Raw genomic sequence first — 144,179 nt, forward strand, 5'->3', positions numbered from 1 at the left:
TCAAGAATTCTACTTCTAGAAACGCTCCTTGGAAAAGGTCCTAATTCCAAAACAAAACATGCTGCATGAACAGTATCCTAGCATTTTTTTTTTTTTTGTATTTTTCTGAAGCTGGAAACGAGGAAAGACAGACAGACTCCCGCATGCGCCCGACTGGGATCCACCCGGCACGCGCACCAGGGGCGAAGCTCTGCCCACCAGGGGGCGATGCTCTGCCCCTCTGGGGCGTCGCTCTGTTATAACCAGAGCCACTCTAGCGCCTGGGGCAGAGGCCAAGGAGCCATCCCCAGCGCCCGGGCCATCTTTGCTCCAATGGAGCCTTGGCTGCGGGAGGGGAAGAGAAAGACAGAGAGGAAGGAGAGGGGGAGGGGTGGAGAAGCAAATGGGCGCTTCTCCTGTGTGCCCTGGCCGGGAATCGAACCCGGGACTTCTGCACGCCAGGCCAACACTCGACCACTGAGCGAACCAGCCAGGGCCACAGTTTGTTTTTAATAGCAGAAAATATTATAGACAATTGAGGTTCAGTGATAATGAGGACCTTTATGTAGCCTGGCATGCAGCCATTGTTTTGTCCGTGAAGACTGGTGAAAATCGCGTGTCAGTAATATGGTAACTGGCATGTAGGAGTCAAAACATGGATAATATAAGTACAGTTTTTTAAATGCCAGAAATTCACTAGATGAACATAACACATTCTTTTTTCTAAGAAAATAACCTTCGACAAAGACACCTGCAAAGACACCTCATATTAAGTAAAAAAGGACTGACAGGTATTAAAACTGCCTGGCTACTTAGATGCTCCAGAACCCAAACTCTGAATACTCTCAATAGAATACTCTTTAAGGGTTGCTATGGAGAGGTGCAATAGATGGATGAGAGTCCTACTTGCTGGAATTCTACTTTTTCTTTTCAATTTTAATGCTTGCCCTGCTTTGAACATTGAGTATAAAAAAAAATTGACTCCCATCTCATGTATCGCCTGTTCCTTTGTGTCTCTTGATAAAAAAAAATTTAAGGTAAATACACCTATTGTCTTGATTTTTAAAAATATGTATGTTTGGGCCATTTTTGCTTTCAATCATCTAGTTTTGATAGTCCTGTCCATCATTTAAGTAAAAGTGGGAGAAGTCATAACAGCAAACATTTCTACAGTGCTTATTATATGCCAAATATAATTTAAGGGGCTTATAATACCCTTAATTCATATGGCCAGTCTTTCTATAACCCACTGAAGCAGGGGCTTTAGTGTCCCCAAGATATAGTTGAGGGAACAGGCAAGAGGTTAAGTAACTTGCCTTGGGTCACTCACATAGCTCAGATTGTCAAGTCCAAGCGTATGTCACAGAGCCACTGTGCACAACAATGGGTCCTCACATTTCAGAGGATAGTAATGTCTCAAAGGAAATGAGACTAGAAATCACATTAACGTCTTAGAGAAAATGAGAGTCTAGAAATTGAACTTAGCTCTGGAAAAATAAGCGATGGGCATGTTGCATTTCCATCTCATTTACTTATGATCTGAGCCTACGGCCAGTGGGAGGGAGAAGCAGACACCATGTGCCACCAAGGAGTGAAAGATCTCTCCGGCAGTGGCACTTTCGAGTTTAAAGTAACAAATCCCCCAAGGTTGCTATGGTCAGTCTGTAACCACTGGAGTGGCTTCCAGTAGTTTTGTCTGTTGGGACATGACTGTTGTCCTTTTATACCTGCTGTTTGTTATTTAGTGACATAACCTATAAAAGTATAACTGCTGACATTTTTTGCTACTGAGAATTTCGATATGATAACTAGCTCTTAGCTTACAATGTTATTGGCTGTGAGGTAACAGGTAACAAAATCTTTATCATTAAGAAGACCCCATTGTTATTGATCTGGGATCTTTTCTAAGAATGCATGCTTTGCCATCCTGATATGAAATTGTAATTTTTGTGTGCAGGAATTTTTGTTATACAGTGCCCTTTCTCTGGATTAAAAAAAAAAGCAGATCAATGGAATATATTCTTGAGGTTTTAGGAAATATGTTACAATGAAATGACTTTGTGAGTTTGTTTAATAAGCTCTGGGGAAAACACCCAGAGAAAATTGAGCGTGTTCGGTTTCCCCAAATAGAAAGTTGTGAAACATATCACCACTGTCCTCTAGGTGGCGTGATTTAGGCTTTCTGGGAATTAACAGACAAGTCTTTCCCCCACATCCCAGATGAGTGACTAGTTTCTGAACAATCAGTACAATTGTGGCATTGACTCAATATGTTACAACTGGCCGAATAGGCAGATTGATCTTATAATAGCCTGTTGTTTAAGGGCCTTAATTAACTTAACATCGCAGACCTCTTAAACAAACAAAAAAAAACTTATCTGTGATAACCAGACATTCAAAATCACTTCTGCATAGTGCTGAAGTCTTTTGGGTCATAGCACACACCCATTTTTAGTTTTATGTCTGGTTTATAGTAAAGAGCTTGCCCTTGGCTGGGAACTGTAAAGATAATTGCCCTTGTACTTAAAAGGACACATAGGTATAACTGAAATAATCTAAAAAATATAAAACAAATCGGGATCAGGATCACAAAAGTTTTCAAGATAACAGGAAATACAGCCCTTTCAACTGGGTTAAGTCAACTTCTCAGGTGCTCCTGGTGCTGTGCCGACTTGACTTTATTAAAACAGAAAAGATCAATGTGTGAGAAGTCAATATTGGGGGACTCCTAAGCGCAACGTGCCAAACAGAAGACATTCCATTCTATTTTTCTGCTCATGAAAACGGGAAAGGAAACAGAATTCGTTGTTGGCTGTTTGGATTCTTAATCTAGCACCCGTTTTCCAGCCCTTAAAAATGTTCCTGCTGTCCACAGAGTACATGGAATGCTTCTTCATCCTCAGTCAACATCGTCCTGATCCTCTCTCTTTCCATGTGGGAGATTGGCTTTTGCAGAACTCTAAAGAATCTTGGCCAAGCCCCTCGCAGGGGCTTCCATTTTGGGGTGGTGGGTTCTTATATAGATGCTAGAATTGTACAATAAGCCTTTTCAAATTAGAGTTTTGATAGTGATTATTTGAATCTGCAGCCTGGGCAAAGACAGAAAAAAAATAAGTCTAGAAAACAGGCAAAATATAACCAAGAAAAGGTGAAAGTCTGACACATTTTACAGATTCAGATTTTAAACTGAGTGACTATGAGGGACAGTTCTGGGTCACCCCTGTTGTCCTGATGTGTCATTTTCCCTTCAGTATTGGAGGTGCTCAGGTTTGTGGGACCTATTCTGTGGCACCCTAGTTATAAGAAGTTTTCTTTCCTAAGACTTAAACATCAGGAATGCCCCTGGCTCTTAGTCTCTGGTTTTACAAATCAACCCATCGAGCTTTGCTTTTTAAAGTATTTATTAAAGCATACTTACAGGCTGCTTTTTGACATACTTATATATTTAGGTTTTTTTTCTAGCATAAACTACCTCCATGCTGTTTTTTTCCATGGAGAAACTGTTGCCTGTTGATTTTTATTTTGTTTTCATTTTTTTAATTGCAGAATAATGGAAGCAGCTGAAAGTCAAGGTTGTCTGAAATATAGGTCGGTCACTTTGTTAACGGCAATCAATGTACACGTTGGAATTTTACATGATCTATAAAGCCCACTGAAATTATACAAATTTACATAAAGATGATCTAGCTTAAAAGAAAACTTCCACTTTATGTTGTCAGACTACTTATTTTAATGTCATAGCTATTTTAATTGTGAATGTTTTTTCTCTACCATTTTGCTGTTTCTTTCCCTTCTTCAATTTTATTTTTATTTTTACCTCATGCATTCTTCTTTCTCTCCCTTTATCCCCCATTACCTCATCTGGCTCTTGCTTTGTGAGCTGTGTCTGCGGACTCTGGTGGTCAGCTGAGTAAAGGCAGAGTGAGATTCTGTAAGGGGGAGTGAGTGGCAAACCCTGCCTTGCTCATGAAGGAAAGTTCTTATGAACACCGGTATTTTATTGAGCTTGCATCCCTGTTACAGTGTTTGACAACTGTCCCCATAATGATTCAGTCACTAAAGCTGTCTGAGTGGGTGAATTGGACCAGGGATGAGAAATCAGAGGCTGCAGCTGATTTCAGGAGGCCCCGGGGTTAACAAAGCCCAGGCCACCAGAGATACTCCCCAGAGATAGACTTCCATCTGAAATGTAGAGACCTGTAGAGACATAGGACCCAACAGCCACAACAAACATTCCGTCAATTAAATCACAGCTCCAAAGGGTGAGATAAATGTTCCCACGGGGTCTCAATCAAGGGTGGGGAGTGACCAGGTTTCTAAAACCTCCAAACCTCGAGACCTCTGCTTTTTCCTCTGGTCTGCTCTCTAAACCCCTCCCCTGCCTGCCCATTGTCCCCACATTTCTCCTTGTCACTTCTAAGATTAACCTTATGGGAATACAGAATGGGAGTAATAACTGGCCCACTTTTCCTTGGATGGACCACTCACCTTGCTATGTCATTGTTCCGAGAGCAGAAACTCGTCTCTCAGCAGAAATGCATATACAGAATGTGAGATTAAAAAAAAAAAATCATTACAGAACAAACATTGTTTTTCAGTTGTATCAGATATCACATGATAAGTGAGGACTTAAAAGGCTTCTGGCGTATTTTCACACTAGAGGGTTATGTTGTGTTTACCAAGTGTCACAATTTAGAGGAAAATGTAAAAAATGGCAGTGGGTCCATAGGGCTCTTTTCGTCCAGCTCCTGGTGTCAAATGCTTGGCCCCGTGGAAGGCTCTCAGCCTCGTTCTAAATGAAGTTCTTCTTTCACCAGTGTTAGGAAGGACCTGTAGGATCATAAACCCTTGCTTAGGATCCATGGGAATAAGGCCCCGGGGCGGAGATGAGCAGTTGGTTTCATAGCAAACATTTGTTTAGCGCCTCTCAAGAATTCTACATGACTGCAGAGAACAGGACCCATTAATGAGCCAAGGAGGGCCGGGGTTGGAACAGCTGCACCCTGTGCTGCTCTGATCCAGGCAGCACGGAATTCCATGTGCGGGTGTAAAATACTCAAGAGACCTTGATCTTGAATTTGGACATAACTGGACTTGGGCAGTCAGAGCTCCAGCACGAAAGTATATTTTCTTGAACTTTCTCCCTCCAATCCTGGGGAACAAATTCCACAATTTTTTTTTTAATGTATAGAGGAACTAAATGACCTCATACTTACAGAAACTGCTCAGACGTATAACCTTGACGCCAGTGCTCATTGGCATCTTCCCCGGCTTCTCTGTCCTAACTCTCTCTCTCTCTGGGAGAGTGGAGGCCACATGCTTTATTGCACATCTCGGACAAAAACAAAGAAGTGAGGATGTAAGGAAGTGGTAAGGAGCATTTCATGAGCCCAGATGAGGTGCCAGGCTATGCTCAAGGTGCTCTCGGCACCTTTAGTCCTCAACAGAATCTTACATTGTTGGTACTGGGGGTCGTGCCCATTTCACAGGTGAGGAAGGTAACTCGAAGGGTCTCTGTGACTTGGCCAGGATCACAAAAAATTCAAAGTAGCCTCTTATGAATAGACCAGGGGTCTAAGGGGTTGTAAAGTGAGCAGTGAGTGTTCAACAAGTGTCAAGGACATAGTGTGTATTTTATACCCGGAAGGGGAGGGGGTAGCTGGAAGAATTTATGGCCCTGTTTGTTTCCTAGAAGTGCTGTAGACAGACTTTCGGTGCCTCTGTGCACACTCTAATCTGAATTCACGTAACCTCAGGTATATCTGTGTCTGCACCACCACGAAGATGGTCTTTCTGGTGTGAGGGGAGGCTGAACTGACGTCATTCGCATTGAGACCAATTGTAAGAAAGGTCACTCTTTCTTTCATTGTGCACTGCTAGATTATTGATTCACTTCTCAAACGGAATGCCAAGGGTGACAACTTCATGAAGTTCTTAGACACACTGGAGTGTATTTTGCTTTGGCTATTGGAGCGCTGGCTGGTTGTCTACCTCCTTTTGAGTCTCTCCCATTTGAAACTGGCCTCAAAGAAAGGCACCCACCCATGCCAATGTGGACATATGTCACTTTCAGAATTATTCACAAGTGGGTTGGGACAATTCCTTTATTCCAGAGTTTCCCGATGTGTATTCATGGGGGGGGGGGGGGGCTTAATGTTCTAGTGAGTTTGGGACATGCTGACTTAAAAGAGTTCAATGGCCTTCCTTTCTGGAGAATTCTCAGAGACGCTAATATCACGGTGGGGACTGAATCGTGACAGAGTACCCAGGTCTTCCAAACTTATGTCACCATCGAATCCATGTCTGTAAGACATATTTCAGTACCAGTGTGTCTTCCAAGTGGCTAGGAACCGAGGCAACGAATCCTGATAGCAAAATCCCACTCTGCCACTTGCTACGGTCTCAAACGAGTACTTAACCTCCCTGTACCGCTGTCTCCTCAGCTGCAAAATAACCAATTGTATATAATTTACAGAGTTGTTGTGAAGATAGTATGACTATATACATCTATCTCACTAAGTGTAACGTGTTAGCTATTGTTATTATAAATATTCAGCCCTCAGTTTACTAATAATGTTAGGCCCCATCTACATGCAAAGTGTAAATTTTGGAAGTTAGAGAAGGTTCCTTGTCACCTTCCTATAATAAAAGGAACACCTCACTAGGGGATGATATAGAGGCTTTGAGTTTGGGAGGAAATGCAACAGAATTTATAGTTTACATCATCTGTCCAGTCAGTATGGCCACAGTGGGGATGAAATGCCCATGCTGACTCTGAGGGACTAAGGGTGGACTAATGGGGGAAACTCAGCAGTGGGGAAGGAGCTCCCCTTGTAGGCATCTGATTTGGACTCGGTTGAAAGAGAAAACGTAAAACGTTGAGTCATGTCTAATGAATAACAGTAGACATCAAACACTTAACATTCCAGCTTCGTGAACGTATGTTCTGGAAAGGATGAAGCTGGTGGGAGCATCTAGCTGGAGAAGAGAGGGGAAAGAAAGTATCAAATGTGGCTCAAGTAGCAAATGAAGGAGATAGCCATTCATCCCAACAGTGAAATAAACAAATGTGCTTCATTCTCTGGGTAATTTAAAAAAATAACACAAAGATTGAGGTCTGTTTTGAGCAGTTCAGTTAAAGGGAGGGGGAGAGTGTAAGAAACTATAATTATGCTTCAGGATACAGGCATTAGTGTTAGGGAATAGCAGAAACTGATTCCACTGAAAAGGGAGGAGGTGACTTAGGTGGGAAGGCGTGTCTCGCGGCTGGTCTGGCCCAGAGTAAACTGATGCTCATTTGTGTGTGAGTGTGTGCGCACACACGCACAATACAACAGGAAAGACTTGCATCCTGGAGCAAGAAATTCCATTTGGGAGGCTGTGAGTGAGCCTCACTAAGTCAAAACGGGAGGCCTGATAGGGTGTCCTTAAGCAGAGTGGTCCAAAATGACTATATAAAGTAAATACCGTAAATCACCGTTGTCAGGGCGCACACTCCACCGCCTATCCCCCCCCCCCCCCCCCCCCCCCCCGCCCACACACACACCCCCTGGGCTCGGGGGAGCTCGTGGTCTCCGTGAGCGAACCGGCTTCTGACTGTTAATACTAGCACGTCACTTTGTTGAAGGCAAACACGTGGTGCAGAGAGAACTTATAAATCTCTCCTCCCAGACCAGACCGTGATGTTATCTGCTAGCAGCAAAAGCTTCGCTTCGAAGGGAACTCCAGAAGCTCTGAGCGAGAGACAGCGAGCGATAGACAGACAGACTGACTGACAGAGACAGACGCAGAGAGAAGGGCGCAAGAGGAGGAGGCTGAGGAAAGGGGTGGAGAACCTAGCTAACCTAACGGGAGTTCGGGATCCAGCCGAGGGGCTGCCTGGCTGCAGAAAGGGGAGCGCAGGAGGCTGGATTTCAGGGTGCCAAGCGTCCACGACCCCTAAGCGAGCAAGTCCAAGTGGCAGAGAAATCCGGGGGAAGTGTCAAAGGGTGGGCGTCCGAGGGAAGCCCTACGCAGCCCCCTTAGGAATAAAACGGCCCCGCCAGCAGTCCCGGGGGGGTAAAAGCCACGGCGGCGGCCGCCGGTCGTCTGTTGCCGGGTTGGCGTTTGGAGCGGGAGCAGAAGGAGGAGCAGGAGAAGGAGGGAACTGGAGGCTGGAAGCGTCTGCCAACGGCGGCGGCGGCGGCGGCGGCAGCAACGTGGAGTAACCGGGCGGGTCGGCGCGCTCCGGCCGGGGTGGAGGCCACAGCGCGCGGCGCCGGGAGCAGGAGCAGGAGCAGGATCCTCGCCGCCTGGACAGCCGCTGCGGCCGCCGCCGGACCCGAGCGCGTCCCGAGCGCCCAGCGCAGCTCCGCCGCCTCCCCGCGGCGCGTCAGGCTCGCTCTCAGCGCGCGCACACGCGCACTCACTCACACACACACGCACACTCACACACGTGTGCGCTACTCCACTCCCGAGCTGCTGCTGTTGCTGCTCCCGGCGCCGCAGTGGATCGCAGGGCCAAGCCGCTCTTGCTTTAAATATATAAATTACCGCCGCGCGGTGCCCCGCCCGGCCGCCCGCCAGCTGCCAGCCCTGGGACCTTTTCATCTCTCCCCTTTTGGCCTGAGGAGCGGAGTTCAGATCCGCCACTCCGCACCCGAAACTGACACACTGAACTCCGTGTCCTCTTAAATTCATTTCTGCCTAATAGCCACTCGCCTCTTTCCGCCGCCCCCCCCCCCCACGCCCATCTCGTAGCTCCAAGAAAACTTTTTCTTATTCCCCCAAGTGAGGGTTCCCCGGCCCATCGTGTATTAATATTTCCACTTTGGGAACTACTGGCATTTTCTTTTGAAAGGAATTCGAGCAAGATACCTTTCTATTTTTTTTCCTATTGGAGATTGACTCGATTGTTTGCAAAAGTTTCTCATTAAAAAAAAAAAAAAAAAAAAAAAAAAAAGAATATCTACCTGATCCGTACTTTGAGACTGGCTGGTTTCTTTTTTTTCTTTCTATTTTTTCTTTTGTACTTTTTGTAATTTTTTTTTAACTTTTTCCACCTTAAAAAAAAATGCACTACTGTGTGCTGAGCGTTTTCCTGCTCCTGCATCTGGTCACGGCCGCGCTCAGCCTGTCTACCTGCAGCACCCTCGACATGGACCAGTTCATGCGCAAGAGGATCGAGGCTATCCGCGGGCAGATCCTGAGCAAGCTGAAGCTCACCAGCCCCCCAGAAGACTACCCCGAGCCCGAGGACGTGCCCCCGGAGGTGATCTCCATCTATAACAGCACCAGGGACTTGCTGCAGGAGAAGGCGAGCCGCAGGGCAGCCGCCTGCGAGCGCGAGCGCAGCGACGAGGAGTACTACGCCAAGGAGGTGTACAAGATCGACATGCCGCCCTTCTACCCCTCGGAAAGTGAGTACCGTTTCTCTGCTTTCCTCCCCCGAGGCTTAGCGCTGCCCAAGGCTCTCCAAAAACGGCCACTACTCCGGGGATCGCCCTTCCCTGCCCGCGTTCCGCGTCCGGGCTCAGTCTCGCCTTCCCCGGCACCTCGTCCCACCCACCCCCTCTCCACTTTCGTGCTAGGGAACATTAGGCTCCAAAACGCTGCCTTTCGAGTGCATTTTCTCCATTTCTCCCTGCTCCATCCTCCCTCACCATCACTAGTGCCTCCGTCCTTTCTAAGGCATTATTCTTTTTCTTGCCCCTGACTTTTTTTTGTTGTTGTTGTTCGGCCACCAGCTACGAGTCAGGTCTCTGTCACCCGAGAGAGGCTTTCCTTGGAGCTGAGTTCGGCAGGGAAATCTTGATGGGTTTCTTTTTCTTGGCCCCGATGGGCGTGGAGACGGTCCAGCGGGTCCAGGAAGGGTTAAAAAAAAATTTTGGCTTAGAGCTAGCCTCTCCCAAAGGCAACCCCTCTCCGTGCGGACCTATCATATGGCTCCCCCAGGCTTCCCTATTGTCTCGAGCTCCCCCCCAAAATGTCAGCACCGCCAGGACGAACCCGATTTGGTGAAACCCCTCGAAAAACCTGCCTCCAAACCCTCCACCCTGATTATTCCCGAATCTACGGCCCACGGCTAGGTGTTTACATTCCCCCGAAGGCCGGCTCCTGTAACCACAACCCCTTCAGGTGTCACCTGGTGTGGTGGAAGGGACAACTTCTTTTCTGACGATGCTGAAAGGGGTTTGACTCCACGGCATTTTCCAGAATCCACCCAAACCTGCCTTCTTAAGCTCGCTGGTGTAGCAGCTCTTTTATATCTTTTTAGAAACACGTTTATCTTTCTCCTGCTTGAGCCCTGGGCCCCTGCAGTTAGTTGGGTGCATTTCTTCCTCTCATATAGAGAAGAAGACAGCCGACTTTTTTTTTTTTAAACAAGCTTCTCTGAGAGCAGTGTCTTCAAAACCAGCTAGCATACGGTAGCAATAGGAGCGAAATGATTTATTGGAGAGTTCCTTGGGGGGGGGGGGGGGTAGCTTAGAATTAGTTCCAAGTTCTTAAAGAGAGAGAGAGAAAAAAAGAAGCATCCAGTATACCTGAGAGGGTTAAATACCAGGAAGAAGAAGAAGGAAAGGAAATAAAAAAGCTTCGACATTTGCTAAGTCCAAACCCCAAGTTGTAAACTTCTCATTGGCTGCCTGCTCCTCCCCACCCCTTTCCATGCCCTATATACTCCCTGGCTGCCTTCACAAAGTTGCTGTGTCTTTCCTAAATAGATACTATAGCCATCTTGAGCATTTGGCCCTCGGAGGTTCCAATCATAGGGTGGAGCCTTTCTTTTCTTTTCTTTTTTTTTAATTTATTCATTTTTTTTAGAGAGGAGAGGGAGAGACAGAGGGGGAGAGAGAGAGAGAGAGAGAGAGAGAGAGAGAGAGAGAGAGAGAGAGAGAGAGAGAGAGAGGAGAGACAGAGAGAGAGAAGGGGGGAAGGAGCTGGAAGCATCAACTCCCATATGTGCCTTGACCAGTCTTTTCTTTTTTTTAATATTTATTTTCAGCTTGACAAATGGCAGCTCTGTGACTTAGCCTGCCTCCTATTCCATGGTCTCAGGAGTGTCAGTCCACATAGCTAATCCCAATCTTCCTGCTGGCCTTTCTTCTGCTGTAGCTTCTCCTCTTCTTGTTGGAAAGCAGAGCACAGCAGAGGTGGGTGGGTGGGTGGGGTCCTGGCAAAGCAGGATAATGTGATTATTGTAATTATGGCACCTTCCACCCTGGTGGTGATAAGTATACTCCACCCTGGTTATTATTCCCTGAAGGAAGTAGAGCTTTCTCTCTGGGGCAGAGCCCAGGAGATAGGAGGCAAAAAAAAGTCATGATAACGAGCCCAGAGCCCTTGAGACCCAGTGAGGGGTTGAGTCAGTCTGCTTTATCTAGCACGTGCATCTTTCTTACTGGTGTTTGGGCAGGTGGGCAAGTGTATTATGTAGAACCTGCAGAGTGTCTGCCTGCAAGATTGCTGGTGAATTTGCCAGCTCCTTTTAACAGAGGGAGAGGGTTGACTCCGTCAGTCACTAGATAGGTGTGGAGAGAGCCAGGTCTCCCAAGAGAATGTTCATTCTTTGTTCTTTTGAGCGTATTTCAAGGTAATGGTTGAGATGCTCTGACCCAAGCTCATGGTCATCAATAAACTGGAAAAATTTCTCTGAGTGTTAGGATTTCAGAGGATGGCATCAAAGATTAGTGTATGGGGGTGCTTTTCGCCACCCCATCCCCCCGCCACCAAATAAATGAAGGCTTCTGATAAGGCCGGTAGAAAAAGTATACACTATCTGTTTTCATACAGAAGTGCAGGCTTCTTACAGCCTGTCTTGTGTATGGGAGTTTAGGAGCAGAAAGAGCATATTAATAACAGACTTGGTCCCACTGTGCAAGGACTGTGGGCAATTTTATAGAAAGTAGGTTAACTGATTTTCCAGCACTTTCTAGTTATATTGGAATATAGTAAACCCTTCCAAAAAGAAAAAAAAAGAAGAAGAAAAGAAAAGAGAAAATCACTCCACCATATTTTTTAAAGAGTAAATTGCAAACACAGCACTGACTTCCATAACAACTTTCCCCCTTTAGGACTTGAGCGGTGGCTTTGGGGAGGGTGGATGCCTGTCAGTCATTTCTCGCAGTGAATTCGGTGAGGGTCACACGCCTCGGAGCTGAAGGCATGGGAGAGATCAGCGGTTCATTCTTTACCACCAGCTTATTAGCGTTCAGGGAGTGATTCAGGCTAAAATATTACAAGTATGCTCTAATTATATTCAATGAGCGATATATCATTACCGATGGCTGATAGCCCTTTGCGGGACATTTTATGCAGTTCAGGCTTACATATTTTTAGCATTGTGGATAATTTAAAAGTAAAAATATAAGAGATAATGTGTATGCCTCCAGGCATATTTTGTCTAAAATATTATCCTTGGCCCAGCACACTGTATAGTATAAACACAGTAAATATGAATAGAACTGGCCCGTTGCCAATCTCCTAGGATGAATTTTAGTCAAGAAAGGTATTTATGGGGTATAAATAATACTGTGTCAACATTTAAAGAAGGGGGTGTGATTAGTTTTGAATTTATTTGTATTGATTTTTTCACATGCTGTTAGTTTAAGGCTCAAAGTGGAGTTATGCTTAGGTTTACCGACTGTTTACCCAGTAGGAATTGGTGGATTTCTGGTCCTTTTGACAATCCATTTGAAGTTCAAGACACATCTATTCAAAAGACATTGCACAAGGCTTTAGAAGTTTAGCAAGAGTAAGGTCCTAAACTAGAGAAGGTGTCAAATGATTGACAGTTAACCTTTGTAGAGGCTTGGACAATCAAAGAAAAAGGAAGAGACAAAAAGTTTTATTTTCGGTCTCTCCACTCCCTTTTTCATTGTAACAAATCAGGCACTTGCTACTTGTTGTTTACCTGTGGCCTTTTCACACACACACACACACACACACACACACACACACACACACACACACACACAGAGCCCTCCCTCCCCCTCCCCCCCCCAGGATACATTTGACAATGTACTGAGACATTTTTCATTGCCCTAACTGGTTGTGGAGGGGTGCTACAGGCAGCATTTAGTGGGGAGAAGCCAGAGAGATTGCTAACCATTCTAGAAGAAGACACAGGACAGGCCCCTGCCCCCATATCAAACAATTATCCAGCCCATACTGTCAATAATGCCCACATTGAGAAGCCCCCATGGTCCTGATAATTTATTTTGGGTTACTGAATTCTGCTAATAAGTTCCATTTTCAAAGCAATCACGTAAAAATAAAGTATTTTTATGATCCAAAGGACATAAAAATGAAAGCATTGGATAAAAAGATAAGCAGAAAGTTATCTTAAATTAATTAGGGGCATGAATTGGACTGTTCTGTATAGTATATGCTTTATTATGATGATCATAAAACACCTAAATTCAAGGCATCCAAACTTCCCATTCATGTAGCCTAAAGAATGGCATGCCCCACCCATCAGTAACTTCAGCCCCGTGGCCACGTGATGTTAGAACACAGGGAAGAGGAGTGAGAAATCATCTCGGATTTTCCTTGCAAAGAAAATAAGCATTTCATGTTAATGAAGAATGGAGTTACGGAGCTAGGCAACCAAAGGAAGTAAACAATCGTGTTGGTTTATTCTATCATATTGAATTCGGTCAACTAAAAATATACATCCTGAAATGTCACGATGAGGTTTCTTTTGTCGTAGTTTCTGACATGAACATTAAATGCTTAGTACCGAGCTTAGTATTTCCCCTGTAATTTTCCAAGCAAATCTGTGGAACTTAGAATGAATCACAATGGCACTGTGTTCTGGGGGAAATGCGACTTAAGCCTCTATTCATGGATATGTCTTTCTGTGCACAAATTGCTGGACTGTTGGCCAATTGCCCCGTGAAGGGTAATATTAGCAGTTGCTGGAACATAGTAGTATTTTTGCCTGATGTTCAGGAATTTTATTTTTTAAGATTATCTATGTGTGGGCATGTGAGAAAGGGAAACAGAGAGATGGATACAGACAGATCAAAGACAGACTGGAACCTCCAGACTTCTGCAATGACTGAGCTATTAATAAACAACAGACCGACTTTAATTCCTGCATTTTTATTGCATCATTGCTTTACTAATTCTAGTGCCTAATTGTGGTTACATTTAACTTAGGCCACTGTTATCTGTCAGGATTTCCTCTCTGTTCTTTCTTTTACTTTGCAAGGACTAACCCTTAACGAAATACACTGTTTATAACTGAATCAGTTGGGCGGTCTTTGTTGCCAAGTGAGGCCAGCTTCCTTCAAGCCTGTCCTGAGGACTCCCAGCCCCCCTCTAGAAGCTGGGCTTTGTAGCTGGACCTGGCAGGTGGGAACCACTTGACCTCGCCCTGGGATTTGGAGCCCTCTGTGTCTCTACAGCGACCCCTGGGGTCGACTTCAGGAGCTGCACCTTTTGAAGGATGATTTCTTCCTAGTGCGGAAGCGCTGGCTGTAACCTCGTCCCAGCTGCTTTCATATAAAGATAGGAAAGAACGACAGATGTGCTTTCCCAAAGGAAACGGAGACGTGAAAAAAAGGGCTAATGACTCACCCTTGATCCACTGTCAGATCTGGGTGAGAACCGAGGAGGTCACTGACTCCTAGGCCTTCGCCCAGAGATGATGAAACACTTCAGGCTGCACTGTGAGATCAATGGAGGAAGCGGGCCCTGCAAGGGATGCGCAGACCCTCCGCGGGTGGGGAGTCTGGGCCCACGCCCCTCTCCGCCACTCCCACCTCCCTTTGTAGGGTTAATAGGAAGGTGAGGTACAAGCAAAGAGGCTGAACGGAAGAGTCTGGAAACAGCCCACACATCTGTTTTGGTGTAGCATTTCTGGCACCGAGGGGTCCGGGAGAGAGATCTTGGATGGGCCGGATGGGCTCGCGGGAGCCCATCTGCTTGAGGCTGGGTTCCGTTTTTCCAACTCTGAGCAGCTTGATGAAATGTGCTCCTGGCCAGAGATAAACACCTTCATCTTCGCTTTGAAACCATATGATGTGATTTTGTTTCTCAGTCGTCTTTAAACTAAGATCATTTTTTTTTTCAACCTGGAATCCCATGTCCTCCGGGTGCTTTAGGTTGAATAAACACGCAAGGGATTCGTTGGTGGGTCGGCTGGGACTGCGAAGCTTGCTTCTGCCCTTTGTTTAGGAGAAATTCGAGAAGTTTATATGGTCCTACAACCACCAGCGGGTGGTTCTCGTGGTTGCTGTTGTTGTTGTCATTTGTTTCTTCCCCAGAAATGGGTGTTGACTTGAACTACAGTATGACAAGCACCTTGCTTTTGGCTTGGTCGCCCTGGTGCCACACAGAATACCCTCCTTGACCTCTTTCCCACAATCTCTGACTTTTGCCTCCTGCTCTTTGCTATGCTGGAATGGCGGCGTGGATGGTGGCCAGCCTCCCTGAACCAGGCCTTGATTTCTTCACTTGCAAAGATGAAGGAGGGACCAGTTTTGTAGGGTCGTGCAAGCGTGAGGATGACAGGTGTAGAGAACACCTAGTTCTGTCGCTGGTACCTGATGGGCCTGCTTTGCACGGCGGCAGCTCTAATTCATTGTATCTCAAATGCCATTGATTTTAAGGTTACTTTTTGTGCCACCAAGAAGGAAGGACCCCTGACAGTTTGCTCTAACATGCCATTGATTCTGAGATATGAAAGATGTTTTAGTCATATTAAAATGTGATTAAAAATGGATAATGTAGAAACCACTCCTACTAGCCTGGGGTGTCTTGGGACCTTCCTTCTTCTCATTTTTTTTTTCCTGGTAGGTTCCACTCTATAGTTCTACTTCCCTTGCACACTCCGATTATTCCTTAATGACCTTTGCCACTTATGGGGCTGGGTACAGAGGCAGGACTGGTAAGCCACCAGGTCACTATCAAGATATCTAAGAAACTCTTGAGAATTTAGCCTTCTTAGGTAAGACTTAAAACAACTTAGCGTGCAAGACTTTTCAGGGTCTGGCCCCTCCTCCTTGCTTAGCCCCACCTCACACTAAATCTCGGCTTGAAAACCCCATCACCCTTGTTGCCTGGACCCAAATGGGCTGGTTATTTTCGTGCCCCCGCCCCGGGGCTCTGTTTATGCTGTTCCTTCCTCTTGGAGATCCATCTTTTAACACCTCTAAACATCCTTTGAGCCTTAGTCAGATGCCACCTCCTTATGAAACCTTCTTTCATTTCCCTAGTCATATTTAATTAGTGCTTCCTCCGCTGCTCTCACAATACGGACATTCATCTCTACCTCAGCCTCTCTTCTGTTGCTGCCGGTGAAATCCAGCTGTGTTCTGACCTGTCTCCTTCCTTGGTTTGTAAGCTGCCTCAGCCCAGGAAATCAGCCCGGACTTACCCGTACCCTTCCAGAAACTAGCACATCGTGTCTTCTCAGTGCATGCTGAATAAATCAGCAAGATTTCCCTTTAGAGAGTAAGGCTGAGCCACCAGAAGGAGGATCTAGATATGAACGCAGAGTATCAGGATCAGGAGGTGTGCAGAGATGAAATCTACTCACCTTTGTTATCTGGGCACCAAGAATGGGACCTGTTGAAGGCAACAAGGCCTCTCATCACCATACATTTCCTCTTTCCGGTCTAACAGATAATAACGAAAAGGATGACCATGATAATGATGATGAGGAAAGCTAACCTTTATCGGGTACCTACTATGTGCCAGGCATCACTTTTAAATATTTTATATGCCTGGACTTATTTAATCCTCACAAGCAACCCTATAAGGTCTACTCTAATATTTTCCCCATGACACAAGAGGATATGGTTAGAACTGTTCCTATCAGTGATGTCTTATTGAAAGGAAGGCTTTTAGTTGCTGCAAATAACAGAGACCAGGAAATAGACAACCTGACTTTCTTGCCCTTTTGCAAAAAGTTGTGGCACATCCACAAAAGGGTGGTGACTCCCCTCTCCTGCCAGGAATTACGTCCATAAGCTCTAAGTTCTGTCCCTACAGGAGAAAATACCTCCGAAGCCCTGCATCCAACCCTGGGTCTTTTATTTTTATTTTCTTGCCTCTGACACATTCAGTCTTCATCTCTGCACCTGGCTGATATAAAAATTGTGACTTGCAGGTCCAGCAGCTGTGCTTAGACTTGGGTAGGCTTCACGTCATCTCCATAACCAAAGACCTGTCACAGCAGTTTCTAAGTGGCTAGGTCATTCATTTAAAAAAGAAAAAAAGTTTAGCAGCAAACTGGTGTTAGGGAGTAGAAGTCTAAAAGAGGAAGATAGATGAGAGGAAGGGGCGAGGGGGGAGTGTTGGGGTACCGCACAGGGTTGGAGGAAAGCTGAAAACTTGGGAGGGGAGGTGGGAGAAGAGACGCCACCCCAGGCCTCAGGTGGTTGTGGACAGCGCAGGGTGTTCCCTGCGGGAGGTGGCTCCATGGAGCAACCTAGTAAAACCACCCGACTGGTGTGAAAACCCGCTGCTGTCCGGGAGGAACTGAGTTCCCTGGGGTCAGCATCTGTTAGACAGCGGGAATGCCTCCTGGGGCCGAGAGAGCTGTTCTTTGTGGACCAGGTCCCCTCTTATCCTCCCCAATGAGCACTTCAATCTGTCCCTGCCTGAGAAGTCAGGAGTGGGTCCTTCAGTGCCCCTCCATTCATCCACAAGGACTTGGGGAATGTAAAACTAATGGAGAAAGCTTTCTGGCTTTCGCAAGACGCAAACCTTTTGGAAGTAGTTTGGGTGCGTTTCTGACCTCCATGGGCAGCTGTTTGCTCTCAGACTGACTTCTGTTTACGGGGAGGGGGTTACCCTTTCCTCAGGCCTTCCTCGCCACTGCCAAGTGGTCTCCATGAAGCAAGTTGTGTGTGTAGAAGAGAGATCGTGTGTCTGAAAGAAATCAGGGAGCTGCTGTTTGAGAACCGATTGCTTTCTTTCTTTCCTTTCTTCTTCTGTTTTTTTAAGATGTTGTTTTGTTTCTGGAAATGCTGTAGCATCTTTCCAGTCTTAGGAAAGAAAAAGAAAACTGTTGTGACTTAGACAGTGGCTCCAATCACTTGGTTTCCCCATCTGACCCACACCACACTGACAAATACCACATCTGGCCTGACACACTGGTTCACAAATAGCTTCTCATTCATAACTTCAGGCTGTCATAAAGCGTCCTTCTGTGTCAGTTCATCTTGTGCACAAGAAAGTTTGTTTTCGAGAAAGACAACCAAATGTCCACTGGTCTTTGCAAATCTAACAACAATACTGTTTATTAATGCAGTTTAAGGGCACCTAACTACTTATTAATGCCAAAACACAAAGGGGCATTTTCTGGGAGGTATGACTTAATTTGTAAAGTTTAGGATTCATCTCGGTATTGCTAACTCAATGCTTCTTAGACTAAATTCGTTCGTTAGGGGTCCTTCTCTCTACACCATAAACCAGAACTCTCTCCTTTCCATTTGGGGTTGTATTCTTATTTGGTCATTGTTTGCTCTATCCATTGACTTCATCTCCTTTTCACTTCTGCTTTTGACATCTGAATGACAATACCATTGAAGCTGTATTTCTTTTGCATAAACTCTTGGGCTGAGAAAAGCCAAAAGAGGCAAATGTCTTCTTCTGAGTCTACTTTAGAAGGAGAAAAAAAATAACTGCAGACTGAGGACATTTCTTGTCAGAAGATGGGTGATTTGGTAAAGACACGCCTCCCTCCCCCCACCCCGAGGTTTCCCCTTGCAAGTTTATAGCTTGGCATATTGGGCTATGGAAGTTAAGGGGACAGAAACAGAGCTTGGAGCGTGCCAGAACTCCAGACTTGTCCCTGGGGCAGAAGCAAGGCTGAATTATGGCTGTCACTTCAGGTTCTGAATCAGCATTGTCGCCCTTAGATGTGTCTGGTGAGATGTCCTGCTGATTTGAATAATAACATAGTCATTCTTTTGTACTTCCACCTATGATGATAAAGGCTCAGTTTGTGAAGTGTGTCTCACAGAAGTCCCTGGTCAGCTCTGTGAACTAAGTCCTCAGTGGCCACCATGTCATCTCCTAAATTCATACATCTCTCCTCCACAGAAGGAGGTGCCTGGGGCTAGCTTGTCTTGGAGAGAGATGTATTTCAGACAGAAGAATTCCGCTGTCAGAAATCATCACCATCAATAACGCAGCTCTGTGTAGAGAGTCATGTCTACGTTCATTAATTCTTTGGCACTGGTACTTAGATTCTAGAAGGTGGGGTTTTGAGCCAACCTGATCCTCTCCCACACACATACACTCATTATACATTTGGGATCAGCAGTTTGCCCTTTCTCAGTAACATTTTCTAGGAATTCTCCAAGTAGAGTAAAACTTCGTGGAGTACAGCATTGGGAAGAAATTAGAGTACCCACTTATGCAAGTGCTATAATCACCAGAGAGGTCCTTGTGTGGCCGGTGCAAAGAGGGATTGAGACAGGCATTGAATTTGGAATGGATTTTCGGAGCATTCTTCAATGACATTTAGTTCTGCTTGTGGTACCACTGCAGCAAAAATGGCTTTCCCTCTATCTTATAGACATTTTCACATACCCAGGACAAGTAACCCTTGTGAGGGGATGGTTGTCCCTTGACCCTCTTGGTTGGGTTGTTTTGAGGTCAAATGAGATCTCCTAAAAGGCCAGTAGTTCTCGAATTTTATCAAACAGAAGACTCATCCATGCTGCTTGTAATAAATGCAGTTTCTCAGACCCCGGCCCTCTCCCTTCCGTCCGGATCACTATTCGGTCATTTGTAGCTCCAGAAACCTGCATCATGACAGGCAGGCCAGGGCATTCTCAGACAGGTAGTTGGAAACATACCCAGTAAACACTGGACTTTTGTTGTCATGCTTTAGTTTTTAGTGTTCTTGTCATAGGCAGAAATGAACCCCAATACTTTTATACTTAACTTCATTGTCTTTCAATTATATTGAAATTACTTTAATTCCAAAACTGTTTCTATTTGATGACTATGTGAGCTGTAGACCCCTGTTATGAGTGAGTGCCAAGATACTTCTAGAAAGTGTTATTTCTCTAAGACTATTAATGGCTCAGATTTTTTTCCCCTAGGGTTTTACATTTTTAAAAAATATTTCACATATATACCCAAAGCCTCCTTGACCCGAAAAATAATGTACCCAGACCACACGGCCACATCAATTCCATGGATTGTTGAAAATTGTTTTTTTTTTAAAAAGAAAATGAAGAATTGCTTTCCTTAACCAAAAAAATCACTATAGGCATCACTTATATCTGCTTCCAATACAAGGTTTTAACTTCTGAGGCACTGGGTTCACTCCGAGCACTCTATACTTTGGCCTAGCTTAAAACCAAAGAAACAAACAACCAACCAAAGGGAAAAAAAGGGAAGAGAAGATGTTACTAGTGCAGCTTCAGAGCAGAGCAAAAGGGGACCAAAGGCATGTACTTAGGGCAGCTCCTTGGAAATTGCAAATGACAGTAGTTACCTTGCTTTGTTCTTGTACAGACTCCCTATGACCTGGGGCACCTAGGACCTGGGACAATTTAAGGAACCCGGATGCCATTAATAGAATTGTCCCACAACACCCACTGGCCTAAAAAAGGTGCAATTCCCCAAGAAAAGGAGTGAAATCCCCCCCAAGAAATGCCTAGGGCCATGGTTGGCAGACAAAGTACTCTGCCTACCATGCTGCCCCTCTCTGGGAATGCTGAGTGTTTATTGTAGATAACTTTCAGCATCTCTTTTGAGAGGTCAGGTACTAGGAGTGAAAAGACTTTGTTTGGCTTGCTAATCTTGTGACAGACCCGTGGGTGCCCCTTGTAGCTTCCTGTCTTTGCCTGCTAGGCTGGTTATCAGAGGGAGTTCTCTTGTCCGGGAGGATCTAAAAATAAACAACACGGTTGCTTATTGGTGAGAACAGGTGCACAGACGTCAGTCAGCTGGCAACAGTCTATGGAGGCCGCAAGGCAGCAGGGTTAGAGACCTGGGTGTGGGCTCTTCCTTGCCTCTTGGGTCATCCAGTGGGGCACACCTCCTTTAGAGTGGGTTCCTACTGGGACATGTATTCCACACAAGGGTAGAAATATGTCCCTGGGGTCTGTCAGTGGGCCGAATGTTGGCTACAGTAAGTGATGGGATGGAAAAATGTCTTTCCTAGCTATCTTAAATTTGAGAGATAGAAGGCACAAATCTGGGGAAACAGTCACACACACACACACACACACACACACACACACACACACACACGTGCTAAGCTAAGGGAATCCATAAGGCCGCTTGCCTTTTGTCAAAAGAAGTTTTCCAGTCAGGTCTGAGTACTACTTCTAAAAGACACTACCACGCTACTTCATCCACCCGCCTTTGTGCTCAACTAGTGACCATGACCACGCTACTTCTAGAAGACACGTCCCAGGGGAATGGAAAGTGCGAGGATTCCCTATCCGTGCCAGGAGCCGGGAGGGGGCATTTTATAGAAACGGGGCCTGGGGAGATCAGGGGACCTGCCCCCAGGTTCACAGGGTCTACATCTTCTCATGCAAAATTCCTGTATTCATAATCAACTCTTCCACTGACAGGACAGCCTCCGAATACTTAGCAATGTTTTCTATTCAATTTTTGGTGTACTTTTATAATAAGAACATGGTTGTCTAGTTCCAAAATCTAGTCTCTGTTACTTTAAAGCAGTGGTCCCCAACCTTTTTTGGGCCACGGACCGGTTTAATGTCAGAAAATATTTTCATGGACCAGCCTTTAGGGTGGGGTGAATAAATGTATCACGTGACTGAGACAAGCATCAAGAGTGAGTCTTAGACGGATGTAACAGAAGGAATCTGGTCATTTTTAAAAAATAAAACATCGTTCAGACTTAAATATAAATAAAATGGAAATAATGTAAGTTATTTATTCTTTCTCTGCAGACCAGTACCAAATGGCCCACAGACCGGTACTGGTCCGCGGCCCAAGGATTGGGGGCCACTGCTTTAAAGGATTTCCAAATTTCAGGATGGAATAATGACCCGGGCAGATCCGTGTTGTCCCATTCTAGGAGCCCTAAAGGTTTCAGCCGTAGCTAAGCAGCCCCAGACCAGTATCCACTGGGATTTTTGACTCCTTCGAGGAGGAGTTTTCACGTGCGGATGAGCAATGATGACAGGTGATTTTAAGAAACCTGAAATCGAGGCCAACCAAATGAAAAACAGACATCGATTCTTCATAGGTAGGCTGTCTTTCGTCAAAGGAGGTCAAGGCTTTTCCTATTCCTCTTTAATAGAGGTCTAGGTATTTATTTTAACATCTTGGTATATAAATTGTACATTATTATTTTAACACGAGAGCATGGTCCAGGGAGAACTGAATTGAGGAGTCTTGACTGCCGGGGAAGGGTTGCCAAGAAACTGGCACCAGAATTCAGAATGCCCCTTAGATGTTTTGTGTCTAAAAGCCCCCTGGCCCCGAGGAGCAGGGACCCAAGATTGCTGGGGAAATGATAAGAGCGTTCAGTGATTTCCTCTTCTGGACTTTGAGTCTTTGTATATCTCTGTTCAAGGCGTCTCATCAGTAAAATAGCTAATGACTGTGCTTTTTAAAACTCCTAGCTGTCTGCCCAGTTGTTACAACACCCTCTGGCTCAGTGGGCAGCTTGTGTTCCAGACAGTCCCAGGTGCTCTGTGGGTACCTTGGTGAGTACACGTGTCTGCTTTATACCTCATTTCACATAGTGATATCGTCTTTCTGTGTAGCGTTTCTCTCTCGCGGGGAACTTGTCAGAGGCGGAAATGGGGACTCAGAGGTGCGGCCTTCTTGCTGCGCAGTCACAGAGGCGCCCCTGAATTTTTTTTTCAGTTAACCGTCTATGTGAGAAATGCCCACTGCATCACTTTGAGACCATGCGATGGTTTGACTGCTGCATGGGGCAGGGTTGCGGGGTACAGGAGGTGTGTGTCCCGGGGGTTACAGAGTGATTTGACCCCGGTGGCCAGAATGTCAGGGTTCTTTTTTATTTTTCCTTTTCTCAGTCTTATTTGTATCTAAGTCTTTATTCCTGGCACATAGTAGTTCCCATAGGGTCTGTGGGAGGGTCATGCTGATGCCATTATTTGGGACCTTCATGTTGTCATTTCTAGGTTGCATGAGAAATCAGGTGGTCATGGGTCAGGAGCCCAGCCAACTGGACCTGGGGGCTTGCCATGTGCTGACGCCACCTTGCCCTGACCTCCAGAGCCAGCGCCAGGCATCAGGCTGGGGAGGGGCACCCAAGCCAGAGGTCTCACTTCTTTCTGATGTGGAGCTTTATCCATTCAGCTGCTTTAATTGAGTGCCTGCTGTATGCTGGGCAGTGAGACCAGTGAGACCATCGCGAGGATTTAGACGTTGCTGACACCGAAGAAGTCAGTGGTGCACTCTGTTCCCGACTCATGCTCAGGAAGAGAGGAGGTGGACCTGTAATCCTGGCATTGGTTTCCTCTGCACTTTTTTCTTTTTTTTGAGGCCCTGAGAAGGTTTGAATTATACTGATTCTAAATGTGGGCCAAGGTCCTAGATAGGGGCAGAAGAAATGTTTTTATGACCCAAATAGATGTCTGACTCGCTGGAATAACCTACTCTGCTTTTTATTATGCTTAGCCTTGCCTCTCAGGCCTCGAGGAATTAAGTGGTGTGCTTACAGTGGCCCGTGCTGGGGCTTCCCGCCCAAAGGGACTGATTCTATTGAAATTATACATTTATTTTTGTCTGGAAAGAACGACAGGTCTTATCCATGCTTTGAAAGTTCTCTTTTGTGAGATAAATTTTATGTTATAGTCAACCTCTAAATGTGTATTTTATTTTACTGTCTTAACCAAGCAGTCAGTTGTCTGATTCCCCCCACCCACCCGGGATAGTAACTTTTTGGAAATGAAAAGGGAGGGAACAAGAGGAGGACATCTGTTGAACACTCCTTATGTCCCCGGTATTCAAGGCACATCCTCCTAGCCCTTCCCACGTTGGTCGGTCAGTTGGGAAGGACCAGGATGACGACCCCCATTTTCCAGGAAACTGTGCCTTGTCTGCATTCATGGAGCTAGCCAGCAGCAGAGCCCAAGTCAGAGTTCAGGTCCAGCCTCCAGGCTCTCCACCACACCCCGGGGAACCTGGACTTTATTATTATTGTCATTATTGTTTGCCTGCCTTTTGCTTCCCCTTTGCTATCCTCTCCCCGAGGTTACGGGTTCCTTACCTGCCCCTCGGGGGTTTCCTTTCCGCTTCCTCCTCCCGTGACACAGACGCACACAGAGTGCCCCCCCCCTCCTTCGCATGGCTTTCCCCCTCCCCCTGCGACACGCCTCACGCTAGGTTATTTTCGGACAGCTCACGGCTGTAGCCTTCCCTCTTTCTTTAATGAAATAGACTTGGGGATCCACCCTGCTCTGAAAGTCTGGGGACATCGAGAGTGTCTCAGACGGCATGGGGAAGGGGGCCGGGCGGAGGCCACACGTGGACTCCTCTCGGACCTTCCACGTGGGACTGCCTTCCACATGGGGCTGCCGAGCGGTGGGACTCTGCATTTTCTTTCTTTCTTTTTTTTTTCTTCTCTGTCTCTGTTCTTAGAAATAGTAATTGAGTAAAAATGTAAGGGAGCTGGTGCCAGGCGGCAGGCAGCCAGGGTCGAGGTGAACTTCTCCGTGCTTGCTGAGTGGAGGCCGGCCTTGCCAAGCAGCTCGAGGGCCACCCCTGTCACCTTGTGTGAACCTCTCCTCCATTCCAAGGAGACATTGGGAGCAGCCACAGGGAGTGTGGGGCCCAGGAGCCTCATGCTCCTCTCACTCCCTCCAACCTGGGTGTAGCTGGTGAGGGCTGCTCGGACCCTGGTGATGGGCCGGCGGGTTCCGAGGCCGCTGCATCCCTCACCGACACCCCTGGAGGGTGAGACTGTCCTTGGTCCCCTCGGACCAGGTGGCTGCTCACTCATTTTCCTCCAAATTCCAGGTAGGACGCAGTTAGTTAGTCTCAGAGCTTGTCTAATAAAATAGAAAAATGCAGAAGATCTCTTCCTGAATGTGTGGGATAAAAGTCATGAAAGCAGTTTCAGGTTTTTAGGTTTTTTTTTCTCCACGCCCTCCCAGAGAGAGAGGCTTTAAGTGCTTGATGAAGATTGTTAGATGGCACTAGTGTCCCCTGTGGTGTCCTTGAAAACATTTCCTGGCCTATTCCACACCTGCAGCAGCTGCGGTGAGCGGAGCCACGGGATCTGCATGTTGGAGTGACACTTCAGGTACTTCCTGTGTCACAGAGTTCACTTCTGTCCAGGCAGTGGCTGCTCTCGCTGTGCAGGTCTGTCACTGCAGTCTGCCAGCACAGAGGGATTCAGGCTGGCAGTGCCTCTGTGTGGTCAGCTGGTCCTGCATTTGTGGGATCCTGAATTCATAGCACAGTTACGTTTCCCTGTGGACTGTCCATTTCCCCAAGTCTATCGAGGTGGACTTGTTGATCCCATATATCACACACATTCACCCCCGAGGTCAGTGCATGTGCAAGGAAGTAAATGAATCACAAGGAGAGGGGTGAATGCCTAGCTTGGGGGTTAAGCATAGGAGTTAATTCCTTGACTCAAATTCCTTCAACCAGGCCACAGTAGAGTAAGGGGACAACTTCAGAACCAAGGCATCAGAATGTCTAAGTGACGTATACTTTATAATGTCTGAGTCAGTGGATAATGTTTAATTCCCCAAGGCTGTATCGGGTCAAAGCACTGCTGACCTCTCCGTGGCCTGAATCCTGTTCTGGGACATTCCGTGGGGTAGGGATCCAGCCAACAGTGGAATGTAAAGTCGACTACCTCAGCCAAACTCAGCTTCGTGTAACTATAGCTTTCACTTTCTTTTTTTTTTTTTTTTTTTTTTTTATAATTTTATTTTTTTAATGGGGTGACATCAATAAATCAGGATACATATATTCAAAGATAACAAGTCCAGGTTATCTTGTCGTTCAGTTATGTTGCATACCCACCACCCAAAGTCAGATTGTCCTCTGTCACCTTCTATCTTGTTTTCTTTGTGCCCCTCCCCACCCCCTATCCCTCTCCCATTCCCCCCTCCCCCCCGTAACCACCACACTCTTATCAATGTCTCTTAGTTTCACTATTATGTCCCACCTACGTATGGAATAATACAGTTCCTATTTTTTTCTGATTTACTTATTTTGCTTCGTATCATGTTATCAAGATCCCACCATTTTGCTGTAAATGTTCCGATGTCATCATTTCTTATGGCTGAGTAGTATTCCATATTGTATATGTGCCACATCTTCTTTATCTCAGTGGCCAGGTTGTTTCCATGTCCTGGCCACTGAGCTTTCACTTTCCAAATAGTGTTTTTCTACCCCCAGAGGTTCAGAGCAGGTGGAAATCTGACCCAGCTCTTCAAGAGAAAAGTTCATGTTAAATGACTTGATTTTTTCTCTGTGCAGCTCTATGCCTCCTCTTTTCCTGGGACCATTTTGGAATGAGCCAGGATTTTGAATCCAACATCCAGTATGGATGTTCTGTAACTACCCTACTGTTTTTGGCCATCGAACTATTAGAGAAATATCCACTTCTAATGGTCTGTATCACTACGCAGCCCACATGGCCATTGAAGTATGAAAAGAATGACAGATGGTGTTAATTCTGCTGCCAACCAGCTTTCAATGAAAAAAATGTCTACATTAACTGCAAATATAGATTTTTTTAAAAAAACAATTGAATTTATTGGAATGACAGTGGTTACCATAATTATACAGGTTTCAGGTGCCCAATTCTACAACACATCATGTTGTGTGTTCACCCCGCCCCAAGTCAAGTCTTTGTCCATCACCGTTTATCCCCCCATACCTTCCCCCTTCCCGCAACAAATATAGATTTTTACAATAAATGCCAAATGTAGGCAGAGCTCGTGGGAAGACAAAGGTCAAGAGATTTGTTCATTCAACAGTATTTATTGAGTGCCCACCATGTGTGAGGCACAAGTCTGGGCACGAGGGGTACTACCAGTGAATAAAACAGCAAAACACTTTGCCCTTGGGGCTCACATTCTGGAGGAGGAGTTGGACAATTAATGAAAAATATCAAGACTGGTAGAAGTTATGGGGAGGAAAGGAGAACAAGGTTGGGGCGTGGGGTGATAGATTACCATTTTAACTAAACTGGCCTGGGAGGTCATTAAGAAGGTGGCATGTGAGCAGAAACTTGAAGGAGGTCATAGAACGGGCTGGGGCTATCTGGGGAGGAACAGTCCTGGCAGAGGGGACAGCTGGTGCTGTTGCTGCCATGTTCAAGGGTTATCAGAAGTGTCCTGGGAGGTGATATTAGAGTAATCATAATGGACAGCTCATGTGGGGTCTTGGAGGCCATTGTAAAGTCTGGGACTTTTCCTCTGATGAAAATGACCAGAACGGTGGTTTTAGCCAAGGGGCTCCTGAGGCTGTTAAAGTTGAGAATAGCGACCAAGGGGACCAAGGCAGCAGCCAAAAGCCCAGAGCAGAGGTCTTTGTAACACATTGGGCTGGTCCTTTGCAGCTGCGTTTCTAGGTGCTACAGTGCTATGCCAAGAATTTCAAACAGACCTCGCTTGTCCTGAGATGTTTCTTAAGCAAGATAATTTGATAGGCAGGCTATCGTGGTCTCTATAAGACTATGTTTTCGGGATTTTCTTTTAAATTGTTTTGAACAAATAGCCCTGAATTGTTGGAAACATGACCCCTTTCTTTCTGAAAAGAAGCCCTCTTTGTACCCTTCTGTGCATGAAAATAGCCTCTTGGGTCTTTCATCTTGTTAGGACAAGTGTGGAATGACAGCTGTTGGAGTTTGTCCTTTCTTGTAACACGAAGGCACAGGCATTTCTGACTCAGTGGCCAGGGACTTAGGGAGCTAAACTTCTAGGTGACCATGCCTGGCCCTAAGAGAATGGTAAACTATCTTTTCCTGTGTGAAGTGGAGAGTATGGGCTTAGAAAGGTCTTTGGATCCATCCAGCTGTGCGTAGTGCCTTTGCCCAAACTTTGAAATGAGGTCATAAGCCAAAGAATTTGCAAAACTATGTCTTTTATCAGTCAGAAAGTGTTTCTGTTGGACCAGAGTTTGCTTTCTAATTTTTAAGTTTTGAGCACCAAGGTTTTACCCTGGGAAGTTATATCATTCTGCCATCTGTCTGGACAAGAGATATCTACAGAGTTAACCATACGTTGCTAGGTGCTATACTAGATCTGCCGGTAGCTGGAGGCATATAGCCTAGACCCCGTCTGCAGGAGCCTACAACTTAGTGAGGAGGTCAGGAGCACAAACCAAACAAACAAAACCAGGCAGCCAACACCACGCGGTTGATTAAAAGGCATCTGCGAGGTCAGGAGAAAAATTGCTTACTTTGGTCTAGAGAGGTCAAGAAAGACTTCTTGGAGGAAGTAATATTTGCTGCTTGGAAGATGACCTTTGAGATTGTAGCCTGGCAGTTATCAAGAAGCAACAGGAAGCTGCTTATGTTTTCTGGTAGGAGAAAGTTTGCCCTTTTGTGTTATTTTCTTCCTCTGTGAGCTTGCATGAGCATCCTCCTGATAAACCGTGAAAGAGCAGAGGCACTTGGTGTGTTCTGTGCAAAAAACGATGTGTTCCCCCAGTGACCCACTTGGAAATACCGAGGCTGGAGACCAGGGCGTGACTGTCGTATCAAGTATTAGTTATTCAAAGTAAATATCTTGAGAAGACATAATTGACCTGTCACATGTAAAATCCATTCCGCCCAAATGTGCCATGATGTGTGGAATATAACATTGTTTTACAAGCTCAAGGTCACTGTCTAGAGCTCTTTTCTTCTTCTCGATGGCCTAGCACAGGGATTGGTCTCTCCCTCCTATTACATGGAGGGGGGCTGTGGCTGTGGCCCTCTGCTATGACATCTTTATTCTCAGGCCCAGGTTGATGGAACAGGCTCCAGCCTGGGCATTCTGGCCGCATGGCCGGACCATGCCTTTGGCCAAGCCTGATGTCACTAACACAAGAAGAGGGGGTGCAGGAGAAGGACTACATAGCGCTGGGCCCAGGGAAGGAGGACAGACATTTTGAACAGGTGATACTGTCCACCACAGTGGGAGTGGAGGAGTTGGGAAAGAGAGAAAGATTCCACCCGCATTAAAAACTTTCTGTTCAGTGGTCCCAGCCTTATCCGAAGTTTTTGCTTTTCACGCTTTCAGTGTCTTACACTCAACTGCAGTCCAAAAGCACTGAGTGGAAAATTACAAAAATAATTAATTACCTTCAAGTGGTGCACTATGATGAACTCTCACTATCCCGCTCGGTCTTGCTCCAAATGTGACTCATCCCTTTGTCCAGTGTGCCTGCGCTGTCGATGCTCCCAGCCGTTAGACACTCAATAATTGCTTTCTGCTGTTGGATCGACTGTCATGGGATAATGGTGCTGGTATTCAAGTCACCCCTATTTTACTCACTAATAGCCCCAAAGCACAAGAGCGGTGATGCCAGCCATTTGAATGTGCCAAAGAGAAGCCGTAAAGCACTTCATTAAGTGGAAGGGTGAGAGCACTATGGTAAGATATTATGAGAGAGAGAGAGAGAGAGAGAGAGAGAGAGAGAACATCCACATAGCTCTTATTGCAGTATGTTATCCTGATTGTTCTATTCTGTTATGATGTCTAGTTGTTAACCCATTACTGTGCCTAATTTATCAAAGGAGCTTTATCATCAGTGCATTTGTAAAGGAAAGTAGCTAAAATTTGATGCTATCCAGGATTTCAGGCAGCCACTGAGGGTCTTGGAACATGTTTTCTGTAGATAAGGGAGGACTGCTATATTGTGCTTGTGACGTGATTGAACCCACACTGTTGTTTTATCTGTGGAATCATGAGGCTCTCTATCCTGCATATTTGGTGAATCATCGGCAGATTGACTTTTTAAGACAGATGTAAATGCCATTTCTCCTTCATTTTGATGTGACTTGCTCCTCCAACTGACGGCAAGTTTCCCTGGTGTAAAAGGCCCGGTGGCAGCCCTAGGTTCCTGAAGCAGGTCCTGATAGGTGCAATGTACGTATGTCAGGGAGACTCTGGAACTCAGGCTTCCCTCCAAAACTTATAGGGACATCCATTGGCCTTAGGGTCTCCTATTGTCACCACAGTCCTGACGTGCTCATCAATAGCCAGTGGATGTTGTCCACAGTAAGGGTCCAGGCTAAGTCTGCATGGGAGTTTAAGTCTGTAGTGCTTAACTTTTAGCTGGGAGGGCCTTGGAGCAGTGGTTTTCCTATTTCTTATCTCTGTGTGAATTTCACGACAATGAAACTATTTAAGCATGGTGCAGCATGTGCTTCTCTGGAATCCAGTCTAACCTAACCTGGGTCTCCTGGCATTGACCTCTCAGAAGATTGCTTAGAGGTATGGTCTTTCCTGCTGTGTCCAGCAAGCAAACTGGAGAGTAACCGTGCTTGGCATGGGACATCTCCTATGTGACCCTCAACACAGGGACAGCCATCCATCTGCACCCATGGCCCCTGAGCGTGCCGTGTGCTTGCAAGTTCATAGTCATCTGTGTAGCCTATTCTTAGTAGCAGCAGATGCTGAGATCTTGCATCCTGCTCTTGGGGTCAGCGGTGGGAAAGAGCACAAAAAAAATGAAAGCATTGTTCCGCACATGGCTGGCCATCTGTATTTCTGAATTGCCCTGTTGTGCGTATGATGCAACTCCCAAAGCTGTTCTGTTGAATGTGAACTTTGTCCACCGACTGGAGTCTAAATTGGTTTTGGATCCTTCTGCGATCGGCATGGTCAGACCATATTTTTCTAATATTCGGCTGGATTGTGTCTTTGCTCCGACGGACCGACTTGTCTGTGTTCACCTCCACAGCAGGGTCGCTTCTTTATTTTCCTGGGCCCTGCATTTCCTTGCGCTGCTACTTATCTCATCCATTGTCCACATTGTGAAGGCTGGAGGGCAGTGCCCAGGGAAACCGCGGCCATTGTGGCTTTGAGGACTGTCGACTCTCGTGTTATTTAGGGAGAGAGCAGACTGTTTTTCAGAAACTAAACAGAGGTAGCACCACGAGCAGCTAAGCCACTAGGAACGCTGAGGCCCTGGCGAAGTCTGGGACTCGGGCTGTGGATGTCAGAGCACACTATGCTGCAGTCTCTGTTTCTTATGCATCAGAGATTCTTAACCTCACGAAGTGGCAGAACCGTCTAGGGGACATTTACAGTATACGCAAGCTGGGGTCCACCTCCAGAAATCCTGACTCAGTTGGTCTGGAGTGGGGGCTGGCACCTTTAGTTTGACAAAGCCCCCTGGGGTGATCCTAACGCACAGCCAGATTTGAGAACCTCTGTTGGGGGGGAAGGGGCGGACACGACAACACAGCTTTTGCTAAAACTGATTTTGTGTCTAGTTATCCATGCTCTAAGATGACTGAATTTCTTGGTGAAGAAAAGACACATATTTGGGTGGGAGTGTTGATAGCTAAAGAGGGTAGATTCTGTCTTTAGAAATAAAGCAAATACTAATGACAGTGATAGCCATCAGTTATTGTATACTTATATTAGGCACTGTGCTAATCTCCCTAGTATCCCTATAAGATAAATACTATTACCATTCTCAGTTTTACAGAGAAGGAAAACAAGGCTTGTAGATGCCATGTAGTTTTCCCACAGTCACACAGCCAGTAAGTGGCAGAGGCCAAACTTGAACTTGGTCTGTCTGGCTCCAAACCTCATCCTAACAGTCACTCCCCGAAGATGAAAAACTTCAATACAAATAAAAAAGTTTGGGATGAAAGGATGAGAGTCAGAGAAGGAAACTCCACTGAGCAAGAATAATTTGCATCTAGAGTAGCAGATTTTCAACTGGTGTGCCACGAGAATTTTTAAAATATGCAGTACCTGACTATTTAGTCACGGGCACTGACTTCTTTTTACTTAGATTGTCAAGTAAAAGAAATGACAACCTCTAACACAGCAATAGCCGTCTAGTGAGAATGAATCAAAATTATACCAATTTTATTTTCTTCAGATGGGCAAAAAATATAATTTTGAGTGTGTCGTAGAATTTTAGGCATTAGTTTATGTGTGCCATGAGATGAAAAAGGTTGAAAATCGCTGATCTAGATATTAGGAAATTCCTCTTTTTTGAAAAAAGAGAGAAAAAAAGATGTTTGGATGTCTTTGTTATTCTTCTTTAAATTTAGTATTTCTCTCCCACAAACCTATGACACAACAGGTCATAGGAGCCAAGGGTTTGGACACTGGTGTTGAAATTAGGCAGTGGTTTCCGGCCTTAGTTCTTCTCTGTCCTCTGTGTTTCCCATTTGAAGAGTGGAAACGAATTCTTCTTTTACAGATGTATATGAAGTATATGGTATATTCTTCCAGTAATTCTCTTGTCCAGATGAGGTCATCACTGGGGTGTGCAATGTAAAATTCTAGTGAAACCCTAAGAAATTTCATCTTCAATTCCCAGCAGTCCTATCTGTCCCCATCCATATGAAGAAATTATTCAGGCACCCAATAAATACTTGTTAGCTGAGTGAGTGAAAGAATTTTGCAAGCCCAGGGCCGTCACAGAACTAGTGTTTTGCATATTACGAAGGACATTTTGGGAAATGAGAGAGGTCTTCGTCCATTGGCACGCCCCCAGGTTTCTCCAGGGGATGCCACACAGGCTGTTAGCCATACTCCCAGTTGCCTACCTGGGGAGACTTCCTGTACACTAAACACAGCAGTATTAATAGCCTTAAAAAAAGTATCATTATCATCAGCCGCTGCTTCTAACTCTCAGCCTTATTGAAGGCTACAGACTTTTTTCTTCACTCTTAGTACCATTTTTTATAAGATAAGTTAGGAAAAGTTCAAAGTCCTCAGGGCACGTGAGAAGTGGGAGAGAAGCTACTGTCAGCCCACAGGAAAGAGAAGCCCAATTGTGACCCATTCTTACCACAGATAGAACTGTAGGGACACCCTAGGGTAGATGCTGCTCCCTCAGGCAGTTCATGCTGCAGTCCCTGGAGTTATAAAGGACAGATTGGCTGGTGTTCTTGGGTCCTTGCCAGACAATGCAGGTACTTTTAGGGCTCTTCCTGTTCCAGTCTTATTTCTGCTTGCAACTTTAACACATGCAGGCTCCACTGAAATGACTTTTAAACTACTCTCTGGGTAGTGTGGGAGAGGTTGGATTAGTACGACAGCCTTTAAGCAATTTTTTTTTATTGCTAAATATCCAGCAGGCTGAACAGAGGAAATTCAAGCCTAACCCTGGAGGGACCCCTGTTTAGTCATCCGTCTAGACAGAGGAGTTCATATAATGGACCTCTCTGTTTCTTTTGCTTTGTTATAGCAGACGGTGGTCCTTTTCTTTAAACTTTGTGAAGATGTCAGCATTTGTTTGTTTTTTATTCCAACTTACTGTTGATAAGCCAGGAAAGTGACTCACACACGAGCCAAAGATGACTCGAGTGTGACAAGTAGTCTGTGATACAGAAGAAAGAAAATGCAGACCTCGGTGAAACCCTGGCTGGGTGACATTGGGCCAGTCAGTTACCCTCTCTGAGCCTCGTTGTTCTCTTCTCTAAAATGGGGATTAATTTTTTAAAATCCACTTCTTCATGACACTTTAAAAAAAGAGGTGATCTCACACACAAGCATGCTTTGCATCCTGGTAGGGACAGAATAAACTCCTTCATTCATTCATTCATTCACTGAAAGGTGATCCGTGGAGCCTATACGTGTTTGCTCTTCTGTTTTGAGAACCACAGAAAATTCGCCCCTCATTTTTAATATCAAGTTGGCATCTGCTGAGATAAAGCAAGTGATTTTTTTTTTTAAACGATACCCATTTCTGTAATATCAGGGAGGTTGTTTAAAAACTGGCAGAAGGCCTGACCAGGCGGTGGCGCAGTGGATAGAGCGTCGGACTGGGATGCGGAAGGACCCAGGTTCGAGACCTCGGGGTTGCCAGCTTGAGTGCAGGCTCATCTGGCTTGAGCAAAAAGCTCACTAGCATGGACCCAAGGTCACTGGCTCGAGCAGGGGGTTGCTCAGTCTGCTGAAGGCCCGCAGTCATGGCACATATGAGAAAGCAATCAATGAACAACTACGGTGTCGCAACGAAAAACTGATGATTGATGCTTCTCATCTCTCTCCGTTCCTGTCTGTCTCTCCCTATCTATCCCTCTATCTGACTCTCTCTCTGTCCCTGTAAATAAATAAAAAAAAAAAAAAAAATCTTAATAAAAAAAAAATAAAAATAAAAACTGGCAGAAGGACGTTCTTTGTCTTATCAGGAGGGCTCAGAACTCTCAGCACTTGCCTAAAAACACCAGTTGTGTTAGTAACTACATATTTCTACAGCAAACTGGTACATCTCTCTGCCTTGTCTTTTCACTGTAAGCCCACTGAATTGTCCTTGAAATCAACAAGGTGGGACTTTTTGTTTAATTCTGTAAATATCCACCCAACACGTATTGCCTCAAGGGCTTGGTGCCTGAATCACACCAGGATAAAAAGTGAGAAAGTTAGGGATGATCCCCTCCCAGGAGGCGCAGCACAAACAGCCCAGAGGAAGTCACTGGGACCACACACCCAGGTAGGAATGGCTCCCCCGACATGGGATTGGGCATGTTGCCTCTTTAAGCCTCGGTTTCCTGCCTTCCACTAAAATGGGGTCATTCCAATAGGTCCATGACACATAATATATACTCCTCAAACCGAGCTTTTGTTTTTTTTTTATTCAAACTAGCTTTTGTTGTCTTTTTTTATTGTTATAATTGTGCGACACTGCCCTTGAGCAGCTTATATGCTATTTGTGGAAACTGATTTGTAAACTGACTACCCCACCCAAAGTAGAATAAAAAAAAAAAAAAAATCACTGTCTATTTCACAAGTAAAGGGCGATGGGAACTCAAGGCCAAGGCAGGTCCAGCTTTTCAAAGACGCGACCCCTCGCATACCCGTGCGTCCGGAGCAGTGAGTAGCCACGGCCCCCCAGGGAAAAGGCAAAGAGAAAAACCAGCCTCTTCTTCTGTCAAAGGACAGACACAACTCCTGTCTGCGTTAATAACAAAGCTCTTCACATTTCACGGTACAGTTCATGCCGTTCTCGTGCACTGAAATTCCATTAAGGACCCGGTGCTTCACATGGCTGCATGGATACGGTATGTCTGAGTCATGTCTCTTTCAATGCAACTGCGATCAATAAAACACCCCAGGAAAATGTGGTTAACCACAAGGACATCCCTCCTTGCCACCCCCTCCCCCGAAGCGGCGGGTGATTCTTTCAGTGCTCAGCTCCTTCTCCTGATACACTTCATGGTGAGGGAGACTCAGGCTTCTTCAAGCACAAGGAGCCGGAGTTCTGTCCTTGGGCTCGTTGCCTGTTCCCGTGTGTATGGCTTGTCCCACTCCTGACCCCTGGCAAGCCCAGTCTTGTCCTGTAGCTTGCGTGGCTGTGGGTGGGAGAAACTCTGCCCAGTGTCATGGGTATTCAGGACAGATGCCACCTAAGGATGCAGTCTGAGTTCCCCAAGGGACTGGCATGAGTTGTGAATGCGCAGGGTGGGCTCAGAGAGACAGAAGGGAAGGAGAGGAAGGGAGGGTAATAGAAAAATGTGTGTATCTGCTTGTTCTTGGGGCCTGTGGCCACTTGAGCAGCAAAGCCACACAGGTGTCTGTCTGCTGACTGCAACTGTCATCCCAGCATCCTTGAAACATGACCCCCTGTCCTCCACAGGGGAAGCGTGGCCTCACTATTACCCTAAATTGTAAAAGACTGAGAGAGCATGCTGTGTTTTCCTTATTCTTCGGAAAACGTTGAGCTATGTTCCTCTCTGATGTTCTGAGTCAGCCCTGTTGTTCTTCTCAGGGTGCCTTGTGGGGGGGGGGGGCATGTACATGTTTGAAGGTTCAATGTCTGGAGGATGAGATGAAACCAGTTTTGAAAACGGTAGCCTTTTGCTGTTCTTGTGTCAGAGAGAGGTTCGGTGCCGACATCTAAATCCCTGAAGGGCCAGTGTTTAAGTCCCTGGCTGTGATATAACCTAATTTTATCATTGCTCTCTCCTTGCTTTTAGTTAATGGAGAAGGCAGGGGGTGAGGGGTGTCTAAATAAGTCCCACCTGACTTCTTTTACTTAAAGAACATGTGACCTTTTGCTAAGGATCTAGATCTCCTTTCTCTAATTCACACCTACTCAGTAATAACAAGAACACCGCCAACAATAATAACATTAATTACTTCTACTTATGTAGTGTTTGTTACACTCCAGGTATGCTCAGGGCACTAAAGAGATACTGGTTCATTGATCCTGGCAAGAATAGATCCCTCTCACATATAAAGAAACGGCACAGAGAGAGATGGGGAGCTTGCCCCAGATCAATGGCTATGAAGTGGTAGAGACAGGCCGCACACCCTGTCAGCATGACATACTCCCATTAATTGGAAGCCCACGTCAATCACCTGTCATGTGACCCAAGACGCAGCAAGATGGAGTCATGGTTAAGGATACACACTCCAGAATAAAATTGCCTGGATCTGTTTGGGAGAAAGGCCGTCCAGCCTGGAAGTGGGCTCCATCTGGCCTAATGTATATCAATCCTTTGTATATTGGAAACCAATGTAGTGTGAATATGCCCCATGCACCTTGGGGTCTAAACGAGGAAAAGAGCCAGCAGCGTCCCCTGTTCTCCTTGGATAGCTTTTTCTTTCTTTCTTTCTTTCTTTTTTTTTTTTAAAGGAACGAACCCCTTTGCTTAGCAAACAGTACAAATGTTTATAGAGCTGTAGGACTTTTTAATATCTTTATTTGAATTGCATGGAGCAGCCAAATGTAGTTTGGCCCTGGGCTGCTGTGTACACGTGTCCGGGTGCCAAGAATCAACTGAGCTCCGCCTGAGATGCCACGCATTCCAGGCCTGTTACCTTGTAAGTGGAATATTTACCAGATTTTTGCTTCATCTGCAGAGCTGGGCTGGGGGTGGTGGGGGGGAGGGGCAGGCTGCCAGTGAGGGAGCCCAGTGTCCAGAGGACCCCCCGAGTGGGGAGGGGGCTGGGAAGGTGAGCCAGGAGTTGCCAGAAGCAGCCCCTTTGCTGGCACCTGTAGGGGCTGATGTGTCAGGGTGCTTCCCATGGGCCAGGCACTGGGCTAAACTGCGCTTGCTTTCCTGGTTGACCCTCGCCGCTCTGCGTTGTCCCCACTTTATAGACGGGTACATGCACTTGTGAGAGACTCAGTGGGTTGCCCAAGGTCCTGTTCTGAGGTCTGTCTGGATCATTAGTAAAACAAGTAGAGAAAAGGGATAGGAGTGACCATGTCCGGTCCGGATGGGCTGGGCACTCTCTCTGTCCTCATTGGTCCTCACTCCCTCCCAGCCTTCCCACTTGCCCTGCAAGGCAGGTGTCGTACATATTCTACAAATGAGGAAATGGAGGCCTGATGAGGTTAAGAGACATTTTGTGCCCAAGGCCAGCTTTTAAGTGGCAAAGCCAGGGGTAGAGAGTCCGGGTCTGCTGCATCCCAGAACTTAACTCTGCACCATGCCTTCATTTGACACCAGTGCCAAGATTAAACACACACACACATACACACACACACACACACACACACACCCCTAAACCTCAGCTCTCCCTGTCCCGTTCCTAAAAGAGAAGGGGCTTCTAGCCAACCTGCACTGAACTCCACATGCCAATACACAAGGTTAGTCAATGCAATGACATTAGGAGTGTGTGTGTGTGTGTGTCTGCACACACAGTGGGGAAGTTCTGGGCTGGAGTCAGAGAGACTTATTTCCAACTCAGGAGGTCAGCAGTGGCCAAAAGAGCGTGCATCATGTCCCATAGTTCTGTTTCATCATCACTTTATTTGATGACTAAACGGTGACAGGACGCCTAAGACCAAGGTCAGCAGAAGAAGAGGGCGAAGACCAGCTGTAGCTCTATCTGCTCTCACCTAGCGGGCCCTGCTATGGGGACCTGCCACATGGCTGTCACTTGGGTGGGGGGAGAGATTGTGTGGAAATTAAGCCATGTCACCAGAAACAACCCCACCTACACCCCCACCCAGAAGTGCTCAGGTCTGTCCACCAATGAGGCTGGAAATAAAATCAGAACCTTCTGGTTCGGAGGCCCTTGGCCAGAGCCCTTACTTAGCTCCATTGTCTTTGCTTTGTGGTTGGGGGGCAGGGGGGTGATGCTTTGGTTGATCCTGACCCCAAAGCCACGTTTTTAGCTGAAGGTGGGAAATTATCAAAACAGAGGCATGAAATGAAGTAGGCAGGAGGAACCCCCACCCCCACAGAGAGAGCGTGATTCAAGGCACATGTCGCCTGAGCAAGGCCACTGCTTCATGCCGATGCCAGACTGATAAAGTGACCCATTTAAAGCACGCGGGGTCACTTTCCAATTAAAGGAGGGAGTCAGGTGATTTCTTGGTGGAAATTCCGATTTCTGTTTTCTCTCTGCTGGCTTTGCCGTGCCCCTGTGTCCCGTTGGACATTTGGGCTCAGGAACGGAATCCAAAGAATGATTTCCCATCATTTCCAACCTTTGAGGCAGAAGGGAGTGGAGTAACTCACCTTCTAGTAGAACCGTGAGAGTTTAGGGGGAAGAGTCCGGGTCAGGGAAAGAGGACTAAAGTGAACAGCTCCTCCCAACACAAGGCTAAGAGCACCTTCAGGTGCCACCTCCAGGGCTCTCCCTTCTCGTCCTTGTCAAGCCCTGCTGCTCTATGGAGGCATGATGGGCTCATCTTGATTTTTGAAAATAAACATTTATGGCATGAGGAGGTCATTATATGACACCAGCCATAGAGTACACAGTTTTTAGAGTCGTTGGAAATAATTGTACTTTTGAATTAAACTCTAGATGATAAGGGAAAGTTTGGGGAAAGAATAGAAAGCAAAGTAAAGGCTGTTTCCAATTAGAAAGAAAGAAATGTATGTTGGGCAGATGAAATGTGTTATGCTCACTTTGTTAAAGATGGAGGCCGTCACCCAGGTGATATTAATGTGTGTTGAGAATCCTTGTAGCGTGGGGCTTGGTTTTGGGATTAAGCCTTTCCCACCCTTTTTGATGTGGGGTGGTACAATCCAATCATGCCTCAGAGAAGTGACTTTGTATTAGAGACTTCCCTATTTCGTATATTGGATTAGAGGTTTGGATTTCTACACTATAAAATGGGGACAAAACGGGAGCTTGCGCTCTTGGTTCCTGAGATTATCATTAGAAGAGAGAGCAGAGCAGAGAAAGGCCACGTGGAGGAGGCCAGGGGAAGAAGCCAAGATGGCGGAGTGTTGAGTGAAAGGCCAGTTTGTGTAGAGTTTGTATCTGGGATAAGGAAGGAGATGGGGAACTGAGAAGAATAAGGCTAGTGAGCTAGAAACCTTTGATTCTAGGAAACTCGGATAAATCAGTAGCTTTGTGAGCACTGAATGTGATTGGGTTTTGGAGCCCAGTGTGTGTTTTTACTTGTCCGCCAGGTGCAAGCTAGGATTAAAGACTATGGCCCACCAGTTTGTGGCTCCGTTGTTTCTTTACCGACTGTCTGAATCCAATGTGAACCTGCATGAGCCAGGCTGCTGTGATAGTGGCCCTGGCCCTGCCTGCTGGCTTTACATTGTACATGGGGGACAGGGGGCCCCGAACCTTTCAATCCTGCCCTGGGGTATCACAGCACAACTATGGAACCGGATTTAGGGTGTAAACAGAGTTCTAATCGGAAAGGCATGAGCCCAAATGAGCCCACATTTAGAAGGACTTGAACCCCCTGTTCTCTCTATGTATAATTTCCCCTTGGGTTTGTAAGTGACCTTTAGAAGGGACCAAAATACAAGGCAGGGATGCATGTGTCTTTTCCTTAAATGCACCATCTATTGTAAATATGAATCTACATTGAGAGACATACAAGAATGTTCTGAAATGCAATCACAGGACTGCTGATTTCGCTTTCAATGGTCCCTTTTCCTTTTATGGGGAAGCAGGTGGCCTGGGGGGAGGGCAGTCACAGGGCTACAGTGTCACAACAGGCTCCTTAGGAACTCCTACCAAGATGTGACCATCCTTGTATAAGCCGTTCATCCCCTTACACCACAGTGCTGGGGAGTTGTTTTTACCAAAGAGCTTTTAACGCTTGCCGGAAGACTCGTGAGACTTGGTGACATGTCCCCTGAGTCAGGGTTTCAAGGAGTTAGAAGTTTCAACAAAATGAACCTCTAGCTTCTGAAGATCTGTCCAGGAAAGGCATTTTTGGGTGAGAAAGGCTGCCTTTGGGTTTTCCCACCTAAAAAGGTAGAAAGTAAACAGGTACTGACAAAAAAAAAGTAGCAGATGTTGGGGCCTCCCCCAAAATGGTGCAGTGACACAAGAATGCCTTCCCTTCACTTTTTCTCTTCCTTTCGACATCATGGAGTTTGTTATGCATGCCTCCTCTGTGGCAGTGTGACTGTACTGTTGACATACCGTTACTTCAATGATATAAAGTCATTTGAGAGTATTTTCCCCCATTTCCTCTTCCAGAACATCTTGATTTACTTTTAAAAAAAAAATAGGGGAAAAAAAAGAATTAAGTACTGTGTTTCCAATGCATTGAGTAGGGGTTTATTTGAATGACTATCCTGTCGTTCATTATTTTGTTATACGTGCAGTGACGATCTTTTTCATGGAGATAGCTAAAATAGCCATGGGCGTTGGGCAAGAATGGGAATGACCTGAGCTAGCACTTATATGAGACGTCACGAAGATTATAAATGAGATTATAGCTAGAGCAGTGCTTTGTAACTTGTGTGTGTATGTTGGTACTTCATAGCAAAAGCACTGAAAGTTTTCTTGTATGCAAGTAAGACGATGGGTCAACAAATCGAGTGGATGCAAGAGTGTGTTTCTAAGACATGTCCTACTGAACCAGGCTCCCGTGCGCCTGCTGGTTCCTGATACTAATGGTTATAAACCAGTGGGTAGAGGCAGATCCTAGGGCTGTGCTGGTTCATAAAGCAGTGGAAAGACTGGCTCCCATCCCCAGGGTTTCAGGTACTGCTACTGATTTGACATATGGGACCTTCTCTTAGTTCTCCGTTGGGAGAATCTTCTTGGCATCAGACTCTGAGACCTGGTACAGGCTTCCCTCTGCTCCCAGCAGTCTGTTAGTAATATGAGGGCACATGCACTGAGTCCTCCCTATGTTCCTATCCATTACGGTGTTTTACCCTCCCTAGCAATTCAGAGAGGCAAGAGTTAGCATGATCGTTCGAAAGATACAGACATGAGTCTGGGTCCTTGTCCTTATGCTGCTACATGGCCATTGTCCAGGACCCATTTCCACCTGGCCTCATCCATTCCCTTCCCTCACTCACACCAGCCTTGTGAGAAAGGTGGTCTGACCGACGGTTGGGGCACTGGGACTGGCTCTGTGCTGACCACCTGTATATCTAGGTCAGACTCATGAAGCGCTCTCAGGATTCTTAGACCGTTCTCTGAGATGTTCTAAGGTGCCGGCCAGGGCTAATCCAGGGCTGCCACGGAACCGTGACATAGGTGCCCTGTTGTACCACAGCTGTGCTCCCTCTTGGCCAGCTTTCATTCACCTGCAAACACAAAAGCAAAAATAATTCACTCCAATGAGATGATGGAACTGGATCCTCTCGCACTTGTCTGACACAGCAAAATCTTTCCTCCACGTTGTCTCACCTCTAAAAGTAGTCCAGCAACACACCTGAAACTAACAGGATGGTGTATGTCAATTGTCTAGCAATAAAGAAATTGTCCGATGAAACCAACGTAATATGGCAAGACATGGACATCTTCAGTGTTAAGACTCACACACCTGCCATGGTCCAAGCTATTCCAGCGATTTTAGGGTGCAGTTGAGTGCATGTCGGTGAGCCCTGTGCTGTCTTTGCATGAAGCATCCATCTCTTTACCCTCGTTGGCTCCTTTTCATTCTGGGTATGTACATGTGGTACATCACCACGGTGTCCTGGGTTTTACTTGCCTTTGCCCTGACATATTTAGGAAGCACTGGCTGATTCAAAGAGTTCTTCTTTAATGAGGACTTGAGTGCTTTTTTTTGAGAATTGGAGGAGAGCCATTGACTTGGAACTAAATAAAGGCATTTGTCTCCTCCTGTCTACACTGCCGTCCAGAGAGAAGCGAGTGCAGAGAAAGCTTCCTAACCCCCCCCCCCTTCCCCAGTGTTGAGCCCCTGTCTGCAGCCAAGACTTTGGAAGCCTTCGAAAGAAAATAGAGGGAGGGGCACCTAAGACAGAGCCTAAGCTTCCCTAAAGAGAAGAAACGCATTTTGTTTCTCTCAAAAATCTTCTCAAAATGACAGTGCCTTCATCTTTGCCTGGGTGTCAAGTAAATTGGAACTGGTTGTGTTAACTCTTCAGACACCCTAGCTGTTCCTGACTAGTCAGTTCTCTCTGACAGTGTCCCTGAAAGCTGATTAAAATTGGTCCATTTGATAGCTGCTCAATGCCAGAATCACACTACTGAAGCTGAACCCCGGGGCGCGCTCAGATAATTAAATAAAAATAACACATACTTAAACATTTTTAAAGTGCTTAGCCATGGTCAAGTTGTGCAAGGGAGACTCTTATTTAAAGACTGTTTTTATTTCCTTTTGCAAACGGTGGCCTGACCTTGAACAGAAACCGCTTAGTGCTCAAGTGAACACGATTTTTTAAAACAAGCCTTAGCACACGGAGCCCCATTCCAGAACGCATTGGTGCCGCAGTCCACCTGGATTCCTATAATTCCTGTAGGTTCCCCTATCTTAATTGCCCATGGCTGTGTTGCCAATACAAACAGGATGGGGGAAGAGTACACGCCCTTAGCAAATACATCTATCAACCCTAGGAAAAAGCACCATCCTTTGAAACTGTAATAGTGTTTGTAAGGTACTGCGTTGACCATCTACTGAAATGCTAATAAGGCTATCGGATAACTAAACATTCCTCCCGGGCGATCCTCACTCCCCACCACCTTCCCCTTCCAGGTTCAGGGCCAGCATGCAGCATGAGGAACAGTTCAGACATTCCGTTCAGCTTTTTTTTTTTTCCCCGGGCAGCCTCTTTGGAAACTAACCCACAGTCAGATTGGCGATTTGTGGAGGATGGGCGATCTGGGGCCAGTTGGGTTCTGGAACCTTCCTCAGCCCTGTCTTGTGGGCCATTCTTCTTTGCCAGTTCTCAGTAGGACACCGGTGGCCTGCTAGGCCACCTTGAAGAGAATGTGCCGCCTGGGCAGACTGTTCTGCTATGGCCGTAGTATGAGTGCACAGGTCCCAGGAACCCCCGTCCTGCAGGCCAGGGTGTCCCCACTGAAGCAGTGGAGGGCCCGGTATGGAGAAAGCACCTCTGAAGGAAGAAGTTCTGGTATGGATTCAGATTTGTTGTCCCCTAAACTCATCTTGGGACCTTTGCTCATGTGAGATCGGCCGAAAAGTTTATTCGGGGGTCATCTGCCGGCTGAGTCCTAAGGTGGAGGTCAGCAACCGGTTCTCTAACAGGGAGAATTAAATAGGGGATTCGAAGGTGGGGGCTGGTAGTTGTTGGGGGGGTTAACTGTAAGTAAGCTGGGGGACCTTCCACACCCGGGTGAGTCAGACAGGATGCTTGGGGGAAGGTGATCTGGAACATCTAGTTTGTCAGTGTCCCTGCTCCACTTTAGGGAGGAGGGGGTCACGGCCCCGCCCGCAACCTTATCAGTGCATGATCTGTTAGTGTAGGGGGACAAATGAAACAAGCAGCAAGGATCTTCCTAATTTTAAGACAGTCCTCTGCAGTATCACTTTACAAAGGAACGCGCAGGTTGACCCAATTAGACCTCATATCCATCCCAGTGTATTTGGAGTGAGGGGTCGTGTCAAATAAGTATACATTGAATTGAAAGCCTCAGAATATAAAATATAAGATAACGGCATCTGCAAAATGGTTTGGATGGAAAAGACCAGAGACTTGCAATTTATTATGCATCCACAACAGAGACTGATATGAGTGCAAACGTTAAAAAGGGGGAGAGAATAATTAAGTGTTGGAATGCACTAATAAAAGTATAAGTTCCACAATAAGGAAGGTGATAGTTCTACCCTAGTCTGCCTTAAAAGTTAGGTTCAGGTTTAAGGGTCCAGTTTTACGATTAGAGCAGAGAGGGGAACATCCTCAAAGGTAAAAGGTTTTTTTTATAAAAAATAAGTGTAAGGAAATAGAGGTGTTTCCTTAAAAAAAAAGAGAGAAAAGATGGGGCTAGGGAATGTGAGACCTGGCTTTGGAATTCCTAAGTAAGGCCAAGTGGAAAGGAAATAACCCACCTCATATGGCAGAGCTAGACTCACTGGGTAGACTTGTAGGTAAGCATATTGGAGCAAATTGTAGGGAAAAGGCTATCTACCTGAGTTCTCTGGAAGTTGTGGGAGAGGCTGTCTTGTCTTGTCTTGTAGACAAACTGCAACAAAAGGAAAGAGATACCAATGACATTGAGAGAGTACCCAGCACCTGCCAGGCCATCCCTTTACAGGCCCTCGTTTCTAAGTGCAGTGAGGACTTTCAGAGAGACTTCATATGGGCTGCATTTTCTGTCAAACTGGCTCATCCAGACCCTCTATTCTTCTTCATAGCTACTCACTCCCTGTCCTGCATTTAAGATGTTGGCAGCAATAGCCCCTGGCATGTGATTAAATTAGTAAATAGCTGGCAATCCTAGCAGGGAGTGCCCGGCTGCTTTATTAGCTTAGCTTTAGGGCAAAGCAACAAATCAGCATAGTGCCTCCTCCTCATGAGGCAGCAGGCTAACAAAGAAATGGACTGAGAACAGAGAGAGGAAAGCTCACAGCACAAGCAAGATGCGCATGGGCCATTATACGCATCATTGCTGTGATTTTAAAAGGATTAGAGGAAGATTCGCAGGCTAGGAAGGAGTCACTACATCCAGGAAGCATGTCAGAGTCCACACCAGTTATCACAGAACTGCGGAGAGTGTATCTTCCTGCTCAGCGGAAGGGTGAAGTGTGCTTGTCCTGGAGTGACAGTGCGCTCTTTGCTGGGATGAGCAAGAAATGTCCAAGATGGTGCGTTCCAATTCTCATGTTGCTAGTGTTTTGCATCATCCTAGAAAGATTTTTTTTTCTCCTCAGTTTTTCAATCTGTAGAAAGAGATTAAAAATAAAAAGTGCTTCCCATCCATTAGGACAGCGACTGCCAGCCTTTTTCACCTCATGGCACACATAAACTAGTTATTAAGATTCCATGGCACACCAAAAAATAAATTTTTAGGTATAATCTTGATTCATCCACACAGGGGGGCTGTGATTGTGTTGGTTGTTATCATTTTTTTTTAATTTCACAATCTAAGAAGAAAGAGGTCACTTCTCCTGACGACATGCTCAGATATTGCATGTTTTAAAAATTCTTGTGGCACATTAGTTGAAACTCGCTGCATTAAGCAATTACAGATACTGTTCTGAATTTCCAACTTTAATCTGTTAGTGGAATCGACACATATGGCCTTCCTACCATGGACCTTGTAGGGATCCATTGCTGAGTTCTGGAATAGTTGTATGGATACCGATGTCGTGGGGTCATTGGCCTCTTTAAATGCCACTAGTGGGCCAAAAGCATGACTGTTCTGCCCTCTGGATATGGTAGAGAAAAGAAGAAAAAAACCCACAGACTGAAGAGAAGTAAAAAAAAAAAAAAGGCTAAAAAGAAAGTGGAGTAAAGGAAATTGAGAAGAAGAAGGAGGGAGAGAGTGGGAAAAAAAAAGAAAAGACCCCAAACCTTTATGTGCTTTAACAGATGAGACAGTGGTGGGACAGAGTGGCCTCAGCTGCCTGTTCCAACCATCAGGATGGCCTGTCACTGTGAAGCCATTCAAAGGGGATCTGTCCCTTTCGGGTGCACCTGCTCCTTGTCCCTGACACTCACCTACATGAGCCCTGTTCTGTCTCCCAGCAGCCACAGTGGGCCCGCCCTTTCCGCAACCCAGGATTTTACTGCTAAAACCCAATCGCCTACATCCTGAGCATGATGAGAAACATAAAGGTCTCGAAAGGAAATAGATGTCTCCCTATGGGGGGGGGGGGGTTACAAGGGCCCTGGAAACTTTGCAGCAGAAAGTAGACATCCCAAGTCCGTCACCGCTCCAGAACCCCCCCCATCACCTCCGCTACTATTTTATTTCGTTTGCCCTGTGTCAGAAGGGGGCCCACACGCTCCTTCTGACAGTCCCTAGAGTCTCAACTAGCAGTGAGAGGCAGGCCAAGTCCCACAAGCTGATGCTGACACAGTGATACTCCCAGTTGCCAAGGGCCCGTCAAGTCTGACACCAGCCCCCACGCGAGACTCCCCCTTTCAAACACAGACGCTGTAGGGCCAGTTACATTTAATAGGAGGGATGGCGCACGGAACATCGGAAACCACCGTGGATGCGCTGTTTATTTCTCGGTTGTTTTGTGTGAAATTGCTGTGACTCGAATGTCAGCCGTGCTTGGGATGTGGTAGGGAAATAAAATCCATCTCGGGTGTGCCAAGACAAATTTCAGGAAACCCCAAAACACAATTGTCTTGTTTTCTCGCTGGCTGTGCCTGCACGCAAGCGGAGGCCGGTTCATTGCCCTCCCACTGTTTGGTGGGTCGCTTGCCTTGCCACCCCTCTGGGGGACATCTAGTGAACCCCAAACGGCTTCCCTCAAAGCTGGAGATGTCAGGAGCGAGGGGCCACTGCCCTCATTAAGCATGTCAGAAGTCCACGTCAATTACGGTCGAGCTACAGGGAAAGTGTGACCATTTCTGGACAGGAAAGGGAGGCATTGGCTCTGTTTGCTGGAGGGACTCAGAGATGAGAGCCAGTGTATGCTGGGTAGAGGGGCTGTCAAAGGATCCTGGGAAATACTGGTTTCAGCAAAGAGCCTCCGATGGGGGAACTTCTGAACCAACCGAGCCCCCCAGAGCTCTTAACCAGGACCACTCTTTTTAGGAGCATCGGGTATAAATGGTGATGGAGGGAGACTTGACTCGGAGTGGGGACCACACAGTACAGTGTAGAGATGATGTCTTAGAGAATGGTACACCTGGAACCTATACAATTTTATTAACCAGTGTCATCCTCAATGAATCCAATTAAAAATACATAAAATAAAAAAAATAAAATGCATGACTAACTTTTAAAAAATATAATAAAGAAAATACGGAGCCTTACATTCAAGTTTCTTGAGCTTTCTTGGGAGGTCAAGCTGATCTCTAGTTGAGAAGGAGCCACGTTTTTTTGCCTTTTTTTTTTTTTTTTCTTGTGACCTTGCTCCAATGCAGGGTTGGTATTTCTACCTGAGGTGGTAATCATGCCTTCGATGGTGGGGAGGGTCTCCTCTATGCAGAAAGCAGGACATTATAGTGAAAAGATGCAATTTTGATTGAAAGGCCAGTCTCCCCTTGACCATAGCCAAAAGTTATTTTGTTCTCCTTGCTCTTAATTTCTTTACCTGTGAAAGGGGGATAAGAACTCTTTCTTAGCAGTGTGTAAGGCTATTAGAATGTGGGTAGACTTCCGAGGCAGCAGTGAGACCAGGCCGTTCAGTTTAGTGTGTGAACGGGAGATGGAGATATGTCATTCACCCCTTACTAGTGCATGACACTGATTAGCAACGGGAAGGGAAGCCTGGCCAAGTTCACTGTGGTTAGACCACAGTCTCGGACAGCCGTTATCAAACCTAAGTGCAAAACAGAGCCCCACGCCACTCACCCTGAAGGTCTGGGACGGAGCCAGGTGTTGTATGTATCCATATCAGTAAGCTCCCCAGATGAGTCCCATGTATGCAGTGAGGGATAGTCATCTGATGTACAATTTAGGGGAGAAAAACCGTTTTTTGGAGGCTCGTCCGTGGGGAGCATCAGCAAGAGAACAATGTGATCACAGAGCTATGAATGAGCAGGGTGGCCATATAGTTCTACCCACCCCCAGAGTCAAGACACCCCACTGTGTCTCTGGGGACAGGGCATCTCTCACAAGGATGTGAATTCTTGTCCTTGAAGGACGTGAGTGCTCCCAACATTGATGGGCAATGCATTTTTTTTTTCTTAAGTGAGAAGGAAGGAGGCAGAGTGACAGACTACAGCATACACCCCAACCGGGATCCACCTGAGAAGCCCCTATGGGGCGATGCTCTGCCCATCTGAGGCTGTTGCTTGGTTACTTGGCAACCAAGCTATTTTAGCCCGGGGCCAACTTGCTCCAACCAAGCCATGGCTATGGGAGGAGGGGGGGGGGGAGGGGGAGGGGTGGAGAATCATATGGTTGCTCCTCCCATGTGCCCTGACTGGGAATAGAACCTGGATGTCCATACACAAGGCTGATGCTCTACCAATGAGCCAACCAGCCAGTATTCAATGTTTTCCTTTTTTTTTCCTTTTTAACTTTTCTAAATTATTAGAAAAATTCTTTACATGTTAAGCTGAAATGTGACTCCCTGGCTCTACAGAAAGTCAGAACTTTACATGGGAAGTAACAGGAGTCTCCGGAAGGATTTCTTATCACTGTGTCTCCACTTCTTCCAGCTGGCTGTTACCAGTTCCTTTCTCTGAGGGGTCCCCCATTCAGCTCGGCATGGCAGTCACCTGAGGAGCTTAGAAAAGCTAGTCCAATGAAACAAACTGGCAGGGGCTGAGTCCCAGGCACGGGAATCTTAAAAGTCCTTCAGTTTGGTCAGACGTACAAATTATCAGCCATAAAAACAGTCACAGGGATGTAAAGTACAGCATAGGGAATACAGTCAGTGATATTGTAATAACTATGTTTGGTGTCAGGTGGGTACTAGCCTTATTAGGCGATCATTTAGTAAGGGGTGTAAATGTCTAATCATCACGCTGTGCACCTGATAATATAATACTGAATATCAACTTTAATTGAAAAATAAATTAAAAAATATATATATTTATATGTGAACCGTGTATATATATGTTTTACAAATAAAAAATTCTTCAGTTTGAAATGTGCAGTCAAGCTAGACCAAGAGTAGTCAACCTTTTTATACCTACCGCCCACTTTTGTATCTCTGTTAGTAGTAATATTTTCTAACCGACCACTGGTTCCACAGTGTTGGTAATTTATAAAGTAGGGAAGTAACTTTACTTTATAAAATTTATAAAGCACAGTTACAGCAAGTTAAAGCATATAATAATAATTACTTATCAAGTACTTTATGTTGGATTTTCGCTAAGTTTGGCAGAATAAATCTTTATAAAACAACATACTATAGTTAAATCTATCTTTTTATTTATACTTTGGCTGCTCTGCTACCGCCCACCATGAAAGCTGGAACACCCACTAGTGGGTGGTAGGGACCAGGTTGACTACCACTGAGCTAGACAATTAGTGTACATCATGGGGGACTTTTATTGTACTTTATAAGAGTCTCAAAGTTCTTGTGTTGCTGTAATTTCTTCTCTCCATCTGTTTTTTTTCCCTATTTGGAATACCTGGTGAAGTGTTTGGATGCTCCTTTGTCTTTTTTCTTTTTTAAGTTAATCATCCAAAAATATGTATTGATTTACTACTATGTTCTACATACTGTCCTAGAAGCTCTGGCTACTCCATTCACCGTCACAGACAAGATCCCTCTGTAGAGTCTAGATTCTAGCAGCAGGACACAGATGCTAACACAGAATAGACAAATTAAGCCGAATATAGGCTGTTAGATGATCAGTGCTTTCAAAGATAAAGAAGTGTATCATAGATGCTCTCTATCTTTCTTTCTTTGTGCATTTCTTTTCTTCTGTCCCTTGTTTCAGTGGTTCTCAATGGTGACATTCCAGAATCTTCTATGTGCAAGCCTTTTCCCAAGAAGGGAGAGCAGGGAGGAGCAGCGGCATCAGCCTGGTGGCCTGAGTTAATTCAGAATCAGCCAAATCGATTTGGCTGAACCTCCCAAAAAGTAGGTCAGAAATTGAGAGGAGGGGACCAGCAAGGATATGAGTATAGGCAAGTTGGCCAAGGTCGAGCACAAGTACCTGGCCACCCAGCAGTGGTCCAGAAACCGGGGTGGGTGGGAATGACAGAGGACTCTCTACCTCCCATCCTCTCTCAGTGAGTTCCTGGAGAAGGCGAATGAGAAGCTCCCCTCCTTTGAGGTGGCCTAGGTGGATCAGGGCTGCGTACGCCTTTAAATACCCACCTTGCCACTCTGCTGCCCTGTGCCCAGAAACGAGCCTGCTGCCGCCTGGCTGGGTGCAGAGGCGCCATTTTCTGTTCTCCCCACACCACGCACCCAAAGGCCTTTATGAGCTAAGGTCAGGGTCCCAGATGAGACCAGAGCAATGTGCTGTGATTCTTTTTTCCCCCCAAATCCAGAAACATTTGACAAACACTCAAGTTCCTCAGCCAGGCAGGTGGCTGGTGACCCCATAGCAGATGACAGCAGGGGACAGCTGAGACCAGCCCTTGGAACTGGTCATCGGATCTTGGGTCAGCTGGAGCAGGGGTGTGTGTGGAGGGTGGAGGAAGGCTGCTGTTTCCTCCTGGCCTGGTTGCTTCCCGGTGGTTACGAGACTGAAGCAGAGGCTGCCCAGCCGTCTTCTCGCCTCACGCATTAACTGCTTTTACTTATAGAACAAGATCCAAAGCCACGGGTTCTGTGTTATTGGGCAGTTGAGACAGGAGCAGCTGAAATGGCTCTCATAGCCCGAGGGGAGGAGGGCTGCTGGCCAGGGAAGGGTGAGCAGAACCGAACAGCCACACTTCACTGTCAAGCTACTCCTGTAAATATTTGCAAACGCCCTTTCAGAGCTCGAAAGACCAGACTGGGATCCTTGGACCATGTGCTTAGATGAAGGAGAAACAAAATTGACCTCGTTGGTCCTCAGCAGCCATAAAAAGAAAGCGTGTGTATTGGGCTGAAGAGCAGGAAGAGGGGGAAAATGGCTCAAAGTTTAATAAACACAAAAGAGAATAAAAATAAATCTCAAGAGCACTTGTTTACACACTTGATGGGAGGATGAGATGGTGCGGGCGGGTGTGAAAGAGGGGTGTTCATGGACCAGGCCTGCGAGGGTTGCGTCCAAAGACAAGGAGAAAATGAACCCGATGTTTACGCTTTCTAATGCCCAGAAGCTCACTGCATGAGCTTGGCTCTTCCAGGATGCTCTTTCAGAACGTGTTTGCATCTTCTGCTGTCTAACAGAGAAGTCTTGGGATGATGAGTGCCACCAGCAGGCCCCTGGAAGGGTCTGGCCACACTAGACAGAGTGTAAAGCCAGAGTGCATGGCCCCAGCCTTGCCTGGGCTTTTTGGCATCCATACTGTTTTCATTTGAGCTGATCAGGCTGGTGCCAACTTCTCCAATCTCCTGGAGTGGGTGTGGTCAGAGAATAGAGATCAATTTCTTCTTAGCAGCTAGCTCCCTTTTCAAATCACAATGCTGGAGGCTCCAAGAATGTCCCTGCTCCTATGAATGTTTGCCCGCCTGCAAGCTGTCTGCTGGCTATTGGACCATCACTGTGTCGGCAACAATACTTTCTCTTCTCCAAAACCTGGACGCTTTGGGGATTTTGTTTGTTTGTTTCTGAGACTTCGGGCTCACAAGCTCTGCAGGCTCAACGCACACAGCATTTTCCAAAGCAGTCATCAAGCGGAGTGTGGCGTGACGTCACCCCCCCACCCCGGGCTGCATCCTGAGAATCCAGGACCCCAGGGAAGGGACAGGACCAGGCTGTCCGGCTTTGAGGCTGAAGAAATACATTGCTCTTCAGATGAGGAAATCTTGGTGTGCTCACAGCATTTTTCTCAGTGTAGTAATCGTCAGGGCACGGGCTTCTCAAGAAATCACGAAAGGTATTCATTTCTATTTTAGGATCGGCAAGATGGCTCATTTATTGAGTAAAAATGTAGGTGGCCAACAACCAGATGTCGGGAGTGGTTCAGGGCTCCCACTGATGACCAACTACGCCAACAGTGGCTGTTGGCATGGAGCCCTGTCCTAGGTACATGGAGAAGAAATAAGATGCGGCAAATGCTATCTCTGCTGTCAGAGTCTTAAAATTGCATGGTGAGGGGGACAACAAAATAAATAATGCAGAAGTAATAAAAATGTTCGTCAAGAGCCATCAACAGCCGTGAACAATTCTGTTGTCATTCAGGAGAGGGGCGGAGAGGGTAGTATAGCCGCCAGAGTTGGTTAGGGCAGTGGACCCCAACCTTTTTTGGGCCACGGACCAGTTTAATGTCAGAAAATATTTTCACGGACCGGCCTTTAAGGTAGGACAGATAAATGTATCACGTGACCGAGACAAGCGTCAAGAGTGAGTCTTAGACGGATGTAACAGAGGGAATCTGGTCATTTTTTAAAAATAAAACATCATTCAGACTTACATATAAATAAAACGGAAGTAATGTAAGTTATTTATTCTTTCTCTGCAAACCAGTACCAAATGGCCCCCAGACCGGTACCGATCCGCGGCCCGGGGGTTGGGGATCACTGAATTAGAGTATTCCAGAATAATGAAAGAGAGTTTGCAGGAAGTTTTGGAAGAGGATGGTAGAAACATCTGTACCACGTGGCCTGCCTAGGGTAGATGCTCAGTAAACAGGTATTGTATAAGATGCTTTGCTTCTTTGTACATCCTCAGTCGCATCTTCAGAGCGCCGGCAGATGACTACAAAATAACCACAAAACTCTAGCCACCCATGAACTTAAAACTGTTGTGTGCTGTCTACGTCTGCATTTTATGTAACTCAGAACAAGGAAGGAATTTGGCTGATTCTTTCTCTTACTCATTAGTCAAGTTTCGCTCCCACCAACAGACACTATCCTGAATAAAGAATTTTAAGACTGGACATAGGGTATCATTTTTTTTTAAATTCAAATTTTCTCATCCTAACTTAACTAGAGGGTGTATTTGGTTGCGTGTGTGTGAAAAACCAAGCTATCAAAGCCAAAAAAGATGTAATATGTGAACCTGGAGTGAGTAGAACATTCAGGTGCCAAAATTTCAAGGAAAAAAAAAAGACATGGGCAAAGTGCGTGCCATTAGGAGCTATTTTCTTGGCACGCATGATTAAAGCACACGCAAGCCTGATGACAGCTCTCTGTGGCCTCAGCTGTCATGCGCGCTCCACCCCATGGTCATCCGGCATTTTCCACGACCATGTCAGCTTTCAAAGGAGAGGGTTAAGTGCATGCCCACAAATGGAGTTGGAAGTGGTTTTTTACTTTTCATTAATCTGCTGCTCCTGTAACTAGACGCACATGTTTATTTTATTTTATTTTATTTTTTTTCTGATTAAATTGTTAATGGTATGAAATTGGCCATTGAAAATGCAATTGTTCTGTAGATATTTTCTTTATGGTTTCTCAAGACCATCTCATGCCGTGTGTGTGTGTGTGTGTCTGTGTGTTGAGAGAGAACAATGGATTTTTATCAATTTCAATCATTGCCCTAACTCTTTACAGATGCTATCCCGGCCACTTACTACAGACCCTACTTCAGAATTGTCCGATTTGATGTCTCAGCGATGGAGAAGAATGCTTCCAATCTGGTGAAGGCGGAGTTTAGGGTCTTCCGTTTACAGAACCCCAAAGCCAGGGTTCCTGAACAACGGATCGAACTATATCAGGTAACCTTAGTTTGGGAAGTCTGAATGGACAATCAGCTTGAAGTCTCGGGGTCACCATCTTTTTATGCTCTTTGACATTCTCAGCTGATGTAAGCCACAGCCTATATACATTCACAATGGTGAGACCGGCCCTCATTGTTGTACCTCGAGCACTCAGGAGAGAAGAACTCTTAGAATGCAGTAGCGAGGCACAGCGCACACTCTGCAGTAGCAGGAATGGCTGGAGCACCCCCCCATGGGAAGGCCTGAGTCCAGGAGTCCACCCTATAATCTGGAAAGACAGATAATGGAGGCCTATTCCCACCCTAAGAAGAGAAGTCGGCTGGCCGTCCTCATCTTAGCCTATGGCCCGAGTCCCTCTCTCCTCTTCTTTTATCTTCTTTCCTAGGGTCTCCTCTCTCCCTCTTCTTCATCCTTTCTTCTTCCTCCCTTTTCGTTGACCTCATCCTGGCTGATTCTGGCTGTTCTCTCCCGCCCACTCCTGCTCACCGTGCACATGCGCACACAACCTCTGCCCACACCTGTCTTGTACTATTTCAGCCATCCCTGCCACCTCTCTCACCTGTTTAAGTGCAGTCACTGGGTAGTTGTATCCAAAGATGATGATGATGGTGATGATGATGATGATGATGATGATGATGAAGGGCCATGTGACCCAGATTTTAGAGATGTTCTTAAAAGCTTATGACCGAAGTGGATCCTGCAGTGTCATTTAGGAGCCGTGAGAAATACAGATTCTCAGGCCACCACCCCAGGCTCACTGAATCAGAACCTACATGTTTAACAAGACCTCCAGGTGACTCATATGCCCATGGAAGCACTGTTCTGGAAGCCCCAAGTGGGGCGGTTAGATGGATGGTTTGTTAGGATGCCTCAGGAAATGGAATCTAAGCAAGGGGAGTGTGTGTGTGTATGTGTGTGTGTGTGTGTGTGTGTGTGTAAGCTCATGTGGGTGCAGGCACTCCCCTGAGCACAAGAGCTCTGGGAGAGCATTTACAAGGACTGTCCAGGTCCCTTTCCTGAAGATTTTGATGCTGCCTGATGAGGAAAAGACTTGCTTATGGACAGATATAGGATCTGAAAAAGTTTTCCACATGATTCAAATGTAATCATTCTCCATTTGTCAATTGGAATCGCAGATTTAAGGCATATCCAAAGTCTTCTGGGTCATTTTGTCCCATAAAATAGACAGGTACTCTTTCTAGAGTTCGAGTACCAGGCTGGAAAGACCCATGATAGCATTTCTGTGAGCGCGCTCAGAGTCTATCTTGTCCAGGCCTGTGCCTGTTGGATCTGGCCCGCCTGGGAGAATTAGGACACCTGAACCCCTATGCGAGTCACATTTATCTGACGAGGGACTTGAGGTTCTCACTTCTCTTCCCTCTCTACGGACTGGCCGGTCAGAACTTTGAAGAAGGGTAGTAAAATCAAAGCTTACTGTCCTCCGGCTATCTCGGATTTGTATTATGGTAACAGATTCTAAATACTATTCTCATGTGTGACCATGGCGTGGCTTCAAATATATACCAATATTGGAGGTAATGTGAGAGGGATAAAGCCCTCTGACAGATGAAGGAAAAGAGGAGAGAAAAACAAAGATGACAGTGGAACTGTTTGCATATAGGAGTGGTCCTTATGTTTTTATAGATTTATGCCAAAGGCAGCCTTTATTGGAATATGCTCAGATAAAGCTTCAGTGCTCTGGGAATACCTTTGGACTTATAATATTCAGTATAGCTCTCAGCCCAATTGGGAATTTGAATACATCTCTCTTTGATGAAGTTATTCTTATATTTATATTTGAAATCATGAGTTATGAGAAGGAAAAAATAGAGAATTGATTATCACCAACACGAGCAAGGGCACCTGCCATCTTGTTGTGTGGGAAGCTCACAATTGTACAAGTGAAGAAATGAGGCCCCAGGAAATTAATAAGTCACATAGGGCCCCCGTGACCTCGTGGTCCTATGGGACCACCAAAGATACGCTGGTTAGATGTGCTGACCTCAGAGGACCCTGGAGCTCACAGATATTTCTAGCTTCCTGTTACCAACTCATGCCCTTTTCACACTTATAGCTCATTTCAAACTTTACTAGCTTTAGAATAATAAGATTTGTGTCTTTGTCACTTTTAATGATCTGTTCACTGATAAACAAACTACCCACAAGTTTTGTGGCCTCAAATAACAACCATTTTATTACATCCATGGTTTATTACCTCTCATAATGTCCTATCTCATAAACTTGGGAAGGGCTTGGCTACACTGTTCTGCTTCATGCGGCTTTGACTGGGGTCACTTAGTGCTGTTCACGTGGCAGTTGGGCAGGTCTGGAGGCTCCATGATGATTTTGCTCATGTGGTTGGAGGTTGAATGGGATGACTGAAAGGCGGGGCTCAACTAAGCTCCTCCTCCTCTACAGGGTGTCTCCCCTGGGTCTTCCTAGAATAGTCAGGCTCAGGGGGCCAGTGTCCAAGGAAGAAGCTACACCTCCTCTTACAAACGAGGTCCGTAACTAGTAGCGCATTCCTTTCACCTTATTTTAACGAGCTCTAGAGCAGTCCAGGTTCAGTGGGAAAGGAAATAGACTCCACCTCTCAGATAGCGTCTCAACAGTGTGGTCTTTTCAGGAATCAAGATATAGCCAGGGTATTCTGAGAGCAAAATCTGGACAATCCAGAGAAATACCTCAGAACTCATTCCTGCCAGAAAGGAAGTTCTGAGAATTTGGGAGCAACCTGCCATCTTGGTTGAGCTCCTTGGGTTGGCTGGCACCTAACTCCAAGGGGCTGAGCCATCTGCCTGAGTTAGGAGAGTCCTCTGAGCCCAACAGTATTTATGGCAGGGTTATCTGCATAAATCAGATTGAGATAGGAACGGGTTTAGCCAAATAATAGGCACAGTATTTTCTTCTACTTTTGTTAGGATCACCTTCATTGTGTTTCAGTGTGGGGGCTCCCATCCTGGGGTTTGGTGACTCCATCATCTGGTCACCCTTTGTAAGGAAGCGTGGTGTCATGTTCAATGGCACGGACATTGTAATCTACATTTTCTTACTAATTCCTGATTCACTTGGTATTTATCATGAGGGTAAAATGAAGCAATATGTCACTGCCAGATGGAGAGTGGACACTCAACATACATGAATTCCCTTCCTTGGATGTTGACTTCTAAGCCTTTTACTCCAAGATAAAGAGCCCTCGATGGAATTCCTTGCCAAAGAAAGTTGCCAGGTTATTTTTAAGAGGAACTTATTTGCTTCAGATCACTAATATAGTCATGCAAAAATAACTCGCCAGGAGGCCAGGGGGTGCCCTGAGTTCATACATCATAAAGCAGCAGGAGAAGCATGTCATTTCTGGTACAGGGCTGATGTGAGGCCACATGTGCTGGGGCCACGGAGGTTGGCAGAATGCAGTCTATGGATGGGTCTCTGTTAATCAGTATGTGGATGTCCTGAGATTCAATAAATCCAGCTGATTTCAAAGGTACCTTTGATTTCTTGACTGTGGCCTTAGGAGACACGCCCTGTTCATTTTTATAGAGACACAGAGAGCCAGCTTCTGTCAAAGTCACCTTTGCTTTGGCAAGGGGATCCCCTCTCTACTAAAATACTCTACACAGAACTGAGATGACGCAGAGTAAAATAAAATCTGTTCCCCTGCTTCCTCTGATCTCTTTCTTTCCTACTTTGATTTCGAGGCCTGTTCCAGTTAGCATTTAGTCAGTCACCAGCTTGTCAACCGGAATGAAGTCTCATTTCCAGAGACCAGTTGCCAAGATCTCCAAAGCAGTGGCCAGATCCTAAGCCTGTTTACTTTTGGCTTCAGGTGGTATCGTAAATGTTCAGTGATGTCTAAGATGTGAGGATGAAAAGGTGATCTGGTGATTATGAAGGAAAAGAAGTTACAGAGATTTTAGTGGGAGAAGTGAATCACCAGCCACTTTAATGAATACTTTACATATATAGATAAAATATCTGCAAAGATTTTAAATTACGCATGCCCCCAGTTGGCTCAGCGGTAGAGCGTTGGCCTAGCATGTGGAGGACCCGGGTTCGATTCCCGGCCAGGGCACATAGGAGAAGCGCCCATTTGCTTCTCCACCCCTCCGCGGCGCTTTCCTCTCTGTCTCTCTCTTCCCCTCCCGCAGCCAAGGCTCCATTGGAGCAAAGATGGCCCGAGCGCTGGGCATGGCTCTGTGGCCTCTGCCTCAGGCGCTAGAGTGGCTCTGGTCGCAATATGGCGACGCCCAGGATGGGCAGAGCATCGCCCCCTGGTGGGCAGAGCACCGCCCCTGGTGGGCGTGCCGGGTGGATCCCGGTCGGGCGCATGCGGGAGTCTGTCTGACTGTCTCTCCCTGTTTCCAGCTTCAGAAAAATGAAAAAAAAAAAAAAAAAAAAAAAATTACGCATGCCCCTAAGGCGTTAGAGTGAAAATTCAAGGTTGGCGGTGTGGGCCTGCTTTTTAAGGGATCCTGTTGCTGCAAAGGAGGGTTGGGGATACTAACATTTTGGGGAGTATGGCACTAATGGGGTTAATGAAAGTAGCCCCCTTTTCCAAACCCCAAACATATGAGTGTCCATATCTCACACACATGCACACACACACAATTCAGCTTTCATTTCTCATATTGCCCAAGGGCACATAAAATGAAAAGAGGTCAGCCAAAAAAACTGACTGTCTGTTCAATTATACTTTGCAAGAAGTGCTACTGGAAAAAAAAAGTGAGAGTGTGCTTTTGCACAGAATTTTACAGCATACAGTCTCCTTAGTGCCAATCTGAACCCTGGCGCCACGTTGGAGACACATGCAGTACAGTAACCCACTGAAAAAAAGAAAAGAAGTTGTGAGGTATAATAAACACTTTGTTTGCACAAGGCTATTAATATCTTGGGGTTTTTCTCAGCCTGATCGAATGACATGTTTGCTTCCTAAGGAAATCGGGTTGCTATCATTTGCGTTAGGTCTGACGTTACCCTGTGAGCAGACAGGACCCCAAAAGCCGTGTGAACAGTAGTTCTGCCACACCGTATTCAAAGAAATGTTAATAATTGTGCAGTTGTAACTAATATTCTGTGTTCTTTTGCATAATGTGACTCAGTAACAGCGTTGCTAGTCATTGCTAACTAACACAGCTTACAGTGCGTGGGGCAGCATTTTAAGTGCTTTCCCTGGGTTGATTCATTTCATCCTTATAATTATCCTATAAGGTAGGTACTGTTGTTATCTTCATCTTACAGATGGGCAAACTGAGGCACAGAGAAGTTAAAGAGCTTGCCCTGGCCATGTAGCTATAAAGAGGCAGCACCAGGATGTGAACCCAGGCAGTCTGGACCAAGCATTTTAACATGCTAGTGGAAAGAACGTGAGGTTTGGAGTTGGGCCAGAGTGGGGTCAAGGTGTGGCCTTACCCCTTTGGGGAGTCTGAAGAAGTCACATCACTGAGACCATTTCCACACCAGAGAAATGGGGATAGAAGCACCTTCTTGGCAAGAATTTTGCAAGATATAGAATACATGGAAACTCCTAGTGGAATATCGGTCTACCCGATGGTTACTGACTAGCACTATCATCATCATCATTCTTCCTATTATTCTTATATCATTATTAGAGTTTCCAAAGTATCAGGCTTGAACTTTTATAAGAATCAGCTCTTCAATTTATGATCTACTCAAAAGTCTCTTAAAAAGACAGCTCACCCTGGCCCCTGCTGCTGCAGGGTCAGAGTTCTCACGCTGTCCCAGGAGTTGGCTTCAGACTCTCCTTACATTGTATTTCAACTCACCTCATAAGCGATGGGCTCATGCAGGTAACAGTGAGCAGCCCAGAACAGGAACAGACAGAAACTTTGCTTCCCCTCAGCCTTGGGTTCACCTTGGACCGTTTTTGGTCTTAGCTTTCTGGTCTTACAAATTACTCATCGACCTGAGCCTCAGTTTTCTATCATAAAATGTTGAGAACTGTTCTCGTCCAATGAGTTTCTGTGAGAGAGCACCTGTGGACAGGGTCTGGCACGTTGGATGTGTAAGGAGTGGATGATTGTTAGGGCTTTGCCTGCCATGTAGAACATTGTTTAGATTCTCCCTGGCGTTGGCTTGTGATTATAAAAACGATGCTGTAATGGCAGCAGTCCTGTCTGGTTCAGATGCGATCCCCTCTGACCCATTTCTCATTACCGGTGGAGCAGAGCAGGGCTGAGGAGAGCAGTCATTCAAATATCTGGATTTAGAAATTCTGCATTTGTTTAAAAAATATCCATCTAACTATCTATAAGCAAAAGAATCATATTTGTGTGTGTGTGTGTGTGTATACCCCCATTCTCTGTTATCTATTCAGCGCTAATGTTTGTTAAGTGGATAATAACCATGTAGTTTAAAATTTATATAATAAATTAATGAATTGACACTCTTGGGTTTACTCATAGACGCTGCCTGTTTGTAGAAAAACCAGACACATTATCATTTTTTTCAGATTCATTACTTTCTCATCACACCCCTTAAATCAAAGTGCTCAGCTGGATATAAGCAGGGACTTAAATTACAGAAGGGGCCACATATGTTGCTGGTAGCCAGGAAGTGGGAGAGGGTGTTAGAAGCGTGTTCCCCAAGTCTGAACGCGTCAGTGTCCACTTAGAGTAGAATTGAAAAGGGGATCAAAAGAGAAAATCAGAAGATGTGGCCTTCCAAAGAGCTTGTCATCCTGTTGGGGCGACTGCCCCCCCCCCCCCCCCCGTGGCAGGAAACGACTGGAATGATTGAAATCCGTTGTTCTTGTCTGTGTGGCTCAGCCCTAAGGGCCAACTTGACTCAGGGATCTTATTTAGTGTCCCCTCAAATTCTGTCATCGGCGGTTGTACCGCATACCTCTGTTCCCCCTCTGTTCCCTCGCCTGGGCCACTCTGCCGTTTGGTCAGTCGAGTCCTTTTCTCTGCTCTGTGATTTACAGACCATAGTCTCAGGCTTATGTGCCTGAGCTGCAGCTTCTGAGAGCCTTCTGATCAGACAAAGGGCTCCTTCATCCCTCGACCTGCAGACACGAATTCACTTGTTACGCACGTGTGCAGTCAACACAAAGGCCCATCTGTAGAGAAAGGAAAAAAAAGGAGAGAGACAGACGGAACAATAGAGAATTATAAGGTGTTTTCATCACAAAGGGAAGCTTTCCTCTGTGTGTGTGTGTGTGTGTGTGTATGTGTGTGTGTGTGTGTGTGTCTTGAAGACACATCTGGTGACATTTTCTGAAAGCTGTCTAGATGCCATACTTAGCCATAATTGCACGCATAGATGTCACACAAGAGCTGTGCACTGGGTGGGGAAAGAGTTTAATAGAGTCACGTGATCATGGAGATCCCTGAGCCCCAGAGAGGCTGTGGTTCCTGTGCGTCTTTTTCTTGAGGCTGACATTCACGCCATGAGAGCCCACTGTGCAGGCTGCGCTGCGGGGGGACTCTGGGGAGGTATTCCCTTCCTTATGGCCTCTCAGAGGCATGCGGTTACAAAGGGGCAATGCGGGTGGGGGGCACCAGGTGAGTCCTGGAGGGTAATCAGGCCATGTGTCGGCTCGTTCCACAGCCCCAGAGTGACCCTGTGTCATTCTGGGAGGCTGTTATCACACAGGTGCGCAGAGCTCAGTGGATGCCTCAGTGGGGGAGAAGCCATTGCACTGAGTTCTGATTCTCCAGAAGCCTCTTTTTCTAGTACTTGGAAATCCCGACCTCCCTAGGCTTGATTTTGCTTCCTAATTTTCATTTAATGATGAAGTATATTAACTGGAAAAGGTGAAATACAAGTGTAAAATTGCTTACACTGTGTGATGATTTTTTTTAATTTTTATATGTATAAAATATATGTTCTATATATATACATGTATATATAAAAATATCTGGTGTGTGTGTGTGTGTGTGTGTGTGTGTGTGTGTGTGTGTGTGTAAAATTCCAAGAAGTAATTTCTTTCTATTGCTCTAAATGATCGACTGTTCAGGGACTTCTTTATTCTAGATTATGTCTTTCTTTCTTTCTTTCTTTCTTTCTTTCTCTTTCTTTCTTTCTTTCTTTCTTTCTTTTTCTCTTTCTTTCTTTCTCTTTCTTTCTTTCTTTTTTCTTTTTTTTTTCAGATGACAAATTTCCTTTACTTGTTTTTATATTTCTTTCCAATGAAGTCTGTTGGTCCATAAGCACTTACCAAGCAGGGGACAAGACTGGGAGAGTGAGGGTCAGAACACCCTTTGCTTTGAAGAAGTCTACAGCGAGATTGAACATTTCAAACCTATGCCCAGGGTGATGTGTGAGCTCCGACTGATACAAGTTGATTGCGTCCCCTCGAAACGTGTAGGTTGACATCTTGATCCTCGGCATCTAAGAACATGACCTTATTTGGAAATAGGGTGGTTGAAGATGGCACTAATTAAATCCAAATGAGGTCATCCTGGAGCAAGGTGGGCCCCTGGTCCTATAGGACCAGCGCCCTTGTAGGAGGGCGGCCATGTGAAGACACAGACACTCAGAGAATGCCATGTGAAAACAGACTGAGATTGAATTTGTGCAGCTGGAAGCCAAGGAATACCCAAGATTGCTGGCAAATCCCCTTGATTTCTGGCTTCTGGTCTCCAGAACTCTGAGAGAGGACACTTTTGTTGTTTTAAGCCACCCAGTGTGGGGTGCCTTGTTCAGGGGGTTCGGAAGTCTAATACACCCATCAGGCAAGGTCCTAGCATCCCGAGCTCTGAAAGGATGAAAGGGCCCAGAAGGGAAGAGACGATGCACTTACTGGTCCTCTTTCTACTGACCCAGCACGTCGCTGGGCATGGGCCTCATTCTCTGAGTGCTGAATAGCCCTGCCAGTTTCTCGGATGTCAGCACTTAATCTTTTTACCTTCTCGGGGCTCCAGAAAACCTTCCCTGCCCTCCCTAAGCCAGGGTAGCTGCCTGGCTTCAGTTGACCTCATTGTGCCCTGTGCCTCATTGCTTTCGATTTCTGTTGGGATGTCTGTATTTTCTTATTACAGCATGAACTCCTTTAAGAACAGGGACCATCTCATTGTCCTGGGATGGAAGGGCAATGCCTTGCTCACAGCTGCTGCTCAGTATTTGTTGAACTAAACCAGAGGAAGTGTGCTTAACATAAATGCAGACAGCTAAATGAGGAGACTCGGGTATATAGAACTGTGTTTTAATAAGCCTTCCAGATATTTTTAATGCAGTCATTATTCAGTGAATGAATGATGACTAAGCAAATCAACTACTCCTGTTAAATATTTTAGTACACGTAGCATTTGTTTGTTTGTCCTGAAGGAAAAAGGTTCCTTCACTGTCCATGAACGCTCTCTGGAGTGGGAACGTTGAAGTATGTGGGAGACTAAGGGAGACTCGGTTGTTACTCCCGTGGACAAGCCTAGAAATACCTCAAGGGCCGTCTCTGTCTCCATGAGAATCAATGTTGCTATTATCAAGATTTCAACCCAGAGAGTCGAGTCCTCCCAAATTAAATCAATGAATCAGTGTTCCCAAAGCTACGAATGCCTGGCAAACTAGAATACAGGGTTTCTGGAGCCACGAAGGCTTTTGTTTCCCTCTATCTTTTCAGAGCTTAGTAGTTTATAGAAAGAATCAACATTGACACCCACACCCAGGATTAATTACCCTTGAAGCCACAGTGCACCAGGGGCTGACTGCTCGGCATAACCCGTAATCGCTTGGGGAGCTAGGACAAGAAAGCCAGCTTTAGAGTAAAAGTAAAATTGTTATTGTTTTACTGAAAAATTAAAATATAATTTAAAATATTTTATTGACTTAGCTGGCCTGAAAAAGTAATAATAGATAGTGTTTTGTTTTTAGGTAAAAAATCGGAGGTGGTGCATTCTGATAGGACACTAGTCTAAACACAGAGTTTGAGACATGTAATAGTAGGTGGTTTAGGGACAGTGGTTAGATCGGGCTCTGGGAATGACAGGCACGTCTAGGATAATAGGTTGGTGGTAAGTTGTGTCTTATATACTGATCTGAGGAATCTAGAGTTTGTTCACCAGACAGTAGAAGCCTCAGGAAGATTTTGGCCAGGTAAGAAACATGATTATAATAATAATAATAATTCAGTGTATTGAATACCAGGCAATGTGATAGGTGCTGGCCTTCTCTGAGTCATTTAATTCTCTGAAAAGCATACAAGATGGGTTTCATCGACTCTTTCATAAGTGAGAAAGTCACAGGTCCAGAAGGTAAGAGTTTATGTTTGCCTGACTTCAGAGCCTAGGAACCTTTTTACTACACTCATGATTTCTACATGCACATGGGTGTTTCTAAGAAATCTCAGGGCCCACAGAGGACATGGGATGGACGGTCAGCTGGCGAAGGTGGTCAGCACTGCTCCTCACACCCCACCCCTACTAGGGAAGCTTCATGTTCTACCTGCCGTACACAACGTACAAGTGTTGACTAAAGAAACGGGCAATCAGGAAAGAGGTACCAAAGGGTCCAGCGTCAGGTTCTGGCTTTGGTCTATGCAATTTCACATTGTTCCCACCAATGTAACACAGACATTGGGTGCACAGTTGCTGGCTTGCTCTGTGCCTGAGGGGGGGGAGGGATTGCTTACATGTTGAACAGCAGGCTTCAGACTCAGAGGGATTCCAAAAGGCTCAGAATGAAGGTCGAATAAGAAGTTCAAAATCCACAAAGCTGTGTGTGTAATTTGCATTTAGTTCAAAAACCGAACTGCATATAGACAAGAGTAGGGCCTCTCAGAGTGGCACCTGGACCAGCGGCTGGTGCCGAGGGCCATTTTAGAAATGCAAATGCTTGGGCCCTGCCCTCCTCCCTGTGTAACCACAAACTGGGTGTGGGGTTCAGTAATCTGAGTTTTAATAAGCCTTCCAGATGTTTCCAATGCAGACTAACATTAGAGAACCACTGGACTAGAAAAACCAGTCTTTCCTCCCTCCCTCTTTGTCTCTCTCTCCCTCTTTCTCACTCTTGGCCTCTCTGGCAGGATGTTAACCCAAGCTTTTCCAACAGGGCTTTGGTACTGCGGGCTCCTTCCCCTTCATCTTTGGAATGTAGACAATAAACATCGGTATGTCCACCTCACAGGGTGTCTGTGAAGATTAAAAAAAAAAAGTGAAAACATGCAACTATTTGCAAAACTAACATGATTGCATGGAAATGAGGCAGTGGTATAGCATGAACTAAGACTAGTTGATGGGAATTTTGTGTCCAAGATAAAGAAAAATTCCAACACACAAATTATCCGAAAGTGGGATAGCCTCTCTCAAAAAATGAGTCCCCCGTTCTGAAATGTCTTCAAAGGCAAGAGACACAGGCAAATGAATTGTATTATCATGGAGAGGCTGACTTCTTCGTGGCTTTCTCTCACGACAGTATTTGGTGATTCTGGGGCTGATAACTCAATGTCAAGCAGATCTGAGGAAAATGGTGCTCATAGTCAGCGGAGTGAACGTTCAACCCAACATTTGTTAATCCATGCAATTTACTACCAATATTTACATTCAAAACATTAAAACATTCAATACATTAAAAACAGTAAATGCATTTAAAGATAAGGTGGGCTTATGCTGGTTAAGCTGATGACAGTTTTTCTCTATAGCCCTATTGTTAAATTCCCCTTTCCATGAGAAGTCTGGTAGCATGGGCCCCTTGGCCCCCCTGTAGGTCTGTTGATCTGAATATGCAAAGTAAAATCGAGTTTCCAATGTTTTCTTAGAACTCTTTGCTGTGTCTCCTAGGAGGGGAAAAGGTGTCCTTGTGTCTAAGCCAAATCACGAGCTGATTTATAGCATTGTTCCTTTAAGACTAAGATTTCCTCTAGTCTAAGTTTGCATGTAGACTCCCATTTCTTTTATTTACTTACTGCCCCCCTCCCAACTATTGGGTAACACCAGTGACTTTTGCCTCTCTCCACTCCCTGATTGGCTGTTCTCCAGTAGCAGAGAGATGAATGGATCCTTTTGTACAGGGAGTTTTGTAATTCAGTGAAGAGTTTAGAGCCGCCAAAGGTAATATGTGGGTATTTTGCACATAATACAGATAATGTGTATATATCAATAATGTAATGAAGTTAACATTCAGCCGTCACTGTGGGTGGCAGCTAAGAGACAGTCCTCATTTTTGATATACCCTATTAGAATCTCTCTTTTCGGATTCAGTAAGGAGTGGTCATTGGTCTGTTGTTTAAAGAAAAATGTCTGTTAAAGCAGGAGATTATAGAAACATGGAGGAGAGAGAAAGAGGATGCAGATTTTAAATATTTTAACTTAAAACATATATGTACACACACACACAGAACTTACCCACTAAGTTTCTTTTAAAAAAGGCCAAAGACTTGTCTTTAACTAGGGCTCTGCCTACTGCCAGTCTTTGTCATATTTTTTTTTGCACGAATCACATCCATAGTGCATTATCTGCAATTTCTAGTTTTTATTTTCTTTAAAGAAGAGAAAAGTTGCAGGATAATTGCTGTGTAACCTGAATGCAGGACTCTCCTAAGCTTTTACCATATTATTCCTGTTATTTTTTTATAGCTGTCTCTACCACATCTAAAACCAGAAAAAAATATATTGTGGTAAAATATGCATAATATAAACTTTACGTTTTAACTGTATAATTCAATGGCCTTGAGTCCATTCACAACATTGTACAAGCATCACCACTATCCATTTCCAAAACTATTCCATCATTCCAAACAGACACTCTGTACCCATTAAACCAGTGGTAGTCAACCTGGTCCCTACCGCCCACTAGTGGGCATTCCAGCTTTCATGGTGGGCAGTAGCGGAGCAACCAAAGTATAAATAAAAAGATAGATTTAACTATAGTAAGTTGTTTTATAAAGATTTATTCTGCCAAACTTAGCGAAAATCCAACATAAAGTACTTGGTAAGTATTATTACATAGTTTAACTTGCTGTAACACTGCTTTATAAATTTTATAAAGTAAAGTTACTTCCCTACTTTATAAATCACCATTACTGTGGAACTGGTGGGCGGTTAGAAAATGTTACTACTAACAAAGATACAAAAGTGGGAGGTAGGTATAAAATGGTTGACTACCCCTGCATTAAACAATAGCTCCCCATGACCCCTTCCATAGGCCCCTGGTAACCTCTTCTCTACATTCTATCTCTATGAATTTGCCTGCTCTCAGGATCTCAGATAAATGAAATCCTACAGCATTTGCACTTTTGTGTCTACCTCATTTCCCTTAACGTGTAATGTTTTCAAGATTCATCCATGTTGTGGCATGTGTCAGCATTCATTTCTTTCTATGGCTGAACAAACGTTCTCTTATATGTCTATACGACAGTTTGTCTATCTGTATGCTCATTGATGGACACTTAGGTAGGTTTCTTTCACATTTCAGCCATTGTGAACAATGCGGATAGGTCTCGGTGTGAGTCCCTGCTTTCAGTTGGGGGCATATATGACCTAAGAGTGGAATTGCTGGATCGAATAGTAATGCTATGCTTACTTTTTTGAGGAACCACCAAACTTTTCTTTAAGAAAAAAAGTTGTTTTTAAAGCAACTTGTCTTTATGAAGCCTTCCTAAGGCACTCCATTTGGTTTTCACGACAACAGCACCCCTTACTTTTGGTCCTGTCTTTCACCAGTTCCTAGACCGTTTAATGAACTTGTATACATTCAAGGTCAAGTCCAACTATCATAAAAAAAATGTTTAGAAACATAACAGGCAGTTGGTGCCTGTTAAGTGAGCTCAACTGGTGAGGCCGGAAGTACGTGGAGTGTCTCTTCCAGCATTGTTTCCTGACCTTCCGTGGGCACTGGCTAATATAGATCACAGAACAAACGATACTCCTGAATCTGGCCATTTAAGTGGAAGCCAGTTAAGCGACCTTCTACTGTTCAGCCAAATGTTCTTTGTCCTGTAAAGATGCATGAAGGAATTCAGAAACAACTGCGGCTGTACAGAAAACAGCTGTATATTCATGACCCACTCAGACCACTTGTTGGGGGATTAGAGAAAGGCAGAGACAGCAAAGGCTAAAATAGAATTGGAAGTTGACCGATCCGGTCATTTGGGTATAAATTCTTGAATTTAAGGAAGAACTGATGGATAATAGAGGCAGGTTGATTTTCTTTCCTTACAGTTGAATTTAGCATGGGTGGTAAGTGTCCGAGGGGAAGTAGGGGGGTCATAGGGAGGTGGTGCCTATTCTTAGAAAGAAGATAACCTTTGAAATACAGATTGGAGACTTTGAGAAGTGATTAGAAGGCTTGCCAGCCGGTTCCAAAGCAAAATCACAAAGTTGTAGGGGGGGGGCACTTTTATATGGCATCCTTCATCCTTGCTAGTGAGCCAGGTGATTAAAGGTTTGGGAAACTGCCCCTCCCAAGTATCAGCTGCCTGGGTTTATTTAACTTAGAGAGAGAGAGAGGGAGGGAGAGAGAGAGGAAGAGAGAGCATGCTGAGTGGGACTTAATTAACAGTCTCCAAGAATAGGAGGGATATTCTCTGAGTGATGGAGAACAGCTGCTTCCTGTTTGCTCGGAGGACTGGACAAGAAAGAATGGAGTTAAATTGCAACACGTGGGTTTAAGAACGGCTCGGCCCAGACAGCAAAACCCACAAGACCAAATTTGCCTCCACGTTTCAGAATTCTGTGGCTGGCTTGCTGTCCTTCTTGGGTGGTTTCAACTGGCTCGTTCTTGAACTAATACAAAGGTATAGAGGACCTGTCACCCACAGACCATAAAATGCTGTCCACCGTCAGGACCTACCGGGTTTGCTCTGTGGCTGAATACTTATCTTCTCATGAGATTTTATTAATACATATAAAAACAGTTCAGACTAGATTTGCTCTCCTCTGGGCTGCTTTTAAAGCAAGATCATCCAGATATATTCCTTCTCTAGGAGGTGAAGAATTTTCATAGATTTTTTTTCAGTATGTTTACTGCCATCTTGGTCAATATGGTCATGACTTTTTTTTTAATTCTGTGTCTTCCATGAGACTGTATACACTTATATTTTATGGTTATATTTATATTTATACATATAATATATATCATAGATATATCTATATATTTATATATCATAGATATATCTATATATATCACATGTAATTAATTCAACCAATGAAAGCAATGTTTTGTTCTAGACAGTATGTCTAAGGGTTAAGGATATGAACACGAATAAGATACTATGCTAATGAGGAGCGAAGCAGATATACAAAATGTTATAAAATAATGCATCATCACAGGAGTTCATCTAGGGAAGAACATTAAAGACAGAAAAATGAATTCTGGGTATGTTAGTGGGTTTCTAGGCAATGAGACAGATGGGAATGCCCCAAAACTCCTCTACTATTGTTGTAGCATTGTCATCCTGGGTTAAGTTAATTAGACCAGGTATTCTGAATTGGGTAAGTGTTATCTCATTTGCCCAACCAGGGGTGTTCTCAAGGCGAGGTTTGACTTCCAGAGGACTAGATGCTGTTTAACTCTGATTTAACTCATAGGTTCATGTCAGCATAAACTGTGTATGCGTCCCACGTTTTATAGTTTTGTCTCAACCAGCATTTATCATTGCGTGTTCTCTGTCACCTGGAAGAGGGTACGGTTGACTCATGGTCCAGCCCCAACTCCTACATCTGCTCGGCCTTCCGCTCTGGCACTGGAGTGGAGCGATGACGGGGCTGCCTTGAGTTCTTCTACCCTTGTTCACTGTGAGACATTGGGCAGTCTACTCTACCCCCTGGACTTTAGTGTTTTTTGTTTTTTTAATCAACCTTACAGCAACGTTTTGAGGATTAAATCAAATTAAAGAACACGTGCCAAGTCCAGGACCCAGTGGTGCCCAGACCTCAAGCCCTATTTATTTGCTTCCTTTAATTCACAAAGAACATCTCTTGCCTATTGAGAGAACCATGATTCGACTCTGTCCACTTACTGGGGCTTATTGGGCTTTAGGGCAAGGTCTATAGAGTGTCTAAAATTCATGCCGGCACCTCAAGATCCAACTGTATGACTCTCTTTCCTTTTTTTTTAAACAAACTTACTTAATCCAGAAAAATAAAACAGTCTGGTATAATGCCCAATCTCCTAGGATGCATTTGCTGCCAAATGACCCAAGACAGATCACATACACACAGAAGAGAAGTACATTTTCAAACCAACGGGAAGATTATGCATGTTTGTTTTACAAGGAGAGTAAGTAAATCTTCTAGACATTCAGATGGTCATTAAACTGAGAACTGAGCTTTGAAACAATATCAAGTTGAAGACACGATCACTAAAGGGAATCAGGAAGGGGAAGCATGTGAACCTGTTGGAGAGACAGAAGCCATCTGAATGAATGACCACGGATGAGTTCAAGTCAAGATCAGGAAGGGTGGGATACACCAGCATAGGGCTTGAGCCCCTAAGTCCTGAAAAAAGGCAGTGTGTGAGTCGGTGTAGGGAGTTAGTATAGCTCTAAGAGACTCGGGATCTTGGTTGGATTGCTTTCATTTACAGAGAGATTTAAAAAAAGAAAGAAGGCCCTAGCTAGTTGGCTCAGTGGTAGAATGTCAGCCTGGCGTGTGGAAGTTCCAGGTTCAATTCCCAGTCAGGGCACACAGGAGAAGCAACCATCTGTTTTTCCACTCCTCCCTCTTCTCTTCTCTTCTCTTCTCTTCTCTTCTCTTCTCTTCTCTTCTCTCTCTCTCTCAGGGCACACAGGAGAAGCAACCATCTGTTTTTCCACTCCTCCCTCTTCTCTTCTCTTCTCTTTTCTCTTCTCTTCTCTTCTCTTCTCTTCTCTTCTCTTCTCTTCTCTTCTCTTCTCTTCTCTTCTCTTCTCTCTCTCTCTCTCTCTCTCTCTTTCCCTCCTGCAGCCATGGCTCAAATGGCTCAAGCAAAGTTGGCCCTGGGCACTGAGGATGGCTCCAGGGCCTCACTTTAGGTGCTAACATAGCTCAGTTGCCGAGCAATGGAGCAATGCCCCAGATTGGCAGAGCATTACTCTGGAAGGGGGCTTGCTGGGTGGATCCTGGTTGGGGCTCATGTAGGAGTCTGGCTCTCTGCCTTCCTGCCTTTCACTTAATAAAAAAAAAAAATCCCTAAAATGTCCACTTCTTACAGAAATTCAAGAACATACTGCAATTACTCAGTATTTATTGGAAATAAATGCCTCCTTCTAAATCTCAGTGTTGAGGCTGATTTTCTTTCAGACTCATACTGCACACTGGGCCAGACTTTTCTTGCCCAGATGCATTCTTGGTCTGGGGGATATGGAATATCTTTATAAATCATAACAAATCACACTGAGAATAAAAATTCCAGCTTGAGACTTACCTCAAAAGCTGAGGCATGCTACATTTTTTTTTTTAATGCCAGTGGATTTAGGAGCCAGGGTTAGGACCTTTCTCTCTTTATGAACAGGAGATTTATAATTCAGGACTGAGCATGGGTGCTCTCAGCCGGACACCTCCCCACACCCGAACTCCTCAAATTAAATAAGTCGGGAAGCAGAATAAGAAAACCATTAACTTAATAGCACAGAATTTATGGCTGAAGTCTTACAAAGCTTATGTCAGCAGAGTAAAAATAATTACAGTCACTTTCTTTTAGACACTCATCTTTATGGCTACTGCCACCTTTGTCATCACACACAGCTGATTTAGGAGCTCTGTCTTCCATGGCCAGTGACCCGGTGTTCTGTTTTCCTGCATGAGACCATGCCTTTGAGAGGACAATACGGGATTTCATGCAGCAGAGCTAAATTTAGACAATGAACTGGAATACTGTTCATGGCCAATTCAGCCTCTTCCCTCCCCTTCCCTTCTCTAGATTCTCAAATCCAAAAACTTCACATCTCCCACCCAGCGTTACATCGATAGCAAAGTTGTGAAGACAAGAGCAGAGGGAGAATGGCTCTCCTTCGACGTGACTGATGCTGTTCACGAGTGGCTCCACCATAAAGGTGACAACTACCCTCTGTTTCCCCCACCCCTACCCCTGAGATGTCTATTGTCCCTAAGCTATTGCACTTGATTGCAGATTTAAAGGGATAGATGCACAAATGACCCCCTTGACTTCATGTTTTCCAGACAGGAACCTGGGGTTTAAAATAAGTCTGCACTGTCCCTGCTGCACCTTTGTGCCATCTAATAATTACATCATTCCCAACAAAAGCGAAGAACTAGAAGCGAGATTTGCAGGTAACTGAAACTTGGTTGTGGGAAGTGGGGGAGGGGAGGGCCGATGGTGACAATGGTGTGGGTTTGCATGTGAAAATGGGGTTGTTGGGTGAGGGTTGGAGAGTTCATTCATTTTGGGACAAATACATGGTTGGAGAAAGATGAAGGCAGAAGGGATTGGAAGGAAGAGACTGGTTGCTAGCTGATGCTGTTCAGTGCCCAGCAGAGACTTGGCCATACTGACGGACTGAACGACCCTCCAAACTATCAAACAGTTAAGTTCTTTAGTCTGCATTTAAACAAACCAATTTTCCATCTGTGCTACTATTATAAATGAAGAGGGTAGCGTGAAATCAAGGAAATCCCCAGAACCAATGTCAGGAACCCACAACTGTATTTCACAGAAGAAGGAAGTCCCCTTGCTCCACAGTCCCTTAACTAACCATCCATGTGTGGGAACACTTCACTTTTTCTAGCGGGTGCCCAATATTATAAGTGGCTTCCCTGTCAGACCTTTTTATTTCTTTTTTCTTTTTTTTTTTAAGTGAGAGGAGGGGAGATAGTGAGGCAGACTTCTGCATGTGCTCCAACTGGGATCTACCCTGCAACCCTGTCTGGGGCTGATGCTTGAGTGCTGAGCTATTTTTAGCACCTGAGGCTGATGTGTTTGGACCAACCGAGCTATCCTTAGTGCCTGGCCACACTCAAACCAATCAAGCCACTATCTGAAGGAGGGGGAGAGGGAGAAAAGAGGGGAGGAAGCAGATGGTTGCTTCTCCTGTGTTCCCTGACCAGGAATCGAACCAGGGACATCCATATGCTGGGCTGATGCTCTATCCACTGAGCCACTGGCCAGCGCCAGACCTTTATAATAGTTTATAAACACATGACAAGGTTTTTGTTTCCCCCATGCTCTTGCTCACTCACCTATTAGTGAATGAGCCAAAAGTCAAGGAGAATGAGGAGATGCCCATGGAACAGACTCCCTCTCCTCCCTCATCATCCAATGACATGTAAGATAATAAGTCATTGGATGCTGAGAGGTTGAGAGGGAAGGGGGTACCATGTGCAGATGCAGAAGTAACCCCACACCACCAGCTCAGGGGGTCAATGCCCTGCCTCCACCAAGAGGCACTGCCCAAGACTTCCATCCACTTGCAGAAGGCTACAGTGGCCCTAGCTCATGGAAAAATACTCCTAGAGGTCGGGAGATTTATTTCGGTTTCTAACCTCATCATGATTCTCTAGGGTGTGGAGATTAAATGCTTAAACTGGCAGTCTCTCGAGCATGCTTGGGGGAGTTCAAGTTTCTAAATCTCAGATGGGATCAGGAAAGCGTTGAGGATGGCATAAAAGAAATGAAAAAGCCCTTTCTTCCCAGCTTCCCCAAATAGCACTAGGTAAGGGTGACTTCTGTTTCATTTGAACCTAACTCACTGCGATTTAGTCTAAGTTTTAGTTTATGTTCATTAGGAAAGTTTTGAGTTTAGTAGTCCCAGGAAGAGAGCAACCCAGAGGGTGACAAGGCAGGTCCTATAGCTCTGTGCTTGGTCATGGAGGGGTTCAAACACAGCCTGACTCCAGTGAACTGCCTAGCTTGCCCTTGGACTAGAGGTCAAAGACTTCTTCTGTAGTGACTTTCATAACCAACAAGCCCTGTCTTGGACCCTGACCTGTCCCTCTGACAAGAGCCCCACTTAGAAGCACTCATTGTCACCTGCTGTAGTTCCTTTGTGCCATATCTATTTCCATTGGGGGGATGACTGTCGCCAGCTGAGGCTGATGTTGTGGTCATCACTGCTATTTGTGACAACATACAAAACAAAAACAAAAACAAAAAAACTATGGCTGATGATATGTGATGAAGGTGAAGCTAAATGTTTATTACCCAAATGCATTTTTTTAAGGTATTGATGGCACCTCCACATATACCAATGGTGATCAGAAAACTATAAAGTCCACTAGGAAAAAAAACAGTGGGAAGACCCCACATCTCCTGCTAATGTTGTTACCCTCCTACAGACTTGAGTCACAACAGTCCAACCGGCGGAAGAAGCGCGCTTTGGATGCAGCCTATTGCTTTAGGTAAAGAACATAACAATAAAACAAAAGTGTCTGATAACTGTTTCACTGCCTCTGCCCATCCTTTGCTTACAAATTGACTTGACCCACACTCATTGTTTAAGGTCAGGTATAGAACAGCATGACCATCACATTTCATAACATCATTCTTCTCGGAGGCTTAATCTGGTTATTTTTGTGTAGCAGTTATCATCTCTTTAGCAATGAGTTGAGCGCAAAATGAGAAAATGAGCTCTGATTCCCCCCCCCCCAAAACCCTTCTGAAGCACTTTGGGGCTGAAGGAAAAAAATAACCTCTCTGCTCCCTCCAGAGCAAATGGAAGTTCATTTGAAGGGCATGATGGTGGCTCCCTAATTAGGGAGACTTTTTATCTTTATGAAGGCTTTGTCCTCACAATGCAGTGCCCAGGGTCAGAACGCTTTCACAGTAACAGAGATGAGAGAGTTGGAAGAAGAATGCTTGGTCATGTCTTTAGCTATAGAATATGTGAGAATATCAGCCCCTTCACTGCTTATATCTGTCATTCGAGGGAAAGGCTTGATTTTCAAGATCACAGGGGGTCAGGGCATTGAACTGAAAAGGGAAAGTCGTCCCAGCAAATCACCCTAATAGTCCATCATGAAAGTCACTTAGATTACAAATAAACCATGAAGACTTGGCCCGTGATACTTGCTTATAGATATTTCTTGAATAAGTGAATGAGTCACATTTCTGGTTTGAGATGAGGAGTTGGGGAAAAATCCATCTTCAAAATCTCCATTGCTCTTGTTTTAACAGAAATGTGCAGGATAATTGCTGCCTACGTCCACTTTACATTGATTTCAAGAGGGACCTAGGGTGGAAATGGATTCATGAACCTAAAGGATACAATGCCAACTTCTGTGCTGGGGCTTGCCCGTATTTATGGAGTTCTGACACTCAGCACAGTAGGGTAAGTGTTTAGTTGACTTGTCTCTTCTATTCTTGGGTTGCTAATATGCACCTGCTGATAACAGTTGATCCTTGAACAGTGTGGAGGTTAGGAACACCAACCCTCCCATGCAGCTGAAAATCCACATATCACTTTCAACTTCCCCAAAGCATCACTATAGTCATCTCTCTGCACCTGCAGGATATTGGTTCCAGGACCCTCCACGGACACTCAAGTCCCTGATATAATATGGAGTAGAACAATGCCTACTATTGGTCCTCTGCGTCTGCGGTTGGTTGAACCCATGAATACACAATCTGGGACAGGGAGGGCTAACTGTATACGTATTAGAAAAAATTATATATAAGTGGTACCCACAGAGTTTAAATACGTGTCAGTCAAGGGTCCACTGTATTTCCAAATGAATTGATTGTTCTGGTACTGACATCAGGTGATAACCTTGAAAGAAAGGACACTGGGACTCCAGTTGATGCTTTGGCAAATGAGTCACTAGCATACAGCAATTAGAAAGTCATGTCACTTCTTTGAACCTCAGTTTCTTATCAGTAAAAAGGACTGCCTCTATTAAAATAAGTAATGCCCAACCTGAGAGTTGATGTGAAGAACCAAAAGGTGGTGTATGTGAAAATGATTAGAAAGTTAGTATGCCTCAGTCATTTCATTATAACCCAAAGTAAATGAGACTCTGAAAATTTTATCAAGTTAACTCCAATGAGGGCAGAAGGCCAGTTTAGAAGGCATGTCCTAGATCGGTTGCTAGGGGTTCCCAACCAAGATTAGTGAAGACTTTTCCTATGTAATTCCAGTATTTCTCCAAATGCTTTGTCCTTGTGCCTGACGATGGGAAGGACTTCATAAGTTCTTGTATCCAAACCTTTCACTTTCCTAAAGAAGGGGGGGGGGCTAGGTCATGTAGGTGACTTGCCCAAGATCAACCAGCCAATGACAAACCAAAGCTTGGGAGGCAGATGCCTCGTTTTTTAACAAGACCTTTGTTTGCTCTGTCTTACCGAGTTTCACCCCCGAAATGTGTCTGCCCACTGAGGTTATGCCTCTGCAAATCTCGTTATTAAAGAGGCATTAGAAAACCGCTTTCCCTGCAGGGTAGGAAAATGAATCGACTGCCAACAGGACCACATAACGAGTCAGCCGAACTCAAGAATTTCAGGGTTATCAATTATTTTAGACAACCCGTATTATCCAAGTCCTTCTTAATTCCTGTGAAAAACCATGTGTTGGTGGGACACAAAGTCCAGTTATTTACGGATGTCCTACACAGGCTGGACTTTAACAAATACAGATCCCCTTCCTCCAGCCGTTTTCCCAACTCCCCTGTAGGTTTCTGCACAGGGAACTGACCATGAGTGTGGCTGTGTGAGGGAAGCTTGCTCTTGCCTGTCCCTTTGTCCGAGCTCTCTGGCCAGGCGGCTTATTCTGGGCTGTGGCGACAGTAGCTGTAATGTGGGCAAGGTCCAGCTGCCAAGTAAAAACATAATTCCCCCTCCCAGATACACAGAGGGAGTGTGTGAAGGCAGAGACCATGCCTGTATTTCAAAGAGAGAGGAAGGATAACTGTCATGGTCACAAATATGTGGTTTGGAGAGCTCCCCGAGAAGCCAGAGGTAGCTTAATAGAGTGGTCAGTGTTACTGCACTGAACAGATTTTCTGTCTCATGCTGGAAAAGTTGCAGTGAATCTCGAGGAAAAGGTCACTTGCTGTTTGACTAACACATCAATGGCATCCTTGGAAATGACTCCTTATCATTGCTGGGGAATTGACATACTTCCACTGGGAAAAGTCACATTCCCAGTGGATAAAGAACGGGGTGAACAGGACAGGGCTAGCGCTAGCACTTTCTCCTCATTCTGTTTTAGGACTAGCTAGCCCCTGGAAAGCTAAATGGATGGTTGATTATTATGATAATGATCATTTTCAGCAAAATGTAAGAAAGTGAATGTATAAAATAGACACTACTTTTTTCTGTCCTTGTATTTATGCAGCAGTGATAAAGGGAAAGACTTTTACCTTTTTCTCTTTTCAGTGAAAATACAGGTAGCAATGAGTTGGTCTGAGAACACAGCACAGAAAGCACATTGCAAGTGTCTTTTTCTGTATCGAAGGGTAGATTAGGCTCTGATGGGAGTTTTAGTAAAAAGTCATATTCTTCTGCTTACTCATGCATTCATTTCTTCACCTTGCACAAGTCTTATTTGTCAGAGAAGAATTGCTGGACTATCAGGTAAAAATGAAGGGCACAGGCTTGCCGACCTCCCAGTAACTCTTTTTCTGGGCGAGAATTGAGAATATACCCTCGTGAAACAATTTTAGTCACAAAGAAAGGTAAGAACAACCACAAATACTCAGAGAACCTTTTTTTTTTCTTTTTGAGGTCCCAGGATGTATGTGCAACAGAGCAATGATCAAAGGGAGGACTCACTGAAAAAACTATAAAAGCAGTCAAATGAGCAATATTGTCCAATCTGACTTTTAAAGACTCATTTATTTACAATGCATGAGGAAAGGGTTCTGTAGGAAAATGATGAATTCACTGATGACTAAGGACACCTACCACTTTGATAATTGTTAGGGGAGTTAAGAAAATTGAAAACCAAAAATAATTTCGACTATCCATTGAACGCTGTGACTGATAAAGACAGGGAATGGCTCTTTCAAAATTAATTGCCTTTTTGTTATTGTTGTTGTCTGTTCTTTCTGGTGTGCTTCCAGGTCCTCAGCCTGTATAATACCATCAACCCAGAAGCGTCTGCCTCCCCTTGCTGCGTGTCTCAGGATTTAGAACCGCTGACCATCCTGTACTACATCGGCAAAACGCCCAAGATCGAACAGCTTTCCAATATGATCGTCAAGTCCTGCAAATGCAGCTAAGCTTCTCGGAAGAGTGGCAAGTCGATGATCAGACGACAACGATGATGATATGACAACGACAATAATGATGTTTGTAACAAGAAACCATAGAAAGCCTTGCTTCATCAGTGTTAAAAAAAAATCCTTTGAGAAAGCGGTACTAGTTCAAACACTTTGGAAGTTCTGTGTTCTGTTAGAGCTGGCATCCGACACAAAACAAAACAAAAAACAAAAGCGTCAAAGGCTTTATATTCTCCATTTCACCTACTCTGTAAGAGAGAGGGACAAGAAGCAAAACCTTATAACCTTTTTTTTTTTAAGGAGAAAAACATAAACACTGGAAGAATTTGTTAGTGTTAATTATGTGAAAGAAAAAACAAAACAAAAACAAAATGAAACAGGAAAATCCCGTTAAGTGGAGTTGCTGTACATAACGTTCCTACCCCAAGCCTCACTTGATATTTCTGTATTGCTATGCAATAGGGCGCCCTTCCGTTTTTACTCTTAGAGTTACCAGTGAGTTATTTATTGTGTGTTACTATATAATGAACATTTCATGGCCCTTGGAAAATAAAACAGGTGTATAAAGTGGAGACCAAATACTTTGCCAGAAACTCATGGATGGTTTAAGGAACTTGAACTCAAACGAGCCAGGAAAAAAAAAAAAAAGAAAAAAAAAAGAAAAGGAAAAAAAAGAGGTCATAGGAGTGGGAAGAAAATGCAAGTGAATTATTGGAAGTCTGTGTGATGGTCAAGAGCCCGGGAAAACACGCTGTGTACCAACCACGTGAGAAAGCTTCTTGTAAGGTTCAAAGCTGAAAAGCCTGTTTTAATAAAGGAAACTTTTCGTCAGAATAAGTCTGTAAGACTTTTTTTTCTTCTTTTTTAATTGTAAATGGTTCTCTGTCAGTTTAGGCCACCAGTGAAAATGTTGCAATGTCTTGATACATCCTGGTCACACTTCAAACCCTGACGTATTTGCTGTATAGTTATACTGTAGGTTTTCTTAGTTTTGGTATATGTAACCATACCTATATTATTACAATAGATGGGTGTAGAAGCTGATATAATTGGAAACACATCTGCAGACCTTTTTTTTTTTAACTGTTAAATCAAAACTTTAGCTACTTTGTGTGTAATGTGTAAATTTTTACCATATTTTTCATGTTCTGTAGTAATGTCAACTATGATTTCTATTGGACTTAAATCTGGGCCTTTTCTAATGATCACTCAGAATTGTGTGTTTCCTTTAGTGGGCTAGTACTTTTGAGCTAAGCCCCTAGATTTTGACTTGCACTAAAAATAACATGATTTATAGTATTTTCTCCACTGTGCTCTATAAATTGTCCATTATTATGACATAAGCTACCTGAGTCCACTTGTTCTTTGTTTCTTTCACAAAAAAAATGAGGTAGATTCGAGTTGAGTTGTCTTCCTTCATCTGCAGAACATCATTACTAATCAGTTCAGACATTAGAAAGCTTCTGTTTTAGGAAAACGAGGGACTAGTAAGATACAGAGCTAGTTAAGGAGAAATGTTTTAATTTTCACAGGAGCTTGAGCATCTCAAGGAACCCTGGTGACCGAGTTAGGCTTCTCTAACTTGGTTCCATTCGTATTTTCACAGAATCCTATTGTTATTGAAAAGCAGACAGTTTTTAGGAAACACCTTTTACTTTCATTGGACATTTAGTGCTTGGGAGAAATGGAAGGATTCACCTTTTCATTGATTTTTTTTAAGGGAGGGAAAAAATAAAACAGGTCAGCGTAAGTCATTTAGTTTCTTTCCCCGAAGTTAAGGTTTTTATAGACGTCCTGTGAAGATTGAAAAGGTGCAAATTATATTCTCCCGTGATCAAAAAATATTTCTTTTCCCTGTGAATGCAGTTCTCTAGCTCTGAAGCTTAAATTGACTTTGCTTCAATACATGATTTGCTAGAGGAGGTAACCTTATGTCAGAGCTTGTAGGACTTGTCAGTTGGTCTGTGGTCCCTTAGTTAGCTTTTAGGTAAAAACACATGGGTTCAACAATGACATATTTGCGGTGTCACCTGAAAGGCAGTAGGGTAAGAGTCAGCCCCAAGTGAAGTTTTCTGATATGGTAAACTTCTCTCTCTCTCTTTTTTTCTGGAATTTCCTGATCATTAATGGAAGTAATGAATTGAATTTATGAGTTTGAAAACTGCAGCAAAGGCAGAAAGGGATAAAATGTCACATTAGTAAGCAACCCTGGTGGCAGGTGCGACCCTGTCCCACAGTGGAGGGTGTGCGTTTATTTTTTCCCACTTTTCTATAAATTCCATGTCAATCAGTTTATCTCTGCAGGTATTTTGTTCTTCTCAGATAGAAATTACCTTTTGTTTTGTGTTATTTTGTCTTTCCTCATGAATGCACTGATAATATTTTTAATGCTCTATTTTAAGATCTCTTGAATCTTTTTTTTTTTTTTTTTTTTTTTTAGTTTGGGGTTCTATAAGGTCTTTATTTCCCATAAATAAATATTGCCATGGGAGGGGAGGGCGGGGCTGGGGTGAGGGAAATGTTAGTAAGCGGGGTGGGTGGCGTTTTTATGTGTTTAAGCAGCAATACAATTTTATGTTTGGCATGGTGGGTTTTTTTTTAAATGGACTTGTAAGAGTAGCTGTTTTGTATTTTGATGACTGATTACGCTGTATTTTAACATGATGTATGTCTGTTTTTGTGGTGCTCTAGCGGTAAATAAATTATTTCAATGACCTGTCGGCGTGTTTCCTGTTGTGGCACTGTCATGGGGACTAGAGAGAGCCTCGGAGGTGGTGACAGTGACCTCAGTCTGGAGAAGCCAGAGCATCACTATGATTGTTTTTACTTAGGAAGTGTCCTGCCTTCTGGCCCACGAGCCAGGGCCTATCTGCCGAGCATGCAGGAAAGTCCTGTGCAGTCCTTTCCATCTCTTGTTTGTTGCTATTTGGTTATTGTTGGAGATTTACTTTCCATCCAGTTTGACTGTCGACGAGAAAAAATGCAGAGATGTTTGGACCATGCTCTGGCTCTCTGGTTCTATGTTCTGCCAACCCCAGGGCCAAAAGAACTGGTCTAGACAGCATCCCCTGAAGCCCCATAACTTGGATAGCTGCTGAGCCAGCCAGATATAACAAGGGCCACATGCTCTTTGGGGTCGGTCTGTGGGAGCTCTCTCCCTCCCTTCGTTTCACCCATACCCCTGCACCAAAAGAAAAAAAAAATCCTATTTCCACAAGTTTCCTTGGCTGTTCCCTGCAAGACCAGACCTCGCAAGTGGGTTGCCAAACTCTTAATAAATAGCACTAATAAAAAAGGAGTTGTGGCTCCATCTGGTTGTCTTGCTTAAACTAATGAAAAAACTAATGTGTGCCTGTTGTCTAAACATCACGTAGAGAAAAGCTGTCAAGGCAAGTGCTGGGGTAGAATCGAAAATGGTTCCCTTTCGACAATCTGTGGTTTAAATCTTAGACTTCGTTCATGGACCGAGGAAAGTTTTCACTTTGAAACAGTCTGTGCTTCTCTGCACAGGGCTGCTGATCCTAGACCCACACCACCTTTGTGTTGAGTGAGAAGAGGGTCAGCTGTGTTGGCTTCGGCAGATGTGTCAGCCACTCTGACCTCTGTTTCTTTATCTTTAAAGTGAGGATGAGACTCCCTGCTTTCCGGGATCTTGTGTGTTAAATTGTTTTGTTAAGTGAATGGATCTAGAAAAGCAACTTTGCTTACAGTTGGGTCAGCCGTTGATCTGTAAATGTATTCTTAACACAATTTCCCACACTCTTCTGGTTTGGGCTTTCTGGTAATCCTGTTGCAATGAGCTTTTACTATTCAGGTTGTCACCTGAGCCCATATTCCTCCATCTCAACATGGAAGGTGTCAGTGCCCCAGACCCTGATCTCACAAATGGATTCAAGCCATCAGTCACTCCTGAGAATATCCTGTAAACTTATTTAACTGATTGACTACACAACTGGCTAGAAATTGTTTAAAACTGGGGTGTGGGGCGGGGCGATGTTCACCTTTCACTTTGCTGATGTCCACCAACTAAAATTCAGAGTGAGAGAGATCAAGTGGTTAGCTGAACAACCTGTTTCCTAAGATGATAACGACTGGTTTTGCTGAGCCACCTGCTCAATACTCTTCCCTGTTAACCTTGTGAACCTTCCCTTCCACCCTCTGATGTAGGTTTTTAAAAACTACAACTTCATTTTACAGGAAGTGAGACTCAGAGTGGTGAAATGACCGTACATGTCCAGGTTGACCAAAGAGAAGGGACTAGAACTTGCTTGTCCAAACACTAGCCACTAGCCACTAGCCACGCGCCACGCATGCCTTTCAAGCAACTGAAATATGAAACTATGGCTCATCTGGACTGTGCTATGCCAAAGGGTAGAACACACATCAGATTTTGAACACTACAAAAACGTGGAAAATGTCCCATCCATTTTTATATTGATTACATGTCCATAATAAGACTATATTGAATATATGGAATTAAATAAAGTATATTACTAAAATTGATTACACCTGTGTCTTTTTACCTTTTTTAATAATTACTAGAAAATTTCAAATTACACATGTGGCTCACTTGTCTAAGTGAGAGTTTGTGTTTCTTTCTTTCTTTTTTTAATCAAAATTACAAAATTAGGTCCAGAACCTTAGAAAGGGCCCATAAAAACGAAAGGCCGAAACATCGTTAGCTTCCAGAGCTTAACTGACTGCAAACCGGCCTCTGGGCTTTAAGCTAACAGATGCCTGTGTTTCTATCTGATTGTTACCAAGTAATTCTAGCAAAATCTAAATCTCATCTCTATGGCTAACCTTCTAAATCATTTGTTCCTAGTCTCTGGCCCTCTTTGCAACCATACCTTCTGTGCTGAACAAAGCAAGATTAAGGCCCTGGTTTTACTAACTCTGCAAGCCATAGCCAATTGGGAGAAAAGTGTTATGTTTATACCTCTTTTAAAACAGCATGTCTAGACCCTACGAGAATGGCGAAAGCATTCATATAAGTATGAGATCGTTGTATAAATAGATACGAATAATTTTGTCTGAAATTGCAAAGGGGATGCTTTTTGTTTACCTTTTTCAAATATAAAGAATGGCGTTAGGTTTTCTGTTTTATTTTGTTTTTTGTTTTCCCCCCTGCTGGTGTCTTTTTCCCCCTGAAATGCTATGTAATTGCTTTCTGTAATTCAGCAAGTCGTGGCTGTTTGGAGGAGAGACTCGTGTGTTCTTGTAACTGGGAAGAGACCTGGGGAAAGGAACAAGATGTGCTGAGGGAAACTCTGTGCTCTGTGATCAAAATGAGGAAATCACTCAGCCTCAGAGAACAGGCTTAATTAAACAGCAGGGCAAATCATTTGTGGTAAAGAAAAAGGCCCCCAAATCGTCTCCCAGGTGTTCTTCCCGAATGTGTGTTCTCGTCCGTAGATGCCAAACCGTCTAAAGGGACACAGAGGGAACACTCAGGGACATCACTGAGGTCTGGCCAGCCCTGGCGGTGGAAACCCATTCCTCGGGCCCAGATCGCCGCTCTGAATCATATAGAAAGTTTCAAGTCTCGGGACACTGGGAGCAAACAAGCTAAGAAGTTATGTAATCCAAGTCTGCTTGAAAGGCAATGTGAAGTCATGCAGTTTGGCTTGCCCTCAGATCTGGGTGGAACACTAATTTCTTCATTTGAAAACTGAGCAGAACTTCAGATCGAGCAGCGGTGGTTCATTTGGTGAAATATCCAATTTCACGTTACCGCACACGCATCCATGTTCCCCTGGCTCGGGGCCCTGGTGTTCCAAGAAGCCATTGGTGACATACTCGATTCCTAAAAGAGGTGACATGCAAACAGAGGCTGGTGTGGTTGGCCGACAGGGACCCTGGGGAGTTCTGGCCACCCCTTGAATAGGACCTACTTGTTTTAGGCTCTGACAGGCTAAAAGGAGGGGTTATTCCTGGAGGATCCCCCTAAGGAGAGAGAGAGATATACATAGAAAGTCACGGGTCATTTAACAGCAGGGATATGTTCTGAGAAATGCATTGCTAGGTGATTTCATCATTGTATGAACAGCATGGAGCGCACGCACACAAACCTGGACAGGTACTTGACACACAGACCTGAGGGAGCAAAGGAGATTGGAAAGAGGGTGCCGACAGACATGCTTGGTCAAGGGTTGCCACAGTCCCTCCGTTTGTAGAAGAAACTCAATGTCTGCAAAGTGCAGTAAAATGAGGTATGCTGCTGTGTGTGTGTGTGTGCGCGTGAGTGTGTATATGAAATTTTTAAATTTCAATATCAGTGATGTAACACAGGGAGCAATTCCAACCCAAGAACCCTAGGATCACTTTTTTTTATTAAATTTTATTTTTCAATTACAGTTTACACTTAATATTTTTGTATTAGTTTTAGGTGCACAGCAGTGGTTAGATAATCATATACTTTACAAAGTGTTCTCCCTGGTATTTCCAGTACCCACCTTGCCCCACACATACAGTACATTGTTAGTTCAGTATAATTGACTCTATTCCCTCTGCTGCACTTAACATCCCTGTGACATTTTTTGTAACTGCCAATTTGTTCTTCTCCATCCCTTCCCCTTTTTCACCCAACCTCCCCCATCCCACCTGGCAACCACCAGTTGGCTCTCTGTGTTTATGGGGCACTAGGATCCATTTTGATTGATTTCCTTTTGATTGGGGGTTTGGAATAGTGAGAGCAGGGAATACTTCTGGGCACCATGACAGTAAAAGAAAAGAGGGGACACAGGGAAGGGGACAGGGAAATGGGAACATGAAGCACCTACTTGATATGCAGGGTACATTTAGTTAAGAGTTTGGTGTTCGTATATAATACCAAAGCAAGTGACCAAATGTCGTGAGAAATAAAGAAACAATCTGGTCAACCAGGACTTAACCTCCAGCAAAGGACTCAGAGGGAGAATCCCATGTGTCATTGTCTTTCCCAATGAAAAGCCAACGGCCTTGCTGCACGAATGGAAGAAGTACCTCTTTGTTCTCCATTTCGGCCCTGCTTTGTTGGGTTTGGGGAACAGTCACACCCCACCTCAGGAGTCTTCCTCCCCACAGTGAGCCATCCCAACCTCACCAATCTCGTGGTTCCAAGTCTGGAGAAGTCCTTATTTATCTTGTGTCTCCAGCACCTAGCACATAAATACATAGCTCATGGCAATTAAAAAAAATGTTCATTAAATTCAAAAAAGGAAGGAATCGGGTTATAGTCCCAACTCTGCCCCTGATGCACGATCTGAGACCCCGAGAAATCACTCAACATTCTTGGTATCTCTGAATACGTGGTGGATTAGGGATCTATAAAGTCCTTTGTAATGTGTTTTGCTTTTGTTTTTGTTGGGTTTTTATTTTTATTTCTGGATTCATAGTTTGCCTTTATGTGTTTTTCTAGGATTGTATCAGGAAGCAGGAAGCATCTCTTCAGTAATTCATTCTTTCAACAAATAATTACAGAAAATAGCCTATAGACCAGACTTTTAAGTTTTTGGTTCTATGTTCACAAAAGCAAACAAAACAGGCCAAGTCTCTGCCCTCAGGAGATTATGTCTGTCCCCAGAGGGGATTTCACTAAGATGCTGTAACCATTGTCATACTGTTGGTGGTGGTGAGAATGGCACCAGGGCTTAGACCAGTGGGGTCAGTCTGGACCTCTGTTTAGAATTCAGAGCCAAGACACAAACTGTAAGAAAAAGTTTATTTAAAAGTCACAGAGGTAGAAGATACGGGCTGTAAGAAACAAGTGACAGAGTCCAAAGAAGGGCTCTTGGAGGTTAGGGGGGTGGAGAGAGAGAGAGTCAGAGAGAGAGAGAGAGAGAGAGAGAGAGAGAGAGAGGCTCATGGGAAATGCTGGGGGAGGGGGAGAGGGGAAGGGGGAGGGGGAGGCTTGAGTGCTCCTGGGAGTGAAAGTGCTGGCTCCTCCCCCTGAGGGCTTTTTAGGGTGGAAGTCTCAGGGGAGGTCTCAAGGGACCCAACAGACTATTCATCAGCTCTCCAGGTGTTTGTTGTTCTCCAGGTCAGCACCAGGTCAGGGGGTCACTAGTCAGTGCAGCTGGTCCTGAGGTGAGCCTCTCCTTGCTTGTCTGGTTTTGCTGCTTTTCTGCACCTGGAGCAGAGACCCAACTGAGAACTGTACGTAGGTATGGGCTGAATGCTTGAGGGCCTTGTTTGTTCCCCTCTAAGGGGGTCTAACCCTCATGGCTAAATCTGAGGAGTTCCTGAAATAACCCTCTAGCCACAGGGCAGCAGAAGTGAGAATGTTTCCAGAAGCCTTTACCTCAACCTGAGGGTCCCTTAAAGCAAATTCTGCATCAATCAGTGTCTGTTACGAGGCAGAAGTCTTAGGTCTAAGGCAGGGGTCTCAAACTCGCGGCCCGCATGAGACCCCTGGAGGGGAAGTAGGCTTCAATGGCTTATATTCAGGGTCTGTCTTGACAGTATTTTCTTCATGGTCTTTATTATTATTTAATTTTCAAGTGTATTTATTGATTTCAGAAAGGAAGGGAGAGAGAGAACGATAGAAATCTAGATTTGTTGTCCCACTTTCTTATGCATTCATTGGTTGACTCCTAGATGTGCCCTGACCGGGGATCGAACCTGTACCTTGCATTATCGGTATGACACTCTAACCAACTGAGCTACCTGGCCAGGGATTTCCTTCCTCACAGTCTTTAAAGTAAATGGTTTTGGGATCTGTATCTGACCTCTAAGGAGAGGGAGTTGTATTGTCATCTTTATTAACAGGGATATTTATTGGTGGATACATAAAGTTGTCCTCCTCTATGACTGGAGACTGCTTAAACCTTTAAAAAACACTACTTCTAGATGCCTTCACTGATGCTGTTCTGAGAAGAAACAGGTCTGCCTGCCTTTGATCTTGTACCCTCTAGTACATTCTTCACAGATCAGCAAGAGATTGTTTCTCCAGCAATGCTCAAGTATGTCAGTCTTCGTTTAAAACCCTGCAGTGCATTCCCATTGTGTAGACGGTAAATTTTAACCTTCAACATGGTCGACATGCATTATAAGACTGTTTTCAGATACAAAAAAGAGGCATTTTTTTGTTTGTTTCCATGACTGAATCCCCTTAACTGAGAGCCTCTCATTTAGTGCAGGTAACATTGAAGTCTACCAAGCCAGCCTAAGGACATCACTTCTGTTTTAAAACTATCTTTTTTATCCTGGCTGGATAGCTTGGTTGGTTAGAGCATCATCCTGAGTCACAGAGGTTGTGGGTTCAGTCCCTGGTCAGGGCTAATTTTTGATTCGCTCTACCCTCTCCTTCATCTTCCCGGTTCCCTGAGGGGCATGTGGGTTGTCCCAGGCACAGTCTCCTTATTCTATGGAACCCACAAGAGGTACATCTTTGCTGTGTGGTGCTTTTCTGTTTTCACTGGTCTCTGGGGTCCATCATAACCCATCAGAACTTGGACATGGCTGTTTAGATCAGATAGGGTCCAAGCAGGAAAATAAAAACCACTAGCATTGGAGGTAGAAATCTGATGTACAAAACTGATTTTACCCAGGTGATGACAGAGCTGAGGAACCGGATTGGCTTTCAGGCAATCTGACGATTAGCAAAAATGGGCAGCTAGGACTGCCCCTCAGGCAGAGGGACAAGAGAGACAACACTGTATCCAGGGGCTGCTGTCAGAGTGGCCTGTCTGTTGGCCACTGGTGCCTTAAAGCTGTGAGAAAACCCGAGCCACACGGAGGGACCATGTGTAAGAGTGTCAGCCGATAGCCTCGCCGGAAATACGAGCTGACAACCTGTATCAACTCAGTCATGGGAGTGAGGAAGACTTCAGACGCCCCAAGCCCAGCCAGGACCTTCTGCATCAAGAACCTCAAGCAAGAGCTTTAGCTCAGTCCAATTAATACCCAGAACCACAAAAGGCCATAATGAAAAATTTTAATATAATAAATGATTACTATTTTAAGCCACTTATGTGAGGCGATTGGTTGCACAGCGATTATTAGATTAATGACTATTTTTGCCTTTGTAATGAGCTATATGGCTTTTAAATTGCTAATTAAACTAAGAATCCCTGTAAATCAGAAAACTTAGATAATCTAAATGTACTCTTTTCACTAAAAAATAACCTTTTTTTGTGAGTATGGACACTTAACGAGATGAGAAATGCACACTATCTGGGCACAAGGTTCTCATAGTCTCTGAAAGAGATACCTGTATAAATAACAAATACAGCTTGGGAGTTGAAAACAATCAACTCAGTGAATATTGATCAACCACCTACAACATGATAGGCATTTGACAAGTATTGGGAAATGCAGTAGTGTTGGGAAAACAAAGATATGCAAATGATGCTAGTGGTTTATAATAATCTATGTGTGAGGTGACATAGTTTAACTTTAAAGTACAGTGGAAAATGACTATTCCTGGGGAAGCTCAAGGAACAATAAACTGTATACAAAATGGACATTACCCATCTGCTAATGGTTAGATATTTTGGCCAAGAGTAGAAGATGTGAACCAATTAGACCACGCTCTGTTACCCAGTGACAGTTGTAGGATAGAGTAAAACTCTCACTGTCCCCTCTGGACAGGTTCTTCACCCACCCTCTGCGATCCCAAAGCAGGGTCCACAGCAGTCACCTGGAGAACGTTTTTAAATTCCAGAATCCTATGTCCACCCCCAGACCTACTGATCATTTTCAGCAATGGAAAGGAGATTTTATAGCAAGACAAATCTTTTTCAGATAAACCTGACTGAATCTAATGCCAGCATTTGTCAATTATTGTCTAAACCAGGAGTAGTCAACCTTTTTATACTTACCGCCCACTTTTGTATCTCTGTTAGTAGTAAAATTTCCTAACCGCCCACCAGTTCCACAGTAATGGTGATTTATAAAGTAGGGACGTAACTTTACTTCATAAAATTTATAAAGCAGAGTTACAGCAAGTTAAAGCATATAATAATAATAATTACTTACCAAGTACTTTATGTCGGATTTTCACTAAGTTTGGTAGGATAAATCTTTATAAAACAACTTACTATAGTTAAATCTATCTTTTTATTTATACTTTGGTTGCTCCGCTACTACCCACCATGAAAGCTGGAATGCCCACTAGTGGGTGGTAGGGACCAGGTTGACTACCACTGGTCTAAACGAATGTACATAAATTTATGAAAAAAAATGTTCATAAAAATGAGGCAGCCAACAATAAGGGATTGTTTCCAGACATAACAATTATGTGAAAAACCATCAATCACAAAATGAGTATCAATAATGTCATGTTGTAACAGATGCACAATCACATCTCCAGGGACCTTGATTGTCTTGGCTCCATTTTCTCCTAGGACATGATTGTATATCTGTCTAGCTCTAAAAAAAGAAATTAAAAAAAATTGCATCTCTATCTCCATTCTGTTGCGTGGCAAGGGTAGAGTTGGGTCTCTTGGGAAAATGTCAAATATCAAACATGACATATTTAGAAGACCACAGTTTGTAATTTCCCAAAACAGATGTATCCTAGGACAAAACAAAGAATTGTTTCTTCACATGACAGTGGCGGCGAGAGGTTGAAATGGAAGTTTGGCAAGTGGAAGGGTCTGTGATCCATCATCTCAACTAGACATTTCCTGTGGGCTTGACTTTCTCGATGGGAACTTTCTTGAGTGTTTCTCTTGTAGAAAGTCCTCCTCTGGTGGCAACTCTTGACTGCCAGTCCCCAAACTGATGTGGAGTCCTGGCTTCACTGTTAGTCTCCCATCGGCACAGGTTCTCAAGAGAAGAACAACTTAGCTTTGCTGATTTTTCCAAGAATTAAATCAGTCAACTGGTTGATTAGTCTCAGGTAGCCAAAGTAACTAGTTTTGTTTTTGTTTTTGTTTTTTTCATAATGCTTTGGTATCTGCCCATGCACCTTTAATGAAGAACATTTCTGATGCAAGAGAAACATCAGGCATTACGTCTTATGAAATGAATGTTTTCCTGATAAAGTTACCCCATATGTGGTTTAAGCATCAGTTTTCCTCCCTCAGCACCTGTCTGCCAGGTGCAGAGAAAAGCAAGGTAAAGAACCAAACAATTGCTTTGTCTCTTGCTCAGTATCTATTGCTCATTGGTCCACAGGAACCAGGTTGCCACAATTTACCTCCAAAGAGAAGAGACCCTGTATGAAAATGTGAGTGCATGACCTTTTGGAGTACCTGAGATAAAATGGGTCAACATGCCAACTCAGAGCTTGGCACATAATAGATGCTCAGTCGATACTGGTGGTCTTTCTTTATCTCCCCAGTCGAATTCCACCCTAACCCGATGGCATTGTCTTTGTGGCACATCCCCACCTGAAGTCAGCTTTTGAGCTTTCTTCAAACCTGTTCCAACTAGGCTTGTTTGACGGCCATTACCCACTCATCAGCCAACACTTGTGTACTCCTCTCATCAATTAGGAGGCTCACCCCAAAGCAAGCCTGGGTCCATAGATCCCTCATCTATCTTCATAACTCTCCAATTACCCACTTATTTTGGAAGGCTGCCCTGTCTACAACTGTGCCAGAGTACCCCCAGAGAGCAATTGGCCATTGTCTGATGTCCTTGGAGGGAAGAGGAAATCTGCTTTTTCAGGGGCTGAGGGTTCTGACACGTGTTAAAACCTCAGCACCCTGGGAATCTACTCAGCTGGTTCTGTAAAGGGTGCCTGCTCCTTACGATGGCAGAACACAATTTCTCTGAAGGAATGTTTGGATAAAACTTTTTCCAGGCCACGTTTATCCCTCTGCAGGGCTATGTTATATGTGACAACCTTCCAACTTTGAGGCATGACTTGTGCCAATCCACACAGGCAATTAGAGCTGACACATTCCATAGGCTATTGGTCAAGTCCTCAACAGACCAGAAACAAAACCTGTGAAGAAAAACTTGACCAATAAAGGGAACCAATTGGAGCCACGCGTGAAGCCCTAGAGGAAAAATTTCTTCTTCAACTTGTATGCCTGGCTATTTAGTATCTCACCATTTCTCCTTCCTACTTTCCCCCACCAAAGCCTGGGTATATGCTTTGTAGCATGGCTGATGGTGGTGGGCAGTATTTGGATGTGACCCACCTATGATTGAACCTGCAAAGCTCAGTGATGGTTTCTGAAAAGTAGTTTAAAACTTCAGCTTCCATCCCGCGATGTCATAGTCGGCCAGAAAGCAGCCCTCACCCCACGGAGGTGCACTGCAGGTGGTATAAAAAGAATCTCCAGGCTCCCACCTCCATGATCGTGGCATGACGGTCATCTGATACACGGGACAGACTGCAAATTACAGAGTCAACCACAGTCATGCTTGGAAAAGTCGTGACATTATTTTCTCACTACAGATCCTGTTAGCTATTACTGGACAAGTTTCACAGACAAACAAAATGTATCTTGAGATTTCTATGATCTTTTGCAACATAAACCAGCTGTTCTGTGGATAGTTTTGGGGAGGGTCTGTTTTTGATCACCGACCTATTTTTATCCTCTTAGTATTTATGCAGCTCTAATTATAGGGATGGATTAATACAGTCACTGAAGTGAATAGAACATCTAAATGTGAGATATTTAAAAATGCAACATGAATATTTTCAAGTATTTAAAGTGCAGTGACTCTGGAACAAAGAACATGTTATATAACAGAGGCTTTGAGGGACTTATAGGATAATATAGTAGGACACAGAAGAGCTGATTTTAATTGTTGTCAGTTTGGGGCATGTCAACAGCTTGTGAAGCACTTTAAATTATTCTTCAAGTATGTTTACTAAGCTCAGTGCATTCTTGCTTCTCTTATTTATTTACTTTTTAAGCTTTGTAAAAAGATACTGTGCCAACACAATGTTGGCATTATTTTTAAATTCATGTTCTCTTCTCAAGGGGAAGTGAATCTCATGCATTATCTTGGTTAAAGTAATAACCAGATTGGGCCCAAGATGGAATCCCTCACACTAAGTCCCATGCCAGTAAACCAACACCTAAGTTTCTATGCTTGGCTCCTCCCCAAAAAGGAGGCCTCAACCAACCAATCATGCTCGCCTGCTCAGCGGGTGCTGAGAGGAGGACTCCAAGACTTCCCTCTGCTCCATCTAAGAAAGTAGCCTCGCAATAAGCAACCTGCTCCTATCCAGCATAACCTCCCTTGTTCCTGCTCACTTTGGTCTATAAAACATTCTCAAATTGTATAACCCTTCGGAGCCCCTTTCTGTCTGCTGCCTCCTTGAATGCTACCCAATTTGTGTATTGACAAATAAAGGCAGTGTGGGGGAAACCAGCTGCCTTAGGCTTGCTTGCTGGTTTACCGGCTGCAAGCACTTTGCTTGATTAGTGTGTATAGTCGACACAGGTAAGCTTGTGCTCAGGGTAGGTTGCGGATGGCAGATTGTGAATTGCCTGCCCACCACTATGAGGGGCCATCTTTGCTGCTCATTTGCCTGAGAAGCAGGTTTCTCTGCCTATTTGATCATCTAGCCTTGAGAGACCCTATTAAACGGGAATGGCCCAACACTTTCTGGCTCCGTAGTTTCTCTACCGTCTGCCTGAATCCAAAGTGGACCTGCCTGGCCTTGGCCATTGGCATTACAACAAGTCAGATCTTTAAAATTCACTCCATCAAAATTTTTTTAACATCCCTATCAAGAAACAGTGTAAGTAGGAATTATATATTGCAGTAGAATAGAAGAAGGCTACATTAAACCAGGCAGACTTATGAGTAAGCAAGCAGGGTGCTAAATAAAGGGCAATGTTATATATGGGGTGATTTAAGTTTTGTTTGTTTTTTCCCCCACAAATACTATTTAATTTTCACAGCAAATGATTATGCACTTGAAGAGTATCAGGAGAAAGTGAGCAGAGAAACATTTGTGATTTTAGTAAAAATTTAAAATAGAATCCTATGTTCTTCATAGTCCTAGGTACAAAAGACTGTGCAATAATTCCTCTTACAGGCAACTGCTTATAGAAGTATTTCCTGATGAATTAGGAATTACTCATTAATTAGTCAATTCATTAATAATGAATTAGATTAGGAGAGAGCATAATGCCTCAATTATCTATTTTCATTTCAGCTGCCAGTGAGCTCAGAGCTAAATTTTATAGTTGATCACAGAAGGCTCCTTAGCTTAGGGTCGTCAGGTTGAATTTCACCCTCCTTCTGCTCTGCTCCTTATTACTGGACCCTTTTCTGTTATCTCTCTTTTGGTTGTGACACATCCTTTTTGGAAGTTAGTGTTTACAACAATCCTGTGCAATTGATCCTGTTATCATCCCCACATTTCGGATGAGGGAGGTGGGGTGAGGAGATGTTAATTAGATCAGCCAACATCACATGAGTCTTGGGTGGAGGAGTTCATATAAAAACGGAAACCTGTCTCCAACTCTGTGCTCTTGATTACTGAGCAATTTAGCAGACAAATCTTCAAATAATAAACACATATTGATACTGAACTCAGTTTGTGTGTCTGACACTGTAAAATGACAAAACACAAAACATCAGACTGTGGAGTAAGGAAAGGGTTATTCATTGAGAAGGTGCGAAGAAGATAGGAGACCCAGGGGCGCTCTTTGGACTGGGTTAAGGGCTCTCAGGAGCTAGGGGAACAGGTATGCGGAAGCCCTCCCTGGTGGGGCAAGTTGTAATTGGAGGACCTTGGAAGTTGGCCATTTGTGGTAAATGAGTGTCAACACTGGATCTTCCTGGACAACGGACTTTTTAGTTCTCAAAGTTTCCGGGATTAAAGTTCCACCTGTGTTCTGGTCCTTTGGTTTCCTTGGCGTGGGTGAGGGGCGGGGCTCAGACTTGGGTTTCAGGTGCTGCTGGTTAAAGTTCTCTCCTCTGTGCATGCTCCAGCTGCAGGACTTGCAGATTTGGTCTGTTGTCTCTGAAAAGCAACCTGGTATCTTGTGAAGCAGGATGGGACCCTTAGGAGCTGGTTCCATGGTTACCACATTACTGACAAATCATTTTTATTCAGAAGTCAAAAGTCACCCCACAGCATCGACAACCTGAGGCTCTGCCTATGCCAGAGAGCTGGGGAAGAACCACACAGAACCTGAAAGGCCCTGGTTTTTGTAAGGGAATGTCATGATGTTGCTAGGACCAATGCCCAGCATTGGCGCTTGATTTTTGTCGCTGACCTTCTGCAGAGCCAGGAGGAGAGAGCAGAGGACCCAAAAGGGAATATGTGGTACTTAGAAAGGAGGTGTGGCCAGTGCACAGCAGTGACACCAGAGGTAAGTGAATCTAGGATATTTGGGTACAAGGCCCAGGCTCCCCAAGTCCCTTCCATTGATTCCATGGGTCTAGTTCTCATTTGTTGCCTGGAGTCTGGCAAGGGTCTTGTTCTGAAAACCTTTCATTCATTAAAATAAGCCCCAGCCTGCTCTTCCTGAAAAATGGGCCCATGTCATTCAGGTTTCTGACGCTCTCCTGTCTTCTCCTGGAAGTCCCCTGGACGAGGCGGGAGTGACAGCGTGGTGTGAGACCATGGCAGCAAAGGGGACCTTGTCTTCACATGGCCACCGACATGGGACTCCAAACAAGACCCAGTCAAAGTCAGTAAGGAGCATCATAGAATCTCGGGGGTGTGTGGGGGGAGCATTTAGCTTCATAGAAAGTTTTGAGATGACTCACTACCAAATGTTTCCTAAAAGAGACTCATGAAGCTACCCTCACATTTCAGGGTGCTATTTATAGAGCTCACAGAAAAGAGGGGAGAGCCATTTGGATATGGGTTTTCTCTGTTGTACCATCACCACCATCACCCCGGCTTTTCCTCTCTTGTTCAGTTCTCAGGTCTTTGTCCCCTGGCCAAAGGAAGAGCCCACAAGGGACTCAGATGCCCTAGGGGGTCTCTAGCTGGCCCCCACTAGCAATAAACAGTCTCTCAATTATATGCTCTCATTCAGCCTCCCCCTGCCCTCCCACTTCAGCTCCTCAAGCTGGACTCTGGTCAGCTCTGTGCCTCCTGTGGTTCTGTTCTCTGTTTATTAACAACTCAGATGTGCTGTCCTGAAGTGAATGAAAATGCAGAGCTTATTTGTTATGTTTCCTTCCACCGTGTGTGCTCGTTTCCACGGCCGTCAACTGGTTACCTAGGATATAGCCAGGGAGGCGATGGATGGGCCTGATGAGAGCCTGGCTGGGTTCTCTGGGAAGCTGTGGAGCATGGCTCTGTGATCCACAGGAGGCCCTCATCGAGGGCCTGGGTCACTTCTCAATGACCCTTTCTGAGCTGAGCTCAACTCCAGAACTCCTAGATACCCACAGACACACCCCGGTTTTGACTTTTCCCCACCTGCATGTACACATTTATATTTCTGCCTACCACAGTAGGCTATGGAATCTTCTAAAGCAATGATCCTATATGGTTTTCTTTGTGTCTGACACAATTCAGATCACACAGAAGGTGCTTAGTACATACATGCAGGTCGAATACATGCTGAAATGATCACTTGCTCTGTTTCTTCGGAGTCTGACACAAACATGGCATCTCACAGTCCATCAATGGTTTGGTGAAAAAACAAAACAAACATGTATCCATCTCACCTGTTCTGTCAGGACTTTGTTGGCTGTGTTAACTTCTTTAACTTTCACATGTGAAATGACTGAGTTCAAGGAGGTTAAGTACTTTGCCTCAAATCTGTGAGTGAGGGTTAAAGCAGGCTTCGGGCTGCTTAGTGTGTCTTATTATTTACGCTGTTTCATAGTGTCTCCCCTACCCCACACTCCAAACTAGGTTGTGAGCTTTAACCGTGTGAATTAAACGGGGAAAGTGTGCTTTTTTGAGTTACTCAAAAAGTTGATATCGACAATGAATGAATGGCTACATCGAATTTTAAAAAGATTTGTATTATGGACAGTTTCAAATATACACAAAAGCAGCGAGAATTGTAGCACAACAAATGTGGGCATAGCCTCTGTCCAGCAACAGTATTACAGATGCTTCTACTCACTTCCCTCTCCCCCCACTGGATATTTTTTTTGAAACAAGTCCCAGATATTGTATCCATTGACTAAGATTTTTAAAAATCATTTCAGCATCATGATACTCCTTCCCTGGAACATAAACAGATTCAGACAATTTGGGCAAAACCAACTAGAGATGCTGATAACCTCTAGGTGTCGGCCCCACATGGAGGCTTTTCTTTCTGAAAGCACAGGGCAAACAGTTCCCATTATCCTTGGATCCCATTAGTCCTTTAGGGGGTGACATGTGTCCTGGATTAGTGGCACACAAAAGCCCCATTAAAGTGTGCTCTGTACTTTGCATCGAGTCTCAGTCTGGGACTAAGCTTGCAACACTGCTTGTCCCTGTGGGGTCTTTCTAAATGAGGTTCTCTCTCTCGGCAGAAATGAGTTCCACTTCCCAGTGCTCTTCCTTTTCTCGACGTTATGAGGTTCACGTGCCCTGTCACGGACAAGAGCTTATTCCTGTGCTCTCCTGTGGCCCCTCTGCCCGTGTCTCGGAGGCTGGTTGTTGGTCATAGCGACAGAAAGGACAACCACCATGTCATTTACCTATTACAGCCTCCAGAGTTCAAGACTGCTTTGAAGAAATAACCAGCCCTTCAATGCTTATAAAAAAATGTGCAACCACCCCAGACATTTTTTAAGTGCTAGGAGAAAGCCTTAGCAAGAATGGTCTCTTATCTGCGGGGAACTGTTCAACATTTCTATTCCTTGTGGTAGTTTAGGTTATGATCTAAATTAGGGATTGTAGTCATGGGGTCTTATAGAGAGTTCTGAGGTGTATGCGTGTGTGTGTGTGTGTGTGTGTGTGTGTGTGTGTGTGTGTGTGTGTACAAAGGTGCCAGAGCCAGGGGACATCATTTGTCAAGGTGACAGGACGTACACATGCATTAGAATGAGAACCATTTTGGTATCAGTAGCTTTATATACTTTGGAATCTTGGGTCTAAAAATAGCCCCATTTGGAGCCCTTGTTTATCCATATCCTGGGTTTTCCCATTCTTAAAAATACCCTGACCTGCCTTTAAATACTGTATTGTAAAGGTCAATGCTCCTTAATTCTGTAGGGAGTGGTGTGTAAATTACTTATAGATCAATCTGAGACTAGGTCTTGGGGCTATTCTAGTGGCTGTCTAAATGTGAGTTGTGGTTTCTTCTTCTTCTTCCTCTTTTTTTTTTTTTTTTTTTTTTTTAAGGAAGCAAATGGTAATGGATGGGGAAGGGAAGGGTTTAAAGAGAGGAAGAAGAGGTTTTAGACTAAAGAAAAATCATCCTTCCCATTTGTTAATGGCTTTACAAGGATCATTGCACAGAAATGGCTTTATTGGAGTGTGGAGGGGAAACAAAATTGTGAGCAAATAATCCCCACCGTGATGGCATTTCCATTCGAAGCCTAACCCTAAAACTCTGAGCAAAGGCAGCACTTAAAAAAAAACAAAAACGAAAAGAAAAGCTGCTTTCCACTCTGATTTTTTTTATGGGGGGACTTTTTGGGTTTCTGATTATTTCCTCTGCAGGCAAGGGGTCTAGGTTTATGCTATGTCCCTCTCAACACGGGATTCTTTTCGTCTTTCTGTACTTGGCCAAATGTCTGGTGACCAGACTTTCTGAATGAGGGTTGTCTCTCGATGTGTCAAAGTCCAGGCAAGGAACAAAATTAAGAAAATTAAAACAAATGCCACAAGGCTGGTCAAGGCTTCAGATAAATCTCAGTTTCCTCTCTGAATTAACTGCCTTTCTCTATGCCCCTTCGTGCCCCTGGCCACCTTGTCCTAGGCTGAGGGCTCATCTCCGACCCACACCCAACCCTGTTTGTGTGTGTGTGTGTGTGTGTGTGTGTGTGAATTAAAAACAAGGAACATTTGGAAACCGTATACATCTGAACAAGTTGAAAAGGTCAACTAGGTTTTGTTTCTGTTATTATTTTTTTTTTATTAAAGGATGTATTTCTGTATGACTCACTGGGTCTTCTCACTGCTTGCCAGAATCATTACAAACAAATTCGGGAGACAATAAGCATGTTGAAGACTTCATGGAATATGGACAGGCCTACTGTAGCATCAGGTGCTTCATTTCCATGGGGCCTTTCCTGAGTCCCCTTCAGAGCCACCACGAAGTTACACATGCTGTGAAGATGACAATTTCTTCCTCCAAGCCGGCTTGTTACATTCGGCATTTTGGGGAAACCAGCAGTTGTTGACAATAACTGACACTCTTGCTCCTGTTTACCCCCTGATGAAAAAGAAAAGAATTATATTAGCGGACTGCAATGACATTGCTTAAGGCAGTTGTTATTTTGAAGTGTGTTTTATAATAAGGAATACTCTATTTCCCCATGTATAAGACACACCCTTTCTCAACAAATTTGGGGTCTAAAAACTGCGTGCAACTTATACAGTGTTTGTAGTTTTTTTTTTGTTGTTGTTGTTGTTTTATCTTTCTTGAAGCTGGAAACAGGGAGAGACAGTCAGACAGACTCCCACATGCGCCCGACCGGGATCCACCCGGCACACCCACCAGGGGCGATGCTCTGCCCCTCCGGGGCGTCGCTCTGCCACAACCAGAGCCACTCTAGCGCCTGGGGCAGAGGCCAAGGAGCCATCCCCAGCGCCCAGGCCATGTTTGCTCTAATGGAGCCTTGGCTGCAGGAGGGGAAGAGAGAGACAGAGAGGAAGGAGGGGGGTGGGGTGGAAAAGCAAATGGGCGCTTCTCCTATGTGCCCTGGCCGGGAATCGAACCCGGGTTCCCCACACGCCAGGCCGACGCTCTACCGCTGAGCCAACCGGCCAGGGCCAGTTTTTTTGTTTGTTTGTTTGTTGTTTTTTTTTACTTGCATTTCCCGCTTTTTTGCCCTTGTTTTTGTGCTCATTGTTGAAGACAGTGATTCATCGTCACAGATGAGGACAAGCTAATGGATGGGAGTTTCGATAGTGATGAGGAGTTGTATGAATTTTATGATGAATAAAACTTGAATTCAATAACTTTATGTAATACATTTTAAAAAAAATTTTGGGCCCCAAAATTAAGGTGCATCTTATACATGGGAGCGTCTTATATATGGGGAAATAGGGTATGTTTTGACACTCTTGTTTAGATTTCAAGTTCTCGAACAAAAGCATACATAGTGTTGGGCAGACAAAATGTATTATGCTCACTTTGTTAAAGATGATGCTGCCCACGTGGAGGCCGTTGCCCAGGTGATATTAACGTGTGTTGGGGGCGGGCTGTGGGCAGGCAGAATCCTTGTAGCCTGGGGCTTGGTTTTGGGATTAAGCCTTTCCCACCTCTTTTGATGTGGGGTGGTACAATCCCATCATGTCCCAGATAAGTGACTTTGTATTAGAGACTTCCCTATTTTGTATATTGGATTAAAGGTTTTGATTTCTATAAAACACTATAAAATGAGGGCAGAACAGGAGCTTGCTCTCTTAGTTCCTGAGATTAGCATTAGAGGAGATAACAGAGAAAGGCCACGTGGAGGAGGCCAGGAGAAGCAGCCAAGATGGCGGAGTGTTGAGTGAGAGGCCAGTTTGTGCAGAGTTTGTGCAGGGAGAAGGAAGGAAGGAGATGGGGAACAGAGGTGAATAAGGCTGGTGAGCTAGAAACCTTTGATTCTAGGAAACTTGGATAAGTCAGTAGCTTTGTGAGCACTGAATGTGAGTGGGTTTTGGAGCCCAGTGTGTGTTTTTACTTGCCCTCCAGGTGCAAGCTAGGATTAAAGAAGATGGCTCATCAGTTTTTGGCTCCGTTGTTTCTTTACCGACTGTCCGAATCCAATGAGAACCTGAATGAGCCAGGCGGCTGTAGTAGTGGCCCTGGCTGCTGGCTTTACATATAGTAAGGAGGAACTTCTCTGCTCTTCAAAGCCTCTTATTCTGGTGAGGTGACCATAATCATATTTGTCCCATAGGCTATTTGGATGTCTGCTAAGATCACCTTTGCTTCGATGACATGATCCTCAAGACATTTTCATTTCTCCATGTGTTGGAGTTTCATGACAGCCAAGCACCATTCAGATGAACAACCCAGACTCTTGGCTCCTCAGTCCATGGAAAGAGATGTCTTCGATGGGAGTGACAAGCATTCAGGACACCGGACATAGATATTCCTCATCATAAATTAGTAAGTTGACCTTTTGGTTTCTACATTAATCAATCTCCTGTGGCGAACTTAGTGTCTGAGTCTCTCCCCAAGTTTCTGACTATTTTTGAGGTCCATTGTGGGAATGACAGGTCAGAGGACCAGACTTGTCTGTGACTCATTCACCAAAGCAACGCCATGTTGGAAAATGTTTGATAGCTAATATGCATTTCCCCTGTGACAGCCTTATTTTGCCTCAAGCCTTTCTTTCCAGCTTCAATGTATCTTAACATTGTAAGATTTTGGGTCCCATTCCAGATTCTGGAACTATTCATTTCTTATCCCCAAAGTCCCTCAAAAATTCCATTCATATTTTATTTAGAAATATTCTGATTGGAAAACAACAACAACGACAACAAAAACACCATGTTCAGCTTTCTTTTTTAATAAAGGAAACTAAATGGGAAGGTCAAGTTGCTCTTAGAACTTTTTATAGGCCTGGCAGTACCAGGAACATTTCATCATTAAAGAACGTGTGACAAGTCACTGGGCCCATTTACTGAGGGTTTCTCAGAGACAGACCAAGAATAGCAAAAGGGATCATTTCTTAACAGATTCCAGGGCTTGACTTGACTTTCCTGGGAACAGCAAGGGCTAATTAGAAATTATTTACAGCCTGCATTCGTTACGTCTGATTATTTGTTAATAAGCTCTTGTATGCACAACAAAGATGGATTTCAACTTGACCCCCGCTCTAGCGTTCTTTCCGCGTTCTGTTTTTCTCTTCATTTACACGTGAGGGTTTCTTGTGGAAGGTCATTAATTAGCCAAGGAAGTTGGGATGAAAATACCTTGCCTGCTCCAGCTAATTATAACCCCAGTTATGAATGCTGGAGCCAATGTGGCTTCTTAGTAAAAAGAAAACACTCTACAACAACATTATGCAGTTTATAAATTCCGGTGAACCACTGTTCAAATAAACAAGACTACTGAATCGCACAACAAATCATCTCACAATTAGGCCACACAAGACCAGCTGCTTTACAAAGGCACCATGAGCCAAAGAGAAAGACTTTGAAGATAAATACTGCCATATGTGAAAAGGAAACACACACACACACACACACACAAATTCCTGACAAACCTTAATTGCACGGAGCATCCTTTTCAAATACTGTTTGCCGTGGGAATGAAGGATTCCATTTTTGTGACCCATGACTGCTGTTAACATCTGCTTCAGTACGGGGGATAGAATGACAGCTTTAATTAGGGGCAATGTGGGTCTGGGGATGAGCGAGATGTCCCTCCTTGCTGATTCATGTCTTCCTTTCCCTCACCCCACTGGCATTTCTCATGACTCAACATACAGAATCAATTCTCCATTAATTGGATGTGGATGGTCTCACTTTGTACCTCAAGTGTAGAAGACGGTTGAGCACCATCTGACCTTCACAAAAAGATGAGTTGTTGGCTATCCTCATGGCAGGGACTCATTTGAGTATTTGTTCGAGTTCAGTTAAAAGACTCCTTATATTGGAGGGTCCACTCCAAAACCAAGCATCAGCCCTCTTTGGCTTGACTGCAAACCTTAGAGTATTCTTACATTTGACAGGGGCTGTATGTAGTTCTTAGATTGCCCTTCTCACCACTTCCTCTCTTCCCCTTTTTTAAAGTCTTGACAGGGATAGCATTTTTCCACTTTGTTTCTCATTTATGTCAAATACTAGCCTGGGTGGGGCAAGCACCACTGGAGAGACTAGAGAAATTCCCAGGATGTCAAAAGAAGGTTGTAGAGCGTAAGCTCAGACACCCTTGGGAAGGCCCAAGAGTAAGTCATACAAAGACTAGAGGGAAAACTCCTGCTCAGATTTCTGGGGTGTCTCACTCTGCTTTTCATACTGTAGTCTTTACCAGTGCCATGCTTGCAGAGCTCTTTGAAAGAAAATCACTCCATCTTACTATTATCTGTGAAAGATTGGTATACCTTCATCTCTGTATTCATCCATGCACCATTTTCCCACTTATAGGGGGTCTTCCTTTGTCCACGATGGGTAAAGTAGTAGCATCATCAATACTGTGCTTTTGTAATGTCATAATTTTTTTAAATAAGTTTATTTTTCCCCCTCATCCTTTACAGTTAATGCTCCACTCTCCTATACTTTCTCTACACGTTGTCAATTCAGGAATCAAATCTGCCTGAATCAAGTTAAAAATCTCCCCCCATGGGCAACCAAACATATCAGAGAGTTAAAATTAATAACATTTGTCAAAATGTGATGCTGCATGCTTTAAGGTTGATGGTGGTGTCACATTATATTTTTGAGCCATCACTAGGATTTGTATCATGTTTTATCTTAGAAAGCCAGAGAAGAACATGAAAGAGTTAAGAAGAGGTGGAAAACTTTGTTTGGTTGCAATGGGAATGTATCATTAAGAAAAAGAAAAAAAAGTTGGAGAAGCACCTATTTACTTCAAAAGATATTTAGGATTTAATTACATATAATTTTAAAGATCTTTTATCCTGTGTAGTTACTGGTCACAGGTCATTATCTCTAGGGATTCAACTCAGGCTTCTCTCATTATTATGTTCTTGAGGGTTGCTGGGGTTAGAGCTCTTCCATTAAATCTACTTCATATTTGAAATCAGCAGTGTTATTAACACAGTTGATATCTGCTGTAATGTGGGAAAGAATGATGGTTACCTGACATTCCCTTCAATACCAAATACAACAATTCCTGTTTTCTGTGACTCCAATGGCAGGGCAGCACCACGGTTAAGGTCACAGGTTTTGAAGACACACATATTTGGGTCATGAAGGTCTATGTGCATAGGAGCACTTCATCATTGAATGGAAGTGGTATGAATGAGGTCAAGTTAAAGCAGGTCCTGAAGGCAAGAAGAAGCCACATGTGCAAAGGCACATCTTCCTGGTACATTGCTTCTTCTCTCTCAGCACAAACTGATAGTTCATGAGGGTTCCCTATAATCAGTTGACTGAGGAAGGGCTCTTTTAGGCCTGGTTTATAGACAGGTCTTGGAAATATGGTGGCACTACCCAGAGTCACAGTCCTAATCAAAATTAGTTTTGTGTGAGAACAATTTCAGGTGTGGATGTCTTGATTGGGAATACCAACTCCCAATGTCATCTTCAGGGGCCACCACTTCCCTTGTATGGCTTCATGACACATGTTGCTATCTTCATCCAAGGGTGAAAAATACCATAGAAAGAGTAGGGAGAGAAAGGATGGTGAAAAGGTTCTCAAATGTATACCATCCGTGTTTAATGGTGCTTCAAATATTTGTCTCAGATGGGTCTGTAAAGGGCGCGTGACACATACATGCTTAGACTGCCTTGGTTGGTGATTAATTAGGCAAATTGAACTTTCTCCACGATGAGCCAGAGTTGCAAAGATGGCGTTTCTCATCTCCTGTGAAGGGGGAGTTAGGAGGGAGATGAAAGAGAATAACCTTTACCTCATAATTTCCCTTCCCTTCCTCTCTCCATGTAAGACACATTAGTCTCTCAGTCAAGGTACTTGGAGAAACTTGCTAAAATTTTCCCCTTATGTTTGAAATTTACTTACCCTGGGTAACAGGAAATGTGGACTCTTGTGATGTAGATTGTTATACCAGATGGTAATCTTAGTGCACACTATTTATGTAGATCAGCCTGTGTGTGAGTCATTCCTTTGGGGCTGATCTCAGCCTCTGGGAAATTGGGTTCCATACTACTGTTATTAATAAATAATAATAATAATAATGGTGCTGGTTACTCATTGGTTTGATGCATGCTTCATGAGGCCATTACTTTTACACGGCATTAAATATGGGATTGATTTTTTTTAAATAGTACTGTATTACCGTCTGGCTATTTTGTTAAATTTCTGTTCTTTACCAGCAAGGGGAAAACAGCAAATTTATCTCAGTTAAATTAAATCAGATATCTGCATTCAACTCTTCTGTGACTGCCCTTTCACGAGTTTCTCTCCTGATTCAAGTTGTCCTCTTGTAGGCCCTGCCATGTCAGTCACCATTTTACTGCTAAAGGTGAATTTGAGTGGGGTGACCCAGACCTCTTCACCTTCTTTCCCTTTTTGTTACTGGCTAATTTAGTTCCACATTTATTACAATGTTCAATTACCTGGCGGTGGCGCAAAGAGGCACAGATAAACTCTTCCAAGTTGGGAATGATGTTTTCTTAGCTTTCAACTGGCTGTCTGTTCAGCCTTTCTGCCTTCAGTCCTCACCCAGTTCACTCCTCTCCTGCCCCCTTTCCTGGCATGTTGCCCTTAACAGTGCCTAGAAGAGTGCTTTGCACACCCAGTCCCTATTCTTTTGTCCTTGGAACGGTCTACAGATATTTTGTATTGTGACACCTGGCTGTCCTCCATCTTGCAAAGGCTTCTCCTGGTGCCCTGGCTTCTCATTGACACAGAAGTGACTCTCCCTCACATTTCATGGCACCAGAATAATGTGCCTCTCCTTTTATTCCTTTTCCTCCCCTCCCAGCTGTTGCTCACTTCTCAATGTGGTCAGCTCTCAGCCCAGGGGAAGCATAAACGGGAGATTCGCCACCATCTGACATTTCCTTAGCCCAACCCCTTTCTCGAACTTCCTTCTGCAAGGAATTGTCTGCCTTTTCTTCTTCCTCCTTCCTCCTTGTCTCAAGACTGCTTTCAGAGCTTGACTCACTAAGGGCATTGTCCACACAGACCATGACATGGGGTCCTCCCACCTTTCTAGAAGATTTCCTGCTGGACTCTTTGAGAGAAACACCATCATCTTTTCTTTCTTTTTTCTTTTTTTCCCTTACTCAAAGATAACATTTCTGATCCAACATTGTTAGGATAGACTCTAAGGTTTTGTGATAATGAATTTACATGTGTTTTTGTTTTGTTTTGTTTTGTTTTTTTGTCTCGGCCTCTGGTTGTGTATAGAGTCCAACATTTGCTGATTGAATTTGGATCATAAAACAAAGATAGCAAGTTCCTAAGAAGTTTTCATTCTTACAGAGTTCCACTGAAGCGACAGAATAATCAAAGGCACAAAAGAAACAAGTACCAATGAAAAGTAAGAGTTTGCCTCTTTCTGGTAGAAGTTGGAGATTAAACGGATACTGAAATTGTGCCGTCAATTTTAGGTGAGGTTTTTTTTTGGTTGTTTTTTCTTTTTAGTTTTTTTAGTTGTCCTACCCAGTGAGCTGTGAGGTCTCTGGGAGTCTTCCAAGTGAGGTCCTTTATCATCAAGGACTTTCTATGCACAGCCTTCCCCAGGGGTCCCTGCTGTGTCTTGGCTGTTCACTCCCCCTCTCCCCTGCTCTCTTGGGGGCACCCCTCCTATCTCAGAAGAAGCAACTCTTTATCATTTACTAAGATCTAAACAGGGGCTCATTTGAGACAGTTTCAGCTCCCTGATGGGAGGGGAAGCCTCCCCCCAAATCAGCACAGACAACGGGTTTTGGAATCAGATTAATGTAGATTGGAGTTCAGCCCCGATTGCTGTAACACCTGACAAGTAGCCAAACCTCTCCTGGCCTCAGATCCCTCATGCATTAAACAGGAATAACAGAGCACCCATCCCATAAAGCGGCTGTGAGGATTCAGTGAGAGCATTGTGTAAAAGGCCTGGCATCAGTTGATGACAGCTATTTTTATCTATGATCCAGTAGGTAGAACATTTCCGTCCTCTCTCCAGTCTGAACTGGAGATGCCTTTACATCATCTTTCATGGCTATTCTTAATTACTCTTGTCATTTGACTTTTAAGAGCCCATCATGAGTTTTCTGCTGAGACAAGTGTTTATAAAACAAAATCGAAATCTCTGTCCCCTACCTTAAAATGCTAAGTCATGCAAGACACCTACGTGGTAGCACACAGATGAAAGTTAAAAGGTCAAGAAATAAAGAGGTCAAGATTGGAGTCAGGAGTTGTAGGTTTTAAGGTTGGCTCTTCCAGCCCTCGGATCCTAAGATCCATGATGATGAGATCCCCTCCTTGAAGGGTTTATTGATTTCTGGGAAGAGGAAGGTAAGGGTTAGAATTTACAGTGATCTGAAATGGAATCAATTCCTATATCACTTCCTGGGCTTAATGGAAAATTAAGCTCCTTTCTGAAAGTGAACTAGTCTCCCCATATAAAGAGCCTTACTATAATCTCTACATGCAGCAAGCTGCCATTTAGAGCATCACAGATCTTTTATACAAAGCTCACACTTCATATTGACTTCAAGGTGGTTGTAATAACCTACTTAAAGAGAAACACAAAGACCATTTATTGAAACAGAGCATGTATATGCAACAAAGCAATGTATGAACACAGATGGTACTCACTCCTCTAAATTTTCCTTAACACACAGAGTAAAGACTCAAGACTGATTTTTTTGTTTTGTTCTTTTCTTTTCTGAAGCTATTCTTTAATTCATTTATTAAACTCCTAAACAGCATTACCTATGAGATGCTGCAAGAATTAAAAAAGTTCCTGAATATGATGATATGTGCCTATTTTAAAGGATAAGGATTTGTTAGTTTAAGATTCTGTGACTCCAGATATCAACATGATGGTCCTATTAGGACATGCCAAGAATTCAAAGACGCCTGTGTGATGAGTCACTGTCATTAAGTTTCTTCCACAAATGGTCTTATCCTAAGCAGAACTCTTATGTCAACAAATGCTAGATGCTAGAAAGATATTTGCAATTTAACAAGGAAATAATAACTTTTTTAAAGTTTCTATTGACACATTGACAGTTTTTTAGACTAAAGCATGAAATTTGGAGTCTGAAGGACTCAGAGATGAGCCCTATCCTTATCCAGTGCATAAACTTCCTTCACACTGTCCACGGTTATACAGCCTCTGTTAATACAACCAGCGCTATCCACTTGAAATAGAATGTGAGCCAATAATGAAGCCACATATGTCATTTTAAATTTTCTAATGGTCATATTAAAATAGTAAATAAAAACAACCTAAAAACAGGTGAGATTAATTTTCTTACTATGTTTTATTTAACCTAGCATGTCTAAAATATCACTTTAGTCTGTAAGCATTACACAAGTTAATGAGAAAGCTTCCATTCATTTCTTTTTCATACCAAGTCTTCAACATTCACTGTATTTTACAATTAAAATGAATCTTAATTTGGACTAGTCACACTTCAAATGCTCAATAGTCACATGTACTTTAGTGGCTACTATAGTATATGGGACAGCACAGATCTCTACTACAGTCACAAAGGAAGCCTCATGCCAGTACCCTCTGACCATCCTCCGGAAACCCATTACATTTGTCAATGGCTTTAGGTATCAGAGAGTTATTCCTTGTGTGGCCCTGAAATCTGCCTTCTTTAGATTTCTACCCTTACTCTTTTCCCTTCAATCACACTTCAAATACTACTGAAATTTCCCTTTGACTTTCAGTAGTGGCAGTATAACCTGATGTAACTCTACTTATTTTCAAGTTTTCTCCTCTTAACTCACATCTCTCCATTTTTTGGTAAGTCTACACATAAGTAAGTGATTGATAGATTCTTAGAACTTCAGGAAAACTACATATAATAAAACCAATTTTACCATAGGCTAATTAATATAAACAAGAGTTGAGTTCCTGGGGCATCTCATCAACATTATAACAAACAATCTTGAGTCAAACAACATTATTCAAGGACCTGCTTGCTCGTATGTGGTACATTTCACCTTGCTAGTGGTTCATTGTTACACATCGAAAAAAAACCTCTTTTGGAACAGAACTCTCTCAACTAACTAGCTATTACTCTCTGTTTTATCCATTGATGTAGCCAGCATACCATCAACATCCTCATCAATTCAGAGATAAATATGTTAATGGGGACCGGGCATTTGTGGGTTGCCATGAGAATCCTCCTAGGTCAAGTGACCTCCATAATCACCCCACTTAAGTTACAGTCATTTGAACAGTTAAAGTCACCAACTGACTGGTCACTTCAGTACACATTTCTTCATCTTTCCCACAAGGACATCATGACTCACCTTGTCAAATGTCTTCCCCAGATAGTCCAAGTTCTCAATTGTCAGAACAGGAAATAAATGAATACTTTTTGCTTCTCGCAGTGAACCCATGATCAGCTTGGTCCAGAACCACATTCTTCTCTCTCTAGACTTTTCTCACCTTTTGTGTTCTTCATCATTCCTCAGAATAATTGATAATGGTTTATGGTTCTCACCTTTCAGCGTCCTCGACCCAGGGACCCTGGATGATGTTAACAGTTGGTCTTCCTTCATCCATTTTCCATGTGAACTCTTCCCTATTACTAGTTACTCTGTTCTTTAGATTTAAAAACCATTTTCAGATATTCTGGAATAGGTTATATGACTATTCATTTTTAAATCATTTCTATGGCTAGCCTATGGAAACAGGCTTATATGCATGTATGAGTGTGATGGGTGAGAGAGAGAGCGAGAGAGAATTTGCCTGTTGGGGAAAGTTTCTGAAATGAGAAGGGTTTCCTTATTCGGGTGATGAGAAGATAACTTTCTTCATAGATGAGAGGAAGAGAGAGAACAAGCACTTTTGCCATAGAAAGCATGCCCTCCAAGGGTCTACTGATTGCCTCTTTTTTTTTACTCCACTGATTCACTTTTCTGAGCAGCATGGCTGCTTCTATGATTTTCTTCCTATTTTCTGAACCAACTTGCAGCTTCTCTTTACATTAAAGGGGGGGGGGGGAGACATCACTTTCTGTTCCAGTGATCCAACCCATGGATCTGAAGGGTTATTTATGTATTCATTTGAAGCACATAAAAGCAACCGATTAGAGGCCCAGTGAAAGCACATATATTTCTCTACTTCCTTCTAAAGCCCTTATGTGTGGCCAAAGCTAGGTCACATTGTCAGCTCCTCATTGACTACATTATGTTTTAATGTCTTGTTTTGGGTTGTGGCTCACTCACTCTTCTGTGAATTGCTGGATGTCAGGGACTCTGTCGTGTCAATCTCTGCATTATCAGCACCTTATGCTTAATAGGCACTGCACAAATTCTGTGCCCCAAATGAATAAATTAGTGAATGAATCTCTCACGTGACACACACATACAACTTCTACTGGTGTGCTCCCCATTATGAAACACTACTTGGCATAGCTTCAGTGATAGAAAGCCTTCCTCTTGTATTGAACGAAAACCTACCTCAGAACTTCCATCTTGCCACAGAGAACATCTTTGCCCTGTATTTATTCTAAATAGTCAACGGAAGGCTTCAGCCCTGGTGAAGATGGCAATTTTGTTTTCAACAGGAAGTTCTGTGCTTATGCCTTTGCATGTCCTGCCATCCTCATTCCAGTGGCAAAGTGGCATGCCAACCACACAGGTCATTTAGGGAGAGATCCAAATTCCATTTTGACAGAGTTTTAACGCTTCTAAATAGTGTACTTTTTCAGGCTTCCCAGGAGCCAGTGTTTATCAGTGTACGAATACAGTTACAGAAAGATCAAGGACTTGGTTTATTCTGGGTCACAGTCATTTGAATGCTTCAGTTTAAGCCAAGGAGCCCTTTCCTTCCCAAATGCTTGCCTGGGTCCGAGACTGAAATTTTCTGCCGCGTGGCCCCTTGTTCCCAGGAGGAAGCCATGTGCCCAGGCCATGCCTGTTCTTTCTCTCTCCTAGATCGGCAGGGCTGTTTGGCATGGCTCACGCCTGAGCTCACTGCCAGATGACACAATGTGCGGGACCCAGGGTCTCACACTCGGGGCTGGCTCTGGGCTGGCTTGTGAATACAGGTCAGAGCAGAACTTCCAATCTCATGTCCAACATGGAGATGATGCCAGCGCTCTGAAATGTCTTTTCACACAAAAGATGTTGATTCAGTGACACCACCACCACCACTACCAATGACAACCCTGTCCACTTCTTTCTTCCTTGCATCTTTTCTTTTGAGATGTTTGGAAATGGTATTATCTTTGTGAGTTATGATTTAAAGATAAATTATGTCAATACTGTAAACCTGCACTAAAAAAAATTATTGCAAGGAACATGCAACCGTGATTACACTGGCTTTGATCACACTGATTCCACTAATTAAAAATCCCACTGAGGAGAACGCTGTGGCATCGTGTAAACCCTGTGAATTACCTAAGGCTGATAGAACTATTCAAAGCATCAGTGATTAAGGAACAGATGTAAAGAGGCAATGCGACGTTATGGGAAACCATTTCGAGTGGTGATGTCAGCAAGGAACAATGTGCAGACCTAATTACTAAAAATTTATCAGAGACTTCCTTCTCAAGTATTTTGTATGTTTATAAAGCTGTTGGTGACTCATGTTCGAAGTCTGGGAGACTTACTTGATTTGGAGTCAGGATTTTATTATAGCTTAGCTGTTATGCAATCATTGACTGAGACTGATGGGGAGATAGCCTTCCATGTCAACGGGGCGTGCATGTGTGCAGTGAGTTCCCTGTAGCTATTTCAGCAATTCGTATCTGAAAGCATGCCCGTGTTTTCATGCCTGGAATGTACTGTCAGTGTGCAAATGGAGTAGGAGCAGAGATGTGAGATTAATGACATAGTAGATCAGGGCATTGGAACAAAGGTGTCTGACATTGTGAAGTTGGTCATGTCACGTGCAGTGACGATCTCTGACATGCCATAACTTGCTATGAGTTTTCTGTCATACACAAGTTGTGCCATTCAGTGTTGCAAGTCAGAATCCTCCATGGCTTTCCCATGGTCAGTGCAATAATTGGTCAAGTTTTACCCACGTACCCCCAAATTCCTGTGCTTGAGAGAAAAGTCTTCTGGGGACATCCAGTTGGTTGGGTGGCTAGGAACCTGCTGTTTGATCAACAACCTCAGTTGCTAACTAGTAAGAAGTATGTCATTTGGAGTTTCCAAAATACTAACAGCAACCAGGTAGAAGACATGATGTCTGTCCCTTGCCTCCTATTTTAATGATGCTGTGGCCTCCAGAACAGCTCTGAAAGGAACCTGGCCTGAAAGCTGTGGTGCTCTCTGCCCTGGCCAGTGGTGCCGTGCACACAGCGTTGTCCTGGAGTGCCAGGGTCACTGGCTCGATCCGAGGGCACCAGTTTGACCCTGAGACCATTGCTGGTTCAAGCCCCCATCCCCAAGGGCAGTGGTCCCCAACCTTTTTTGGGCCACAGACCGGTTTAATATCAGAAAATATTTTCACGGACCGGCCTTTAGGGTGGTACAGATAAATGTATCACGTGTCCGAGACAAGCGTCAAGAGTGAGTCTTAGACGGATGTAACAGAGGGAATCTGGTCATTTTTTAAAAATAAAACATCATTCAGACTTAAATATAAATAAAACAGAAATAATGTAAGTTATTTATTCTTTCTTTGTGGACCAGTACCAAATGGCCCACGGACTGGTACCGGTCTGCGGCCCGGGGGGTTGGGAACCACTGCCCAAGGGCATAGATGAAAGCAATCAGTGGGCCCGCAACTAAGTGGAACAATGAGTTGATGCTTCTCGCTCTCTCTCTTCCTTCCCTCTACCTCTCTTTCTCTATCCCCCTTCCTCTCTCTTCAAAAAATAAATGTGGTACTTTCCAAGAAAGGTGAATAGAATAAGAAGGGAGAGTTCCTGCATTCTCTTTCTGGCTCTTCAACTGCCAAGCTTCTACTGTGCCATTGGTAGTTCTTCTGGTTTCTCTCTCTCTTACTTTCTTTACCTGTTGATGCAAGGCAGCCTACTTGAACCATGCAGCTAGCTGCGTAATTACTCTAAATATTTGCCTGCATGGACTTTATGCAGGTAGGGGATCTTATTTAAACACTTTAACAATGGATTTATTTTATCACTTGGTATCCTGTTTGATAGCCCTCCTGCCTCTGAAATAGGTATTAATAGAGAAAGGAGCAAGGGAGGATGGATAGCACAATGGAAAAAGAAGAATTTGAAACAGCAGATGAAAAGTAATGAACTTGCCCCTTTGAGTAGATGAGGTCAATAATATGTTTTGGATTACAGTGATACAATTCTTCAACACTAGCGATAAGAATACTTCTGTTTTGTCATTGAGAATAATGAAGAACATTTTCTGATCCAGAAAAGTCACAGAAAGTTACAGTACAAAGGCACTACTTCCTTTTGGCTAGTTTTTAGTTTTCAATAAACAAAGCTTCTATTTTAATTCCTGGAGCACACATTGTCACACAAGGTGGTCCCAAGAGGAAGGAATTATGCTTCCGTTTGGCATCTTTTAGAGGTCCTTTAAGACAATGTGTCCTTGCCATTTCACAGAGAACGTTCATCCATTCATGGAATACTTTGTGGGATAAGGCTGAGGAAGAACAGGGTCCACGGGCTGCTGGTCAGTGTCATGTACACAGAGTCAGAAATTACATTTCGTTTGCCACAAAGGAAGATGGGATGGCGAGGTGGGTAGCAGCACCATAACCATGTTGTGGATGGTGTTAGAGAGTTCTAGTCCAGTCATGACACCAGCCAAGAACAGAAGAGGACACCCGGATCAGTGATCCAGAGGCACGGGACCTAATTTACTAACACCTCTTTCCTTTTCATCTTTGCTTAAACGGTGGACAAGATAAGTAACAATCATCAATATAGCAGTCAGCCTTTACTGAGCCCTTGCTCTGTGGGAAGTACTCTTCTAAATGGTTAGATGTATTACCTCATTGAGTCCTTTCAACAGTCTTATAAACTTGGCATTATCAATCTCATTTTAAAGATGAGGAAACTGAGGCTAAGTGAGAGACTTGCCCAAGGTCACCAAGCCAGTCAATGGCACAATAGAATTTAAATCCAAGCTCTCTGATTTCAAGCTGATGATGCTCTTAAATGCTATTCTACACAGCCCCTCCCATAAGTGTAAGATTGGCCGAAGGAGGACACCCGATTTCAGGCAAGAAAAATTTATTAGGGGGTCATCAGCAGGGCTGACTCCTAAGGTGGAGGTCAGCCCGGTTTCTAACCAGGTGGGTTAAAAAGGAGATTCGGGGGTGGGGTCTGGTAGTCCTTGTGGGGGCTGGGGGGGGGAGGATTAACTGTAAGTAAGCTGGAGGATCTTCCACACCTGGGTGAGTCCATCCGGATGCCTGGGGGAAGGTGATTGTATGGCCATTAGCCATGCGAATCTGGCCTGTGCAGATTTGCATTTGATACGGATAGACGGTAATGAAACAACGGAGCCAAAATTGACGGGCCGTTAGCTCTAATCCTAGCTTGCACCCAGTGGGCAAGAAATACACACAGTGGGAAAACACTTCCCTTTCCATTCAGGGCTCCCAAAGCCACTGACTTATCCGAGTTTCCTAGAATCAAAGGTTTCTACCTCACCAGCCTTATTCACCTCTGTTCCCATCTCCTTCTCTCTGTACAAACTCTGCACAAACTGGCTTCTCTTCAGCACTTCGCCATCTTGGCTGCTTCTCCTCTCCTCCATGTGGCCTTTTTCTGCTCTCCAGCATGGGCTCCTCTGCTCCTTTTTATAGTGTAGAAATCAAAACCTTTAATCCAATATACAAACAAGGAAGTCTCTGATACAAAGTCACTTATCTGAGGCATAAATGGGATTCCTCATTAGAGTATACCACCCCACATCATGTAACAGTCAAGGATGTGGGGAAAAGCTTAGTGTTGAGAAGATCTTATTATTAAAAGGGTATGAAACGCTTAGTCTTAAAACTAAGCCTTAGGCCAGGGGTTGGGAACATTTTGGCTGAGAGAGCCATGAATGCCACATATTTTAAAATGTAATTCCATGAGAGCCATACAATGACCCATCTATGTTGTGCATTATCCAATAAAAATTTGGTGTTGTCCCAGAGGACAGCTGTGATTGGCTCCAGCCACCTGCAACCATGAACACGAGTGGTAGGAAATGAATGGATTGTAATACATGAGAATGTTTTATATTTTTAACATTATTATTGTTTTATTAAAGATTTGTCTGTGAGCCAGATGCAGCCATCAAAAGAGCCACATCTGGCTTGCGAGCCATAGGTTCCTGACCCCTGCCTTAGGCTATAACGACCCTGACTGCTTACAGCCTGTTCCCCACACCCAATGCAAACTATAAGCGAGCAAATATATACATCATATTCGCAAACTTATTTGACCCACAGTGATCTGGGACTTCTCGTTTGTCAATGTCTCTTCATCCACTTAAGGGAGGAGGGGGTCATGGCCCCCACGTGCAACCCTATCAAAACCATGTTATGATAAAACCATGTTATGTGTATAGTTTTTGTAGTCTCTAGACTTGATCATTTAATCTTATGGATCAGAAAAAAAAAAAGTCTAGGGAGGTGCCTGATGTCATCAGCTCTTACTGTGAGAGCAGGGATTTGGTGATGTGTCTTCATGTTCTGAGTTCAGGGCTCATGTGCTCCCACTTGCTGCCTTGACTTTACCAGAACAGGAAGGTCAGACTGAAAAACAGTACAGTCTCCATCCAGATTGAAGTACTTGCTTAGATCTGGCTTGGGAAAATTGGGAGCAATGTTTTGCAAAAGTGGCTTCCTTTTTTTTTAGTTGCGACTCTTCAAGGGCTCTTAATTTTATGTCACTTGTATTGAAGTGGATATTTGCATCTGAAAGCATGTCCCTGCTTCTTCAGGGCACTTCAAAAGTCAAATTTCACTACTAAACTCCATTTCCTTCAAAATATACTTTTAGGTGCCAGAGATTCCTTCTCACTGAGTAATGAACATTTCTTTAGTATTAAATAATCACAGTCATTGGAGGTTACAAAGGGATCTTAAGACTATCAGTCCCAATGGTCTTATTTTATATTCAAGGAGACCGAAATTTAAAGAGGTCCCGACTTTATGAAGGTCCCATAGCAGTCTGGACCAGGAACATAAAAGTCTGTCCATGACAACACGCAGTTATCATTACCTTTGTGGAAAGACTGAAGGAAAGAAAGAGCCCCTGGGTCTTGCCCTGGTGAAGGTTATATAATTGTACTACAGACATTGGTCAGTTCATTTGCTTCTTATGAGCAAAGAATAGCTATTTCCAAAGTTAAACAAGCAGGACTCAGACAGACTTGACCTGGATGATTCAACGATGAGTGTTAGAGAGATCAAGGAGGTTGCCGATGGAGGAGCAAGTTGTTGTTAAAATAACCTCCTGCTTTGTCACGGCCACTGCCTCTGGCTAGTGATCTCACAGACGTCTGGCAGTTCTTAGCCTGCATCTCCACACTCAGGACGCTGGTCTGGCTCACCTAGCTGAATGTGTGTAGAGCACAGGAAGGGCCTGTTGGGAAAGGGGTAGCTACATGAGTATAGATGTGTCATTTTAAAAAATGAGAGAACCCAAACAAAAAAAATAAATAGCACAATGAAGGGGACCCCAAACCGTCTATCTCTGGTACTGGGTTGTAAGCATTTAAGCTATCATTAAAGGCTTTGTTAACTAAATCTGGCTTGAGGAACTGGCTTCGGTTACTTAGGTGTGAAAAACAAGGGGAAGATAAATAAATCATGCAGTAGACAGCAGAAAAACAGTATGTGTGGAATCAGCCATGATCTACCCAAAGCTGGCCTCTCTGGTATATGCTTGCTCATTCACTCATTCGTTCATTCATTCACTGACCCATTCACCAAATACCTGCATAAGTGCCACTAGGTGAGATACAAACAGGTCAAGGTGATGACTGCCTTTAAGGAGCTCAGGAATGAACTCCAACTTTTCCCCTCCTTATTTGTGTATAAAGTCCCCAACCTTTTTTGGGCCACGGACTGGTTTAATGTCAGAAAATATTTTCACTGACCAGCCTTTAGGGTGGGGTGGATAAATGTATCACGTGACTGAGACAAGCGTCAAGAGTGAGTCTTAGACAGATGTAACAGAGGGAATCTGGTCATTTTTAAAAAATAAAACATCGTTCAGACTTAAATATAAATAAAATGAAAATAATGTAAGTTATTTATTCTTTCTCTGTGGACCGGTACCAAATGGCCCATGGACCAGTACCGGTCTGAGGCCCGGGGGTTGGGGACCACTGTTCTATAGCACAAAATGAAATGAGAAAACACTGAGTGGAAAACATCTTAAAGGAAGCATGGCATTATTTGTGATATGACCTGAACAGGAGTTTGAAGGTGCTATCTACTTCATTTTTTATTTTTGCCCCCAAACCTGAGAATTTGAAATGATTCTGGAATTTCCTCTAAGCAAAATGCCTTTCCTCCAAAGGCATTTGTGCAGGTCAGGAATGTAGTGAGTTGCGGCTCCCCTTCCAGCAGGTCTAATGTCACAAAGCCTGCAGACATCCTCACTGTGGCTGGGCATGTGCAGGACCCTCTGTCCGCCCTTACATGGGCAAAAGAGTATTTGGTCTGTGCCTGCATCACCCACAGATTAATTAAGCAAAGCCACAAACACAACAGTTTGGCTGTGAGATAGTGTTCTACTTGGAGTGGAGCAAGATTTCCAAAAATGTCCGTGTCAAGCAACTCTGAATGACTGCTCAAAAACTAGGTAGAGTAACAGAGGGATATATTTTGTTCAAATCAACCCATAATCAGGAAATTGCTAACTTATGCCTAGTCTTGTTCTAAGTCAAATGATTTAAAATTTTCATTGTTGATGACCTCTAGGGAAAAACAAAGGTTTTTAGGGAATTTTGATTATGTACACAATGATTAAAATGCCCCTTACTGGGCTTCTCAAAGTGATGGTCTCACGCTCCTATTGTCCTTGTCTCTCCTTCTCAACATTCTCAATTCTTCCCTTCTTGGCTTCGAAATAGCAGAGGACTTCAGGGATCAATCCTTGGACCTCTTTTCTTTCCAAATGTACTCCTACTTTCTAGGTGACCTCAGCTTCCAGATTTCAAGGACTATTTATTTCTACACAATTCTCCCCAGTGGGAGATGTTCCTTGACCCGCTCTCTGTAGTAGCAGCTATTGTCATCTTTTGTCCTTTGTTCTGTACTGTTTTTTCTTCACTCTACTTACCCCCACCTAATATCCTATTAGATATCTAGTAGATTTATTTATTTATTTACTTCTGTCTCTTCCACTAGAATGTAGGCTCCACAAGGGTAGAAACTCTCTGATTCCTAATGTCTCTTTAGGTCTGAACAATACATAGCACAGAGAATGCACTCGATACCTATTTGCTGAATAAATAAATGAATATGTACAAATGAGGAATAAAAAGACCACGTTACAACAATGAAGTAACAGACAGAGATGACATCCAAAGCTGAAAATATTTACTCTCTGGGATGTTCTAAAAAATGTTTGCTGGCATTAGAGAGGCAATATAATGTTAAAAGGGTAAGAGTGTAGCTCTGTAGGTGGAGGTCCTGGGTTCGAGTCCCAATTCCTCCCCTGACCAGCTGTGGTCTTAAGCTACCTGTCCTCTCTGTGCCTCTGTTTTCTCAACTGTGAAATGGAGATAACATGCTAACTAGGCAGGACCGTTGTGACGATGAAAGGCATTAATATGTGTGTAGTACTTAACACCTTTCAGAGACACACGAATGCACGTCATCATGCAGTAAGAAAGTAATTGAAACAACTGGAAGACACACATCTGAGTGGAGGGATGTGTATTTCATTCATCTTGAGGGACAGTTTGGATGCTAACAAATGACTCAGCACATTCCCCTCCTTCCCTGGTCCATTCACTTGAGTTTGGGGTTAGTTGGTTATGAGCAGACACATTTTCCTGCTACTGCAGATGGAAAAATTTACACGCAGACTACGTCTCTGCTAAACTCATCTTTGTGGGGTACACACATGATGCAAATCAATTGGCGTGCATCCTCGACGACCTGACGGAATTCAGGGAGGAAAAAAGACTCAGTTAACATCAGTCTCGCGGACATTCTGTGCGGCCCACTTGGTGAATCTGGTCTGGCTTCATAAAGGGAGCCAAATTATAAATATTTTTGTCTCTCATCCCTTATCACAGTATCCCAATATGGTTCTGAGACAGTATTATAGTCACAAAACTGGACCAGGTACCCCTCAAAGTGACTGTAAGATTTTCTGGGATTTTTCTAATCGGTTTATACCTTTCTTCTCACCACATTGCTAAGAAGTCTAATATCAAATACCAGGAATCTTGCTGCCTTTTCCCATTATCCACATTTAACTAATCCTTTGCCTCCAAAGGCTATAAATGATAAGTTTTGTTTAATGCTTTTAGTCCAAATGTATGTCTGTAGTATTCTTTTTTTTTTTTTTTTTTTTGTATTTTTCTGAAGCTGGAAACCGGGAGAGACAGTCAGACAAACTCCCGCATATGCCCGACTGGGATCCACCCGGCACGCCCACTAGGGGCGACGCTCTGCCCACCAGAGGGCAATGCTCTGCCCCTCCGGGGCGTTGCTCTGCCGCGACCAGAGCCACTCTAGCGCCTGGGGCAGAGGCCAAGGAGCCATCCCCAGCGCCCGGGCCATCTTTGCTCCAATGGAGCCTTGGCTGTGGGAGGGGAAGAGAGAGACAGAGAGGAAGGAGGGGGGGTGGTGGAGAAGCAAATGGGCGCTTCTCCTATGTGCCCTGGCCAGGAATCAAACCCGGGTCCCCCGCACGCCAGGCCGACGCTCTACCGCTGAGCCAACTGGCCAGGGCCTGTCTGTAGTATTCTTAATCCCCCCCCCCCCCATCGTTTTTGTTAACACATGAACAATTGACACAAGCAACTTTTAACTAATGGCAGTTCATTTGTTTTCCGTTTCTGTTTGGTTGTTTTGGCGCCTTGACTATTATTACAGATGCAGGAGGGCAACCTGATTTACTCTGAGCCCATCATAACTCCATTGCCAACACCTGATGGTAAAGTCTTGAGTCACAAACTCTCACAGTGGCAGGAGACTTGGGGACACTCTAGTCTAACCCTCAATTTCCCAGATGAGAAAATGGAGCCCTGTTGAGGTTAGGTCATGTGTCTTCCGAGGCTGGGACAAGACCCCAGACTCCTGGTTCCCACCCCTTGGCTCTTCTGCTTTACTCTGTACCGTCATGGTACTTTCCGTAATCCTTGTGAAGCGAAAGATTTCCCCCTTGCTCTCAAGGGTAGACCTTTGACCAAAAAGAAAAACAAATAAGATGCGGGGGCTGTGAAAGCTCCCCCCATTTTCCTGCCATGAGGCTCTGTTCACAGCATTTCAGAGAGAGGAGATCGTGTTTCTGGTTGTTCCTTTGTGGCAACAAAGCTCTCTGTGGAGCCGTTGATTGCCTGGTACATTGTGATTGATGAGTATCAATTTCCATTTCCATATTGCTGACATCATCCATTTGGAGACATGCCTCCAAATGCATGAGGCTGATATTTCTCAGCCCAGCTTGCTGCCTAACAGCCATCATGGGCTCCAGACCACGTTGATTTCACCTCTCTGAGCTTTTCCTTGGGTGGCTACCCTCAGCAGGGCCTGGAGGCAAGGCCCACTCATTCTAGGGCTTTCCCACTTGAGCATGCCCCATGGCAAGGTCAGAGTTTTGGGCCCAGAGCCAGTGAGACCTTCCTGAATGGTGAGGAAGGAACTCCAGCATCTGGTCTGCCTTGCTCTTCCCTCCTCTGCAACCCGGGGAGGATGGCTTTGGAAACAGGAGCTGCGCTGGGCCCACTGCCAGATGGGCTGCCCTGATTAGAAAAATGCCCAGTGGGTTTGCTCGTCTCCCCCACCTCGACTTTCCCACCCTTAAATAAACAGAATGGATGGCTGTTGCAAAGGGCTCCGATAACAAGACCTGAGCACTTTTAATTGTTATTCAAAGACCGGAAGCCATCATCCATGGGAAGGAAAACTAAAGAAACTTGGAAGGCCTACTAGAGTCAATGAATGAGAACGACTTATTTCAAGGATGTACGCATTTATTTTGGGGTTGGAACGTTCTTGATTTTCACCAATATTAGCCAGATCAGGCAATGGGTGCATGTGCATAGTAATCCAGTCAAAGCGAATGATTGAGGGGTGAGGTGGAAACTATTTTAGACAGGACATGATGTTGGAACTGGGTGGGGCTTCAATGCTTTTAGTATCTTTAATTCTGCTTCTTCATTTAAGTGAGAGATGGCTTCTTCTATCTTCCTCTCCTTCTTTCCCCTGACATTCTTTTTGTCTTCTAAGTGGACCCTGAATTGGAAGATGGGGAACAACTTAGTTGTCACTGTCCCCTCTAGTCCCGCACAAAGACAATGACAGTAGTTCCTGAACAGAATATCCCCTCCCTGATGAGACGTGACCTGCACAAATTTGAATATAGAATACGTGTCAACTGATTTTGGTGCTCACCTATCTCATCTCATCTTACCTGGGGCATTCTTTCTCGGGGAAACATTTTGACAAGAAAATGTAAACCAAATGGTAAGAGTTAGACATAAAAGTAAGTTGGAAGAGTTAGTAGGTATGCAAAGGAGTCAAAAGAAAGACACCACAGTATCTGTAGACACCCAAACAAGATGGTGTCTTCTCACCCAGAGTGGTTGAGCTGTAATCATGGTCAAGGAGGTAAAGGTACATTAGATGGAATATCACATTGTTCTGTCTATAGTTTCTGTATCTCCATGTTTTTTTTTTTTAAACAGAAAGTCTCTCCCTTAGAACACAATTTGATGGGAGCTTGTCAGAAGAAAGTGGAATGGAGATATGGGGGGTGTTAAGACATTTGGAGACTTTTCAGGGCCCAGGAGCTTTAAAAGTACTTTGTGTTTTTCTATAATGTCTCTATATCTATCTATATCTCTATCTTCTATATCTATATCATCTATGTCTAGAAAGATAGAGAGAGAGGCTCACTAATCCTTTGAAAGACAGCTGCTCAGTAAGAGAAGTCCCAGTCAGTATGAATCAGTGCAAGTCAATGTAAGCGATGACTTATGCTCTGAGCATGTAGGGGAGTTTAGAACTCCACACAGTCCCACTAGGAACCTTGGGAGTCTGTTCACGGTGACTGTAACTGTTAGGGTAGATACAGGCTGAGACTGTAGATGGAGTAATGTCGATGACACATGCAAGTCACTAAAAATTTTGACCTCTGAAAGGAGCCTAGAGTGATAGAGTACAGGAAGCTGTTGAGTATTATGTTATTGTTTTCCTCTTGGGATATTTAGAGAAGAAAAAAATATTGGTGTATCTTCAAAGATTCTCCAATTTGTAGAGCTCTGATATTTGATTCAAGAGAAGGATAATACCCCTGGAAATATATATGCAATATATGCATATATATGTTTGTGTGTAAATATCATTGTTACATTAATGAAATTGAAGTAATTATATTTTGGCCAAAAAGCATCCATATATACCACAATAAATCAGGGCACAATTTTTTACTTTGCAAAACATTTTTTTCCCTTCACAAATGGATCTGTTTTCACATTATAAATGAATGAACTGGTAAGATGCCATATGTCCTTAAAATAGGATATACTATAGTGCATCAATAATATATACTAATTTGCACTTACAAACCTTTCCACGTATGCCAGGTACTGAGTTAAGAGCTTTATGTAAAATATTTAAGTCTCCCAATCACCTTAGGAGTTAAGGTCCTATCATCATACCCTATTTTGAGAAATTGAGGTTTAGAGATTTTGTGACTTGCCCCAAGTCACTCCATTAGTGAGAGGTATAGCTGGGATTTGATCCTAGAAAGTCTACCCCTGAAGCCTATTCCTACCCTCTTGGCAATAGCATTTCTAGAGCCAAGTGATACTTCACAGCTTGGGAAAGAACAGTGCACATGACTGAGGTGTGCCTAGAAATAAAATTATTAATCCTTGGTTTGGATCCAAATTCATTCATTTTAGCCAGTGTTTTCCTTCCCGCCATTAAGGAATTGGCTTTTATCTTTTTTTTTAATTTGGGACCATCTGATATCAAATACATTCACTGACTTCATGTTGCATAACCATGTGGCCAGTGCTAGCTCTGAGCATGGAAAACAGACACGCAGAGTGAGGAGAAACTGCTCATCTAGAGTTTTCTCTGTGTAAGGACAATTCCTTTGCTGCAACAGGGACTATATACGGATCAAAGCTTTTATCTACTGGGCAAGACACTGTTGATTTTGATGCGGTGAATCGCCCCCACATGGACAGATCTGGAAGGAGGCAAATGTCAGCGTTTTGTGATGCTTCCCAGAGATAATTCAGTTCAGCACCTGAGGGCCTCGAAGATTCACTGGATCCATCCTGCCTTCCGCCCACTCTCTTGACATACACATGCCTCGTACAGAAACAGCCACACGTGAATGGCAGACCTGGGGAAATGACCAATACGTATTTAGCTCATAAAATACAGTATATTTTCTTTTCCTAGAAATCCCAATGAGAGGAATCCTGGTCCTACCACTGGGATGAAAGGGTGTGAGAAAATGCAAAGGAGACTTCTTGTGTAAATGTAACAGAGGTGAGGGATCATCGCGGCCCCAGCTGGCTAAAATATGGGGACGATGGACATGCCAGGCTGAGCATGTGTTGTGCTGTCTGTCAGGAGTGGTTAGCACAGGAATCCATGACCCCCGCTTATCTATCTGCTGAAGTTTTGATCTCAAGGCTGGGAAAGATGTGGCCAGAAATAAATGTTTAAGGAATGACATTCTTTCCATGTTAGGACACAGCATTCTTGCAATTCAGTGACAAATGACTGAACAACAAGCTTGGTCCCATTTATGACCTAATTGCATAAAAATGAAACTCTGGACACTGGCTCCAGAGCATTCCAGGAAAGGGTTAAAGCGAATTGTTGCTGCCTCATCCTCTCCCCCCCCCCCTTCTTCCTTTTTGGTGTGAATGATGAGCTAGGATGCTGAACCGGCCGACTGCTGGGGGTCCTTTCTTTTTCTCCAGGTTTTGTTCTGTCCAAGAGAATCTCTCTCTCACTTTCCTCTTCCTGAAATCACCCATAAGGAACATGTACCTTCTATCTTTAAAGAGCACTTTAATAAGATAGTGTCTTATTATCCAAAGTGGTTGAGCTGTTACCATGGCCACAGAGGTCAAGGTAGAGGGTCAAAGAAATGGGCAGTCATTCCCATATCTGAAAAGCCAACAGTGAGGGTGTGGGCATGTCTGGGTGTGCATGTTTCATTGTAGGAATTGTTTGAATGGAGTCCCGCCTGGAGAACTTGCTGCAGTCATTCCCTAACTGATGGAACAAAAGCTTCCAATAATACACGGTGACATTTACACAAATAGTTGCGGTTGTGCTCTCTGTTTCTTCTTATAGGAAACAAGTGAGATTTTTGAATGCTTGAGGGATGGGATCAGCAGACAGTAGTGGGAAAGAATTTCCCTGAAACTTGACGTGCCGTCAAAATAAGGAAGATCTGAAAGAACGGAGACCAGGGCAGAGAATCAGGATATGGCGCTTTCCGACATCTGGATGTCCACACGAGTGTTTTGAATTCAAGTCTATTAACATGTGTCACTTTAATGAATATTTTCCTTTGGAGCCGATCGGGGGCGGTTAACATTTTTGGCAATGATCTCACGGTCTGGTGCTTACATTACCTGACCTACAGTCCATTTTTCCCCGGGATTGGCTGTGGGAAAGAAAAAAAAAAAGTGGAAACTATCTCAGAACCTGGAAAACAGTACTGAGAATGTAAACTCATCTGTGACCGACCCACTTCAAACAGAAGCTCTCTAAAGATGGTCTTTGCACTGTCGGCAATGTCATGTGTAACAAAAGGGGTAAGCCTTCTTTGTATCAAAAAGATGAGGGGGCATTCCACCGAAGAAGATGGGATTTCTTTCTTTCTTTTCTTAAGCCTGAAATAGAAGATCAAGTCTCTGCATTCATCCTGTTGACTTTTCCCAAGATCACCTTGAGACCATGACTTCCTTGGACCCAAAGGTGTTTCCAAGGGGTCAATAATGAGATATCCTAACTGATCATTTCAAAAGCTCCAGCCAGGAACGTCACCTCGTGCTTGGAGAAACCTTTTTAGGCTGCTGCTCCATGCAAAGCCTTTAAAAAATATTGTGTTTTCTGTGCAGGAGAGCCCTTGACAAACTCTGAGGGCTTCAATGAGGAGCAGGAGGGGAAGGAGAAGACAGTATGTGTTCATGTGTGTGTGAGTAATGTGTGAACATGTATGTGCCTGTGAGTGCATGTGTGAGGATATGTGTATGTTTAGGTGAGAGTGTTTCCCGTTAGACACTTGGCTCTCGGAGGTGGTTCATCAGAATACTGAAAGGTAGAAGCTTTGGAATTGCAGACCAAGTGGGAAATCCAGGTACCACAACTCTCTGGTACAACCTCTGACAGGTACGACTAGGTACATAGCAGGTACAACATCTGACAGGCTGCTTCATCTTCCTGGGCCTCAGTTTCTTCCTCTGTGGATGGAGGTGACAGTTGCACCTGCCCTGCGAGGTTGGTGAGATGGCCTGTGGGAGGTAGACACTCTAGGGACACTCTCAGTAAGGAACCTCAGATGCCATCTACGGGCTATCTCTTCCCTTCCAGTTCTTGGAGGAGCCGTGGATTTTGTTGTTGTTTTTTAAACCAAGTGGGTGTTCCCCCTGCGTTGTGGGTCGTCTGACTCACAGCAGCATGTGGATTCTTGTCTCAAAGAAGTCGGCCCTCCTCACTCTGCTGGGAGAGGCCCGCTCACCCTCCCTGTTCTCTCTGCTCCACTTCCCATCTGATGGCCCCAGGTGCTCAGGGGCGCAGTTCCGGGACGCTAATACTGCCATTTTCCATGTGGGGAGGGGGGCCCCACCTCCCTACACACCAGATGGTCCAAGGCACAGATCCTTCACAGGTGGAAAAGAAGGAAGCTAAGTCCAGGGAATACAATGAATCCGAGGTCCAAGGGGTCATTCTGTTTCAAATCAACTGTGAAGTCCACGGAGGACCTCTTTAGTTCCCATGTGTTGCATGCTGAAGCAGTAAGACAGAGGCTGAGCAGGACCTTGCCTTCCCACTTGAGATTTCATTACCATCCTGATTTGGTAAAGGCCATTCTGGTGGGGTATTCCTTCTGGATGTTGGTGACAGTCCCTTTCCAGCTCCCTCTCATCTTTCCAAATTCTATTTTCTAAACTCTTCTTGTAGGGAAATGCCATATTTACAAAGCTGATTAGTCAGTTATGGTTTCAAACTTGTTTACTTCAACAGTCAACAAACATGCAACAGACACCCTCCTGGTGGTAGGTACTGTGTTCGATGCTGGGAGAACAGGATAATTCAAGCCACTGTCCCTGATTATAAAATGCTCACAGTTCAGTTGAGGAGAAAGAATAAGTAACTTAGTGATTTCAGAGAGGTGTGGTGACTCCTGGGATGGATGTGGTCGATAGGATTTATGGGACAGCAGGGACAAAGAAAAGACGTCGAGTAACCTATTCAGGATCACAAAGCTGGTAAGGGGCAGAGATAGGATTTGAGCCTGGTTTCTATGTCTGTGAAACTTGTATGCTTATACACTAAGATATATGCCTCCTTCTTCAGTTGCCCACCTCACAGATTCTGATAGATAACAAAAAAAATGATACTTAGACTCTAAGATGAAAATAATCCTTCAGTCATTAATGGGTTATGTCAGTGAAAGGATTTTAATTATATATTATTTTTAAGAAGGAAAATTTTACAGTTAATAATAGTGATATGAACCAGGCTGATAGAATGCTAAAAGCTGAAACACACAACCAGATAGACAAGAAGAATTACTATGACGTGTCTGTAATGTCTATATCCAGTTTCGTATTAACTTGGCCTTCAGAAGTCTCTTCTGTTGGTTAAGATTGTAGGGTGCATGTAACAGAAACCAGACCACAGTGGCTTTCAACAGGGTCTGAAGTGCTCGTTCAGGGCTGGTGTAGCCACTCATGGATGTTGTCCAGAACATGGGCTTTTCCTAGCTTCCTAACCCACCATTCTTACCATGTGGTTTGGATCCTCATGGTTGCAGGATGGCTACTTCAGCCTCCAGCTCTTGCATCTGTCCACCAGTTGAGTTTGGCCCTTTTCACTGGCAAACAACCCTATCACTTTCCACTTGATTCTCATTGTCCCCTGCTGGGTAATACAACCACCCTGAGTTCTAAAGACTCTGGAAAGGAGAATGCTTTTTATTATTATTATTGTTGTTGTTATTGTTGTTATTATTATTATTTTATTACACTAAACTGCTGCATTACACAAAATCGAGGTTCTGTTAATAGTGAGGAAAGAAAGAATGCATATAAGACTGCCACTTTCCTTTCAATAGCTTAACTATTCACTTCAACTCTTGTTTAAATGATTTGTTCTTTCACAAAACTCATTAAAATATATGTAGAGCAAGACTACAATTCAGCTCAGGTGTGTTTGAGTGATCACATAGTCCATATAAGTTGAGTCTAAATTACAGTGGACTGTACAAAGGGACCACGTGCTTCTTACCTTTTTTGTTGTGTTGCTGTAGCCACTGTCTCCCCCATGAAAGGTTCTTGTTGGCAACAGTGAACCCGTGTCTAGGTCATTTTATGCTTTCAAGTGAAATAGGTCTCTGCTTCTTATAGTAACCACTTCTTTTATTCCTAAATTAGTGCCATTCGTTATTTTCATTGGGTTGTAATGAAAGTTTTTTTAATAAAATATGCTTTGGATTCAGAATAAAAATGAACAGAAGAGAAACTGAGAAAGAGTGTGACTATAGAAACCAAAGAGTTCAATAATGATTCACTCAACACATATTTATTACATGTTTTCCACACCTAAAGTAATTACTATATAACACAAACCTTTATTATATCCCTCGGCACCTGGCATACTAGTACTGTACATTATGGTCAACAAATGTTGCTAACTGACAAAATAGCATCTACCAGGGGATTTAAATGGGTGGAGAAATAATGTAACTTTGCCTATCATAATCCCCATCACCACCATAATCATCCCCACCACCACCATCACTGCCACCATCACCACCATCAGCACCACCACCACCACCACCACCATTATCATCACCATCACCACCATTACCACCACTACCACCATCAGCACCACCAACATCATAATCATCACCATCACCACCATCACCACCACCACTACCACCATCAGCACCACCATCACTATCAACACCACCACCATCACCATCACCACCATCACCACCACTACCACCATCAGCACCACCACCACCAATATCACCATCAGCACCATCATCATCATCATCACCACCACCATCACCACCATCACCATCACTACCACCATCAGCAACACCACCACCAATATCACCATTAGCACCATCATCATCATCATCACCATCACCACCACCATCACCATCACCACCATCACCACCACTACCACCATCAGCACCACCACCACCAATATCACCATCAGCACCATCATCATCATCATCACCACCACCATCACCATCACCACCATTACCGTCATCACCACCACCACCACCACCACCATCAACACCAACACTACCACCATCCATCCGTACCATGACCACCACCATCTCCATCATCATCACCACCATCACTACCATCATCATCACCACCACCAACAGCACCAGCACCACTACCACCACCATTACCACAATCACCATCACCACCATCACCACTGCCATCACCACCACTACCACCGTGACTCCCACCACCATCAGTACCAACACCATCACCACCATCATCACCACCACCATCATTATCACCACCACCATCACCACCACCACCATCAGCAGCACCACATCATCACCATCATCACCATCACTACCACCATCACCACCACCACCACCACCATCATCACCATCAGCACCACCACCACCACCATCACCATCACCACCATTACCGTATCACCACCACCAACACCACCATCACCAACACCAACACTACCACCATTTGTACCACGACCACCACCATCAGCACCACCACCACCATCATCACCACCACCATCACCATCACCACCACCACCATCACTACCACCACCACAATCAGCAACACCAGCATCGCCACCACCATCAGCACCACCACCATCAGCACCACCATCATCACCACCATCACCACCACCACCAGCACCACCATCATCACCATCAACATCACCACCATCATCACCATCAGCATCACCACCAGTACCACAACCACCACCATAATCACCAACACCACCATCACCACCACCATTACCACCACCACTATCATCATCACCATCACTATCACCACCACTACCACCATCAGCACCACCAACACCACCACCACCGCCATCATCACCACCAACACCACCACCATCACCACCACTACCACTGTCACTACCACCACCATTAGTACCATCACCATCACCACCGCCATCACCACCACCACCATCATCACCACCACCATCACCACCACCACCACCATCATCACCATCAGCATCACCACCAGCAGCAGCACCACCATCACTACCACCACCATCACCACCATCAACATCACCACCATCACTACCACCACCACCACCATCAGCACCACCACCACCATCACCAACATCACCATCAACATCACCACCATCACCACCACCACCTCCACCATCAGCACCAACACCACCATCATCATCAACATCACCACCATCACCACCAAAATCTCCACCATCACCACCACTACCACAATCAGCACCACCAGCATCACCACCACCACCATCATCATCACCATCACCACCACCATCAGTACCTCCCTCATCATCAGTATCATTACTACCATCATCATCACCATCATTACTACCATTATCACCATCACCACCACTACCATCATCACCACCACCATCATCACCATCACCACCACTTCCACCACCACCACCACTATCACCACCACTACCACCACCATCATCACCACCACCACCCTCATCATCATCACCATCACCACCATCACCACCACCACCACCATCAGCACCATCACTATCACCATCATCACCATCACCACCATCACCACCACTACCATCATCATCACCATCACCATCACCACCATCATCACCACCACCACCATCAACACCACCATCATCACCACCTCCCTCATCATCAGTATCATTACTACCATCATCATCACCATCATTACTACCATTATCACTATCACCACCACCAGCATCATCACCACCGCTATCTCCATCATCACCACCATCTCCACCATCACCACCATCTCCACCACCATCTCCAGCATCAACATAAGAGCCATCACCAATATCACCAGCATCATCATCACTACCACCACCACCATCCCCATCACCACCATCATCTTTATTAATGGGGAATTGCAGAATGTTATTTTTTTTTTTTCATATTTCTGAAGCTGGAAACAGGGAGAGACAGTCAGACAGACTCCCACATGCGCCCAACCGGGATCCACCCAGCACGCCCACCAGGGGCGATGCTCTGCCCCCCAGGGGGCGATGCTCTGCCCATCCTGGGCGTCGCCATATTGCGACCAGAGCCACTCTAGCGCCTGAGGCAGAGGCCACAGAGCCATCCCCAGCGCCCGGGCCATCTTTGCTCCAATGGAGCCTCGGCTGCGGGAGGGGAAGAGAGAGACAGAGAGGAAAGCGCGGCGGAGGGGTGGAGAAGTAAATGGGCGCTTCTCCTATGTGCCCTGGCCGGGAATCGAACCCGGGTCCTCCGCACGCTAGGCCGATGCTCTACCGCTGAGCCAACCGGCCAGGGCCAGAATGTTATTTTTAAAGCGAAGTGGCCATGAGCTGGATTGTGCAGGAGGAAGAATGAAAGTTCTGGGCTCGTCAAGAGTCCTAGACAAGAGGAGTGGAAATGAGACTATCACCCACAAAGGCCCAGACAAAAACCTTCCAGACTTCTGGGTGCTGCCACTATAATTGCTTATTATTTTGACTATGGTAGTTGACCCTTGCCATGAATGTTTCACACCAAGGTACCACAAAAAGTCACCTCTGTTTGGGACAGCCTGTGGAGAAACCTGCCCATAGATAGTCAGGGGCACCTAACTCTGAAGGTTGTGTGACTCAAGTCTAAATTTAGAGGTGTGCTAGAGACAAGTAAAGGAGAACTGAAATGTCAACAGTATTTTGAAAGATGATATTGTAACAGGAGTGTCAATCGAATCGATCTGTTTACTCATTCATTCATTTACCCATTCATTCAACAAATATGCATTGAGGGCCTGCTATGTGCCTGGTTCTGTGTTATAGGCTGTGGGTATAACAGTGAACAAAACCAAGTCCCTGCTCTCAGAGGGGCTTCTTCTCCAGTGAAAGGGGCCAGATCATTAGCAAATAAATAAATATACACACACCTGACAGTGGTAAGTACTCTGAAGTGAAATAAAGCATGTGAGGGACTGAGAGAGCTGGGGTATAGTGGTTGAGGTCAGGTGTTGTTTGAGATAGGCTAGTGAGGGACAGTCTTTTTAATACAGGGACAATTGAGCAGAGAACTGAAGGAACTTGGGGAGGGAAACGTGTCTCCCTGGAAAAGGACACTTCTGTATAGGAAGGCAAATGGGGCAAGGGTCACTTGGCTTGTGTGAAAAGTTGTGTGTGTTGCCTGACCAGGCGGTGGCGCAGTGGATAGAGCGTCGGACTGGGATGCGGAAGACCCAGGTTCGAGACCCCGAGGTCGCCAGCTTGAGCGCAGGCTCATCTGGTTTGAGCAAAAGCCCACCAGCTTGAACCCAAAGTTGCTGGCTCCAGCAATGGGTTACTCGGTCTGCTGAAGGCCCGTGGTCAAGGCACATATGAGAAAGCAATCAATGAACAACTAAGGTGTTGCAACGCGCAATGAAAAAAACTAGTGATTGATGCATCTCATCTCTCTCCGTTCCTGTCTGTCTGTCCCTGTCTATCCCTCTCTCTGACTCACTCTCTGTCTCTGTAAAAAATAAATAAACTTAAAAAAAATTAAAAAAAAAAAAAAAGTTGTGTGTGGAGAAGACCCATCAGGAAGGCAAGGTGAACCTGGGTGGCTCAGACAGCTGCTATAGTCATCCAGGGGTGGCTGGGGACAGAGTGGGTACTGGTGACTTTCCCACTAAGTCCTTTTCATTGTCCTCTGTGCTGCTTTTTCAGTCTTTTCTCCTTTGCCTCTGACTCCTCAAACACAAAGCAAGATGGGAACCCTCTTGCCCTCAGCACTGGTCCAATGGGAAGTCACTTTTAGGCATTATACCATCCAGAATTCTCAATCTACCTCTGAAAGTGCCCTTTAAAGAAACAGCTATGCTCCTAGGTAACACGTCTTAAGACCTCTACTCACTGACCTTCCCACCCCTCCTTACAACGTGGTCTATGTTTCTATTCTCAAGCAAGTAGATGGTCTTGATTGTCTTGATATTCTTTGTCCCTCTTGCCTTCAAACATCATTCATTCTGTTCTCCTTCCCTTGAACTGAGATCTTTACCTTCTGTTAATTTTCTGTATTTTAGCTGCATTTTCCTTTGCTGACAATATCTGGGTTTAGTCACTCTTTGGATAACTTTGCTCATTTAAGACAGTCTGTATTTATGTGGTTCTACTTTTGTTTTTGTTTTTTTTTAATTGTTTATTTGTTGTTTTTGGCACTTCTATGATGGGTTTTGAACTTCTTGAAAGTGGATGCTATTTGAACTACCTCCTATATCCCATAGGTATTCTATAAACAGAAGACACTCAATAAATAGTTCTCTGTTGACTAAGTGTGACACCTCAATCCTTTCTGCCTGGGCCCAGTCCAAATACAACCCTTTTATCTATCACACTGACTGGTCCACACCGCTGTCTGCCTAGACCCTGTGACTGGAATTCTTTACGGCGGAGATCACTATCTGTGGGCACAAGCATGGCTTGATGCATGACCCAAAGTACTTCCCACGCTGAGCACGCAAGCCTTTGGTTTGCAGCCAAAGGCAATTATGTGTCGACTTAGGACTGTTTGTGATCCTGAGTTTCATGCGTTTTCATTCTATGTCCTTTATGTTTTTCTCTGAGAGTCACCCCATCTCTAAGGGATTAGCAGCAGGCCAGCCATTGGCAGTTGGTCCCTCGAGTTGTTTAGCAAGCCACAGATCTCTCTGCATTGTTTGAAGTGGTGTTCAGGTAAGTGTTTTCTCTACTCACCTGAATTATAACTGACCCCTCTCTGCTAACCATATGGTACAGCCACATGGCTCTCTCTCTGAGTCTAAACTGTGCAATGTGGCATGGGACTGTGTGCTAGTTCAAATTGTTTGGGGCTTGGTTCATGTTTGTATGTGACTCCTTGAGGGTGGAAACGACTCTTTTATAGTCCTACCAAGTCTAGTGTAGCTGGTGACCACTCAGTCTTCACAGTTTAGCTGATCGACTGGACCAATGCGTGATAAAATGATCAAGACACCAAAGGGGGAAGCACAGTGGTTCTCAAGTTTTAATGAGTTTTAGAATCACCTGGAGGGCTTTTCGGTCCAACAAGGTTGCCAGGCTCCACCCTCCGAGTTATGGATTTACTAATCCTATTAGGTCTGAAATTGGCTGGGGATTTTGCATTTCTAGCAAGTTCCTAGGTGCTGCTGCTATTAGTATCGCCCTCGGGGGTCAGTGTCAAGAATCACTGCCCAAGACTGGACCAGGAATCCAGCTTTTCCTGTGGGAGGCTGGCAGGCAGAGTGGGACCCTGTCTAGCTTCCCACTTCTGACCATAATTCAGGCCTGGAGAGTGGAGGTCCAATCTCCCTTCCTCATGTCTGTGGGAATGTATAAGCTATTTGGTCTTTCATGAGCACTTTTATTAGTTCACCTCTGAGTCATGCTTATTATACTTGATTATAATGTTAGCCAGAAACACCCAGCTCAAATGCTTCCAAACATGTCACCCCTGAAAAACAGTGCCAACCCAGGCAGATAGGGCTGGGACTGTCTGTCCAGGAGCTGGGAATTTACCTGCGCGTCTTGAATAGTTTTTTAGCATATGAAGGAAGAGAATAGCACGATACTGTGGAAAGATGAAAGGCTTTCAGAGTCAGCTGCTGCGTGATCAAGTTATTCAACACTCTTAAGTTTCCCGTTACCCGTTCTTGAAAACAATATACCAGCACCTCGCTGAGAAGGTATGAGAATTAAATGTGTACACAATCCCCCTTTTGTATAGACACACAATACTTCTCAATGAATGGTGACTAAGTTCCTATCTTTGTAACTTCATATCTACCCACTCTATTCTGCCTGGTGTTTATGGGTCTCTGCCTGCTCTGCAGATAGCTAGACTCGTTATGCATCTGAGAAGGCAGCCATGACTGCCTGCTTCAGCTGTGTAAGACCCTTGTAAGAGTACATATAAAGAAGGCAGTGATTTGAACCATCAGTAAAGTAGTATTACCTGAGTCTCCATGGTGTTGTACCAACTGCGCTCAGCAGTGCACTAACATGCACAGAAGGGGTTAGGCTCTTGGCTGTGCCAGGGCCAACCTTGGGAAGAATTCAGAAGTCCTCCAAATCTATCATTGGTGTTCTAGACCTCCTAGTCTGCGACTCCTTCCTCCTCGTGTCTATTCCTCGATCAAAGCTCCTTTGAAAAGGCGTTAGTGATGCTTAAAGCCCTCTGCTTGTCTAAACTCAGCCTGGTAAGAATGACAGCCACCTCCCTGCGGTTGGGGGTTTCACTCAGAGCGTGAGACTGCTGGCCGGATATCCTGGTCTGCGCGCGCAGCCAGTGAGTGAGAGTTTCCTCCAAGCGCCCCGGAAGTGGGCGCCCGCTTGTGTTACCGGACAGAGTGGCAGAGCCAGAGGTCTTTGAATGGCCGGAAAGCCCGCCTGATTATGCTAGCAGCTCTGACTGACTGAGCCTTACCCAGAGCCCTGTGCTGAGTGGAAATAGAGTGGGGAGTTGCCAGCTCTTTGAGCCTCTTACTATCCAGGCAGAGGCAGCAGCAACCCATAGCTGGATTATCAGGCTACTAATTGAGGAAGGAAAGACTAGGAGAAAGGCTCTAGGAACACGGACTCTCTCACTGTCGGAGCCTATAAATGCTAATAGCCTAGACTGCCAACGAGATTAAAGCACAATACATGACATTGCCATAGAGACTTATCAACTGCAAACCTCCACCTGAGCGTGGCAAAGGGGCAAAACCCGGGGTACAGAGTCACCGACCAGGAAGAGGGAGAGAAAAGAAAAAGCAAGAAGATAACCTCTCAAAATCAAGAATAATCTGCAGACTTTATAACCTATCCCATTTTATTATATTTGTTCGTTTGTTTCTCTTATCTTCATTCTTGATACTTTTTTTTTTCCTCCTCCAATTTGGCCGATTAACTCTCTACTGGTCTTACTCTCTCCTCTCCTTGAACTACACTACCCATAAGTGTTACATCTCCCATTATCTTTTCTCTTCTCTTCCTTTCTCTCTATGAGGGTTGCACTCCAAAACCCTTAACTCTCTCTCTCTCTCTCCTTTCTTTTTTCTTCTTTTAGTGGTTCCCTCTTTTTTTTTTCTCTCTCTCTCTTTCTTTTCTCCCTCTATATTAGTTTCTTCCTTTCTCCTTTACATCTCCTCTCACTCAAACCTCAATAACAAACAAATTATCTTATCTGGGACTCAAACTTATGTTTGTGGCATTCTGGGGGGTTTTTACTTCACCTTTTTAACTTACTAGCAGTGCTCCCATCCCTGGCTCTCCATATTATCTAGTTCTTGTTCCACTAAATACAATAGTAATTTTTTAATTTGTCCCCCCATTTTTCCGTTTTCCTCTTAATCCTCTCATCATAACTCTTAGACAACCAACACCTAAAAGCAAATCATTTTATTCTTGACCCAAATTTTTTCCTTATTTGCTTTTTGTGGGTCCATACGCTCTTTTTTTTTTTTTTTTGTTTGCCCCTTTATTACTTTTCCCCAATTCAGGCCCTCCATCACAGGCATTGTTTGTTATAATTCACAGTCCACCACAAGATTTTATCAAGAAAGAGGGGAGAGGAGAGGAGAGGAAAAAAGGAGGGGGGGAATAATTTCCTTTTTTTTTTTTTTTTTTTTTTTTTTAATTTTTATTTTATTTTTCTTTATTTCATTATTAATTTTTTTTTAAAAAAACAACTTTTTTCGATTTTTTTTAATTATTTTTTTAAACTTTTTATTCTTTATTAAATCTCATTAATACTATCAACAAAACCACCCTCAGATGCCATTAAGGAAGAGAAAATCGAATATCATGGATACAAAAGAAAGAGAGGTAACACAGCTAGATGAGGAAAAATCTATGGAGAAAAAATTTAATATATTGGAAACCTTGGAGCTAAATGACAGAGAATTCAAGATAGAAATCCTAAAAATCCTCCGAGATATACAAGAAAACACAGAAAGGCAATTTAGGGAGCTCAGAAAACAACTCAATGAACACAAAGAATATATGTCCAAGGAAATTGAAACTATAAAAACAAATCAAACAGAGATGAAAAACTCAATTCACGAGCTGAAAAACGAAGTAACAAGCTTAGCTAATAGAACAGGTCAGATAGAAGAGAGGATTAGTGAAATAGAAGACAAGCAACTTGAGGCACAACAGAGAGAAGAAGAAAGAGACTCAAAAATTAAAAAAAATGAGATAGCCCTACAAGAATTATCTGACTCCATCAAAAAGAATAACATAAGAATAATAGGTATATCAGAGGGAGAAGAGAGAGAAAATGGAATGGAGAACATACTCAAACAAATAATAGATGAGAACTTCCCAAGCCTGTGGAAAGAACTAAAGCCTCAAGTTCAAGAAGCAAACAGAACTCCAAGTTTTCTTAACCCCAACAAACCTACTCCAAGGCATATCATAATGAAATTGACACAAACCAACAGCAAAGAAAAAATTCTCAAGGCAGCCAGGGAAAAGAAGAATACAACATATAAAGGAAGGCCCATTAGATTATCATCAGATTTCTCAGCAGAAACTCTACAAGCTAGAAGAGAATGGACCCCAATATTTAAAGTCCTGAAAGAGAGGAACTTTCAGCCACGAATACTATACCCATCAAAGCTATCCTTCAAATATGAAGGAGAAATAAAAACATTCACAGATACAGAAAAGATGAGGGAATTTATCATCAGAAAACCCCCACTCCAGGAATTACTAAAGGGGGTTCTCCAATCAGATACAAAGAACAAAAAAAAACAGATCCACAAGTAAAAGCTCCAAGAAGAACACAATAAAACCAAATTTAAACTGTGACAACAACAAAAAGAAAGAGGGGGAGAAGATGGAGATTAACAGTAGCAAAGGACGATGGAGTGCAAAAGTACTCACAAAATAGTTTGCTACAATGAACAGGGTAGGGACCCTTTTCATTATTCAAAGGTAACCACCATTGAAAAAACCACCACAGAAGTACATGAGATAAAAAAGATAGCAACAGTGGAAAGATGTATGGAATACAACCAAATAAAAACAAAAGATAGAAAAACAAAAGAGAAGGATCAAACAAGACACAAAACTAACAGAAAGCAAGATATAAAATGGCAATAGGGAACCCACAAGTATCAATAATTACACTAAATGTAAATGGATTAAACTCACCAATAAAAAGGCACAGAGTAGCAGAATGGATTAAAAAAGAAAATCCAACTGTATGCTGCCTACAGGAAACTCATCTAAGTAACAAGGATAAAAACAAATTCAAAGTGAAAGGCTGGAAAACAATACTCCAAGCAAATAACATCCAAAAAAAAGCAGGTGTAGCAATACTCATATCTGATAATGCTGACTATAAGACAGTAAAAGTACTCAGAGACAAAAATGGCCATTTCATAATGGCTAAGGGGACACTGAATCAAGAAGACATAACAATTCTTAATATATATGCACCAAACCAAGGAGCACCAAAATATATAAGACAGCTACTTATTGATCTTAAAACAAAAACTGACAAAAACACAATCATACTTGGAGACCTCAATACACCGCTGACGGCTCTAGATCGGTCATCCAAACAGAGAATCAACAAAGACATAGTGGCCTTAAACAAAACACTAGAGCACCTGGATATGATAGACATCTACAGGACATTTCATCCCAAAGTGACTGAGTATACATTTTTCTCCAATGTACATGGATCATTCTCAAGAATTGACCATATGTTGGGCCACAAAAACAACATCAGCAAATTCAGAAAAATTGAAGTTGTACCAAGCATATTTTCTGATCATAAAGCCTTGAAACTAGAATTCAACTGCAAAAAAGAGGAAAAAAATCCCACAAAAATGTGGAAACTAAACAACATACTTTTAAAAAATGAATGGGTCAAAGAAGAAATAAGTGCAGAGATCAAAAGATATATACAGACTAATGAAAATGACAATACAACATATCAGAATCTATGGGATGCAGCAAAAGCAGTGATAAGAGGGAAGTTCATATCACTTCAGGCATATATGAACAAACAAGAGAGAGCCCAAGTGAACCACTTAACTTCCCACCTTAAGGAACTAGAAAAAGAAGAACAAAGACAACCCAAAACCAGCCGAAGAAAGGAGATAATAAAAATCAGAGCAGAAATAAATGAATTAGAGAACAGAAAAACTATAGAGAAAATTAATAGAACAAGGAGCTGGTTCTTTGAAAAGATCAACAAAATTGACAAACCCTTGGCAAGACTTACCAAGGAAAAAAGAGAAAGAACTCATATAAACAAAATCCAAAATGAAAGAGGAGAAATCACCACGGACACCGTAGATATACAAAGAATTATTGTAGAATACTATGAAAAACTTTATGCCACTAAATTCAACAACCTAGAAGAAATGGATAAATTCCTAGAACAATACAACCTTCCTAGACTGAGTCAAGAAGAAGCAGAAAGCCTAAACAGACCTATCAGTAGAGAAGAAATAGAAAAAACCATTAAAAACCTCCCCAAAAATAAAAGTCCAGGCCCTGACGGCTATACCAGCGAATTTTATCAAACATTCAAAGAAGACTTGGTTCCTATTCTACTCAAAGTCTTCCAAAAAATTGAAGAAGAAGCAATACTTCCAAACACATTTTACGAAGCCAACATAACCCTCATACCAAAACCAGGCAAGGATGGCACAAAAAAAGAAAACTACAGACCAATATCTCTAATGAATACAGATGCTAAAATACTAAACAAAATACTAGCAAATCGAATACAACAACATATTAAAAAAATAATACATCATGATCAAGTGGGATTCATCCCAGAATCTCAAGGATGGTTCAACATACGTAAAACGGTTAATGTAATACACCATATCAACAAAACAAAGAACAAAAACCACATGATCTTATCAATAGACGCAGAAAAGGCTTTTGATAAAATACAACACAATTTTATGTTTAAGACTCTCAACAAAATGGGTATAGAAGGAAAATATCTCAACATGATAAAGGCCATATATGATAAACCATCAGCTAACATCATATTAAATGGCACTAAACTGAAGGCTTTCCCCCTTAAATCAGGAACAAGACAGGGTTGTCCACTCTCTCCACTCTTATTTAATGTGGTACTAGAGGTTCTAGCCAGAGCAATCAGACAAGACAAAGAAATAAAAGGCATCCATATCGGAAAAGAAGAAGTAAAGGTATCACTTTTTGCAGATGATATGATCCTATACATCGAAAACCCCAAAGAATCCACAAAAAGACTACTAGAAACAATAAGCCAATACAGTAAGGTCGCAGGATACAAAATTAACATACAGAAGTCAATAGCCTTTCTATATGCCAACAATGAAACAACTGAGAAGGAACTCAAAAGAACAATCCCCTTCACGATTGCAACAAAAAAAATAAAATACTTAGGAATAAACATAACAAAGAATGTAAAGGACTTATATAATGAAAACTATAAACCATTGTTAAGGGAAATCGAAAAAGATATAATGAGATGGAAGAATATACCTTGTTCTTGGCTAGGAAGAATAAATATAATCAAGATGGCTATATTACCCAAAGCAATATACAAATTTAATGCAATTCCCATCAAACTTCCAATGACATTTTTTAAAGAAATAGAGCAAAAAATCATCAGATTTATATGGAACTATAAAAAACCCCGAATAGCCAAAGCAATCCTAAAGAAAAAGAATGAAGCTGGGGGCATTTCAATACCTGACTTCAAACTCTATTATAGGGCCACGACAATCAAAACAGCATGGTATTGGCAGAAAAATAGACACTCAGACCAATGGAACAGAATAGAAAGTCCAGAAATAAAACCACATATATATAGTCAAATAATTTTTGATAAAGGGGCCAACAACACACAATGGAGAAAAGAAAGCCTCTTCAATAAATGGTGCTGGGAAAACTGGAAAGCCACATGCAAAAGAATGAAACTGGACTACAGTCTCTCCCCCTGTACAAAAATTAACTCAAAATGGATCAAAGATCTAAACATAAGACCTGAAACAATTAAGTACATAGAAGAAGACATAGGTACTCAACTCAGGGACCTGGGTTTTAAAGAGCATGTTATGAATTTGACTCCAATGGCAAGAGAAGTGAAGGCAAAAATTAATGAATGGGACTACATCAGACTAAGAAGTTTTTGCTCAGCAAGAGAAACTGATAACAAAATAAACAGAAAGCCAACTAAATGGGAAATGATTTTTTCAAACGACAGCTCAGATAAGGGCCTAATATCCAAAATATACAAAGAACTCATAAAACTCAACAACAAACAAACAAACAATCCAATAAAAAAATGGGAAGAGGATATGAATAGACACTTCTCCCAGGAAGAAATACAAATGGCCAACAGATATATGAAAAGATGCTCATCTTCTTTAGCTATTAGAGAAATGCAAATCAAAACGGCAATGAGATACCACCTCACACCTATTCGATTAGCTGTTATTAGCAAGTCAGGTAACAGCAAATGTTGGAGAGGCTGTGGAGAAAAAGGAACCCTCATACACTGTTGGTGGGAATGTAAAGTAGTACAACCATTATGGAAGAAAGTATGGTGGTTCCTCAAAAAACTGAAAATAGAACTACCTTATGACCCAGCAATCCCTCTACTGGGTATATATCCCAAAAACTCAGAAACATTGATACATAAAGACACATGCAGCCCCATGTTTATTGCAGCATTGTTCACAGTGGCCAGGACATGGAAACAACCAAAAAGCCCATCAATAGATGACTGGATAAAGAAGATGTGGCACATATACACTATGGAATACTACTCAGCCATAAGAAATGATGACATCGGAACATTTACAGCAAAATGGTGGGATCTTGATAACATGATACGAAGCGAAATAAGTAAATCAGAAAAAAGCAGAAACTGTATTATTCCATACGTAGGTGGGACATAATAGTGAAACTAAGAGACATTTACAAGAGTGTGGTGGTTACGGGGGGGGGGGGGGGGGGGGGGGAGGGGGGAATGGGAGAGGGATAGGGGGTGGGGAGGGGCACAAAGAAAACAAGATAGAAGGTGACAGAGGACAATCTGACTTTGGGTGGTGGGTATGCAACATAATTGAACGACAAGATAACCTGGACTTGTTATCTTTGAATATATGTATCCTGATTTATTGATGTCACCCCATTAAAAAAATAAAATTATATAAAAAAAAAAAAAAAAAAAAAAAAAAAAAAAAAAAAAAGAATGACAGCCACCAAGAGCCCTATTGTATCAGTGTACTGGCTGTATTGGGCATACTAAGGTAGAAATAGGTGTCTATTTCCAGGAGAACCAGTGTTTTAGTCAAGGTGTCCCTATATTTTGTTGCATTTTCCACATTAATCCCAACCCCTAATGGTGTCTGAAAGGCTGTCTCCTCTATGAAGGTAAATTCAGGCACCAACATGCAGGTAAGGCAGACAGAACTACTCTATCCATATATAGATAAAATGGGCCCTGGGTGCAAATTAATACTAAAAAATGTTACTGTTCTCTGTTGACATGCAGCATCAGAAAAATCAAACACACAGACGAGTGCGCGCACACACTTCTACTTGAAACCAATGTTTCTCATAATAATATATGGAAAGCTACAGGGCAAGCCACCTTTAATAATAGGATGTAGCATTAGCATGTTGTCAGGATAAAAAAAAACCGCTCTTTCCCTTAAAGGAAACAGCTCCTTTTTTTTTTTTTCTTTTTTACCATGTGAACCTCAGGACAGAAACTGCAAACATCTCAGGAAAGAAAAGGGACCCTCCTTCAGCTCCATCGGGATTCCACGGCATGGCTCCAGCACGTCTGGGGATTTCAAACCCCATGGGAGGGCCGTTGAATAAGGAAGGGACAAGTAGCATTCCCATGATAAGGGGGAAGCTTAAAATAGGAGGAACAAAGGCGCGCTTGTGCTGTCCACAGAATACGAAGTGATGACAAGCAGGACGAATGCAGTTGGGAGCAGGGAGGATATTCACAAGAGGGCCAGGTAAAGAAATCCTGAATACCCAAGTTTCGGTTTCTAAGAGAGGAAAAAATTCAAAGACCATTCCCTACTTTTCAAAGGTGTTTGTTTAAACACAATGACCCCACTTAGGCAACGTAAGCCCTTTCGCTCTGCTATCTAACCTGCCCGGATTTGCTCAGGAGGGCTGAAACTCACAGAGGCTACCCAGTGAGGTCTGCAAAGTCTCTGCTACCAGTTTAAGGGGAAGATCATAGCTCTCCCTTCAGCTGCCCCCGGAATGGGCCCCCAGGTACTATTTCTTTTAGTTTTACAGTCAAATGGGGCATCTTTGCCATACCTTTTCCCAGTAGGATTAGGAGAAAGATGCCCAGGAGAAAAGGCCAGGACAGCTGAACCCTATCTGGTGAATTTCAACCCAGGAGGACATTGACTTGAGATCATGCAATCTCTTCTCAGATAAACATTATGTATGTGCTTCATGCAGGTGACATCCTTTATTCCCTGCTTAGCTTTGTCTTCATGGGTACTTTGGGGAGACATCTTTAACATGTGGTAAGTGACAGAGTTAGGAGTCAAACCCAGACCTGTGGATGCCAGACATAGTGCTGGGATCTGTGTACAATGAACTCATTACTGTCTCATAAAACATGGCATGTGGAAGCTATGCAATTGGGGGTCCTGTCTGAAGGGAGAGAAATGAGAAGTTAATTTGGTTAGCCCAAGGCCACAAATCCCGAAGGGATTGGACTCAGGTATCTAAGATGGCAAATGTCTGCGCTTTCCCCGGGGGCACTGAGACAGAAGCATGTAATCAGTCAAGGTCTGTTTGAGGACACAGAAAAAGAGACATGTGTTGAGATTCAGTCATTCATCATACCCTTGTCTCCCTCTGTGTTCTAACCAGGTAGACAGTGGGATACGAGAAAGGAATGGTGGCTTTTGGATTGAAGAATAGATTTTGGAAAACATGGTTTAATGGAGAAGCTGCAGTCAGGTTTTCTAATTGTTCCCCCCCCCACCACCAATTGAGCCAATTTACAAAGCTGCAGGCTTTGCCCAGCAGACCCAGTCCTGCCCACCTGTGCTTGGCACATGGAGGACGCCATGCGGAACATGCTTGACTCTGCCGGATGGGGCGAGGACACACGTGCCCCCTTCTCTCTTCCGTTCTTGCCAATCTGATCATTTACTCTTAGGGAGTGAATGAAAAAAAGACAAAAAATATTTGTCTCATTTTTCCCTCTGCGGGAGTGACATGGGATTATCCTTCCTTCCAAGGAAATATGAAATGTAAGGGCTTATGTGTCCCCCTTCCAGTGATGAAACTGTCTTTCCCAGAGTTTCTGGTTTGAATTTGAAGGAAAGGTACAATATGGTTTCTGAGCTCAGCGGATAGTCAAGCCTCTACATTTCGTGATCAGAAGCAAGGCTCCGCTTCCGAATTGGAAAATTAATGTTCGTGCATCTGCTCCATGTGAGATAACTGTCTATTCTGGATAATCAAGTGCAACAGCCAGTTATCTCTGTGTAAGAAAGCAGTGGAGCCAATTATTTAACTGGATTGGCCAAAAAAAAAAAAAAAAGGAATAGATTTCATATGTAAGTCATTTGCTTCTGTTCCAAGGTAGAGGGAGAAAAAGACATTGGTCAGAAACATTTGGTAGAGAAGGCGGGTTTGGAGGCTTGTTTAGGTGAACACAAAGGGAGAGCAAATGAGACATGAGGATTCAGAGAGATGATGTAATAGCTGCAGACAGATAGATACACACATTAGAGACGACTTTGATACTGGGGGAGAATGTTGACTAATTCGGTGCAGTCCTTGAGGATGAGACCGCCTCCGAGACACTTTCCACCTTGCTCAGCGATGAGCTCATCTGTGCATAGCTCACAGAACCCTGCCTGGGAGCCAGCCTGCCGCCTGCACATTCAACACAAAAGCTGCTTCTTAGCTAAAGGAAGAGATTACAATAGAGCGCCACCTGGATACCTTTTAACAGGCATTAGGGCTCATGTTTAAATTCCATGGTCTGTTTTCCTATTGGAGCTGCTGTTTCCACTGGGTGAGGTCAAGACTGTACCTTTAAGATATTGGCAACAGTTTGGCAATGCAGCTAAGATTTGCCGAGCAGATTTCAACAGTGGGTTGATGTACTGATAGTCCTTCTATTCCTTCTGGTTCTTCAGAACATCCTGGGACCTGGTCGCTCCTCTCTTTCATCCTGAAAACACAAAAAATCAGAGACTGGATTCAAGGTCCAGGTTGAACACTCACCTCTGAGAGTCTCTGGACAAGTCACTCTGTCTGTTCTTTCAGCAAATGTGTTTTTTTTCCGGCAACTATTTGTGGCACTGGGTGTGATTCCTGTCTTCGTGCCATTTAAATCTGAGTGCGGAACGCAGACTGCTAAACAAATCATTACAACCAAATGCAACAGGTGCTACTTGGGGGGACATGCAGAAGCCCATGATAGCCCAGAGGAGAAGAGGCATCTACCCTCAAGGGTCACAGAATGCTTTCTCACACTTTATGCGGAGACTTCAAAGGTTCAGTGATTATCTCAGGAAAGCATAACTTGCAAAGAAGGGGCTGTGCCTCATTCATCAAAGACCAGACAGCTGCCAGTGTGGTGCTTTACGTCAGAGAACATCAGTTTGCCAGGACCCTGGCGTGTGAGGAAGGCACTATTCTAAACATTGTTTAGGTAGATAAACAATCAAGATACATCGTGATGTTTTTGTTGCCCTCATAGTTTTTCTTTGGTATAAATGATCTAGATAACTGTCAGAACTTTTGTGTTGACTGCATGTGGGATGGAGCAGACAGCCTACCCCTGGAATTATTCTTCAAAATACTGGGAAGAAAGAAGACGTGACTAGTCCTTAACGCCCAGCATCCCCACTACAAGAGGTTTTTAGGCATTGCTTACATCACCTACCCCCCTGGCTCACAGAGCCGCTCTGGGGCTCTCCGGCTGCACACCAGATGTCCTGCAGGTCCCAGATGTGATCACACAACCAGCAGTCTGTCCATCCTTGCCCTCATGGGGACAGAGGCAGGACAGAGGCAGGGCCTCACCGTTTAGAATTTAACATCCATTTTCGGTGCTGCCACTTACAAATTCTGGTCAATATGTTTATTATCACTCCCATAGTTTTCTCTAAACAAACTCTCCTGTGATGTGATTAAAGTTCTGAAAGTCGTGGCAGAACTCCTAGGAGAGGGCCTCTGGGATGGCAGGAAGGCAGGCCAGGTCCTGCATGGTCACAGTCATGCCACCACCTGGCCGGCACACAGTGACGGACAAGCGGAAGCCAGCTGAGCGGCCATGTTGTTCGAATGAATGAAACAGCCCACTGTATTCCAGGAGCAGGAAACAATGTCC

General features: G+C 44.0%; 1 protein-coding gene across 2 annotated transcripts; it reads left to right on the forward strand.

Moving 5' to 3' along the window:
* Positions 1–7,684: 7,684 nt before the first annotated feature.
* On the forward strand, positions 7,685–80,051 carry TGFB2 (transforming growth factor beta 2). 2 transcript variants are annotated; one of them, XM_066380186.1, is made up of 8 exons: positions 7,685–9,377; positions 22,536–22,619; positions 53,362–53,525; positions 71,322–71,454; positions 71,582–71,692; positions 73,579–73,756; positions 74,532–74,685; positions 77,414–80,051. In XM_066380186.1, the coding sequence occupies exons 1-8, from the start codon at positions 9,032–9,034 to the stop codon at positions 77,570–77,572; spliced, it is 1,329 nt and encodes a 442-aa protein (XP_066236283.1). In that variant the 5' UTR covers positions 7,685–9,031; the 3' UTR covers positions 77,573–80,051. The 2 variants fall into 2 exon arrangements, with proteins under 2 accessions (XP_066236283.1, XP_066236294.1); XM_066380197.1 differs by lacking the exon at positions 22,536–22,619.
* Positions 80,052–144,179: the final 64,128 nt, after the last annotated feature.

Source organism: Saccopteryx leptura, chromosome 1 (assembly GCF_036850995.1).
Source record: "Saccopteryx leptura isolate mSacLep1 chromosome 1, mSacLep1_pri_phased_curated, whole genome shotgun sequence".
Classification (NCBI taxonomy): Eukaryota; Metazoa; Chordata; class Mammalia; order Chiroptera; family Emballonuridae; genus Saccopteryx; species Saccopteryx leptura.

What these genes read in the sequence shown, in the direction of transcription:
- TGFB2 (XM_066380186.1), top strand. Translation starts at nt 9,032, where the DNA reads ATGCACTACTGTGTGCTGAGCGTTTTCCTGCTCCTGCATCTGGTCACG. An exon ending in CGAGTGGCTCCACCATAAAG is followed by an intron (nt 71,455 to 71,581) that starts GTGACAACTACC and finishes CATGTTTTCCAG; the next exon opens with ACAGGAACCTGGGGTTTAAA. An exon ending in CTGACACTCAGCACAGTAGG is followed by an intron (nt 74,686 to 77,413) that starts GTAAGTGTTTAG and finishes GTGTGCTTCCAG; the next exon opens with GTCCTCAGCCTGTATAATAC.